Source organism: Sander lucioperca, chromosome 18, assembly GCF_008315115.2.
Source record: "Sander lucioperca isolate FBNREF2018 chromosome 18, SLUC_FBN_1.2, whole genome shotgun sequence".
NCBI classification, from domain to species: domain Eukaryota; kingdom Metazoa; phylum Chordata; class Actinopteri; order Perciformes; family Percidae; genus Sander; species Sander lucioperca.
In genome coordinates, this window is record NC_050190.1 from 19,091,969 (window position 1) to 19,214,887 (window position 122,919).

The 122,919-nt window shown below is 39.9% G+C and overlaps 7 protein-coding genes across 23 annotated transcripts; 3 read left to right on the plus strand and 4 right to left on the minus strand.

The window, feature by feature from the left end:
• Positions 1–400: 400 nt before the first annotated feature.
• wdr35 (WD repeat domain 35) lies at positions 401–19,628 on the minus strand. 3 transcript variants are annotated; one of them, XM_031321377.2, is made up of 28 exons: positions 19,197–19,628; positions 18,982–19,099; positions 17,844–17,915; positions 17,596–17,688; positions 17,381–17,509; positions 17,057–17,190; positions 16,399–16,564; positions 16,148–16,293; positions 15,712–15,837; positions 14,749–14,934; positions 14,464–14,496; positions 14,297–14,357; positions 13,102–13,246; positions 12,635–12,704; positions 12,169–12,222; positions 11,956–12,065; positions 11,643–11,862; positions 11,473–11,553; positions 10,989–11,125; positions 8,490–8,693; positions 7,859–8,005; positions 6,819–6,951; positions 6,575–6,685; positions 5,771–5,935; positions 4,963–5,103; positions 4,736–4,892; positions 3,033–3,273; positions 401–911 (listed from the first exon to the last, which is right to left on the minus strand). In XM_031321377.2, the coding sequence occupies exons 1-28, from the start codon at positions 19,218–19,220 to the stop codon at positions 761–763; spliced, it is 3,555 nt and encodes a 1,184-aa protein (XP_031177237.1). In that variant the 5' UTR covers positions 19,221–19,628; the 3' UTR covers positions 401–760. The 3 variants fall into 3 exon arrangements, with proteins under 3 accessions (XP_031177237.1, XP_031177236.1, XP_031177238.1); XM_031321376.2 differs by having other exon boundaries at positions 14,464–14,499; XM_031321378.2 differs by lacking the exon at positions 14,464–14,496.
• Positions 19,629–20,081: 453 nt separating this feature from the next.
• Positions 20,082–40,219, minus strand: LOC116065768 (matrilin-2-like). Of its 14 annotated transcripts, none has more exons than XM_035994782.1 (22): positions 39,777–40,219; positions 38,832–38,978; positions 36,684–37,367; positions 34,499–34,618; positions 33,113–33,232; positions 32,711–32,851; positions 31,450–31,569; positions 31,191–31,310; positions 30,726–30,866; positions 29,323–29,442; positions 28,719–28,838; positions 28,128–28,247; positions 27,023–27,142; positions 26,368–26,487; positions 25,777–25,896; positions 24,902–25,021; positions 24,641–24,760; positions 24,197–24,316; positions 23,683–23,802; positions 23,345–23,464; positions 21,569–21,670; positions 20,082–21,294 (listed from the first exon to the last, which is right to left on the minus strand). In XM_035994782.1, the coding sequence occupies exons 1-22, from the start codon at positions 40,102–40,104 to the stop codon at positions 21,242–21,244; spliced, it is 3,396 nt and encodes a 1,131-aa protein (XP_035850675.1). In that variant the 5' UTR covers positions 40,105–40,219; the 3' UTR covers positions 20,082–21,241. The 14 variants fall into 14 exon arrangements, with proteins under 14 accessions (XP_035850675.1, XP_035850676.1, XP_035850678.1 ...); XM_035994783.1 differs by having other exon boundaries at positions 36,792–37,367; positions 39,777–40,218; XM_035994785.1 differs by lacking the exon at positions 31,191–31,310.
• A 2,021-nt stretch (positions 40,220–42,240) lies between these two features.
• On the plus strand, positions 42,241–47,819 carry LOC116065841 (G-protein coupled receptor family C group 6 member A-like). The gene is made up of 6 exons (XM_031321478.2): positions 42,241–42,489; positions 42,820–43,120; positions 43,374–44,189; positions 45,135–45,341; positions 45,427–45,544; positions 46,829–47,819. The coding sequence occupies exons 1-6, from the start codon at positions 42,293–42,295 to the stop codon at positions 47,755–47,757; spliced, it is 2,568 nt and encodes an 855-aa protein (XP_031177338.2). The 5' UTR covers positions 42,241–42,292; the 3' UTR covers positions 47,758–47,819.
• Positions 47,820–51,558: 3,739 nt separating this feature from the next.
• odc1 (ornithine decarboxylase 1) lies at positions 51,559–56,437 on the minus strand. Its single transcript, XM_031321292.2, has 11 exons — positions 56,169–56,437; positions 55,164–55,300; positions 54,814–54,948; positions 54,363–54,536; positions 54,024–54,196; positions 53,706–53,922; positions 53,504–53,587; positions 53,206–53,368; positions 52,979–53,094; positions 52,651–52,865; positions 51,559–52,420 (listed from the first exon to the last, which is right to left on the minus strand). Exons 3-11 carry the CDS (start codon positions 54,913–54,915, stop codon positions 52,270–52,272), a joined length of 1,395 nt encoding a protein of 464 aa, XP_031177152.1. The 5' UTR covers positions 54,916–54,948; positions 55,164–55,300; positions 56,169–56,437; the 3' UTR covers positions 51,559–52,269.
• A 13,871-nt stretch (positions 56,438–70,308) lies between these two features.
• Positions 70,309–89,872, minus strand: nol10 (nucleolar protein 10). Its single transcript, XM_031321344.2, has 21 exons — positions 89,689–89,872; positions 89,184–89,229; positions 88,996–89,094; positions 88,769–88,846; positions 88,636–88,673; positions 85,550–85,686; positions 85,376–85,441; positions 85,088–85,148; positions 84,252–84,337; positions 83,454–83,532; positions 82,328–82,477; positions 82,079–82,145; positions 80,491–80,543; positions 78,571–78,697; positions 75,333–75,412; positions 75,089–75,187; positions 74,524–74,616; positions 74,115–74,291; positions 72,453–72,763; positions 72,092–72,194; positions 70,309–71,056 (listed from the first exon to the last, which is right to left on the minus strand). The coding sequence occupies exons 1-21, from the start codon at positions 89,752–89,754 to the stop codon at positions 70,892–70,894; spliced, it is 2,181 nt and encodes a 726-aa protein (XP_031177204.1). The 5' UTR covers positions 89,755–89,872; the 3' UTR covers positions 70,309–70,891.
• A 1,343-nt stretch (positions 89,873–91,215) lies between these two features.
• LOC116065723 (V-type proton ATPase subunit C 1-B-like) lies at positions 91,216–98,707 on the plus strand. Of its 2 annotated transcripts, none has more exons than XM_035994758.1 (12): positions 91,216–91,476; positions 92,085–92,152; positions 92,733–92,818; positions 93,333–93,427; positions 94,511–94,602; positions 94,686–94,781; positions 94,893–94,961; positions 95,485–95,577; positions 95,669–95,756; positions 96,433–96,530; positions 96,632–96,761; positions 98,062–98,707. In XM_035994758.1, the coding sequence occupies exons 1-12, from the start codon at positions 91,348–91,350 to the stop codon at positions 98,152–98,154; spliced, it is 1,137 nt and encodes a 378-aa protein (XP_035850651.1). In that variant the 5' UTR covers positions 91,216–91,347; the 3' UTR covers positions 98,155–98,707. The 2 variants fall into 2 exon arrangements, with proteins under 2 accessions (XP_035850651.1, XP_035850650.1); XM_035994757.1 differs by having other exon boundaries at positions 91,266–91,476; positions 98,065–98,707.
• Positions 98,708–100,811: 2,104 nt separating this feature from the next.
• kcnf1b (potassium voltage-gated channel, subfamily F, member 1b) lies at positions 100,812–103,644 on the plus strand. Its single transcript, XM_031321339.2, has one exon. It carries the CDS (start codon positions 100,956–100,958, stop codon positions 102,273–102,275), a length of 1,320 nt encoding a protein of 439 aa, XP_031177199.1. The 5' UTR covers positions 100,812–100,955; the 3' UTR covers positions 102,276–103,644.
• The last annotated feature ends 19,275 nt before the right edge of the window (positions 103,645–122,919 follow it).

Consider the following 122,919-nt stretch of genomic DNA (forward strand, 5'->3'; position numbering starts at 1 on the left):
TTTCTAAACAAAGGAGTTGGTGATAATGGTTTGAAAGCCTTATGTCCTCTGCGTAACAGTATTTGGTAACACTTTACTTGAAGGTATAATACATAAGAGTGACATGACACTGTCATGAACACATGACACTGTCATGACAGTCATGACACATGAACCCTAACCCTAACTCTAACCCTAACCATAACTTATCATGACAAAAACCGAATTAAACTAAAAGAAGCGCTAGGTCATAAACGTTTAAGACTTGTTCATGTTTATGACACGTTCATGACAGTGTCATGTCACTCTTATGTAGATACCTTCAAGTAAAGTGTAACCCAGTATTTTCCACATCATGTACAGCGATCAAGAATGCAACATGAGAGTAAAAGTCAGCATAATGAAATCCAAGCAAAAATAAGTTTTAAATTAATGTGACCGTTTATTCACCGATTACCTTGATATAAAACAAGTTAACTAAGCAGTTCTTTTGATTCAAATATTACGACATATTTTACAACATTCAAGGTAAAAAAATACATTTAACTAAATTATTAACAGCATAAAATGAAGCTTGCTGAACATATTGTTTGCTATGTTTTGACTGTGGATACTATAGAACTTAAAGCATTAAGTTGAAACCAAGTGCAGCTATTTCTACGTAAATAATAAGTAAATAATTTCAGTTCATGTGCTCGAAAAACATATAAAAAAGAAACATATACAATGCTTTGAAATGTGGTTTTCCTCCAAAAATGAAGTTTTCTTTTGTGATTGAGCTTCATGCTACAGGACAGTGACACAGTGGGCAGCAGTTATATTTGCTGATCTCCTGCCCTAGAGCGCAGTGCTTACACACACTGCACATCCAAAACTGGTACTCCTGGATCGGTAGACCTGTCACAATGCACGTGGGTAAAGTTCCTTCCGTCCTAAAAGGGGAAAAATAGATGTAGTTGAAGTCAGGGAATATTATGATGTAGTAGAGAAACTTAGTAAAAGGATTAAAGGACTACAAGAGTTTTTAGAGAGTGGCCTTTTTGTCATGATGACGAACGCATACGCCACACGTCCCTGGTCCCTGTCTCTATAGCTCTAGCTTGACTGTTTATTGTCTACTACCTACAACTGGGTGTAGCACTCACTCAACACAGTGCTAGTGTTAGAATAGAGTACCAGAGCCAAAAACCTACAAAACTCTGGGGCAAATTCACAAAGAATAGATTGCGCTCAAGGTCTGATTCACAAAGGATATTGTGTTAATATTACAACGCAAACAAACCCATAAAGTTAAGGTGAGTGCATTTCGGCCTTTTTTTGCATCTGTTTGCAATTATCCATGAGGCAAAGTATAAATGTTGCCAGGGAAGTGCACTTTCTTTCTTTCTTTTTTTCCCCTGTTGTGGCTGCATTTTTACAATAAGCCATAAGTTACATCAAATTAAATCGCCATATCATTCAATCTTGAGTTAATTTCTTTTGCCCTCAGCGATGCCCTTTGCCCCAAGTCACGTGACTTTGTTTATATTCTCACACAGAGCACCGCGTGTGAAAGAAAGGGAAAGCCCTACGCCTTCACGTGAGTTTTGGAAGTTATGGAAATAATGACAAATGCGCTGTGAATAGTAAAAAAAATATATCCACTTGAGCTTCAAAAATGTGCAGCTTCAGCTTGTAACGTTTGCATCACGTCGCGCAGCATTGCCTTATATCAACGTATCATGCTACGGTTGCCTTGCACCAAGAACAGAGTCGGCAGAGCAATGGCAGAGAGAAAAAGAAATGTTCAGACAGAGGCATTACTCAAAACTTCAGGCAAGCCTTTTAAACTTGACAGAAAGAAAGTGTATTTGTGATTTAATATCTGTCAGTGCTGTTCAGACTGTAAAAAAAGATGGCATGATTTGAAGCGGAGGACACCTCTTATAAATGCGCTTCATTACCACCAACTCTCTAAGACGCTTATAAGTCTGATCTTAGTGAATTGGACTGTTTTTGCATTTATGCTTATTTGCATATTTGACTATTTGTAGACTCCTAGCATTTCCCCCTTTTCGGCATTCTAAGAGAGCGACAATAATGAAGACCCCAATGCTGCTACTTCAGCCTACAGGGGCTCGCTCTGTAATCTATTTTATCTCCCAAAATTCACACATAATAATAATAGTAATAATAATGTATTAATCCCGCAAGGGGAAATTACAATGTGTTCACTCTGTTGTTATTACACACAGGCCTGAATTACACACACATGCTCAGTACCTATACATGCACTAATGGAGAGATGTCAGAGTGAGGGAGCTGCCAATGGAAAGGCGCCCCGAGCAGTTGGGGGTTCTGTGCCTTGCTCAAGAGCACCTTGGCAGTGCCCAGGAGGTGAACCGGCATACTTTGGTCCGTATGGGGACTTGAACCAGCAACCCTCCGGTTCCCAACCCAACTCCCTACTGACTGAGCTCCTGCCACCTACTGCCAACACATACTGTTGGGTATACAAATCATCTAAATAGCCATTATGAATATAGCTAATTTAACATTTTGTTGTAATAATCAACTGCATTTGGGCTTGAGACATGACTATTTTTGTCTTTTGCCCATAGATGGAGCAGAGAACTTTTAAAATATAGTTATAGTTGTAGTAATAATACATATTTCACAGAGCAGGAACAGTATTTTGCTTATTTAACCCCACATACATGTAGGCTGTTGATACAGAAATGTATTTATATTTTATTAATAATAATTTCAAAACACTCAACCCTAATTAATTGTCAAAGCCATTACAGTTGTTCCTCCCAATGTAGATTCAGACAAACTCATCATGTCTTTAATATGTTTGTCATGGTAATTAGTGAATCTAAGCTAAGCTAAGCTAACCTTACCATGGAACATAAAAACTGTGTGCATAAAATTGTTCAACTCTGTGTAAGAAGGAAAGACTCCCAAAACATGCACTTTAAATGACTTTTAAATAATATGATAATGGTATTTTGCAGCCATGCAGTGTAGGTGTTTGCAGCCAGAGTTGGATCTGAACTTATTGGTGCCCTCACCCCTCTGATGATCCGTACAGGTCCGTTGTGAGGTTGTCCTTTGGGGTGTGCTTGGTGAAGATCTCCAGGGCCAGATCCTCATAAAGCTGTCGCTGTTCAGGGTCCAGACTCTCTAGGGACTCCAGCTTGATGAAGGCCTGTGAGCATGTGCTGAAGGCCCCATTGGCTGTGGAGCAAATGGCGAGCAGAGAGTAGATCTCCACCGCTGGGATGATGTCCTCATACTCACGCAGGTGAAGGGCTTTACAAATGGAAAAAAAAACAGTAAAGAGATGGACTTCCACTAACTCTGTCTGGTTGTATCTATTATAGGAAACTAACTTGGCTCAATACAGCCCAAGTCCCAAGACTGTCCAAGTCAAAAAAAATAATTTGTGACAGTGAAAATCAATACTTTCTCATTTTTAGGTTTGTCCAGGTTCTTCCTCTACTTTTATTAGTTTGTATAGCTATAACAGATATTACTCTGATGACTGAGTACTGTCCTAATTATTTACACAAATTATGCTAAGGTATCTTATATAATTTATCAGTGGTGGAGGAAGTACTGAATCTCAGTACTTAAGTAAAAGTACAAATAACCAGAGATATATTTACTTTAGTAAAAGTAAAAGTACAACAATGAAAACCCTACTTAAGTAAAAAGTACCTGATTTTAAATGTATTTTAAGTATTAAAAGTAAAAGTACTTGCATAACGATGTATTCTCTTAATGTCTATATTCTAATAATTAAAAAAAACTGTATGGACTGTGGCATTTTAATTAAGTTAGTTTTAGGTTAATGTAATTGTGCTTACCATCTGTGGGCCAGTTTACATTCTGACTTACAATTTTGGTTATCTATCAGTGTGATCTGCATGAAACTCGACTTTGCATTTTTTCCCACGGGACAGTGAATGCTGCACACATTTATTTAGCGAGAACACACGGGCTTGGACAACAAGTACGTGGCTTCACAGCTGAGGAGGACTGGGAGTGTTTTTAAGATAGATATACAGGTTGTATATTAACCCTATGTGAACGGATGCTTCACATATGACCAAGCAGAGTATTGGGAGCAGCGGTAGTACCGGGAGCGGTACGCGCCTGGCCAATAAATGCTATTGAAGGGCGGGTCTTGGCGTGGCAATAGTGGGATTCGTAATATCGCGAGCGGCACCGGGAGCTGGATGGCCGCTGCTGAAGGCTTCCCTGCGGACTGCAAACGTGTGACGGTCAGGAAGACGTTTTGTCAGGGGGAAAAACTGATCAGAAAATGTAACGAAAATGTAATGGAACGTTGGAGAAATGTAGTAGAGTAGAAAGTATAGATAATTGCTGCAAAATGTAACAAAGTAAAAGTCAAAAGTATACACTATTGATTGTACTTAAGTAAAGTACAGATACGTGAAAAATGTACTTAAGTACAGTATACTTCGTTACTGTACTTAAGTACATTTTCCACCACTGTAATTTATTAATGATAAACATCAGAATGATAACTGCTTCAAAAATGTGTGGAGAGACAACCTGGGCAATACCATAATTTATGACTTTATGTTCTCAATACATGTGAATCTAAGTAACAGTCTAAAAAGAGTGAATGCACTATGTGAACTAAATAACAGCTCATGAACTCAACTCCTGTCTTCGAGTCGGTGTGGAATACACTGTAATGATAGTTATTACATTATATAGTGAAGTGTCCTATGTGATTTGGCACCTGTGCGCATGGCGTTCTCCATGTAGCCTTCGTAAAGCTGCCTCTGAGCAAGCAGAAAGAAGTGATACGCCTCCGCTCCACGCCAGGCACTGTCCACAATACGATTGTCTGAAGAGGTTGCATCTTCCTCAAGCAGCCCAGCAAGTGCAGATGTTGCCTAAATACAGTATTATAATTTTTAAAAGCTTTCATTAAAAAAAAAAAAAATATTTATATATATATATTACCTCAGACTTCTTCCCTTTGGCTTTGCTTTGCTGTGACGTCTTCATCTGTTCGTGGTAATTTTCAACAAGACGTGCCGCCAGCACATAGAGCTTCTTCACCCGCAGTGGCCGGGTCCTTTTCTTCGCTTCCTCATCTGCTATCTGTGGCGACAAAGTCCATGCCCACAATACAACTTATTCCAGCAATTAATTAGCTGCATATCACTATATACAGTACACACACACACACACACACACACACTATATCTTTTTTTGGAGTCATGTACAGCTCAACAACAAATCGGTTAGAAATCGGAGAATAAGACCTTGTTAAAGTCAGAAGCTCCAAAGTTTAAATCGACATAAAAGACATTTAAAATCACAAGAAATCACGTCTTTATTTTTCACGCTCCTGTTGTGATCTTTGACCCACTGATGAACACACAAGTAGACACAGTTCTTGTTTTCCGTACATGTTATGAGGGGGTGAGTTGTCTTTCATATTTTTGAAGGGGGATCTCTTCTAAATATTGGGGGGGGGGCATATCCCCTGCATCCCCCTCCCCCCTGAAATCTACGCCTATGGAAGGTCCTAGGTGTTATACACCTTCATTCAAATTATTAACCCTTAAAATACTGCTCTCAGGGTGCTGATGGACGCTGAAAAAATTAATAATGACCAGTTAATTTTAGCTCAGCTCAAATTCCGGTTTTATTTTTCTGGAACAGATCTCTTCATCTGAGGGTAGAAATCCCATAAAACTGCTTTTAAACTTTTTTTTCTTTCATGAAGCTATTTAAAAGTCATGAGCATTCAACAAAAGCCTACCTTAAACATGAGTTTGGCTGCATCAAGAAAATGGTGGGCTTTCCGATACAGTTCCACCGCCTCTAAAGTTTTATTTTTTTCAAGAAGATGTGAAGCATATTTGGAAAGAAGAGATTTAATCTCCTTCATGTTGTGGGTCCTGGCCAGTTCCACTGCTTTGTTCCACTGGAAGGAAATTACAACATTAATTCAAAAACAATATGACAACAATATTACTTTTACCTGTAGCTTTTTAAATATTGTATCTGTGCAATAACATGAGAACCCACTGTATTTTTCAAACATTATGGGGATGAGCCAACAGGACAGTTAAGAAAACAGTAACAGTGAGGGCCTGTTCATTTCATTATCAAAAACACAGCATTAACACAGCAGGAGAAACCACCTACAGAGTGGAAGGGAGGAAATTCGGACTGCCAACGACTTCTCCATTTGGATTAACACAGGGTCAATTAGAGCACAGATGTAACGTCCTTTAAACTAAAGCCAGCTGTGGCTAAACATTTTACAAAGTATATACCAGCTGCAGATTCCAGTATTTATGAAACGAAAGTTCTTGATTTTGTCCAAACCTGAGCAAAGAACAGTTAAACAACCATCTTAAACCAAATGTTACAAATTACATTGTAAGAGAAAGATCTGAGAGCAGCATTTACACTTGACTTCTAAATATCACTCAGGAAGAGGATGGGAGTGGGAGGACAGCAGTTGCCACAGTGACTGCCGTGGTACAAGTGTGTGTGATTGCTGAAGGAGTGCTGTCTGTGTGTCACTCCCACACTCTGGCGCCACTCTGTCTCTCACCTGGTTCAGATGGACACAGGTGTCAACGGCAGCTTTGGGCTGGTTGCACTTGAGGTAGGCCTTCACAGCTTGTTCACACATGCCCACAGTGGCAAACATTTGTCCAATATCCTGAAACACAGAGATCGGGACAATAGAGAGTTGGTTTTAGGAATTCACAGTCATTGATGTCTGAAACTTCTACACAAGGTCCAAAGAGAATATCAAAGAGCTATTTTTGGTCAAATTTGAATCTCTGGCTCACCGGTAAAAGTTTATGATTCTCTGGCAGCACAGTAGTCAGCTTTTCAAGGCTATAATAGTCCTCTAACATGTAGTAGCATTCTGCCAGCCTCTCCTGGTTACGACCCTGAAGGTAGTACTGCACTGCATTGACCCTTGAAACAGAAATGATTTATATTTAAAACCTATAGTGAGGCAGTTTCCTTTGATCTTAAAGTACAGATTTACATTTTTTCAGACTATCGTAGAAGAATACTCACATGACCAAAAGTACACTGACAAAGTTATTGGTTGCCCTAATAATTCCTATCCATCCTCGCTGTGTAGAGGTCCATAATGCTATTCCAACGTAAGTGATGGGGAACAAAACCCCCAGTTCTTGTTCTGTGCAAGAATGATTTCTAAAGTTTAGCTGAAACTAATATAAGGCTTCAGCATTTGCTGAAGCCTCACATTGTCTTCGGATGACAGTCAGAATGCACAGAATGTAAACTATGGATTTTTTCCTCCATCACGTCACACGGCGTACACTGGACTGATGTCAGGAAGGAATCACTTCACAGCTAGTATGTACAGGAGGAATGATTATGATAGTGACTCAATAACTGAGTGTACATATGGACATGGAAGCAAGATAGAATTTATGAAATGTTCATTTATCCTTTAATGATGGAATATTTTTATTAGCATTTATAATACCATACAACTGAAGAGAATAAGGGCTTATTATCTGCATTTTTAGATGCTTGGGATCTACTAAATATACTGCATGGTACTAATGACGGTCTCGTGATTGAAAATGTGAGTGTTTATATTTGCACAATTTGTATATTTAATAAAGCTCTATGCCACTCCAATAATGCATATCTCCTGAAAAAAAAAAATACTAGAATGCTTGCTGAAATAATGCAAAGTACACATTAGAGAACCCCCCCCCCCAAAAAACAAACAAACAAACAGATAAACTATGTATAGCATATTAAAAATAAACTAGCATATTACAAACTTTTATACACAAATACACTTAACGAGAGAAAGAAAGTTTAATTTAAAATTCTATACCACTTCTGTCTGTCAGCAAAGTAGTCTCCAATTGCATTGTACGCCTGTCCCAGCAGAGTATCATCACAGTCCCCAGAGCCAGTTTTGAGCAGCTGGAGCACCCTGAACCAGTCTCCCAGCTTGATCCTAAGGCTGATGGCAAGGTCCCTACAGGAAACAAATCATCAACTGGCCATGATGCCTAAAGAACTGGTGGCATTAGGTAATGCTGACATTAGGGCTGCATGATATGAGGAAAATATCTAATTGTGATTATTTTGACTGATATTGCGATTGCGATATTATTCACGGTATTGAAGGGAATGATCATTTTTGTATCGTTATTCTCATTTTCATTAAAAAAAAATATTAAAATTAAAACAATTAAAATGATTACAGTGTGATTTTTGCGAGGATCTGTACCAAACAAATATGTTTTCTTTAGTCTGTAGGATAGGATTTGTAGGCTGGGACATCTCTGCAGCACCACAATACTTCATTCAGAATGGTTTGACACATATTTTGCCTTTAACAAATATTGCCATTCCCATTTAAAATGACAAACTGGACAAAAGCAAACAAGAACTCATTCAATTAGTGGAAGTTTTGATGTCACCATCAAATATGCCCCAACAAATATGGCTAAATGTACCTGCGATCCATATCCAGGTACATCCGCTCAGCTTCCTCAAACCTGCTGAAGTAAGCTGCCACCTCAGCCTGTTTCATGGGCTCGCTGTGCAGGTTGCCCAGTCGTTTGACAAACTCAATGCCCTGGTAGTCTTTGCAACGGACGAAGGCCTGTTCAGCTGTCTTCAGGTCCAGTTTCTGAAGGGCTGCCTCAGCCAGAAGACGCCTGGCAGGTTTATAACAAAAAGACAGAGTGTGGGTAGTTACTAACACTAGTAGGGCTGCATGGCATGATGTGTATGCATACATCTAGAGATGCACCGATTACAACTTTCTAGGCTGATTCCGATTTCCGATTTTCATTGAGTTAGGCCAGCCAATACCGATTTTAGCCGATTCCAATTTCATTTTTTCTAACCACTTTACAGCACACACAAATATTAATTTTTTAATCTTTTCTTTAATAGAACATTTTGCACAGAACATAGAACATTTTTTGAACAGATAATTGATCACTATAAAATAGAACTATATAAATTACTTCTGGTGTGGGAAATTCACACACATCTAAAGTGCAATGTTAGAACTATTTCCTTCTTTTCACATCCAATATTCAACTAAAAAAAATTGATTTTGGTGTCGTCCCTCCACGCCCTACTTTTTCCTTGCAGGTGTTGCATATTGCAAACTTGTTATCTTCTGCACACACACTGAAGAATTTCCAAACAGCTGACATGTTACAGGTTAACTCATGAGGTTCCCTACATGTGCGAGAATATTTTTCATTCACACCGCTAGTGGGTACGCGATACGCGGGACACACGGTGGAAAAGCTGAGAGAAAGGGAAAAAGAGACTGTGCTGTCGCGTCCATGTGTGCGTGCGTCCTTGAGAACTGTAACTCGTATAACTTATGTTGTCAGTTGATTCTAGCATTGTCCGGCATGAAATAGGCATATGTCAGACTGACCTGCCGGTCGCCGGTCATGACCGAGCACGTGAAAACCGGCCAATTCCGGTCACCGGCCAGTCTATCGGTGCATCTCTACATACATCCTTATACCCACTCTGATATGATTAATTTAGCTATTAAGCTGTGTGATAATCCATGACTATATCAATATCTATCTTTCTTTACCAAATAATAGTCTGTAATCAATCCATCTGTGTCAAACCCAATGATTCAATCACTTTATGACTCTTAAGTCTACAGACTGAAACTGACTCACATGTTTTGATGTTGCCAGATTTTGAGCGATGCTGCAAAAATTGACACACTAGCCTGAGAAAACACATAAGCTACAGCGATCACACTGCTGCTTCAAAAGTCTTACCATAAATCTCTTACACTCTGCAATAAATCCTCCCACACTGGCATGGAGTATATGCTCAGATAAAAATGGTAGTGACAGCAGCTATTATCTGGTGCTGACCTGACAACAAAGTTCAAATGTCTTTTAAACAGACAATTGGGGAATAGTTTTGGGGAACTGATTTCGCTGCTTTGTATCTCTATGTCCCATGTGTACCTTGATTAAATTACACGTGAACGCTGCTGCCAAATGCTGCCAGATTACCAAAGCTCATTAATTCTTTGCATCGCAGCCTCCTTTCCAACCTTTTGTTTCTTTTTTTAAATCAGTTATTCATGTTTTATTCCTGAAATGCGTCAGATTGAGGAGATTTTAGAAACTGTTTCACCAAACTTTGTTTTCTTTTTTATTTGTTTCTATCATCATAATAGTAACTCTTAATTAAACCCACACCATCTGCCTTTGGCTGAAGATTTGTGGTGCTGTGTGTTTACATGTTGCTGCTCTGCACCATCCAGACAACAACATGATTACGACACAGATTCTTTATTTGTTGAGCTATTGTCATCATGCATTTAATTGGCACAGCTGTTTCAGAGCGATGAGACCGGTGATGTGACTGCCTGAGAGTGAATGTATTAATCACCACACCCTCTAAACTATATTCAGGGTTCATACGTATTTTAACCAATACCTTTCCATGACTTTTCGGCAAATTTCCATGACTATGTATTCCTGAAAATGTCAGTGGACATTATACAATAAGAATAAAAATCTGTGTTAAAGTTTACCCTCAGAGGTTTAACAATAAACAATTTATATGGTTCATAGTGGGATTCGTAAATTAAACACATATTATTATGCTGTGTTAAAAATTCCATGACTTTTCCAAAACTTTCTGGGTCCTTTTATTTTTCCAAAACCTTTCCAGACCTGGAATTTGCATTTTTTAAATTCCATAACTTTTCCAGTTTTTTTCAAAACGTATGAACCCTGTATATTCCACCCAACCCATTTGCACTTTGCATTGTTGCACATACTGTACAATACATGAACCAAAATAGCAGGTTTGCTTGGAGATGCTCACACAGTCTGTGCAGCCAATTCCTACCAGTCTGTTGTTGCGCTTGCATTACTAAAATAGGGCCCTTAAACTTAAAGCCATGTTTTATGCTGAATCAAAAGTAAAGATCAAAATGTTGCATTTACCAGAGTCTTGGGTGCGGATTGTCTTCAATGAACTGTGAGGCATCTTCAATCCCAACTTTTTCAATCAATGCACGACTGTCTCTCAGGGAGCGGATTTCAAAGTTGATGAGGTTGTCTTTGTTAGGCCTCTCTGGATCCTGCCAAGCGAGATCCCATAACGGATCGTTTAATTAAATCAACAAATACAAACTGCACCTTTCAGCACTTTCAAGGTACAACAAAGTAGTTATGAGAAAAGCTTCTCTTTATGGCAGTTAACACTATGAAGGGAGGAATTCTCATAATTTTGCAATCAGCTGTTACCTCGTTAGTCAACTTTATTATCAAGACAATTCAACAGGAAGTTTAAACTATTGCAAATCCATCTACTTTGGAATATTAGGAGGCAAAATAAACCTTCCATTGAAACTATGAGAAAATAAGTATCTTGATATTAGCGCAAGTGGTTATGTTGTGTTGTGTGCTACTTTTTTCAAAGGTTTACCTTCATGATTTCATCAAGCAGGACAGATTTGATTTCCAGGTCTTCAAAGTTGCAAATGTACCCAGACGTTTGGATGGGTTCCTGTTTTTTTTTTTTTTTTTTTAAATATACAATGTTTAGTAAAAATATGATAATTCAGCTGACCATCACACAAACACCTGAGCACTCACCTCTGGGTCTAGGTTCCTGAAGACATACATCCTGGTCTTCTCCATCATGGCAAACAGATCAGGATTGTCATTAGCCCACTTCATGTCCCACACATCCTTGCGTTCAAACTTTGATGGATCTCCTGCAGATGCCTGGTTTCCTGTGCTGTCGCCTGCAGAGGCACGAACTTCCAGGTCCAACAAAGTCAGCACGCCCGCAATGTCGATTATGGCCAGACGACTAAAGAAAGTAAAAATGACATTTTAAGGTTGGTTAAAAATAGATATCTGTTCAGCACTAAGTTTATCCTGCATAACACCAATCAATGCTTGCCTGGAGTTGCAGTTCAAGGACAGATAGTAGGCTCTGTTGTTCAAAGTGTATTTCTGGATGAGAACAACATTTGGGAGGCTGTATCTATGGATGGTGCCAGACTCACGGCCCTGTAAGCACACATACAGGTACACACAAACACTCAATGTTCATTTTACTTTTACTTTTATTGCATTCATCAAAATTGTATAATTAAACCAGAGATGTACATACCACAACCAGGGTCTTATCTGTTGCTGCAATGCAACAAATGGGATCTCGAGTTGCCTGAAACGGAACAGAAACAGACATGCGAACCATGACAATTTATACAATTTATTTATTGAAAACTGACTTAATTCTCATTGCAATTATTCCTTTGTGAGCAAACACTTTATTTTAAATCAAGCTACTATTGGTAGTAGTTAATATATGTGTTAATTAAATCAATTTCATACTGAAATTTTAACATTTCAAAATTAAGGCTTGAGACAGTTCCAATGAATTGAACCACGGAAAAAAGTTTTGTTTTTATGTAATAAGACAAAAAAGTGCTTCACAAACAGTAGGTAGAGAGATAAAAATTAAAATGTATTTTTACAGTATACTGTAGAAAAAAGTAAGTCATTTTTTTTGAATTTGTGCTACAACCTGGATGTTGCAAAACCTGTGCAACTTGAGGGTTAAAAATGTCTCTTACTGTGAAGGCTTTTGCAAAATCTGGACTGCTGTCATTGGCTCCAGATGGATTACTGTCAATGTGATAAACCCTAGAAAGGCAGGAAGTGAGAATGAGAAAAGGCCAGAGAGACAGACAGACACATAGTTGTCTTTTCCACTGAGGTGAACTGTAGTCCAGGTGCTAGGATCGCTCTGGCAGAACATTAGGTCATGCCCAGCCTGTCTGGAACCTCAGTGGCATTTGATTCAGATGAATGAATCCTTCTCATAGCAGTGTCAGTACCAACACCACAGTAAACCCAAGGTTTTATCCACTGACTCATAGAATCTAGCCTTGTGGTTGCCTTTCTGTAACTTTCCTTGATCTGCATGATGTGTACTGTGGGCGTTCTATTTTATAATAAATACAGTTGACTTATGACTTATAAAGTGTCAATGCAGCTCCATTGTACTGTAAATGTTATGCCAATGTCTGAAAAAACTCACCTCTCTCTTCCCTCCTTCTTAGTTCTAGTCACTTGGTTGATCTCAAGGGCGGTTAACTTCTTTGCCACTCTGTACTGCCATAGGTAGAAAGCCTCTTTGGATGCAGCAATCACGTGTGTCTTGGTCATGGTGACAAACAGTGGATCTGACCAAGTAGACAAGTTGCATACTTAATTACAAAAATGAAGATCAATGTAGAATGTATGTTCAATCGTATTTGGGAGCAACTAAATCAATTGTATCCACCTATTGTTTTTGTCATGTAATGTAAATTGTGTGTGCCCAGCTTCTGGCATCACATTTCCAAAGCAAAGGTTACCAATGTCACCAACTAAGAGGATTTCTTGTCAAACCATACAATTCAGTACATAAATAATAATTAGGTTTTCACATTTTATTTGATTGGTGAAAAGTTAGATAAAATAGAATTCATTCTCTTGCAGTGAACTATACCAAACTACATTGAAAAACCTGGCAAATTAAGGTTTGTAAATCATTGTAAATCTTTATTTTTTGTAACTTTAAACTAGGCACAACTCAGTGCATATTTTCTGTCTGGATAAACACAAGAAGATAATGCAGTGTTCTCTAAATGATACACTTGACTAGTTTGGCAAAAAAAAGCCATCATGAGGCCACAAGAGGAGACACCAAAAGGCACACTTGAACTCACTCTCTTATTATTTAACTAGGTGGGATATCTGAAACCCGTTCAGACCCACTAAGTCCTTCAAATCTGCAGACTTTGAACCGTCTTGGCCTGAGGTTCTTAGCAAACATTCGGCCAGGTCAAGCAGGGACAGAATGCTGAATATTTGTGAGATATAAAGATGCCCAGAGCTAACTGTCTGTTTGCTATAGGATGCTGTGGGCCCATGAAAGATGTAACTGTGGGCTGCAGGTGGCAGAAGGCCAACCACCATTACTCTCCACAGGGTGTGATCTCTCACATTGACTTGAAGAAATACACCACCCTTATGGTAAATTAGGACTTTGATCAACCCACTGTTGTGCCACAAGAAGATTATTACAGAGTTCACTTCTGTGTGCCAACTGTATGCAAGCTTGAAGAGCACACGGCTTGTTTAGTAGATGGTATAATGTAACAAGGTTTTTTTATAATGTGTTGACTAGAAAATGCAAAAGAAAGTGGCATCACAAGATAAGTATTTCTTTCTTTACTGTATGAACTCACCAATGTCAATGTATTTTGAGTCCAGTGGAGTCCCAATGGAGTTGCAAAGAATCAGGACATACTGAAGAACACACAGTAGTGCAACATTATTCAACAGGTCAACTTATGATTCTTTATCAAAACAAATATTCCTCATTTGGAGCGTGTGGTTTTAATTTGTACATTACCCTTGCATGGCTTCCAGAGTCTAACTCAGCATCCTCCTTTGTGGCAATGAATTAGAAAAACAGGAGGCAAGACAGCAGAGAAACATTTGTGATCCTTACCATCACTCTTTATCTTCGGTATCAATGAATAAGCTTGTCTGAGTCATACAGCATGTAACTAGAGAATTAAATGCAATGTTTTATTAATCATTACAAGTCCTGTTTTTTTTTGTTTTTTTTTGCTTTTTGCTTTCCTCTCACTGTTGCCATATTAGGACATACTGTATAATCCGGAGATGTTTGTACCTGAGGTTGGGTGTCATCTGCCTTGCTGGCTAAGATGCAGAAGTCCCCTGAGGTCGTGATGGACATCAAGCTCTTGACATATTTGACAAACTTCTCGTTGTTTTTGGTGTCCCAGAATACAACACAGTACTCTTGCCGCTCTGGCTTTGTGTAGGCATACACCACTGTGCTGCTACAGTAGCCCCACTGTTAAGAGACATAAAAGAGCTGGTGAGGTTTACCCTCCGTGCGGGGCTTCAAAACTCTGGGAAGAAATATGATCAAACAAAAGACATGTTCCTTCAAATGACCAAACATTTTTTTAGACAGATCCTACAAGCAAGGTGTTGTCTATGTAGTTTCACAGAGCGTAGACGGTTGCTTCATAAAACTACAACAAGATGGCTAGTATGTATGTATTCTATGACACACACACCTTCTATGTAAAAGAGAAAATCAATGGTCCAAAGGACCTTTAGACACTTGAAAATGAATGGAACATGTAAACACTGCCCCAATACCTTCTATCTATCTCACATTCGACTGATTTAAAGCTGATTAATATTACAGTGTTTATTCAGATTTGTGATCAATGTCTTTATGGAACCCCCCCCCCCCGCCCCCGCACGCACACACACACATTCACACTTTCACATACGGACCATGTGCAATAACCAATAACCAGTACTTTTAGTGTGTATATTTGTTTCTATTTTTGTGTATATATTTCTTTCAAATTTGTGTGTATTTCTTTCTAATTTGTTGTTATACTATTTATTTATTGTCTTTTAGATTTAGATTTATAATACTGGGTGAACTGCTGCTAAAAAATTTTGTTATTCACTTCGCACAATGACAATAAATCCTCTGATTCTGATTCTGAGATTAAGTATTTTATTATGTTTTCTCTGTCTATGAGCGTCTTCAATAACTGTTTCTTTCCCAAAAAAATTGAAATTAAAAGCAAAACACACATGTTGTTACCTTGTAGTCTGGTCTTATGTTTGCAAAGTAGATGTAGGAGTCCACAGCGAGGCCAATACGCAGCCCTCCTCCCTCCCAGCCAACTCCTGTCATCTGCTTCCCGGGCACTTTAAGAGTTCTCAGATGCTGTTTAAAGGGAGTCAGGGGTATGGGTATGCAAGGGATGGTTTTTAATTAATATCAATGACTCAAAGCCTGTTTTGCCAGGTGCTGAGACTTCTGGCTTTCAGAGCACAATTCCCAGTCTATTTGCATTTTCAACCGCTCAATAATGTAGGATGGTACAACAACAGAGAAACTGGCATGGCAAGGTACTTAATTATTTTTTTTTTAACTGTTCTTTATTAACTCAATCCATTCCATGTAAATTATTCTTGTTGGTCACCATGAACCATAAAACTCTGTATAAGTAAGGGATCAAAATCTTCACCCTCACCTCTCCAAATGGTGTGTAGAACTGCACAACATTGACTTCTTTCTCCAGATTTGAGGCTCTGAGAGAACCTGCTACCGCCAGAACACTGCCACAATGATTCCACTGGATACTGACCACATTCATCAGAGTGTCAATAAACACTGGGTCTGAAGAAAAGGGCAGCAGCATAGCTCATCACCATTGGTAAACATTTTATTGAAGTGTAAACTGGAAAATATATAATATATGTCTGAAGGTTTCTTTCTCCTTACTTTCATCATTCTCGTAGCGCATGACCTGGCATCTTCCATTGTCAAAACAGATAGCAAGACATGGACAGTCTGGTTCAACGTAACCCCCAGTTCCTGCATACCAGTGGATACCTGCAATACTGACAGCTCCAGTCGCATTGGTGAGACAGCCGATGGTCATTTTCATCTGAAACATAACATCAATTATTTTGTATTAATTTCACGTGGATGAACGATGCAAAGTGTACCTTTAAGCATTCAACGGAAGTGGTAGTGGTGTGCTTTGCTATCTACCACTTTTTTTCAATATCACTAGGAGTTTCCAAAGTCAGACATTTTCAAGCCCTACACTTAGGGGCTTTCCAAAATCGACTTTGATTATTTCTGGATCTCTAACAAGATGATATCCCACCATTTAAAGCTTTAAGTAGGCTATTGAATTGTCCCACAATATACAGAATAGATTATTCCTAAACCTGCTGTTTCTATGCACGCAGAAAGCCTGCACCTTTGAAAATACCAACTCTGCGTTGCCACTCTCTGCACATTTGTCTCTGCATTGCACCTACATTTTTATTCATAAAATTAGCATCCTATGAGTCAGGAAGCCATGTAGTTCTACATGGATAAATACTAAAATGAACTGACATTTCTATTTTACTTAAGCTTAAGCACTCACTATGAAATTTCCTTGATTGTCGTAGATTTGTACTTCCCCGTTGGCCATGCCGAAGAGGAGGATCTTGCTATCTGGCGACCATGCCACATGAGCAAGCTGATTTCCCTTTAGTTCCTTTCCCCAAATCCGGTTTCCTAAAAAAAAATGCATTAATTCTACATTTATCCTGCTGCACATGTCTGTACTCCTTCCCTCAGTATGTAAACAAAGCATCGTTGTCAAGGGAGCGTTAGTGATTTTATGCATAACCTGGTTGGAAAAAATATTGTGATTGACCTCCATTTATTAGATTTTTGGCAGTAACACTGTAAATCTGTTTTTTACCATCTACAGAGCCAACAATGACCGCTCCATCTTCATACACAATGCAGATCTTCTGACCGTCAGCGTTCCAACTCATGCTCCTCACCACCGACTTGTTCCGGTTGTTGATCATCTCCTCGTACCATGCACCTTTGGAAGGGTCAAAGACAAACAACTATTAAAAGCCACATTTTTTACAAGACAACTTGCTTTTTTGATTTGTTGACAGTAATCACCTTTGTAGAGCATCCATACAATGATGAGTCCATTCTGGTCACTGGTTGTCAGCTTCTCATACTGTTCGTTCCACGTGACCACTTGTACTGCGCCTGCAGGTGTAGTAATCATGAAGGGTCAGATCATTTTCCAGTGGCTCGCTCCACGTCTGTGCACCAACCAACTATGGCTTGAATTTTGTGGACGCTGCCTGTTATTAACTATAGTGTAATGACAACAGGTCTGGTAAGTACTGAATATAACTTACCACTATGTCCCTCTAGAGTTTGGTTCATTGACAGATTACTGGGTGCAGCAAGACCTTTAAGTTTAGCATCATCTGTTGAGAAAGCAGTGAAAGAGATCAGGTTCAGGATCTCAAAAATGTCCAAGCAATTCTTAGTGAGGAAATTGTTAAGAAATGTTTTAAAAGACACACACTTGTCTACAGCATTAGAGCAGTAGTTTGTAGTTAATAAATACCAGCACATAGTTTGTATTGTTTATTTCCCTTTACGGTTTTCTCAGTTTGTTTACCAAAATAATAACATAATAGTGGGTCTGTCCAACAGATGGAATGGACAAGGTGGCACTATTTCTACTTAGAGTGGCTGGACACTGAGGCACCAGAACAGAGCCAAAAAGCTTATAAAAAGTTTTAGAAGATTTCTTACACACTGTAAGAGCTGTTGTTTCAAAAACCCTCAAATCTCAATCACATGGGTATTACGTAACAGCGTTGACTGTAACAGATACACTTTAACACAAAGCTGAATGTATGGGAAGTGATTCATCAAAACCAAAATAAATCAGTTTATAGCTGACCACTTTTATTCTATCCTTGAGCAATATAAAAGCAATAATTACATAAATATATGTAAATACAGTATATGTTAAATCTGAACAAGGACACACTGACAAAGAACACCTGAAACCAGGCCGAGCCAACATCAGTGTATGGGTAATCAACAGTGGACTTTTTTATAACACATTTTACATACTGTTCTCTTGGGCTGGACTGCATTTATATGTTATTATTATTACTGTTTTTATAATTAGGTCATCAAGTCCTACAAATCTGTCAAACTAGAAAATAATTTAAACAAGTGACATGAGTGACAGTACTCCAATAATTTTAGGTGAATATGAGTTCTTTTTTATCCAGCACATCTTTTAGTATTATAGGCTATGGTGCAAAGCACTTCACATGTCAAGCAACTTTGCATTTTCTATTGTATGTGTTCACTAGATTTCCTTTATAAATCAGATTATAATTTTCATGCAAAAAGCAGTTCACTTGTGGCTTTACCATCTAAGGCCATCAGGTCAGGGGTAACTAGAAATTGCCTAGAAATGTTGTGTGTACCTGGACTGTGCAGGCTGTAAGCTCCATCCCCTGAACTTACCTGTCTGAGATTCAAGCTTGAGTACTCGGAGGAGACCATCGTCTCCTCCACATGCAATGAAACCTTGATCTTTGTTCCAGGAGACACATTTTAGATGGATATTGTTGGGGATAGCAATCTATAAAACACGGAAAATTGAAGCCACACTGTTAACCAAAGCTCTGTGTCTTATCTGACGTATTGATAGGTGGCAGAGCACAGGCACAGACACTCACCTTCTTGCTGAGGTAAATAAACATGGCAGTGGTGATAACGAACAGAACCCTACCAATCCCAAGTCAATTGCTTACGGCGTAGTTACAGTAGTTTATATAGCAAGACACTGACCTAACGTCAATTAGCAAACCAGACAGCTAAAGTGAACTGTTTTAACATTGCTATGCTAACTTAGCTACATCATGCGGCCTCGATCTGGTGAATGTAACGTTAGCTTTGGTAGTTACCTGCCTAACGCAACACAGTTAACATACCTAACGTTAGTAACAAAGACGGTAAACGTTAAATTACGATTATAGTTAATAACGTTAGCAAATGTATCGGGAAAACAGTTCAAATTCGAAGTTTCATTGCTCTAACTAGCTAGCTAGTCCTCAGGTCCTCAGAGACAGTAGCTTCCCTCGGTCTCCCTTGGTAACCGTAAACCGGAAGAGGGTTAGGGTCTTTCTGGTAATTGTAGTTTTTTTTCTTGTTCGCGTCCTGGTGATGCCGTCCTTTTGGCTCCTTCACTACGACGTGATAATATTAAATGAGCCGTTAAATTGTTTTTATTTTGAACTCAATTTTCCAGTATTTGAGAAAAAGGTAACAATACTTTATTTAACTATACAGGAATGTCTTGCACTTACTAAAGCATACTGCAGGCCCACCATGAGTGAAGCTTATAAACCAGCAAATCAAAAGCCTACATAAAAAGTGTTATTATGCAATGTTGCATTTAATTATGTTTGACAATAGCTCCTCATTTGTCCCCTGGTAACTACTCAACATGTTGTGTACAGTGTTACCTTTATTTTTTCTGAGATGCTACATTTCCATATGATTTTATTGATTTAAAAAGTGGCTTGGTAACTAAGCGTTAAAACACAATACAAGAGATGTACAGGATCCATTCTTTTAGAATATTTATTTTCCATGTGCAACTATACACCCAATAGAAAAAAATACAGACACGTTTTCTATCACAAAAGCACCATAATATGTAGGCTATGCACATAACTGTCAGTTTACACAAAGACCTTGCACCACAAATACTCTTTTTAATGTGTTCCATGGATATATGACAAAGTAGAAAATACAGTACATGTGTGTATTGTATGAAGAAAGTACTGTGCAGTAAAATACCTGGATGCAAAAAACTGAGTGGATCTTAAAATCTCTCAATTTCAAAACTTAGTGCATTGAAATAGTATATAATTGCTAGGACTGCTACCAGAGACTTTGGTCAAGACTTGCCAAGTGTGCAGAGTATTGAAGCGGTCCTATAAACCTTGAACTCCCTAAACTGTTTTCCATCTCCCCCTAAAAGAATTGTACATGCCCTGGACCTGTTACAAACAAATAATTACCAACCAACATAGTTGTTGCAATCTTTCTGGTATCAAAGAAAAGTATTATAGTAATCACTGTGATGTAACAATACCAGGGCCATATTAGATCAGGCTTGATTTTGGTCTTTTCTTTGCATAATAATGCTGCAATCAGAGGGGTAACAACAATGCTCTTGTTGTATAAGAGATTAGTTGTTCTGTTGTGTTCTATCAAGAACACTGACCAAGAAATGCTCTCGGAGCAGTGGATACACAACAAGGATGTGGTACAACACTTTTGCCACCAAAAACATTCATTATGAAAGTAAACTTTTGACATGTTTATACATTGTTTTTCTTTTTAGAAGTTTGCACTTCTCCATTTTCCAAAACTTCCCTAATTATCTTACATTGTTTGAGACTCATCTCAATGGTTTACACTGCCAGGAAGAAATTGAGCTTTTCTTACAAAGATACAAGTATATGTAAACGTTAACACCAGTTGTTTGTGACTTTACTGTAATAAGTAACAGACAGTGTTGTGGATGCAAAATGCACGTTTTATAATATAAAACAGGTGCACTGCATGAAAAATCAATACCATGCAGAACAATACCAAACATTTTTACTGAAACATTAAGAGTTTTTGAGGGTTACAGATGACTTCTGTTGGTCAAAAGAATTGGACACATTGCTAGTCCTGAACATGTCTTCTGACGTCTTCATCACTGTCCTTAATACTGCTGTTGGCCCTCAATCAGGTTCACTTTGTCTGAAAGTTCATCAAGTGAACAGACTGTCAAGGAATTTAAAAGGTGTAGTTGGAATGTTTACCAGTTCATCATCACACTAAGCATTTCTAAAAATGCACCACTAAAAATCAACAGACTCAAACTATAGATTCAACTTATTGTCATTAAAAGTACTACGACAAAACAATTGTAGCAGCCTAGTGCAAATGTCAACATGTTTAGAGGTAAAAAGCAGACATTTCTCTCACATAATCGCAATTTTAAAATTCAAACTGTGGATCCTTCTCAGGCCTCCAAGCAAAAGGATATGTTTTCTGCTCAGCTCCTGTATGGTTGACTGTACTTTTTTCTGGAACACAATCTGAGCTTCACACATGCAGGCATCTTGAGTTATTTCACCTCTCATTTCCTCTGAAAGAATAAGAACAAAAATATAAAAGGTCAAAGCATGTGAGTGGTGTTTTGCCATGTTTAGTGTAGCATCTTTGTAATATTCAATTTGGCGGCCCATTGACAGCTCATCTTATGCTCCTCCCCCAAAAAGTTGGTGTTCAATATGAGAACAGCTGACAAAATCAGATTCAAATTAGGTGTTGTTTCAAATGATAAGATAAGAATAATGGATATTGATTGAGCAATATAGTAGAGATCGTGTACAATCATGATTTTTCTTTTGTGAGTGAGATTAGGAAATATGTAAAAAAAAAAATGTTTCAATCACTTCAACTCGTTAATCACAACCTGGGAGTGCTCAGTTACTGAGGTCAGGCGTGGATAGCGTTAAAGAGAACAGATGTTAATAATCATTTAAGCAATATGCTTACATGTACAGTACATACAAGACATATTCACTGATAAAGATACAATCAAAACAGACAACAGGCAAATCAATTACAACCAATGTTTTTGGTCCTTTAGTTGGACCAAAGTTCTTGGTAGGCACCCACCAAGCCCCCAGGAAGTACGCCAGGCTTTGAAGCCAATTTGACATAGTAGCCAAACTGTGGATTTGAAACATCTGTGACCATCACATGATGCCAATCCCCGTTCAAGTTAGCGGAGCGCTAAACCGGAAGTAGCCAGCTCGGCCGGTGAAAGTTTCTAGTGCGCCTGCTGTACAGGCCACAGGGGCTAAAGATCTGGGTATTTTTATAAGCAAAAGTTGAACTTTTTTGACTTCATGTGCCACTGAGCAACTTTCATAGGAATGAATGGGGCCCCGCCTCCAACGCTGTATCCAGTTCTCTTTAAATATCCATGGCTCCCACCACAACTTCCATTGCAGTCTCTCATTCCTTAAACCAGCAGCACAGCACACTTGTATGTCCTTTACACTGTGCTGTACTCAATGACTGGCTCAGTAGAAGTAGTGCCTGTTGTTGTTGGACAGTGGCTTTGGTTGCAGTCAACTGCAGACTTCTCCACAGCTAAAAAAAAATAATGCAAAAACACAAACATGAAAGGTATGATCATTATTATAATCAATGTTTATGCATTGTAACCCCAAATCTTAAACCCCCTATCAGTAGTATTTGTCCCTCTATGTCTGCATGTCTGTTCTCATATGCAGGAGAAAAGTGGATGCAGAGTGAAGTCACGTTATTTTTTTAATGATATCCAGCCCTAATTATTAGTAAGCCTAAACAGATATCATTTGGAAAACACCTTACTCTCACCTTATCCTCTTACCTGAAATCGTCTTGCATAGTTTAGGACGGTTTGGGACTAACTCTTGTCAAGTCAAGCACATGGTCCAACTCATCTTTGATAAAGCCTCTTCAAGTTTCATAGGGAAAGCGTATTCAAGGAGCCCCTGGTCAGCTGTTGAAACTTGATTGCTGATAGTTCCTTTGAGGATTTCAAACCATGTCCACGTATGCCACACCTTTCGGTAAGTTATTGCCAGTCTGGCACATTTTCTCAGTCAGGCCGAGCTCAAATCTAGTTGTACAAGACAGCTCACAAAGCAATAATATTAAAGGGTTTGGTGACAAATTCCTGAAGCTAGAACCGATTCAAAATATGGGAAATGTCTCGAAAGGTTTCAATATAGAGACAGCATAATGTATGTAAAAAAATTCTTACGTGAGCATGTTTTCTGGTCTGCATTTAACACATATCCAACTCGACACTTGCAGTTGTATGAGTCACCGTTGTTGATACAAATATGTTGGCAGTCATGTCCCTGAGCACATACATTTGAACCTGGAAAGAGACAATCCAACATCTAACTGATTTTGTCTAAGCAATTCGAGATCAAGGAGCTCTTTGTTATCATTACCTTAATATGTATGGAATCCCTTGCCAAAACATAACTATATGTACATGTGTCCAATACAAGTGCCTCAGCAGCTACTATGGAATAACATAAACCATCATGAGGTACTGCACCAATGTTTAGTTGAAAGAAAAAGGGTTCTTACGAGAGCATGTTTTCTGATCCATGTTCAACACGTATCCCACTTGACACTTGCAGATGTAAGAGTTCCCATTGTTGGCACAAATGTGCTGGCAATCATTTCCCTGGGCACATGCATCCGAACCTGAACATGAAAAGAAAGGCTCACCTCAGCGACTTAGTCTTATAACTTCAAAAACAATCACTAAGCTTTTTTGGCAGAGCCTTTGGTCACAGTTCCCTTAAAAAAAGAGTGTATGCCTCAGAAATGGGACCAGTATATTTCAACATTCCCTGTCTCTATATCTCCTGCTTATTTACGCTGACCTCAAATATGGAAAACAATATTCTCAAGAATGTACATGTGGTGTGTCCACAAGACAAACTGCCTCACCAGCTAGCTCTTAGTCTCCAGTTGGAGCTTCTGGTGCTTTGTTAAATCAAGCTTTGAGGCTCCAAATGTGGTGTTCTGTGGAGTATCTGAGATGCTGGATCACACCACAGATAAATATGCATATTAAAACGAATCAAGTGCTTACTTGAGCATGTTTTCCGGTCTGCATTTAACACATATCCCACACGACAATTGCAGATATAGGAGTCATCACTGTTGACACAAATATGCTGGCAATCATGTCCCTGGGCACATGCATCCGATTCTGAAAAGAAAAACTTCCACATCTGACTAAGCTTCACACCAGCAGTCAAGAAGATCTTGACTTGAGAACCCCCAGATTGGACGAATTTCCTTTTAATTGTTCATTAAATCTATGGTCATGTACTCCATTCCTCTTAGTGCATCAGTCTGAGTTGTTCACAATGAGCTAAGCGCCCTAATAATACAATAACCTAATTCACAACAGGTGATATGAAGTGCGTCTGACCGTGTAAGTGTAAAATAACATAGTGAGATTCTTGGGAAATTTGAATATGCTGTACCAAAGAAACAACATCATATCTTTTAGAAAGGTCCAGGTTCTTACGTGAGCATGTTTTCTGGTCTGCATTCAACACATATCCCATTCTACACTTGCAGACATACGAGTCATCAGTGCTGACACAAATATGTTGGCAGTCATGTCCCTGGGCACATGTATCTGAACCTGAAAAGAGACACTTCCACATCTGATATGCTCAATTTACATCAAAGAGCCCTTAGTAAGTAATAGAACCTACAATGGGTCAAAAATAATGGACTCTAAAACACTCCATCAACTCTAAAAAAAAAATACCCCAGTTCTTACGTGAGCATGTTTTCTTGTCTGGATTCAAAATATATCCCACTCGACACTTGCAGATGTAAGAGTCATCACTGTTTATGCAAATGTGATGGCAATCATGTCCATGGGCACATGGATCTGAACCTGAAAAGAGACATGTCCACATGTGATATGACATCTCATCATTCAGGCAGGGCTTGGACTGTTGGAGCCTCTGTCTCACCACTGTTTGAAATGACGCTAATATCTCCCAAGTGTACGACTTATTCAGGCTGACACAAATATCCTGGCAGTCATGACCCTGGACACGGGTATCCAATTTTGAAAAGGGACACTCCACAGGTAACTGACGTCAAATTACATCAGTCAAGGAGCGCTAACGGAACTTTTATTGGGCCACCAATCTCTTTACAATTTATTAAAAGCACGGCCAGGTAAACCATACCTCTGAGTGTATCAGCCCCAGTGTCTCAACATGCACTTGAAAGAGACCTGTAACCGACTTGGTCTAATTACATCTGTCAAGCATGACTTTGCCTATTTTGGAGCTTTTAAAGAGCCATCATCGCGCTTACAAAGTTTGTTAATCAAGGCTATGTTCATCGGTCCCAGGCTCTGTTCAAAATGAATTCACTACTACCCTAATCTATTTACAACAACCTACATAAGCTGATGTGCATTGTGTCCACACCACAGTGTTTCGCCCAATAAAAAGTCCAGCTAAACAAATTTGGTTGTTGTTTTTGGCAAACACCAATGCCATATGGATTTTTGAATCTTCCAGAGAATGGCTTCTGCAGTATTCAATCATGCACCTAAAATAATGGATTTTGAGGGAATCCTGAGACACAGCACCACAACATGCACATCAAATGTATAGGTAAAATTCTAATTCTTACGTGAGCATGTTTTCTGGTCTGCATTCAACACATATCCGTCATGACATGTGCAATGGTGAGAATTACCATTTTTGACACAGATATGTTGGCAGGCATGTCCCTGGGTACATATATCCAAACCTGAAAAGAAACACTTCCACAGCTAATATCCACAGCTAATGTAGTCTAAGACTGATGGGTCAACAGTGATTTAAAATGATAAGGGCATATGGATTATTCTGCATTTATTCAAAAAACTACATCTATGCATTTTGTAGACATACATGTCCAGATTTCCACATAAGCATTTTTTCTAGTATGCAATCAACACAACCACTTACCCATCCCATTTACAATATGTAAATGATGAATAGGTACCTCTATGTGCATCAGCCCCAGTATCCCACTTGCTGCTCATATGAAATGTGTTCACTATCAATTTTACATCACAGTGCCTCACCAGCTCTTGCTGTATCAAATTATAAAGGCAATGGTCAAAAGCTCTATGCCTCTTTCTGCATTTAATCAAGTATGTAAAATAATAAGAATAAAGATTGTATTTAACCACAGACAGTGCAGTAGGACATGCATATCAAGTCAAAAAGTTCTTACGTGAGCATGTTTTCTGGTCTGCATTTAAAACATATCCCACTTGACATTTGCAGATGTACGAGTTATCATCACTGATGCAAATATGTTGGCAGTCATGTCCCTGGGAACATGTATCTGAACCTGAAAAGAGACACTCACACTGACTTAACTGAATTACAGCCATCAAGAAGCAGGAGCTTTTAAAGCGGCACCAATCAATTTACAGTCTCCCAGCTTCCTGCTCATTCAAAATAAATTCACATATAACTTCCTAATCATTTAGAACAACCTACAAGAGCTGATGTAAGTATGTCTACAGAATAGTGCTTTTACCGACTGTTGATGTTCAAATAAAAATTTTGGAGCCGCAAACACCAAAATTTCAAGCATTTGGAATAAATGAATGACAGACTTTGAGGGAGACCCAAGACACTGCCCCCTGACATGCATATACAATATATAAGTAAAACTGGTCTGTAATAAACACATATCCCTCACGACACTTGCAAAGGTATGAATCACCACTTGTGACACAGATATGCTGGCAGTCATGTCCCTGGTCACACTTCCACAGCTAACGCTTAGACCATTAGGATAGGCTAGCATAACTTAATGTTTTTATGTTAACCAATCATGCTGCATTAAGACATGCATATCTTAAGGTCCAATTTCTTACGTGAGCACGTCTTTTGGTCTGCATTTAACTTATATCCCACTTGACATTTGCAGATGTAAGAGTCATCACTGTTTATGCAAATGTGATGGCAATCATGTCCATGGGTACATGGATCTGAACCTGAAAAGAGACATGTCCACATGTGATATGACATCTCATCATTCAGGCAGGGCTTGGACTGTTGGAGCCTCTGTCTCACCACTGTTTGAAATGACGCTAATATCTCCCAAGTGTACGACTTATTCAGGCTGACACAAATATCCTGGCAGTCATGACCCTGGACACGGGTATCCAATTTTGAAAAGGGACACTCCACAGGTAACTGACGTCAAATTACATCTGTCAAGGAGCGCTAACGGAGCTTTTATTGGGCCACCAATCCCTTTACAATTTATTAAAAGCACGGCCATGTAAACCATACCTCTGGGTGTATCAGCCCCAGTGTCTCAACCTGCAGCCTGTTAAAAGTCACTACTGACCATCCTAAACTACTACAAGCACTCTACAAGAGCTGATCTGTGCTCCATCAGCTCTCGCTCTACAGGTGACACTTTAGGGCTGTATTGGCAAACACCCATACCACAGAAAGATCTCTGCAAAATGATATTAATAACTTAATGTGGAGGGAACCTGAAACAATTTATCAGGGCATGCACTTGAAACTTCAACACTATCAGTTAATGAACCTGAAAAGAGACCTGTAACCGACTTGGTCTAATTACATCTGTCAAGCATGACTTTGCCTATTTTGGAGCTTTTAAAGAGCCATCATCGCGCTTACAAGGTTTGTTAATCAAGGCTATGTTCATCGGTCCCAGGCTCTGTTCAAAATGAATTCACTACTACCCTAATCTATTTACAACAACCTACATAAGCTGATGTGCATTGTGTCCACACCACAGTGTTTCACCCAATAAAAAGTCCAGCTAAACAAATTTGGTTGTTGTTTTTGGCAAACACCAATCCCATACGGACTTTTGAATCTTCCAGAGAATGGCTTCTGCAGTATTCAATCATGCACCTAAAATAATGGATTTTGAGGGAATCCTGAGACACAGCACCACAACATGCACATCAAATGTATAGGTAAAATTCTAATTCTTACGTGAGCATGTTTTCTGGTCTGCATTCAACACATATCCGTCATGACATGTGCAATGGTGAGAATTACCATTTTTGACACAGATATGTTGGCAGGCATGTCCCTGGGTACATATATCCAAACCTGAAAAGAAACACTTCCACAGCTAATATCCACAGCTAATGTAGTCTAAGACTGATGGGTCAACAGTGATTTAAAATGATAAGGGCATATGGATTATTCTGCATTTATTCAAAAAACTACATCTATGCATTTTGTAGACATACATGTCCAGATTTCTACATAAGCATTTTTTCTAGTATGCAATCAACACAACCACTTACCCATCCCATTTACAATATGTAAATGATGAATAGGTACCTCTATGTGCATCAGCCCCAGTATCCCACTTGCTGCTCATATGAAATGTGTTCACTATCAATTTTACATCACAGTGCCTCACCAGCTCTTGCTGTATCAAATTATAAAGGCAATGGTCAAAAGCTCTATGCCTCTTTCTGCATTTAATCAAGTATGTAAAATAATAAGAATAAAGATTGTATTTAACCACAGACAGTGCAGTAGGACATGCATATCAAGTCAAAAAGTTCTTACGTGAGCATGTTTTCTGGTCTGCATTTAAAACATATCCCACTTGACATTTGCAGATGTACGAGTTATCATCGCTGATGCAAATATGTTGGCAGTCATGTCCCTGGGAACATGTATCTGAACCTGAAAAGAGACACTCACACTGACTTAACTGAATTAAGGCCATCAAGAAGCAGGAGCTTTTAAAGCGGCACCAATCAATTTACAGTCTCCCAGCTTCCTGCTCATTCAAAATAAATTCACATATAACTTCCTAATCATTTAGAACAACCTACAAGAGCTGATGTAAGTATGTCTACAGAATAGTGCTTTTACCGACTGTTGGAGTAAATGAATGACAGTCTTTTTGGGAGACCCAAGACACTGCCCCCTGACATGCATATACAATATATAAGTAAAACTGGTCTGTAATAAACACATATCCCTCACGACACTTGCAAAGGTATGAATCACCACTTGTGACACAGATATGCTGGCAGTCATGTCCCTGGTCACACTTCCACAGCTAACGCTTAGACCATTAGGATGGGCTAGCATAACTTAATGTTTTTATGTTAACCAATCATGCTGCATTAAGACATGCATATCTTAAGGTCCAATTTCTTACGTGAGCACGTCTTTTGGTCTGCATTTAACTTATATCCCACTTGACATTTGCAGATGTACGAGTCATTATTCTTTTCACAGATGTGCTGGCAATCATGTCCATGGGAACATGGATCCAAGCCTAAAAAGAGACATGGCCACATAATTTACGTAACTGACATATCATGATATCAGTCAAAGAGAGCCATTGTTCATTTATTAAGTGCTTATATGCTCCACTCCTCTTTCTGTATCAATCCGTTTCCCAAGTCTCTGAGTTATTCAGGTTGAGCTCAACAACTGACTGTGAAAGTGCTAAACGCAAACTAAAATATTAGTCATGAGACGCATAAATAAAGTCTGTCTGTACAAAGTACCTCAACAACCTCACAATTACAGTATGTTTCTGTTCAGAAAAGCCCACAAGTCCACATCACAATGGCCCCACCAAGACCTGGTGGTTTCTGTATTCAATCAAGCACTAAAGTACCGGTAACGAGTCGTAAATGCATGCATATCAAATCTCAGTCATAAGGCATGTTTTCTAGTCTGCATTTACAACCCATTTCACGCTGGCTCAAAAACACACACTCTAAATCAACTAAAAGGACAAAGATGCTTAATTGAGCATGTTTTCTGGTCAGCATTCAATACATATCCCAAAGGACACTTGCAGATGTAAGAATCCTCAGTGTTAACACAAATATGTTGGCAGCCATGTCCCTGGGCACATGGAGTTGAACCTGAAAACAGACACTCCCACATGTAACACACTCAATCAAATTACATCAGTCAAGCACATCACAGCTGAGGCTTTAATGAGCCATCAATTCTTTTTAAATGTAAAAGTCATGGCCATTTGCTTAAATTCTCTGTCCATCAATCCCAGTTTCCTAATTCTGTGCTTTTTCAAATCAATTCGATATATAGGCTACTTCTGCACGCTCGGAACAGTCAAAAAACAAGTGCCTTAGCAGCTCTTGCAGCTTTATCAAGAAACATAAATGGGGCGACGCCTGCGAGCTAGATCAGGCAGTCAACGCGAGCTGCAGCGCTGTACACACACAAGACATGCCTCACTCTTCGTATCATTTACCAAACCCCCCCCCCCAATTTGGCGGTCTATTTAAGCTGCACATTTCCCCATCTCTGCCTTGCCATTGCTGCTGCTGCCCTGCACCTGTATCGCTGCCTGCTTTCAGCCCCACCACCACCCCAGCATCCACCTGAAGGCTCCGGCTAGGGGGAAGCTGCTTTATAATCACTCCCCAATATCTCATGTAAACCCAAACTGCGGGGAGTGATGAGGTCGGAGTCTGGCCGCCAAACACAATGTTCTGCTGTTATAATAAGCATTTCAAACGTGAGTTGTCTGACTGAACTAGATTTGTGGGAAATCTGTGCCAATAAACAACCATAGCCTACCTGAAAAGTCCAGGTTCTTTTGTGAACATGTTTTCTGGTCTGCGTTCAAAACATATCCCATTCGACATTTGCAGATGTACAAATCATCAGTGCTGACACAAATATGTTGGCAGTCATGTCCCTGGGCACATGCATCCGATTCTGAAAAGAAAAACTTCCACATCTGACTAAGCTTCACACCAACAGTCAAGAAGATCTTGACTTGAGAACCCCCAGATTGGACGAATTTCCTTTTAATTGTTCATTAAATCTATGGTCATGTACTCCATTCCTCTTAGTGCATCAGTCTGAGTTGTTCACAATGAGCTACGCGCCCTAATAATACAATAACCTAATTCACAACAGGTGATATGAAGTGCGTCTGACCGTGTAAGTGTAAAATAACATAGTGAGATTCTTGGGAAATTTGAATATGCTGTACCAAAGAAACAACATCATATCTTTTAGAAAGGTCCAGGTTCTTACGTGAGCATGTTTTCTGGTCTGCGTTCAACACATATCCCATTCTACACTTGCAGACATACGAGTCATCAGTACTGACACAAATATGTTGGCAGTCATGTCCCTGGGCACATGTATCTGAACCTGAAAAGAGACACTTCCACATCTGATATGCTCAATTTACATCAAAGAGCCCTTAGTAAGTAATAGAACCTACAATGGGTCAAAAATAATGGACTCTAAAACACTCCATCAACTCTAAAAAAAATACCCCAGTTCTTACGTGAGCATGTTTTCTTGTCTGGATTCAAAATATATCCCACTCGACACTTGCAGATGTAAGAGTCATCACTGTTTATGCAAATGTGATGGCAATCATGTCCATGGGCACATGGATCTGAACCTGAAAAGAGACATGTCCACATGTGATATGACATCTCATGACATCATTCAAGCAGGGCTTGGACTGTTGGAGCCTCTGTCTCACCACTGTTTGAAATCACGCTAATATCTCCCAAGTGTACGACTTATTCAGGCTGACACAAATATCCTGGCAGTCATGACCCTGGACACGGGTATCCAATTTTGAAAAGGGACACACTAAAGTACCGGTAATGAGTCGTAAATGCATGCATATCAAATCTCAGTCATAAGGCATGTTTTCTAGTCTGTATTTACAACCCATTTCACGCTGGCTCAAAAACACACACTCTAAATCAACTAAAAGGACAAAGATGCTTAATTGAGCATGTTTTCTGGTCAGCATTCAATACATATCCCAAAGGACACTTGCAGATGTAAGAATCCTCAGTGTTAACACAAATATGTTGGCAGCCATGTCCCTGGGCACATGGAGTTGAACCTGAAAACAGACACTCCCACATGTAACACACTCAATCAAATTACATCAGTCAAGCACATCACAGCTGAGGCTTTAATGAGCCATCAATTCTTTTTAAATGTAAAAGTCATGGCCATTTGCTTAAATTCTCTGTCCATCAATCCCAGTTTCCTAATTCTGTGCTTTTTCAAATCAATTCGATATATAGGCTACTTCTGCACGCTCGGAACAGTCAAAAAACAAGTGCCTTAGCAGCTCTTGCAGCTTCATCAAGAAACATAAATGGGGCGACGCCTGCGAGCTAGATCAGGCAGTCAACGCGAGCTGCAGCGCTGTACACACACAAGACATGCCTCACTCTTCGTATCATTTACCAAACCCCCCCCCCGAATTTGGCGGTCTATTTAAGCTGCACATTTCCCCATCTCTGCCTTGCCATTGCTGCTGCTGCCCTGCACCTGTATCGCTGCCTGCTTTCAGCCCCACCACCACCCCAGCATCCACCTGCAGGCTCCGGCTAGGGGGAAGCTGCTTTATAATCACTCCCCAATATCTCATGTAAACCCAAACTGCGGGGAGTGATGAGGTCGGAGTCTGGCCGCCAAACACAATGTTCTGCTGTTATAATAAGCATTTCAAACGTGAGTTGTCTGACTGAACTAGATTTGTGGGAAATCTGTGCCAATAAACAACCATAGCCTACCTGAAAAGTCCAGGTTCTTTTGTGAACATGTTTTCTGGTCTGCGTTCAAAACATATCCCATTCGACATTTGCAGATGTACAAATCATCAGTGCTGACACAAATATGTTGGCAGTCATGTCCCTGGGAACATGAATCCAAACCTGACAAAAAAAACAAATCCCACATCTGACATGAAGCCCTTATTGTGGAACTTTTTGTAAAGCCTCACCCTATCTTTTTTACATTAGATATAAACTAAAGCATTTCCTGTTTAGTCAAGCTAAGCGGTGCCCACTGTACAAAGAGCCTCACCAGCTGTGTTGGGAGGATACATTAAAAACTTTCAGTCATGCAAAACACATAGGAACTGGGCAAAAAAACAAAACAGACAACAAATCTTTGAAAAATATTCCGGTTCTTACGTGAGCATGTTTTCTGGTCTGCATTCAACACATATCCCACTTGACATTTGCAGATGTACGAGTCATCATTGCCGTCACAGATATGTTGGCAGTCATGTCCTTGGGAACATGGATCTAAACCTGAAAAGAAACACTTCCACACCTAACCAACTACATACGGCAAAATACATACGGCAAGAAGCTCTGAGTCAGTTCTGTTTTATACATGTGCACATCACCCTGTAAATTGGCGTTATATAGGGTTTGACTACTCAACTTTGCAGATCTGTGATGAGCTTATGGGGACAGTCCCTATAAGCCCAATGCCATCCATAAGACCCTAATTAATTATTATAAGACCACTCTGTACGGAGCAGAGCAGAACAGGTGGCTGTGGAAAGGAAGTTTGGCTGTTGACTTCCCAGTCATGAGCTTTAGGCAAATAAATACAGCTTTATTTACTCTAAAGTACATAAGGTAAACTTGTCAGTAAGCACTAAACTAATTAACTAACTAAATTTAGGTTTAAAGCACCCACAGGCAGTAGCTGTAGTAACAGTGAGATTTCGTCAAGCCTGTGACTTGGAGAGAGGATCTGCTATGCTCTGCTGTGTCCTGCTACACCCTGTAATGTCCTGCAGTGCCCTGCTATGCCATGAACTACTACTATTTCTAGTCATTGTTCCATTATCTTTATTGTGACTATTATTGCCACTGTTCATCACACCCCCAACCGGCACCGTCAGACACCGCCTACCAAGAGTCTGGCTCTGTCCGAGGTTTCTCCCTAAAAGGAAGTTTTTCTCACCACCGAGGTTTCTTCCTAAAAGGGAGTTTTTCCTCGCCACTGTCGCACTAAATGCTTGCTCTTGGGGGAATTACTAGAATTGTTGGGTCCTTGTATATTATAGAGTGTGGTCTAGACCTACTCTATCTGTAAAGTGTCTTGAGATGACTCTTGTTATGATTTGATACTATAAATAAAATTGAATTGAATCTACTTGTCCTCTAAGTGGCCATCATTTACTTCTAGAATGTGTGCCTCTCATCAGCCAAGGCCTTCATAATTGTCCTGCTCACTTAATTTGTGATGAATACTGTCTGCCCTAATCTATTTAGGGCAACCCAAAACATTAGTAACAAGAGATGGTATGCAGTGTGTTCACAGCCCAAAGTGCCTAACTAATTGAACGTGGAATTGCAAGGTTCTGTTAAAGTTCTTACATTAAATATTTTAAAAGTTAGTAATTGCTACGTATAACAATGATTTTCCCATCCAAGATCGATGTTTAAGAAAGATTCAATGAGAATATAACTTTTAGGCATGTTCAATCTTTTTTGGCAGTAGTTTTAAGATGACAATGAGACATTGGATAAAAACATTCAGATAAAGATAAAGATTCTTACGTGAGCAAGTTTTCTTGTCCGGGTTCAAGACATAGCCCTTGCGACACTTGCAGTTGTATGAGTTGCCATTGTTGACACAAATGTGCTGGCAGTTGTGTCCCTGAGAACATGCATCCAAACCTGAAAAGAAACACTCTAATGTCTGATTGGCTTATGCCTAGTGAGATCAATCATTTTGTTTTATATTTCTGTTAGTTAGTTGTTGTAAGTATGTATTAATTAATTTCATAATTGTGTTATTCTACATAGCCACATGCAATTAGTGTGCTTGATCTCTGTGCTTCAACTACAGTGATGTAACAGTAAATTAATGTTGTTGGTGTAAAATCCTGTATATATACATATATATATATATATATGTATATATATATATATATATATATAAGAAGGAAGACGCGTAGTCATTTGTCACTTTCAAATGTTACACTGGCTGTTGAATGTAAGACACCTGATTAACTATCCATCTTAATATTCCAACAGGTTATTCCATGCAGTTCAGACCATGCAAACACAAAATCCACTAAAGGCAACACACGTAATCGTAATCATTGCATGTCTTTGGTATTGACGTCACTGTTGTGGATGGACAGAAGTTGGTCAGAGTTAAACACAGAGGATGGCTGAACTCACTCCACAGGTTCCAGCTGTCATAGTCATAATTTAAAGCACAGTGTGCGTTAAGTTTAACCCCTGGGAGAAGCTTGCACGAGTAGCATGTAACCTTAACAGTTACATTGATAGTTTGGGTGGTACCAAAAGTTTAAAAGAGAATTTATTTATATTTTTACTTGGGGAAAGTTACTCAAAAGTACTAAGCTGATCTCTCACAATAACTTGTGTATTCCCCCTGATGACCACAGCTGTAGCTGCATGCTTGGCAGTAGGCTGAGCTATGGTTCAAGCTGGGGCTGGTACAAAAAAAATTGAGAATTACACCTTTATGTTGAACGCTTCCTAGTTCTTATTTTCCAAGTTTGATACCACCCAAATGTATCATAGCAATAATCAGTTGGGCTGGCATCCCTGTAGCCTGCAAGCATTAAGTACCACATTATAAATATTATATTTAGTAGAAAACATATAAACGCTTCACATCATTAGTCGTTTATTTCCTAATTTGTACACGCGAAAACATTCACTCTATGAAATGTAATGCTTTGTTTATAGGAACAGTATGACATTTTTTTATTCCTGCAATGTCGTCAACGTGAGGTTGCCAGGCAACTGGTGGAGACACCAGGAAGTCACTGTGCCCAGCCAAGAAATAGTCTCACACGTAACCCCTTATGAAACCACAACTTGTCGTTTTTGCAAATAGTTCATTTTGTACATATTAAACAAATTAAATAACCTAAAAAAACTTCTGACAGAGCTAGGCTAGGTGTGTCCCCATGTTAACAGTATTTATGCTAAGCTAAGTTAACCGACTGCTGGCTCCGGCGTCTTACTTAACGGACAAATTAGAGAGTGGTATCAATGTTCTCCACGAATACGTGTGTTTCCCAAAATGTCAAACTATTCATTTAAACAGGTCTATGGTCTTTTTTAAATTGTAATTAGCATATTAAAAGATAACATAATGTTAAAACTTAAGTGTTCTTAGCAATATCTTAAAATCTAAAAGTATGCTCAAACTTAGCACATCACATTTTAGTCTAATTTAGCTCAAGCTAATTTAGTTTTTGCCGTGCAGGATGAGTTGCCATTAATGTTCTGTCACAGATTGCAAAAGCCCATATTGTGGACCAGGGCAGCTTAGCACACCTTCAGGTAACTGAGCAGGGCGCACGCCATGAAGCACAACATTGAGCGCAGAAGTGCAGAGAGCAGCGCGCTCCGTGTGAAAAGTATAGGCAGCATCATATTAGGTTTCAACCATTTTCAAGTGTTCAAAGATGTAGAATTTGCTCTGAATTGGCAGATCAACCAGTGATCAGAGGTATGTCTTCTTCTTTAAGTCGGTTAGTACGTGACTTATTGGACATGTTCATTAACTACACTTATTATCAGTTAGTGAACACCTTTTTGTGGGAAATCCAAACACAACAAGAGGCGGTAAGTCACTGGTTACCTTGCCCTTGTTATTAAAACTAAAGAAGAGGACCAGGGACTTTAGAATGGACATTACCTCTATGGTGCTGCCCAAATGATCACACGTGAAATTTAAAGGATGGATCTAACATACCGTTGTTTCCGTTATCCTCATTTTCATTATTTAGGCCTATGCCTAGGCCTTTATCATCAATTCCGCCATTTAATGGAATATCCGCACTCCCATTATCATCATCCTTACCACACAAGGTTTCCCTAAATTTGGAAGTGAGCTTCTCAATGACACCATAGGTCTCCACATAGAAGACATGGTCATCATGTGGGAGGCTGGCCATGAGGCGCAGGGACGCCATATCCGCTCTGTCTACTCCCACTGCGTAGATCTCAATCCCAGATGCGCGAGCTGCGGCTGATACATCCTCTACGTGGTCCTGGGGCCTCCCGTCTGTCACTATGATGGCTACTTTGGCAATGTTCGCCGAGCTAGCTCGGGCCCCTGCCTCCGCGGTGAAAGCTTTCTCCATGGCGGTCTTGATGGCCATGCCTGTCATGGTGCCTGAAGCGAGGGGCTCAACACGGGCCAGGGCATGCTTCAGGGCAGACTTGGCAAAATACGTCTTTAGTTGAAACTCAATCTGCACTGTGCTGGCATAATTGACGAGGCCGACCCGCGTGGCGTCCGAGCCGATCTCCAAGCTTTCCACCATATGCTGCAGGAACTCCTTGGCCTTTTCAAACTCAGCAGGGCGTACGCTGCGGGAGCTGTCTATGATGAAGACCAGGTCTATAGGACGATTTCTGCAATTCGCTCTTGTTGCTGTAAGAAAAAGAGATGTATTTTCCAATGTTTTTGGATTGAAGATACAGTACCACAAATCTCACGAATTGTGAGAATGGAAATCCGGCATGCATTCCTACACATCCCTGCACACATGTACTGTACACACACTCACTGAAGCACTCAAACTTTAAACCATAATCTGACTGGTTGGCTGATTCACTTACAGATATTCTTAAATTAATTGAGAAGCAAAAAAATGGCTGTACCAGATGCTAATAGTGCTAATACTGTTGGAGTGCTGCAATTTTAGGAGACCAGAGATAAATACTAGGATATCATTACAGCTCACTTTGAAATACTGTATTATTGAATATTCAATCAATTCATAAACAAAAAACAAAAAAAAGTTAAAATTGTTTTATTATATGAATCGGCCCTCAAAAGATATTGTTAAAAGATGCACTCACTTAAGTCATTATAGCTCTCATTAGCGCTCCCAAATGCTGTGTTTTAAGTGTTGACGATCACTTAAAACTCAGCACAGTGAGATAGAAATGATGCATTTCAAGGCACTATTCTGAAATCAGGGAATGTACCTTTCAGCTTGCTTAAACACATGTTGACAATGGGCTGAATACAAGTGTATGCTACAAATGGGAAATTACGATCAAATCCTATGTAAGCACGCTAATTAACCTTTTCTTCAGCCATTCAATAAGACCATCACACCTAGGCAAACGAGACAATGCTCTAAGTCTAATGAAACTACAGTAACCATACTTTGGCCAGGAACTAAAGTTAGCTGTAACATCTCCATGTGTTTCAAAAAAATGTAATTTTTAATCTCAATATCTGGGGACTTTCATTAGGGCTGGGTACCAAACTACTTTTAGGCACTGACCAAATTGCCTCCCTAGTATCGAGTACCGAAAAATGCCTTGTCATTTAATACCAAATGGAGTAAATCTCATCAGTGTCAGTGAACCAATAAGCATGCAGCATTTGTCTACTAAGATCTAACAATGCTGATGATTGGCTGTCTACACGTCGTAGAGGCATGCAGGAAAAACTCTACGTTACGCAGAGAGACGGGGCTCACGTGTGTGCTGTATTTTTATGGGCCCGACTACAGTGTGCGTCACATAGGTGTAAAGGAACTGAAAAATAAATGCATAATTGTACTGTAATGTGTAATGTTTTAATTTCTTCAAAATGGATTTTATAAAATTACAATTAAAAAATAAAGCATTGTTCAGGGACCGGCATCAAAGTCACGGTATACTGGTATCGGTATTGATCATTTTTGAAAGACACCCAGCCTTAACTTTCCCCTTCTTCATTGGCTTTATCAGAACAGATATAAATGTTTTCAGCTTAGTAAATGACAAACAAACTTTATGAGACAAATATCTTAGGGGCATATATGACCCTTTAAAATGTGCTCCACATCTGCATTTTGGGAGTTCAATGAGCATGTTAGTTATGGATAAAGCTAAGTACCTGCTTCAGTTCTGATGGATGCAAGAGAGCCACTCGAATTTCGAGCGGGCTGCCAGGACACAGATGGTGCAGCGTTGTGTTGCAGCTGTGAAGACGGCTGGTGATGGGAGGACTGATAGCGATTAAACCTAGAATTAGTGCCACCAGCTTTGCCAAGGGAGGGTAGAAGGCAGAGGGGAAAGCATTAGAGCAGTAGTTACTTTGGTTTAACTAGCAAAATGAGATGCAACATGATGGGCATGCATAATGATTACTGGCTTTATAACAGCGTTTCAAAGTGAATATCACAGAAGGGAAAATAGTATGCACTACATGCTTTTTGGTATATTGGTACATTGATGTCTTAATTATGACTGTAGTACTCAAGAAGGCCTATTGTAGCTACAGCTGCAGTTTTAAGCCTATACTTTACTTTTACTAGCATTTCCATTTTATGCTACTTCCACTCCATAACATTTATTTGACAGCTAGAGTTACTTGTCAATTTCAAGATCAATATTTTACATTTCAATACTCTAATCAGCTTATTAAATACGATGCATTCTCTTAAATTAAACAACCAAAATAGTAGCCTAGAGTATCTTAAATCAGCCCTCATTCTCCACCAGCCTAAATGGATCAGTGATACAAATTCAATAATAAACCATTCTGTCACCTAATGATTCCATTGATGTCTTAATTAATACTGTGGAGAATAAAGAGACCATTTTAACCTGAGTCCCTGCAGTTTATGCCTTTCATGGGAATTTCCCCAGTGTGGGATCAATAAAGTCCATAATATCTATCTTATCTTCAACCATCCGATTAATTTAAAACGGTTGCGCCAAATTCATCCAAACCATGAAAACGCATTGAAACAAATGATAGGATTATTGCACTAATGAACTACAAGTGGATGGATATTGACAAGGAAGGAAGAGGAGGACATCTACAGGACCAACCGACCTCCATTGTCCGCTCTCCTCTCCTGCGCCAGGTTGTTAGCACCTGTTCGGGCACCCTGCTGCTGCTGGAAGGCTCGCGCTGTGGAACCGCCCCGCTGGACCTCTTGAAAAGTTTCAGCACTCGACACTTCGTCAGAGGTTTGTTCAATAGATTTGATATGTTCAAAGCGCTGGGCGACCCTTGGAGGGCCGTGCGGGGAAACTCGTGGGATTGAAGGGCTAATTGAGTGGATCTGCCGGTTGCGTGACCCAAACTGTGGGAAAGTTCCCCGAGTTGCAGATGCCAGGATGCCACTGACACAGAGCAGTCCCCACATTAATGAGGTCATGTTGCCTACACGCACAGTTGTGTTCCGTCCGCCTCTGGTCTGGATGCACTTCGGCCCACTTCCACAGCTGACTGTACTGTAGCCTTTTTATATGATCACGTCCACACTGCCCACAAGGCGTGGGGAACAAGAGGCCCAGAGACGTTGGTTGGAGGGGGGGGGGGTGTGAAGGAAGGAGTGCACCAGTGAGGGTGGGTTCAGAGCAGTTACTGCACTAGAGTTCAATTCATTTATCCTGGATTGTTAGGCCTTTTTATAGATATTATTGTATTATTAATTCAACAAATTTAGGCCTACAAGGTGCATTTTCATATAAAACCGTTAGTGGACTATCAGAAACATTGGAAGGGTAGGCTAAACTGTAAACTTTTGATGTAAATGTACAGCTAAAATCTCACACTATCTTACTGTTTTAATGTTATACAGGAGCATACTGTAAATGGCAATGCATTCTGGGAGAAAATAAAAATATTACAGCACTATCTGCAAATGTTACAGATTATAGGTATTTACTCTTAATACCAATGCATCTTGGGAAAATAAAGGAAGGCAGGAATTACACTGCCGCCAGTAGATTACTGGAAATATAAATAATACTGTAGGAAACTGACTATTTACAGTAAAATACCATAACATTTAAAAACAGTATGCATACTGTAAATAAACAGTAGGCTAGTTTACTGGTGAAGCTGCTGCCAGTATATTACTGTAAATTTACAGTGAAAAGTTTTACAGTGAAGTACTGTAGCTACAGCTACAGTTTTAAGGCAACTTTACTTGAGTATTTCCATTTTATGCTATACTTCTACTCCACAACATTTATTTGACAGCTATATTACTAGTCAATTTCAAGATCATGATTTTAAATTTCAATATTATAATCAGCTTATCAAATACAATGCATTCTCCTAAATCAAACAACCAAAATAGTAGCCTAGAGTAGCTTAAATTAGCCCTCAATCTCCATCAGATAAAACATTCAAATACAGCTATTGGCCTAAATTGATCAGTGATAAAAATTCAATAATAAACCATTCTGTCAGCTAATGATTACTTTTACTTTTGAAACCTAAAGTAGGTTTTGCTGCTAAAAAGGTTTGTACTTCTACTTAAGTAAAATGATGAATGCATGCATGAGTATTTAATAGTGTGGTGTTGCTTTACTTTAGCAAAAGATCTCAGTACTTCTTCTACCACTGGCTATAATAATTGTTCCTGAGAAAATATTAATGTTGTAGTAGTACATGTAGTGTCTTTTCAGAATTTTAACAAATAAGACAATTGTTTTAGTAGTTTTATTTGAATTGAATTTAAAGTAACTTCAAATGCCCATTTACAGTATTCCACGGATGTATTGCCTTATGTATTGGAATAAGTTTTACAATTCTGACCTCTGCTGACATAATAAGTAATAACCATGAAGAAATGGCCTTTGAGCTTGACAGTTCATTCTTATACACATCATTGTAATAGTGAAAACGGAAGAAGGGACACCTTTTAAGGACAGTAAAAATGACAATGAATAAATTAAATGAAATTAACAGATGAGAGGGTAAAAACACAATAAAAAGACGACATCATAAAAATGTGTTTTAAGAAGTCACTGATTCAATAATGACCTGTTTATGTGGGCCTGAATTGATTTGCAAAATATAATATATATTATATCCATATTACTCAAGCTATGGTAATTGAACAAATTACCATGATGGTATGACTCATTGTTAAATAAAACACAATTCTTTTTGAGGCCCAAGATACTTAAAGAGCATAGTCTACATGTAGCATGTTTCCCTCTCATGGACTCTTTTGCAAACTGCGCCACAGTTATTCTTTTTTGGGGTCACTTACCTGAGTAAAAGAGCCATTGCACAATTCAAATGCTTTACAAATACAGTCAAATACATACACCTGTCTTGTCTAAACCAGTTTATCATCTGAAGGTAGGAAAATCATCAAGAGTTTATAAATAATTTGTTACCATAGTGGGGTGGTTCTATGAGCTATTCAAATCACCGTGTTATTTTTGTGCCACCCAGGTGTTGTTTTTGGAAGATGCGCTAGTGTTTTGCATTAAGGTAGATTACACCTGACAATGCAAATGATCCAGTCTGACTTCGCACAATAGCCGTTATATGACAGCTGTAGTCGACGAACCAGTTCATTCTCTAGAAAAAGGAACGATTGCATGTGTGTGTTTTACCCCTGTGTATCCACAATGTTCTTGCTGTGGTTATTTGTGAGTATCATGAGTGTGTTTTGCCCTTGTTTGGTTTTTGGTTTGCTAAATGCATCCTCTCCTGGAGACATCATCATTGGAGGACTTTTCCCAATTCACTTTCAAACCAATAGAACAACAATGCCTGGACCGCTCTCCTGTAGTGAGTAAGTATAAGTCTCTCTCTCTCTCTCTCCCTCTCCCCCAACTGGTCGAGGCAGATGGCTGCCCACCAAGAGCCAGGCTCTGTTAAAGGAGAAAAAATATTCTCACCGCTGTTGCACCAAATGGTTGCTTTTGGGGGGAATTGTTGGGTCTCTGTAAATTAAAGAAAAGAAAAAACTATCTGTAAAGTCTTGAGAGATAACTTCTGTCATGATTTGACACTATAAATTAAATTGAACTGAATTAAAGTATGCTCTTATTAACAATTAGTCCATTTACATGACTATAACATAAATTATTTGTTTCCATGTGTCCTCTGTCAATTTTTGCAGCTATGATTTACAAACGTTCCTTCGGTCTCAAGTGATGATATACGCCATCAGAGAAATAAACCAGCACACTAGGATTCTACCCAACTTCACCATAGGATATGACATCTATGACACTTGTGGAGATGTCAGCTTTGCCTTAAGAGCGACACTCCAGATGTTGAAGAACCCTCAGAGCTGCTTAGTACCTGCAACCTTTCAATCTGCTTTACCTGAACCCCAAACAAAGGCAGTGATAGGTGAAAGGTATTCTGAAGTATCAATAGCTGTTGCACGAGTTTTTGCTCTGTCATCAGTTGCCCAGGTTCGTCTTCTCTCTGTACTTGATAGTGTCCTATTAACTACAGTTGAAAAAGCAAAATATGTTAGATGCCTTTGAATAGGGCTAATGATGAGATTATGACAGAATTCTTATCTAAATCTAAGATTTGATAACACATAATGCAAAAATTGTAATTAGTATACTTTTTTATACCTTTGTCTTGATACAAAGGAGTATTTATGTTGCAAACAGCATGCAAAACCATTTTAACATGATATATTCCTGTTTGTTACAGATTAGCTATTCTTCGACGAGCGAGCTACTCAGCAGCAAGTCAAAGTTCCCCACTTTTCTGCGAACAGTACCTAGTGATGTGTATCAGACAAATGCCATTGCTGAGCTGGTGAAACAGTTTCATTGGAAAACAGTGGCCATTGTAGGAAGTGATGATGAGTACGGGAAGTACGGCAGTGATAGCATTGTGACCATAATCCGTAAATCGGAGGATGTATGCATTGAATTCATTTACATCCTGCCTGGTAACTTTTCTCTGTACAATTCCCAAACCAATGAGTGGCTGGCTAAGCTGGTGAGCAAGATCAATACATCCTCTGCTGAAGCTGTTATCGTGTTCACCAAGGAAGCCAATGTTGCTATCATCATGGAAGCAGCCATCAAACACAACCTCAACAGAACTTGGATTGCAAGTGATGCATGGTCCACCTCTGAAAACATTACTAAAATGCCACGCATTAAGATGGTCGGGAAGGTTTTCGGATTCATCGCTAAGAGGAATGAGGTTCCTGGTTTTAAAGACTATGTCATCTCAATGTTCAACGGGTCCACTAATGCCATTCTCGAACATCACCTGACTCAGTATCCACTTTGTTCTGATCAGTCTAAGGAGAACATAAAAAGTACATGCTCGCTAACAAACAGCCAACAGGGATCCAAGAAATGTCTGGATCCAAGTTGCTTGGCCAATTACATTGACCAGGATGAATCATACTATATCTACCTAGCTGTTCAAGTCATTGCTGAGGGGCTTCGCAGCTTGCTAAAGTGTGACAACCACCTGTGTAAACGTAGCACCCCATTTACAGCCTTGGAGGTACAGTAAAGTTATCTTGTGACATTGGAGATTATGCATTGCTAATGTGTGTCTTTACAGAAATAGTTTGACATTTTTTGGAAAAAAAAATGCTTAATACTTTTCTTGCAGAATTTGATGAGAAGATTGATGCCACTAAACCCAGAGAGTGGTATCGATCTTCTCAGTCTCCCATTGCCAGAGATCTCCACAGCGCTCCACATACATTCCAGGATAGGAAAAAAAAAAAAAAAAACGCTCTAGGTTGTTTGCATTTCTTTAAAGCAATCACAATCGTCTTGGGCGACGCTAAGCTCCGAACGAAGGAACTTGTTTCGGTGTAACATTTGCACCCCGCAAAAAGAAAACACCACATATAATATCAAATGAAGTCAACTGTTACACAATACAGTAACACGAGTTATATAAATTAGCTAGATACATGGCTAAACGTAATTTGCTCTTACCAGTGTATCGCCATGGTCAGTCTCAAAACATCCCAGTTAGAGAGTAAATGCCGTAAACATATTTATTGTAAATCTTTACAATCACTCCCTGAAAGAACCAAGCAGGCCTACCTTTTTGCACGGTCAAACTTTTCTTCAAAACTTTCCATTTTCAGCGTGTAACTTGCTAGCTCGAAGTTTGTTGTTGTTTCCCGAAGTGAACAGAGTTTGAGAACAGCAACACACAGAGAGCAGCAGGCAATTATCCTGGAAATGGACTTCCCTTGATCCAGACCATCTCATCTAAAACTCTGCAAGAAAAGGAATACGCAAACTATTCCTTTAAAGAAACAGAAATGTATTTTTTTGTTATTGACAAAATATACCTACAACATTGTAACATTTTTGAAAGTCTTCTATGTGAAATATTTCCTGTTTTATAATGTGTCATTTTGCAAGTAATATAAGCAGAAAAAGAAACATTTCTTTCATTTTACGTCAATGTTGTTTGTCTCCACAGCTTCTTTTGGAAATCCAGAAAGTAAACTTCACTGTCAACAACACACATATATTCTTTGACGCCAATGGAGACCCCAGTATAGGATATGATATTGTACATTGGGACATGGCTGAATCCAGCACAAACATAACAACCATTGGACATTACTGGCCAGATGGAAAATTCGAAGTCCCTGATGATCTTGTTAGAATCATGCACAATGTGACGGTAAGGTTAGAATGTCATTATATATTTATTTCCCAAAATAAGCTATGGATATTATGTGGTACTGAATCTTTTTTGTCTTTTAAAGGTAACAGCCTACAACTGCTCTAAAACGTGTAAACCAGGGCAGGAGTTGAAAAAGCTAAGCAATCAGTGTTGCAAAATTTGTGTTCCGTGTGCAGAAGGAGAATTTTCTAATACAAATGGTAAGTGTTTCCTTTAAATACACACCACCTCAAATAATAAAGATCCTGTCTTCTGAGAGGATTCTTTTATGCATACATACAGCAACTGAGGATATTTAATAGGGGAGAGTTGGAGTGGAATGTTTTTATACTCTGTAGCTATGATCTGTAGTGCATACAATGAACATACAAAGAATTGTTGATTTGAGGGGGCGCCTGAGCCTTATGATTAATTTTTCATAAAGCACGGAATGGCTTTGAGCCAAAATAAATTTCTGATCAGCTTCTCCAAACTCCAACAAAACTTGAATTATGCTCCAACGCTCAGGCCTTTTAAATCAGGGCTTAAGATTTATTAAATGTGATCAGGGTGCACACCACCGACGTCACAAGTCAGGAGTTTGTAGGTTTGGACCAAAAGGCAGAGGAGGAGATGAGGCGATAACGGAGAGTTGAATGATTTAATGACCAAAAAATAAACTAACAATCCAAGTAAGCTGGTAATTATCCAAAAATCCAAAAACCAGTAGCACGTGAAAACACAGCCCTAGGCACAGGCAGAACTTTTTGACATAAAGTGAGATGACAAACTGACACCAGACAAAGTGAGCGCACAGACAGGAGAAACACATTTAAGACTAATCTGACTCAACAGGAAACAAAAACAGGAAACAAAACTAGACAAAGTCGACACATGAAATTGAACACTATAACAATACAGGAAGTGACGCATGCGAACATACACACCGATGGATCTAGGAAAACAAAATAGAGAACACGGACTGAACCATGGACAAGGAACGAGAACAATACAGCAATAAGAGGAAATTAGGACAAAACAAAAGAAAACAGGAAATATCTGAACTGAAAACCAAAACCATGAACGACAATAAATATGTTGTTTATACCAAGCTTTAAGACGATATCCTATACAGGACAATTTGAGGTATCAGTTTAATGCAAAAAAAAGAAAAGAAAAGAAAGTTGACTTATTATTATATTATTAAATAATGCATTCAAAAGTTAAAAAGTTTGAACTCTCCTATGCAGGAGTAGTATATGGAATATGATGTTCAGGTTTGTTGTTTCCTGTTTGTCGTTGCATTCATTTGGAAATATTGCGTGACTTTACTGTCACACTGCTGCGCTGTAATGCTGATCAGATGATGGGGTTTGGTATTTGCTTAACAAAATATTCCCTTTCATAACACTTTTCAACAGAATTCACTCTCCCTGATGAATACGCAAAAATATTCATACTCTCTTCATACAAATCAATTTGCATTTCTTTGTTCACCTCCATAGGTGCGGAGTGTACACGCTGCAGTTCAGGGAACTATTCGTCTCCAGAGAGGGATATGTGTTTGGAGAAAATGGTTGAATTCCTCAACTGGTCAGATCCCTTCATTATCTTTTTGAGTGTCTTGGGAGTCTTTGGTATTATAGTTTCCATTGTGTTTGCTATTTTGTTTGCAATCCATCGCAGCACTCCTGTTGTTAAGGCCGTTGGAGGTTACTTGTGTTTCTTGGAGCTTTTGTCCTTGCTGCTCTGCTTCTGCCTTACATTTAGCTTTGCGGGGAAACCCACTGATGCTTCCTGTAAGGTAGGCATGCCTCTCTTCGGCATAGCCTTCTCCCTCTGCATCTCCTGCATTCTGGCCAACCTGCTCCAAATCTTCGTGGGCTTCAGCTTTGACATAAAGTCAGGCTCCTGGATGAAGAAGCTCAACCAGCCGCTGGCTGTGGTGACAATTGTCTCTGGGATCCAGTTGGCCCTGTGTGTGTCATGGCTGTACTTTAATCCCCCATCTCCTGAACATGAAACCATATCAAGCGAGACTGTCCTGCTGCAGTGTAACAAAGGCTTCCCTGGATTCTTTATTGCCATGTTAGGCTACAACGCTTTCTTGGCCCTTATTTGTTTCCTGTTTGCATTCAAAGGTCAACAGTTGCCAGATCTGTATAAAAATGCAAGTCTAATCACCATCAGTATGCTGCTGTTTTTAATCGTTTGGATTTTCTTCATCCCGATTTATATCAGTTTGAATGGGAAGTACAAACGTGCCATCGAAAGCTCAGCCATTCTCATTTCTAGCTACAGCATTCTCGGATGTCACTTGGCCCCAAAGTGTTACATCATGGTGTTCAGGAAAGAGATTAATAATGAAAATGCCATTACTTTGTACATCAGGAAGCATTATGAGCAGAGAGACATGGTTGTGGTGAAATCATAATCTCACACGCACATCTATAAGATCTTTGCGGTTGCCAAGTTGCAACGATTATCCACACAGAAATACGCATCAAAAGGAAATACAGCGTGTTAATTACTAATATTTAGTTAGGCTGGTAGGCAGATTTATTTACCTGTGATAATGACCTGAAAAAAATGTTACAATGTATCCAAACTTAAAAAACTCGGTAACACTTTACTTGAAGGTATCTCCATAAGAGTGACATGTTGACATTTGTTATACTTTATTTTTTTTTTAACGTTTAACGTTGGGTTTTTGTTTTTATTTTTTAACATGTCCATTAAGCTAAGCTAACTGGCTGCTGGCTGTATAGTCTTTGTATTTAACAATCCAATATGAGATTGGTAAGCCTATCAATCTTCTTAATTAATCCTCTGCCAGAAAGAGAATAAGTGTATATCCTAAAATGTCTTCTTCAACAATTACAGTGTCATCACACACTGTATGTACACTATGCTACTTGTGTGAGTGTGAGTGTGAGTGTGTGTGTGTGTGTGTGTGTGGGCTTGTTTATCTATATTCGTGGGGTCCAAAAACCGGGAGTCCAGTATACTTGTGGGCTCCCGACAGCTTTGTGGGGCCAAAATGCTGGACCCCACAAGGTTAAAGGTCTGTTTGAGGGTTAAGACTTGGTTTTAGGATTAGGGTTAGAATTAGGTTATGGTTAGGGTGAGGGTAAGGGTTAAGGTTAGGCATTTAGTGGTGATGGTTAAGGTTAGGGTAAGGGGCTAGGGAATGCATTATGTCAATGACAGGTCCCCACAAAGATAGTGCCACAAACCTGTGTGTGTGTGTGTGTGTGTGTGTGTGTGTGTGTGTGTGTGTGTGTGTGTGTGTGTGTGTGTGTGTGTGTCATATGTAGGGCTGTCACTAAATACTATCTTAGTAGACCAAAGACTTGAGAACTAAGATGGCGCCGTAGACGGCCGCCTCTGGATTACGCTCCATTGTGCTTTTTGTGTTATTTCTTATAAACTCTGTTTTCTGCCAATCCTAGCTCTTAAATATTGGGACTTTCAACTGCTCATATAATAACATAATACTTATTTATTCCAGCATCCTTTGCACTATGCTCCATAATTAAAATAATAATAATTGATCATAATAATAATTTACTCCTGCACACTTTGCACTCTTCATTGCACTACTGCCTCAACCTGTCTTTATTGTTTCTGTTTATAGTGTGTATATATTGTTTGATTTGTATGAGTAAGCACATTGTGAGCAATGTATAATCCAAAACAAAATTCCTCGTATGTGTCGTCATACCTGGCAAATAAAGCTGATTCTGATTCTGAGTCTAAAGGCCCTGACACACCAAGGCGACTGTCGGCCGTCGGTCCAAGTTGGGCCGAGGGTGAGCGACCGTCGCTCTAGTTTGTGCGGTGTGTCCCGCACCGTCGCCACGCGTCTGCCTTTTTTTTAATCGGCGTCGGCCACGGACGGCTGTCGGCTGAATAGGCAATCCATCTGACTGCCTATTCAGCCGGCAATAGGCTGAATAGAGGGGGGTGGGTGGGTACAGCCCCCCCAATAATCAAAACTGGCCAGTGCAACATCTTATAATAATTTCCTTTACATAAATAAAGACATTTGCACCATAACGTGTTGTAGAAAAGGCACAAATTGTTTCAGAAAAATTCATCAGAATGCAGGATATGAAGTGTTTGATATGCTCAAAATTTCAGTTTTGCCCAAAAGTGGAGATCTCAAATGTCCAATGCCCAAGATGACGTCATCAAATGTCTTGTTTTTGTCCACAACTCAAATATGTTCAGTTTACTGTCATGGAGAAGGAAAGATACTAGAAAATATTTACATTTAAGAAGCTGGAATCTGAGAATTTTTACCTTTTTTTCACAAAAAATCATTAAAATCGATTATAATAGTTTAGCAATTAATTTAATAGTTGACAGCTAATCGATTCAACTTTGCAGCTCTAATTAAAATACAAAACAAAGGCCAATGATTTCATGACAAACAGCTGTAAATACTACTGTTATGGATGTAATGTCACTTATTACAGATGTTACTAGAATTCCCAAATGTTGTAAATGTGAGTAGAACCAGATGTAGTGAATATAAATATGAAATATATGCATGTATCAACATATTACTGTTACTATTGGTACAACTCACCTTTATAAGGGGCAGATACACACACACACAAAATATATTCCCATTAAAGGGGCTCAGGAGGTAGAGCGGTTGTGGTTTACAAAATGGGGGCTGGGGACCCCATGGGGGTCCTTGAGGGGGGTTTCAGGTGGTTCCCAAAAAAGATAATAGAATCATCCATAAGTAACACAATGACAGAATGGATGACTATTTTGGTCATGGGTTTTATGCACTTTCTGTAATAAAAACGTCTAAAAGCAAAAATAAAAATCATATCAAATGGGGAACCCTGGGACAAAATCTTATTAAATGGGAGTCTGTGATCTAATTTGTCAGTTTAGGGGTGCTTGATGTAAAAAAAAGTTTGGGAACCACTGGTCTAGTAATCGAAAGTGGTTCAATCTCTGGCTCCTCCAGAGAGTCGAAGTGTCCTTGAGCAAGAAACGGAACCCCTGACCTCTCCTGATGAGCAGGTTGGCACCCAACACTGCCATCAGTGTGTGTGTGTGTGTGTGTGTGTGTGTGTGTGTGTCATTCATATATATATATATATATATATATATATATATATATATATATATATGGTGCCTGTGCAAATATCTTCATGCCTGTTTTATTTTATTCAATTATTTTTGTAGGTTTTCTTTATTTATTCTATAGTGCTTTTCTTTCTTTACAATTTGTTTTCTATATTTGTGCAAAAAAATATGACAGTAATGATGTGAAAAGACGGGTGTAATAACTTCTGAAAATACTTTCAATAAAATCTATTAAGTGTGGAAAGCTGTTGTGTAGATGAAGTAACTCTCTGGAACAAAGTTGATTTGTTATCTTTAAGATTGGGCAATTTACACAATCCAGTTGTAGCATGCATAGTATAAAATCTAAAGTTCAGGACTGACTTGAGGAATAATTCACATTCCAAGCACAGAGACTCTTAAACACGTCTGAGCACGAGTGTGTTCTAAGTAACGGGGTTTACTTTAGGCTCATGTGTCAACTCTGGAATGCTAAATAAATTACCTTGCATGTGTATGAAATTTATGAGTGGAAACACACATACCAGTGAAAAGGAAGAACATAAATCCAATGTCAGTTATTACTGCAAATGTCACTGTGGCAACATCACAGGCAGCACTGGTTTAAACCAGTTCCTGCTGCAAACACTAGATGGAACTCCTGAAACATCCTAAGAAGAGTGTTCTATGGTCCATACTGCTATGGAAGTAGTCAATGAATGTCTTTTTTTGTCCCACATTAACAAAACACACATTCATAATTTGGCTCTGCACCTGATGTTTTATTTATTAAAAAAATACAAAACTTGAAAGTTTCCATAGGAAAGCATTATGATTTTGCAATCCCATCTCTTTCATATCCATTTTAAATGCATGTTGTTGTTTTTTTAACACTGCTGCTCAGTCATCATGAACAGACTTGTCTTCTACAGGTTACAAAATAAGGGAGGAGAAGAGGAGAGGGGCAGTCTACTTCTTGAGTCCCTGTGTTTTAAGGGTTAATCCTGAAGATGTGCTTTTGGTGGCAGCTGCAGTGCCAGATGACCTGGGTAAAGCTGGTGGATCACATGCTTGACATGGGTAGCTGAAATGTGCATTAACTCTAAGCTAAAATGTCTATTTAGTAGGTTTCTTTAATGCTGTCTGAAAAGGGAGAAAAAAAAAAAAAAATTTCAAATGCTGCAGCCAGATCAGCACATTATATGGTGTTTTGACTAGCAGAATGTGACACGTGCATTACCTTGTGTGTACCTATACACTTTGCATGGGAAAGCATGGCTAATAAAAGTTTTATATGTCAACATCTTGAGGATTAACACTTTTGAGTGGTTCTGTACAGAAGTGGAGATCATGGAAAAGATAAATAAACATAGCAGCCATTTGAGGAATCAAATCAACCCTCCAACCACCTCTTTGCGAGTTACCAGCTAGGGATGAGACTTCAGATGTTAACCGGGTCTCTCGCTTTACTGAAGGGAAACATTCAGTGAAGTTTTGTCTCCCTACACTAGATCAGTTCATTTTCTTCATGAACTACAGTGTTCCAGATCTTACAGTCATTAACCACAACTTAGGGAAGGAAGACTGCAGCAACAAGTTGCCCTGTAACACTGCCTGGAACACACAGAGACACCAGAGTGTGATTCAGCCTCATTTCATTGAGGGTTGATCCCCACGTCCGTACAGAACATGAAATGTGTGCAACAACATGTCACTCTCATTCTCCTCCTGTCAAGTAACTGGCCTTAAAATGTACATTTGGGGAGAAGACAAAAAAAAAATAAAAAAAGCCCTTCTCCAATAATTAATAAGGATGCTAGATCCGGAGAACATTGCTGCGACGTACAGAACACGTTTAAACCACATGGGCCTGGCAGGGCTTAGCGGGCATCTCCAAGCTGGGCATCTCCAAGCTGCTCTCTCGACCACAGCAGGCTGGCACTTCAAGACAAGACTCCTCCGCAGGAGCTGGCATGCCCTGGGAACAGATCTGTTGCACGTGTTGCCTGTAGAAGACAACGCAGAGAGAAAGTTAGATGGTCTAGTAACAAAGATACTAAAATCTGCAAATTTTCCTCATGACCAGCCATACTTGCAGAAAGTAAGATATTAAAAAAAACAAAAACATTTTGCTCGGGCTAACACCCATGCTGCCGCCATTACCAGTACAAACATACAGCGATAGATAGTGATCCATTACCAACTACCACTTTCAGCTTTTGTGACATCTACTCACCAGGCAGTGCGGGACATGACGTAGTAAATGTCAGGTCTTTGGAAGCCGTTGAAGGTGGAGGAGGCAGCCACCGTGTAGGCACCCATGTTATCAAAAACCAGCCAGTCGCCCACTTGCAGGTCAGGCAGGTAACACTGCTCAACAATGCGATCAAGGCCATCGCATGTTGGGCCCCAGATACTGCAGGGGTACATGACCTCATCTGGCTTTGGCTTCTATTATTAGAAAGGGAGGGGAGAGACACACAAACCATTATCATTTGTTTCACCTTTCCCTGATGAGAAACTTTACACACATGCCACTTTTTCAGTCCTTGAATGTCACTTACCTTGTGTAGTGTTGGCAAACAATGAGCATGGTCATAAAGTATACAGTTGAAGGATCCATACACTCCATCGTTGACATAGTACATCAGAGTCCTATCACTGGTCCCTTCGTCTTCCTCTGAAGAAAGCACAAGTCATTTCGCCCAATGAGAAATGTAAACAATAAATGTGCTTTCGGAATAAACTAAATTTTCTAAAATTAGTAATTTTTCTAAATCAAGGCAGTTACCGTCGGAGGCCGACTCCTCGTCCATGATGACCTTCTTGGCAATTATGTTGACAACCAGTGTGTAAGCAGAGGCCACATAAAAGCGCCCTGGCTCAGCAATGACCCTGATACCAGTTTCAGCAGGGAAATACTTGTCCAGGGCTGGGCTGATTACCGCTGTGATCTAGCAAGGGGAAAAAAAAAAAAAAAAAAAGTTTCCACTTAGAACTACTGATGTTGCAGCTAAATGTACAAAAGGATGTACTGTCTTGTCCAAGACCAAAACAGACTAATATTTTCCCATGAAAAAACAAGATACCTCTTCAAATTTGAGTTCAGTATTCTCTGAACCAGGGAAACCACCTCCAATGTCCAGCAGGTCCATGTTGAAGCCCAGCTCATTCTAGGAGTAAAAAAAAAATAAAAAATTCAGAATCTCACATTTACCTTGCTGGGTGAAAAAACTAAAAACAAAAACCACATAAATCCATTGTTGTACATGCATTTCTGTCACAACTCACCCCGATATCGAAGACACAGCGGGCATCAGCGATTGCCTGGGAGTAGGTCTCGGGATCAGTGCAGCCACTGCCAACATGGAAGCTGACGCCGATCACGTCCAGCCCCAGCTCTTTAGCCCGCTCCAGAAGACCTCGACAAGCTTTGAGCGTGGCCCCAAACTTCACACTCAGACGACACACTGCCTTCGAGTCATCTGTGGCAATACGCAGCACCAGCCTGGGCACAAAGCAGAAACGGAGTTAGGGTGAAAAAAAAATAGAAAGAAGGCAGATAAAATGATACCACTATTATATCTTATTGATGGTAAAATGTCTCACTTGGCACTATCGTGACAGCGGGCCACTTTCATGAGTTCCACCTCGCTATCAAAGGTCATCATCTGAACCCCATGGGCAGACGCATACTTGATCTGAGAAACTTGCTTGCAGGGGTTGGCATAGATGATTCTGCTTGGATCCACTCCCAGAGACTGAACCATCTGAATCTCCGTCTAGAGGGGGACAATGCCAACAGTCAGCAAAAAAAAAAAAAAAAAAAAAAAAAGCGCCAATCTAAAAACACGAGCTGCCAATGCAATTTCAGCTAATCATCAAAGAGAGCTTTGTATTGTGTTATTCTGAGAACATCTAGTGCTATGGGGATTTTCCAACACGCACCTTGCTTGCACAGTCAAAGCCAGCACCCAGGGATGCCAGCGTCATAACTACAGCCCGGCTGTCGTTGCATTTGACAGCATAGAAAGGAGTGACGCGAGGCAGGGCCCTTGCCCAGCGCAGATGTTTCTTCAGTACATCTCCCAAGTCACAGATGTAAAAGGCATCCCTATCATCCTGTAATGGATGAGAGAAAAAAAAATAAAATAGGAGTTGAACATTTTCCAATACACTGCAAACAATACACACTAATATTAAAACTGACGATCATTTACACCACCATGGGCTTAAGAGTCAAGTAAAGGAAATACAATTCAGACAATGCAATAGCAGTAACCTGAGCAAGGTTGCTTTCAGAGTTGAATCCTGCTGACATTTATCACCTAACAAAAAAAAAAAAAAAAAAAGTGGCCATCTGTGTATCCCCTGAACAATGGCAGCACAGGACGCTTACCGTCATGGAAGACTCATTGATTTTCTGATCAACAATATCCCGGGCAGAGAAACCCTCCTCCAGGAAAGAGAAGTCAAAGTCGTTGGGAGTGGCAGTGTTCATGGTCACAAGTCCTTTTGGTGAGTCACTAGTAAACTGAAAGAGGGAGTGGAGGACATATTGAGAGTACATTCAGCTTGTCTTGTTGTGTCTTGTGTCCTTTAATTACTAAATTCCATAACATTCCCCACCCTTGGGAAAGTCTTAACAGTGCAAATGGGAGTAATTCTCAAAACCTGGTACTTGACTAAATGACATTACAGGTTGTCAGTTTCTGTAAAATGAAAAACAGCAGACTTGAAAATGCTTACTTGGATATGAAAGAGATGAAATTTAGTGTTGGTGTTGCTCAGGTGCAGAGAAGCCAAGGTGGCTCGCCAGTGAAGTTAAATCCCTTCAAATAACACTCAAGGCCTGGGCCAGTGTGCGTCTTCCTAGAGTGATTATTCTGTAAACAAGATAATTTGACAGTATTTTTAAAGACATACAAAATGCATTTCCTTTCCTGAAGGGGAAAAGGCTGGATCATTGAAGTCACAGAATTATTAAGCTCAGCATTAAAACTTCAAATTACGATATAAATGTATTCTGAACTTACATTACTAGGAATGTTACATGTACAAATGTATCATAAAAATACGGCTTTTCTTGTTAAAACCATTATAATTAGCTTAAAAATTGGTCTTTTATAAGTAACGGTCCATTTTATAACTGTTATGACTAATTGTATTGACACCATCTGCACAGAAGTGTTTAAACCCCGCCCAGTGCAGATTTAATCAAATTACAAAAGAAGATCCGCCTTTAGCTTAAAGAATGGCATGAAAATGAACCAATCGGTGACTAACAACTGACGTCAAATGTGCCGGTTCCGTTCGATCTCTTGTGCCATGAGGCGATTTAGCATCTGAAGTTACTCGTAACGTTAACGTGTTAAGCCAAGCTAACACAGCCCGTTTAAAAACGTGTTCAGCATAACGTTAACGGCAACTCGCCGACGTCTACGGCCCTGGACGTAACAGGCTAACGTTATGCTGGTTTGTTAGCAAGGTTAACAGCGATATGTTAATTGCTAAATAACGTTAGCTAACCAGCCGCCTGTCACACCGGCCACGTCGTAATGTTAAAACTCAAGATCGATTCCATTATGAAATACATTGACGTTATGGTGGAATAGCAAGAATACCCTATTATAAATAAGACCCTATTTATTTGTCCTCTTTAACCCGCCATAACCGAAAGTTAGCTACCCTTTGTTAGTTGAAAAGCGTTTAAATCTAAAATGTGACGTGACATAAAAAAAATCCTTGACTTACCTTAAAAAGCATTTACAAAGAGTGTGTCCATTAGACCAGAATGCTGGGATTAAAAAAAAGTATGCAGTTCCTCCTCACAATGAAGTCCGCTGCTGGAGATATCGGCTCTATGAGGACTGGAACTAAAGTGGGAACCGGTAAAAGACCCGACAGTATTTATAGAGAGCTCGTTACTACGGCAACGCAGCCAGCTGAAACCGGCCTCCCATCTACGTATGAACCGGTTTAGGCTTGTTACCCTTATCCACATGGTGGGGAAGACAGACAGACAGACAGACAGGGACACGCACAAGATTACTTAAACTAACACAGCCACTTCAAACCGGCTTTCTATCTATGTAAACTAAGCATTTCCACTGCATTGTGCAAAACGCCACCATAATACTGACAAGACTGTCTAGCCCTATGGTCTAGCCCCATGCAGCTTTTACTTCTCATGTAAAAGGCTTGTATTGTCTCTTATTCTAGGTTTCCTTACCGCAATGAAAAAAATAAAATGCAGATTTGAGCATTTGAAAAGTTAATTTGAAGTTTTTCTCTTTGTGGGAAGTCCAAACATTCAATAGGCTAAAAGCTTAAAAAACTGAATTGACTATATTTGACTCAGCCATCTACTCATTCCTTACCAGATTCCTAACATGAAATTATACTTGTCCATAGGCACGCTAGGGACTATTTGGTGTTGTTTTGCCAGGCGGTCCTTGCCAGACTGTGTGAAGGGATGGAGCCTACAACATGTTCTAATAAACATTAAGATTTGAAACTATTAAACTAATCGTATAATTGCTTACATTTTTTGTCATTTTTCAAGCATAAATGCAATTTCTCTGGTTCTCTGGTCCCAGGTTCGATCGAAGTGATAACAAAATAATCATTAGTCGCAGCCCTCGCAAGCATTTTTATGGTTGAATCTAGCTGACTTCATGATGATAACAATGATCATCAGTACAGGTTCCCCATGGCCAGCTGTGATGGAAGAAACCTTCCCTGCATTTGTGTTAATCCCAGAAATGCTCACTCACGCTGTCTGGCTCTGACTGACAGCATGGCCTCAATGATGTGACCTGGCTCGATAGCAGTCTGTTCAGTTGAGTTTTTGACCTACCTGATGGGATTAAAGGAGATCACAAGATGACAGAGATGGTAAGGTGTCATCACAGGCACAGCAACGCCAAGTTCTAATACTCCCCTGCAAAGGCAAAATACAGTAAGTGGTCGAAAATGAGTTAATGATATTTTTGGGACATTCAAGACATCCTTTATCATGTGGGAAGGTATCTTGAGTCAAGTTTGTTGTTTTTTCGAGAAAATAATGGGATGTCTTAACAGTAACTTCCAAAAGCCCAGGAGAAACCAAGGCAGAACACCGTAACACCAGTTATCACTCTTTGACTTTGTTTTGGAACGCTCAAATTGAGTGAGGGTACAAGATAGCAATAAGTAGATGGCTATAAGTAATTGTAAATCATCAAAAATATATGCCATGATCACTAGATTTTATACAGGTGTTACTATAATGATTTTGTAAATGGTGATCAGCAACCAAATATTGATAATGTGGAAGTTACTGCCTTTTGTACGGTGGCTGAGATGGTTCAACACAAATACAAAAGCCACAACACAAACACAAAAGCTACAACACAAATACAAAAGCTTTTAGTTTTGCCTTGGCGTGAAGTCTCACTTTTTGCAGACAATACAAAGGCAGAGTACCTTCAAAATAGAGGTAAACTGTCAAAAAGTCAAGTTTGAGCTCAAGATCATTTTTATGCAGACAAAGTTCATTACTAAAACAGACTCATTACTAAGCCAGATTTCCAGTGTCCTACCTATAATTCATTTGGCTGGACAACTAAAAAACTTTAAAGTAATTTTTCTCAGTTCCACACTCTAGCGAGTTAAGGTCTTTTGCTTTTGTAGGGCAGCATAGATGTAGTAAATACAATTTATCATATCTATGACTATATCCTATGTTTGCCATGAATAAAAATACATATGCCACTGTAAGCTACTACGAATGGTATGCAGGGTTTAAAAAAAAAAAAAGTATCTTAGGATGCTTCTACTCTTAAGCAGTGATATACTTTTTAACCCCAAAGCCGTTAAATTCCTGTACCCAGACATTTCCCCCTTACTGCACAGTCTAATCGGTCTAAAGGTTGCTTTTATAGACATTTGGCTCGCAAACAGACATTACTACATGGAGGAAAATTAAGAATTTGGCTACTGTGACCCAACAGTACATGTGGAAATGTTGCACAAGCATTATTTCCAGGACACTAGCAAACTTTAGGGCTTCATGAGGACCACATATTTGTGGGCTTAACTTAATATCTTTTCCAGGTCTTGAGGCCACAATCAAGATGGCAGTCAACTCTTTGCACAATGGGGTTTCCATTCAAATCTTCTGCAGAGTTGGTGAATGAAGTCATGTTTTCCAAGAAGTTTAATTATCAAAAAAGTAAAAAGCACAGCCCTTTCTGAATTGGTCAAAAAAGTTTAAATGAGGTTAAGTGGCAAATTTGTATGATGACATCATCTGCAATCATTTTTATACATTGCAGTTTTCTTTATAGTCCTACCCTGTACCTGAACTTATTCTAGAAGGCCGCACATCCTATGCAGACCCATGCCTGTCAGTCAGGAAGTGGGCCCAAACGTGGGGGCTAATTTATTTTCAACAGATGTTTATCAGCTTGTTGAAAATCACAAGATCCCAAAACGTATTATGTAGAAAACCCGAGTTAGACTGTTTCTCCTGACTCCAGTCATTTCCTTTTGTTTCTGTTGTTGTCTCTCTTCCACCAAATGTCTGTGTCTCCTTCTCCTCCTCTCGTAAAGTCTATCTCTCGCTCTGTGTGGACTTTCTGTTTATCATTACTGTGGACCATTGTAGCCTATCCCCCACATTTACAAGGCCTCACAAAGGACAAGGATGATGATTGTTATTGGCCTCCCACAAGATACAGTGCAGTGTACGGGCCTTGGTGACGTGTGTCATGTGTATCACTGCATCTGGCTTTGTATTTCCCTTCACTTCTTTGTTAGCTGATAGTTGCATAATGAAATTCCACAGTCAGTTTGACCGTTTCATCAACTTGTGTTCCTGTACCATCCAGCTCAGTGTACATAACACATCTTGTGACAATACGCAGATGAAACACCACAACTTTCCCTGGCATTTCCTGAGTGAATACACTCTGCTCTACTTCATGTACCAAGATGATGAAAGATACATGAACAAACCCATCCAGAACAAATAACACCTCTCAGTGAGACCTTCTACACAATCGTGTCCGAACATCAAAGATCAACTTGCTGTTTGTATCATGTGGTATACATTTATATTATCTTGTTCGCACATAGCAGAGACTTACAATGATAACAGCAGTTATCTGTACCAGTGTCCGGTCTAAATGTGTTTAAATAAATACAGAATATTAGTTAAAGATTTGATGTTGTTTTGTTTAACTAAACTGAAATTACCTGATCATGCAACAGACATAGGAATGGGTTTTTGTATATATTCAAGATAGTTTGATTTGCAGAGGTGGATGCAGAGCTACTTTTTAAAGTAGTTTTTAAAATGTGTACTTTTACTTTTACTTAAGTATGTTTTGTTTGAAGTATTGCGCTTTGCTACATTTTAAATTAAATCCGTTAAAAAGTAAATAAAAAAGGTCTCTAACGTTTTGTAACTGTCAACAAAATGAAATCGAAAGCGGCTTTGTGCCCTTATCAAATCGCAAAAGACTGCAATTTAATTAAATAAGTATAAATAAGATGTATAATAAGTATAAATATAAAAGAGTATATCTCCCCCCTGCTGTTAAAAAGTAAGAAAGTAACTTTTTTTACTTTTACTTAAGTAGATTTTTATAACAATACTTTTACTTGTCCTTAAGGAAGAGTTCATCAAAGTAATAGTACTTTTACTTAAGTAGAATGTCTGTACTCTTTCCACCTCTGTTGATTTGTTTGTTCATAAGAGGTTAACAGGCAAAATCAATGAAGGCTTGACCTCAATACACCTGAGCATTTTTCATTGGTCCAGAAAGCTGCTTATGAGACCGGTTTTACTGGTTGGATAGTATAAAATAAATAAAGAGAACAGGACACAACTTTTCTTTCTCTTCTCTGATTCGTTCCGTTTTGTTGTCTCTATTTCTTCACTTACACTGTCCAAATATGCACACACGTGGTACACTCACTAACATGTGCAAGTGGCACGGTAACTGACCAATGAAATGATGATCATTATAGCGTTTCAAGCGGGCTCTAAATCAAACACAACTAAGCCACACAGCCAACGGACGGGACGCAGCACTCCACAAAATAAACTAAATATTGCATACTTATTGCGACACTTTCGATATATTGCGATAACGATATTGAGTCGCTATATCTTGCACCCCTAAATATAATATTGCGCAATGTGATATTGCGATAATGATAGAGTCAATATATCTTGCACCCCTACTGTGTATAAAAATATTTATTGCAAACAGACCTAAGTATGTATGACAACGTCACAAGTGGTGTCTCATTTCATAGGGCTATGATTTAACCCCTACCCCTTACCACTCAGTTTCGAGGGACAAGGGCTAGGGGTAAGACGAAGGGGTAGGGGTAAGGGGAAGGGGTAGGGGTAAGGGGAAGGGGTAAGACAGATAAATGAGTGGCTCCAGGCCCATCCAAGCAGATGGTACCTGTCGTGTTTCTTTACTCTTTTCACTCTGGTTCATGTGACTTTGATGGGGCGAGCCCCCAGCAGCATGTTGACACACAGATAGCTTAATCAACTTACAGCTCTGATGAAGCGCCATTGGATTCCACCCGGACAGCTGGTGCAAACCGTTGCACCACGCAGCCACTGAACTGTGACTAGCCTGCCACAGAAAGGAAGTGCATTGTTGTTAAATAGTTTTGCAATCCCTGAATGTAGACACAAACCTGAAGATGTTTTTATGTCAGTGCAGTTTGGCGTAAAATGAGAGGGAGATGCAACACATCAAACAAGAATGAGACTACTTACTGGGAAAGACATTTCAATGAAAGAGTGAACGTAAATGTCAAGATCTGAAATACACAGACCATGGGTAGCTTGTAATTTAGGTAATTTGGTCTTGTGGGTCTCTGCTGACTGGGCTCATCCATAGTCAGTTCATTCATAAGGCTGATGTCACTGTCACACTCACACTACTCCTGCCTTCTTCACTGTCTAGGTAATCTATTTGTAGATGCTTGTCTTCACTCTCTGGCTTCCACATACAGATATCGGAGCATGAAATCATAATTTTTTTTAAAGGGCACTGTTTGAACTATACCCTTTTTTGTTGCACTTGGCTGGAATTTATAAATGGTTCACCACCACCAACAAATGAAACTGACCTTCCTTCCCTCTGTCTTTTTAAAGTGAGCCTGAGTAACTTTTTAACAGTGGTCACTTTGAATACAAGTGGCAGTTACAGGATAATGAATGATAAAACATGTACAGCAGCAAAGTAAAAATATAGCCTTAAAGTTAGCGAAATGACTCAGTAACTTCAGTTACACAGTAAAGTGAGTGTATGAGGTTGTGTTTTATTTCTAATTCTTCCAATTCTTAATGTGTATGAGGAAGAATTAGGACTGCAACATATTGCGAAAGCCACTCAGACATTTTTTGAGTTGAAAAAAGGGAATTAGTAGAAAACTGCACTTTTTTCTTAATAGTGCCTTTTGTGTTCAGTTCAATTTTTAAAAATTGAACAATAAAAGAATGTTGGAAATGATTTCCTTTCGGTTTCTTAAATTCAACAATTAATTTGTTGTATTTTAGCAGAATACTGAAAGCAGCAGAAAGGCAGAACTAAGTACACTGAGTAACACAAGATCTGTTTATTTATAGCAAGAAATATCGTTATCGCGATATTCAACAACGTTATCGCATATTTCTATCATATCGTGCATAGGAAGAATGTGTTAGTATTTCTTTCAAAAATGATTGTCCCCAGTGGTGTTTCTAGCCCATGTGAACCACAGAAGCCAGACTATGGCCAGCTTTTCTTTAAGAAGGGCCAGTTCAATTAACTCTGAACCTTCAGGCAGGTCATCTAAAGAAATTATTATTATTATTATTATTATATATTTATTAAGTATAAAGTAGGACATGTGTCATTTTACCAACAAAGTTAACCATTTTTGCTAGGAAGTTAAATACACACAGAGAGCCGGAGAGGAGAGGAGAGGAGAGAATTAAGTCGCTGGATTCAACCTGAGGTTAAAGTCTTGTTAATGTTTTAGATTTGGATCTAAACTTCAAGTCTCATATTAACAAAGTGACTGTTTTTTTTACTATGAGTCAAAATGACTGCCGTGAAAAAGGCCTGTTGTGGATGTTAGCATGTTGACTGAAGAATTTAGCTAAACTGGTTCAAAACATACATCAATAGGAGAAAGTTTTACTTCACATTCTTTGAGATAGTTATGCGGATAACACACAACCGTATATCTCTGCTGAACCAAATGATGTTACAGCTATAACTCTGTTACCTGTCTTTGGGAAATAAATAAATGGATCAGCAATCATTTCTTTAAGTGAAACCAGGACAAAGCTGAAATCCTTTCTGCAATCTATGTATTCTATTTTCATCTTATTTTGTCTTGTTTGTGTTGTTGTGTTTTATTTTCCATGCTATTTTCCATTAATTAATTTCCATGTCTTAATGCTCATTTTATGTCATGTAATTTCTTTATTTTAAAACACTTTGGGCTGCATTTGTTGCATGAAAGGTGCTATTCAAATAATGTTAAACAAAGAACCATACACCCACATTAAAGCATCTCTCCACCATGTTACATGGTATTTGGGACATAATGACAGTGAGGAGGAATATTTTGGATGCATAAGAACAAGATCAAACTTGCTCGCTCCTGCAGAGCACATGATCTGAATTGATTTTAAGGACTGCATAAAATAGCATTTTTAATCGGCTAAATTTTTAGTCAAATGACTCTAACTCCTTGGGGTGGTGTTAATATCACCATATAAAGACCAAATATGTGAGCTGCTTAATTTTCAAATGTCATGGTGATAATGTTGAGATATCATGCAGCTGCAACGTGTCTTGTATCTTTGTGTGTCTTGAGTCTCGAGGTCAGAACGACTACAAACCGACATCCTTACAGTGAAGGTTGTTGCAGGCCCTTGTATTTTGAAAACTAGAAAAATAAATTATAAAATCTTACCACTAAAACCTGTTTTCACTGTCCACGCATGGCTGGTACCAGGGCTTTAAATTGACACCCGCCAACCTGCCAAATAAGGGTAAAAATCAACTTTGGCGGGTTACATTGTAAAGTTTATAGCCAATTTGGCCGGTGATGAATGAATAAAATAACACTGGGGTCCTATTTTAAAGCTCTAAACACACGGCGTGAAGCGCATGGTGCAGGTGTGTTTAGGGCGTGTCCAAATCCACTTTTGCTAGTTTAATGGCGGAAAAAAGGGTCCGTGCGCCAGGCGCATGGTTCAAAAGGGTTGTACTTAGTGTCTTCATTAATTCATAGGTGTGTTTTGGGCGTAACATGCAATAAACCAATCAACATCATCTCCCATTCCCTTTAAAAGCCAGGCGCGTTTGTACCTTGGCGCATTGCTATTATGATGGCGGCTTTGCACTGTAATATTTTTATTTTTAATCTTTTGCATGTTTGTGTGCTGCTGCGCTTCCCTGTGTGTGTGTAACAAGCACAGTGTGTGCGTACTGTGCACCAGCCTAGGCGCATTTTACTAATGCGCTGTTAAAATAACAATGAAATGCGGCGTTATTGACTTTAGACCAGGTTTTTGTTGGTCAATGGTGCGATCACTTCCCACTGCCTCAAGATAACAATACGCCAAGAATTCACCTGAACACACCTCCCTGTAAGACCAGCACGCCCATGGGCGCAAAGTAGGTCGCAGGTGCATTTGCTATTTAAACGACGTGGGCGCTGGACGGTCTTAAAATAGCAAAGACACTTGCGTTGGGCTTTGCGTCAGGCTTTGCGTTGGGCTTTGCGCCGCGCTGCGCCGGGTGCTAGATAGGGCCCTGGGTCTGTTGGAAAACATCATCTTTATCTGGCAACACAGCTTGTAGTACTAATCCTACATTTCCCATGAACACTTATGTCGTGACGTGCCGTACAATCGTCAGCTACTACTGAGCGCGTGCGGTATCGCTTGCGAGCTACGCTGAAACAGAGAAGACAAACGCAACCGCGCGAAACAAACCAAAGGAGCCGAAATTAAGTAGTAAAGTTAGTTAAAATCTTTGTTGAAATTAGTAACAATTTGTTGGTTGCTAGTGGAAAATCTGATTGGCCGGTAACTTTAAACATTGTAATTAAGTTAATTTAAAGCCCTGGCCTGTACACAGATTACAATGCCTTTGTCTATCACTCACTTGGTTATTAGGGTGAAATGCGCACATCTAGCACTGCTGCTGACACATCTGGGTCACATCTTTCACATCACCGTGAAAGCTCCCTGTGACAGTGACCTAAATTTATTTTGTATCTCTATACGCCTTTCTGTAGGACAGACACAGGAAGCGAATGAAGAATAAATGAGAAAGAAGAATCTAGATGCTAGATGGCTACAGTTTCCAGAGTTCATGTCAGGAGTTATTTGCAATCAGTGCACTCGGAAACAAGGCAACTAGGTATTATATAGAATGTCAGGGGTTTTTTTTGTGAAGAAACATGCTCTCAAATGTTTCAAAATGAGCGGTAACATCAAAAGAAATACCTCAATGGTAAAACCTTTCAAATTACAGTTCTGAATGTAACAAAAATCTTCAGCCTAATTACAGTCTGTATTATATCAAAAGGTTGTTATAATGAAACTTTTGACCATGCAGCTGCCCCATTTGTCAGCTCTGTTCCTGGAGTGATGAGAGGAGAGTTGTTTAATCTGGCTCTCTGCTGACTCATCATTTCTTCTTCTTTCAAGGTTGAGTTGCCCACAGTTGGTTTCGCTCGGGCACTGTGTAGACCAAGGCAGAAAAGGAAAAAAAAGAAAAAAAGTGATCATATTTTCACTGGAAGAATGGAAGACTTTTGTGCTTTCCTGGGTTGGCCTGAAGCTCGGTGAACAGGCTGCATCAGCACATTTCACTCCTTTGATCCTTATGTGGGGAAAAAAAAGACACAGACTGAAGAGAAGGCTCATTGCTTCACATTGAATGTGGCATGGTTCTCTATGAAATTAGCATGGAAGGGGTGGAGGCAAAAGAGCAAACCATTGGACCACCTACAGATGCCTACAAAGTTACAGCAGGTTGGCATGCATTTGTGATAAAATTAAAAGAAAGGTCTCTGCAATGTTAGTGTCTACCTAAGCAAGGTTCAATGGATTAAATAGACAATTCACTCACTGCATAAAAATATTCTAAATAAAAGTTAGATGGGTAACACCATGGCATTATCATCACCACTAACATGCCGTATAGTATCCCCTGAACTCCACTTTTTGCTTTTATTTTTAGAAGATGAAAGTGGAGTGACAGGAATATCATTTTGAATTTAATTAATTTGAATATAATTCAACCTCCCTGTGCAATATTCACTCTGTGTGCAATAGTCACTGTTAGTAAATATGCCTTGAAATGTATATATTTTTGTATTTGTTATTGCTTCTTATATTTAGTCATTGTTGTTCAATTTAATGTTTTTTGTGTTTACTGTTTTTTTTTCATTGCCTCTTAGGATTGTTATTATAGGCTCCTTTATTTCATTGTATTTGAATATGTCTCTTACAATGTATACTTACTGTTTTTCTTTAGTGGAGCCTCCCAGCATAAGCTTGAAACATGGGGAGAGAGCAAGGGGGGCGACATGCAACAAAAATCCTCAGTTGGAATCGAACAGGGACATTGTGATTGCATGGCTAGAGGTCGACCGATTCATCGGTTTTGCCGATTAATCGGCACCGATAGTTGATTGGTGGAACTATCGTTATTGGCAAAAATCCATACCGATGGTTGCGTCCGTTGCTGGAGCGACTGAGAAGCGCGCGCTGTCATTCATTACACAGAGCTGAGAAGGGTCTGCTGGCATCATGCATTACAATAGCGGCCTCTAGAGGCGAAATAAAAACTATCACTGATGCCTCGTGTTGTTTATTTTCGACACGTGTTACTGCGCGCTGCACTGAGAGCACATGCTGTGAGGAGAAGGCTGACATCAGATGCTCGTTTAAAGCATCGACAGCAAAAAGGTATGTATACAGTACATTTTGTCATATCATTATAAAGTTATTAATTTGTTGAATAGATGCTGCATTAGTAGAGAAAGAACAGCACAACAGTATGTTTGTTTGCTTTCGAGGCTGAGATGACGCTAAACATTAGTAGTAGGCTAACTTACCTCAAGCGGTTAAAACATTGACAAAAATAAACGCAAGTCCGACCCAAATGTCAGAATCAGAACCCTAAAGGCTCGTCCACGATCCCAAACGGCACCTCTGATTCATATTTAGATCATTTAATAACAGTTAAACGTAGAGACTTACTGATTGCTGCAGCTAAAAGCTAACGAGTTAGCCGTCACGGGAGTGTCTTTGGTGTCTTTCTAGCCTTTACAGGTGATTTTCTATCCAGCTGGAACTTGTGCCTTTTTTCGGGGTTGTTGAGCATTAAATCCAAATTGTTACATCCAAGATTTATCCACTTGATGTCCATAATTCATCACGTTTTCGGTCATTTCTGCCGCTAACTCCGTGCTACCGGCACGGACGGCAGGTCCGTCACACATTACGCCTTATATGGGCATCCAAGCGAGAACAAAGAGTATAGTGGGAAAGATAGATCCCTCCAGGTCAGAGATCGTCTGTTACCGTTCTAAACCGTTCTACAGAGAAGAATGGCATCACTGTTTTGAGATTTGGCATACATTTGGGCATTTTTTGAAGAAATGTAAATAGTTTGTCCTTTATATGAATTATAATGCTCATTATGTTTATTTTTGCACTGGATGACTCCAAATATGTAGGAGAACTGTTTTAGACAACACACATGCTTGTGTAGCATTGCTGTGGGTGTAATATCAATAAATATGACATTATTATTTTGATTATTGGCAAAAGCGTCTGGACTTTTTTTGAAACAATGTATATATTTTGTCAACTGTATAAGTTATAAATACTATCAGTCGATTAATCGGTTATCGGCAAATACGGCCCAACCTAGCTATCGGTATCGGTAAAATCCACTATCGGTCGACCTCTATGCATGGCATCTCAGACCTTTAGTCCACGGGGACGCCCCTTGAACTCATTTAGGGTATTAAGACTGAGAATCACAATGGTGAAAAAGTAGCAAATGCAGTAACAGGAAAGTATACTGTACTTCATACCTTACTTGAGGTGGTGACGGACTGACAAGGAAGTTGTGAAGGTACATGAAGGTGTAATCATAATCTAAAGATTGTAGAAGCAGTGCTGACAGAAAGACAGGGAAAGGCAATTGCAGTGATGAGAGCAACAAAGGTAGGACTACATAATGATAGGAGGTGAGGAATATGAGGATTTAAACCTGTTGATTGATGAAAAGATGCAGATATGTACACTAAGTGAGTCAAGCCTGGAAAGGACAGTTTGAAAAGTTGTTCACAACATAAAAGAAATAACATATTATAGACTAACTGAATAAGTTGTACACTGAGGGCTGATATATTAAAAAGTTCAGCCACTGCAGTCTCTTTTAAAATAGTCGACTTTCAGTTCTGGGATTGTTCAGGTGCCGATGTCCCTCATTTCGGCCAGATGTCCGTTACCTTCCGCTTTCTTTGTGTTGTGTAATGTTAAACTCCGGTAGATTTCTGAGGACTATGGTTAACTGCTCCTCAGATCTCTGCAGGGTAAATCCAGACAGCTAGCTAGACTATCTGTCCAATCTGAGCTTTCTGTTGCACGACTAAAACCACTGCATAAACCACCAAAACAAGTTCCTTTCCGAGGCCATTTTTAATGACAATAAAACTGTTGGCGCATCCACATGATACAAGCCTCCCCCACGCATTTCCTAGTAGCCAAGGAGGACACGGAGGATTAAAAAAACATGACGGACTCTTCAGAAGAGGTAATTATCTTCACTTGAGTTTCTGTGTTCTGATGCCACAATCTTCTGAACATAGCCATACTGAGAAATACAGAGAGTTGTGTGGAGTTGATAGTCTTAATTAGCTTTCTAGCAACTCATTTGGCAATGGCTTGAATGTAATGGACATTCATTAATATCAAAAAGTTACGCACTTAAGCTTTAAATCCACCTCCCTTCTGAGGAAACAGGGGGCCACTACCACAAACCATCAGATATGGTTTGATTCAGTCACATTAAAAGGACCCAGGTTCTTGCTTCTTATGTCTATAATTAAACCTTAAACACACCATGATCTACTATTACGCCTAATGTCCTACTGCAATCAAGCTCCGATTAGATTAAGCAATATCTTTGATCATTTCAAGTGAAAACATGCCTTGATTAATTCCATATCAGAAATCTCAAACCGCAGGCCAGTCTACATAATCGTTTAGCATACGAGGTTAAGTATATCAAATAGCACTTCCTTGTTTTTGTGGAAATTCAGTTCCCTTATTCTTTGTGCCAGCTTTGGTTGACCCACTTCCTGAGGCCTGATTGCCAGTTGTCATGGTGAAGCCAAAAGCATTGTGAAAGAGATATTTGCCTGGAACCCCGCCTAAAGAACTTTATCAGATGACGCTTTGCTAAATGATGTTTATTTGTTCTACGGTGGGACTTTGGTCACTGGTGTCCCAACACAAAGGAGTGAACTAGGCTGGAGCTTTGTCGCCTGGCCTCAGTAACCTACTCTCAACTGACGGTAATCTCTCAACAAAAACCTGGATAAAAATCGTCCCGTTTATCCTCAAAATGCTTTGTACCAATTCATTTGTTTCAATGTATGATAAAAACCCTGTTTTAGCTGTATACAAAGTTACACGGCAATAAAAAAAGGTAATGTAAGAAAGTAGAGAAATAGTTCTTCATATTGGAGAAACACTTATTTGTGTTGTGGCTGGGAGTTAGATGAGAGAACTGATACGACTCTTATGTTTGTATGGTAAATATGCAGCTGGAGCCAGCAGCCTTTTTTTAGCTTAGCTTACCACAGGAAAAAAAGACAGGAAGACAAGGGGAAGCAGCTTGGTGGCTCAGTCAAAAGGTAAATAAATTTCCTTATCAGCACCTCTAAAGCTCACTAATTGCACCAATGTTTCTCATTTGTTAAATCTGTATAAAATCCAAAGTGTTAAAACGACAAGCCGACTCCAGGAAACTGCAGGTCCTGGCCAAGAGTCTGGCACATAACCCCCGTAAAATTATGTATTTTTGTTTTAACAGTTTTTTGTAGGCATTAAACAAACAAGATACAATGTATCAATCAGTGAGCTTAATCTGTGCTGGTATGCAAGTTCCGTTAACCTTTGGACAGAGCCAGGCTAGCTGTTTTCTCGTTTCCAGTCTCTATGCTAAGCTAGCCAGTTGCCAGCTTTAGCTTGGTATTTACCGTACAGACATGAGTGGTATCAATCCTCCTATGTAACTCTCAGCATGAAAGTGAAATAAGTGTATTCCCCCAAACCGTTGAACTATTCTTCTAAAGGTTATGTGTCTGGCTCTTGCAGCAAACGTCCAAATGTGTTGTCCAACATACTAATTTACTGGATTTCTCTTCAATAAGTGGTTGCTCATGCAGTCACTAACCCTGACAGATGGGTGATGGTGAAAAAGCATGGCGACACTAAATGAGTTCAAATGAGCCTGGGGGCCAGTGTTTGCATGCTGAGGGCTGAAAGGCGCCTCCCTCCCATTTGAAATGAACCAATGCTGAAGCAGAAGGGGTTCACACCATCAGCACACTGGGGGATGGGAAGGACACCCAGGCAGTCCTTCTATTTCCAAGAACTGCAGTTGCTGGTGGGGGAAGAAAAAAATAAAAAAATCCCTCATTCACATTTTTTCTCCTCCCTTCCTCTTACTTTTGACGCATGAAGGAAGTGAACTGCTGCAAAGGAAGCATGCTCTAGTTTGATTGAGTAGTTGCACATTTTGAGCCATTTTGGCACTCAGCAATAAAAGCAATATAGTCAAGCAAGTGTTGTACCAAATATATTAGTACAATAGCTGTTGATCCAGTATTGGCTTAACAATATGCAGTAATAACAAAAAGCATTAAAATACAAACTGTGTTTGCACCAGTATAAATGTTCTCCCCCTCCATTAACTGAAATAGTAGGCTCCACTGAGGAGCAGTTGTAAGAAACTAGACGCCTGAGACAAGGCGGGTCATGTTTAGTCCTTTCAGCTTTTCATATCTCTAACTCCGTCTGGGGCCATCCCTGCCTTTGGATAATGGCATAGACATTATATACACACAGGCAGCGACATAAGTAATCTTTTTGATTATGCTCAGAATTTACAGAAGAGCAGCTAAACACATGGCACAAACCACCCAGGAGCAGGGGTGGGGGTGGGGTTAAGGCTTGTCTGTTCATCTATGTCAGTCTTTGCCACATGTGCAGAATCCTCAGTCTCCAGTATGTCTCTAGAGCTTAACATTTTTATTCGAAGACACTTGAAGTTGAGTTAATGAAAGTCACTACAAAACCCAGTGCCAGTAATGCCTCTCTTGTCCATCCAGGACCGAGGCCCTGGATGCGGACTAGGCTGCCCTTCTCAGTACCGGCCTCTCCCCCTCCCTCCCCCTCGTCCTCCTCTCCCCCTGCCGCGGCCCCAGCCTCTCCCGCGGCCGCTGCTCAGGTGTCCGGCTGAGCGCCTCAGCTTCTTCCTCTCCTCGTGGTGTTCCCGCTCGGCCTGCTGCTGCTTCCTCTGCTGCTCTGACTGCAAATGAGGCCAGAATAACGCATGTTACATAACTTGTGTTGAAACTACTGCATTTCAGCCAAGTGTACCTTCATGGAGTAAAGTAATTGTACAATTATACTCATTTGTTGAAGTTATTCTTGTACATTTCTGCTCTTTTCTATTTCCTTTTTCTATTTAGTCTGTAGGCCTATACTGTAGTGAAATGAACCCATTTACTTGTATGTGGCTCATGTTATTCTTGTTTGGTGTATGTTGACATCACTCTAAAGCCCCTTTCACACATGCAGTCTTTCCCTGAAATGTGCAAGGACATTTCCTGCATTGGGTCATGTGTAAATGGGTGCAGGGATTGATATGCAGGGTAATCCGACCCCAGTAACCGTAACATTACATCTACAGCAACGTCTTTCCCAACTTCACCTGGAGCTGGCAAACTGGAAGTAAACGTTAGCTCCGTTGACTTAACTGCACACTGTGGTATTGACTTTGGTATCAAGTATTGTGTACTTTTCGTAGTATCGGTACAGACTACTAGATTTTTGGTACCTAGCAGGAACATTGCAGGGATAAGCAATGCTGTCCCTTCCCCCATCGATTCTGGCATTGCCAAAGCAAGTAAAAAAAGGCGCAAGGCGGAAATCTTCCTGCATGTGTGAACAGTGAAATCACTAGCGGTGCCTGTAAGGTTATTCCAGTGATTTACGAAGAACTGCTTGTTGTGATGTTCTCTGTTCTAGGAAATGCCTTTTTGCTTTCCAAAAATGTAGCTATTCAACAATTTTACCAAATTGTCTACATTGTGCTAGAGCTGGTTTTGTGACTAGCCTTTCTAAAAAGTAAGTTTTTTTGAGAGACTTTAGGAACTTAAAGCTTCTTCTTGCCAATAATCTTCAGACCACCTGAGTGCATCCTCGCCACGTTGGACAACTGGCTGCACTGGTTTACAGTAGATACCATGTTTTGGGTTTTATATTTGTTCTCCATTGCTTTAAACAATGGAGTGATAGGAGTGATTTATTGGAGAAAGAGGATGGTGAACACACAGTTTACCTTTTTGAGAGTGAAGCTGAGCTGCTTGCTGCCCACTGCAGTGTCAACCATGTGGCTCGTTCCAGAGTGCTCCTCCAACTTCAGACGGTCCTCCAAAGAAGCCCTGGAATAATACACAGATTCCTTAGAAACAATATACCAAACCGTATACAGTGCAGTGCATTTAAGTTTGGAAATCTATTCATGTAGAAACAGCATGCTCCTCAAAGTTTCTTTCAGAACTGGTCTGGTCAGGTTATTTCCTGACATAAACAGCTGCAAACCCTAAAGCAATCGGAATAATAGGTTTCAAAGAGTGTCCCACACAACAAGCCAGCACATCTCGAACAGTTCCATTTAATACATTTCCAAAAAGACATACTTCTGTAGTCTCTGCTTGCGGGCCATGTCGTTAAAACTCCTGAACTCCTCCCCAGCTTTGATCTGATAGTACTGAGGCTGACTTGTCTTCTTGCTCTCAGCCATGTTTGAAGTTTCTTCTCCGTTCTGTTCCCTCTCCAGCAGGACGGTGTTGCGGTCAGCTTGCTTCCTCTCCTGCCTCCGGCGGTCTCGGCCTTCCTCCCAAAGCAACCTCCGCTGCTCCCTCACCTCCTCCACCCAGCTCTTGTCATCGTCCGAGCTCTCCTCCTCGGAGCTGGCTCGCCCCTCGGGTTCCTCGTCGTCTTCATCCGCCTGGAAAGAGATTTTTACAAAGCCAAAGTTATTCATGTGATATTCTTTCTTGGCACTGAGGACAGGCCTTAAGCTTCGTCCTGCCTTATCCTATACAATGTCTAGATACAGATAGATAATACAGTATGCGTAAACACCGCTTGCTTGCAGAAACCTGTGAATAACCCGCTTTCCACTGGGCGCGTCTGAGCTGCGTTCCAGAGGTGCCGCGACCAATCGCTGCTATTCAAGTCAATGTTTGTTATTCCACCAGCCGCGCCATGGCGCGTCCCAGAAGCATGCGTGAAGCAGCTCGCCGCTCCTCTAAAGACACGCGGCAGGTCTATTTTCACGCGAGCCGCTGGCTGTTCAGACAGCCGGGCAGGCAGTGATACAGCGAGAGTATCCAGTCAATTTCCCAAAAGACCCCCCCCCCCCCCCCCCAAATATCGTTCATGTCTCCTTTACAACACCACGGAAAACGTGAGATTCATCTTGGAGGTGTAAAAACATAATAGACATCCCAGATATTTTTTTAAGGACATCATTAGAAAAGAGAAGGCATGGAGTTAAATTGCAGGAGTACTTGGAGTGGAAGGTAGATACTAGCTTAATAAACACGCGATTGTTGTGTAAAGAACTTGCAGAGACAATATAATCTGCAATTCGGGCAGGCAAGATGCTCCCCTTCTGAGATGCTCCCGGGGTGGTATGGCGCGTGGCGAAGGACGCTCGGTTCGCAGCTAATATCAAACCTAATGCAGTCCCCATTAAAGCTGTAATCGGGCCTTGAAAGTTAGGCCCGACAAGGCCCGAGCCCCACAGAATTCGGACAGAGCCCGACAAGTACATTTTGATTGACAGCTTTTTAAAAGCCCACATCCGTTTACAGCCCGACTGTACAAAAGGCCGTCTGTCAGCAGTGATTGTGAGAGTACATGTCGGAGAGTAGCGCGGACACACGCTTCACACCGCGAGCGGGCAGGCGCGGCACTCGGCAGAAAAGGGAGAGAAAGAAAAAAAGAGACTGCGCTGTCCAGCTCTTTTGCCTTTTGTCAATAATTAGTCATCTACAAATGTTTTAACATCATTTATTCATGACTAACGTAGGCTATAGGCCACTTGGAAGTTGGAACAAAAAAAAAAAAAAAGTCCTCCAGAGGCCAGCCTCCATTTAACCTCCTCAGCATCCATTTTCGCGCTAATCGAAATGCATCACCTGACCGCTCATTTACCGCGCAACTTGGAGCGCAAGCTCCAGCCCGGCCCGAGTCCGTGTAAAATGATAGAAATTAAGACCAAACCCGGCAAAGATCTTCAGCTCTAGTCCCCATACCTGTGCAGGAAATGTAACTGACAAGTTCAGCGTTACCTGTTGGGAAGCGGCGGCCTGCTGAGCCAGTAGACGCAGCTTCTTCTTCCGCTTTTGTCCGACCTTGGAGACGATAGGGTTGAGGAGGCGGAACTCTTCGCACTGCTCGTCCACCTGGTAGTCTGGGTTCTCGAACATCACCTTGAAGCGGTCATCTCCCAGGACGCTGGGGAGAGCCTGCAGGTGTGGAAATTTGAGGTGGGGGACATTATAAGGGGTGATGGTTTTCCCCTGCTCACAGATGCTGTAGTGGGAAATACATCCAGCTAAAGAGGTACAGCAAGAACATTATTGGTTGTTTTTTAACGCATATGGCTGTGATGAAGACAGCAGACTTGAGAAGCACAAATGACATCAACACCTTGATTGAGACATCAACACCTTGATTAGGTACTCTATGTTCTCTTACCTTGCCCTTCTTTTTCCTAGAAGCCAGCTCCGCTTCGTCATCACCCTCCTCCATCAGCTTGAGAGCCAGCTCCTTGTTCACCTTGGGCAGCTTCTGTATCAGTCAGAACATGTGCACATTTGATTACACACACAGGAAATGGGGCAATATGACAAGAACAGCACGCACCTTTTCACAGACGTCATCATATAATTACTTCGCTATCGAGAAGAGTGTGACAGGATGTGAAAAAACTTTGCCCTCAGGCGTTGAACAGCTTCACAGGCAGTAACCAGTGCCAACTAGTTTGAAAGGTACATGTTGTACATGATGTCATAGGGTGTACATGTAAACCCCATGAAATGCTTAGTGGAGCTGATGCATGTCAACAACAGGAAGTGGGAAAACTGTATAAGGTAATGCTATGCCGAGCAGGAAAAAATAGTAAAAGATTGTTATGTGCATGATTTTATCCCTTAAACAAACATACTTCTCAGTGTCGGAGATTTCAATAGCTCTACTCTACAAACTAGGTGAAGCTGTAACCACTAGTGGAAAGACGAGACATTGTGTTAGGGCCTCTCACCTTAACCTGCACTCTCTGGGTCCTGGACTCCTCAATCTTCTGGCGGATCTTATCTTTGCGATACTCCTCGTATGCGAAAGGATTTGCCAGGCTTTTGACCTGCAGCCAAACCAAACAGCAACAACAAACAGACCTCTTTGAGACACTTTTACAACAGGTTTTGTCTGTCATGTCATGATCAGTCTGAATGATATGGCTGAAAGATATGGTAACACAAAGATGATATAGCAGTTAGACACCTTACCTTGTGATAAAGCCTGATGTCCATGAAAAAGCCGTGCATGTAGGCTCTCAGGAGAGATGATCCCACCAGGTGAGACAAACCTGACACAAATAAGGAAAAGTAATTACAATAATCTGGAATTGGCTGAATAGATGAACAAAAACAAGTTATCGGAAATTCTGGGTACAAACATCTAGAGCTTCATAGCCAACTCACACACAGCCACTTATGACTGTGTGTATATGGATGGCAATCCAATGGTCTGTTGGTTGGATGGCCCACCACTTTGGTCCAAATTGAAATAAATCAACAACTACTGAATGGATTGCGAGGAGATTTTGTACAGGCATTAATGATTCCCAGGATGAATCTGACTTTGGTGATCCCCTAACTTTTTCTCTATCACCACCATGAGGCTAACATTTTTTTGCATTGAAATACCATCTAATCGAGGAATCTCTGTGTGTGCGTGCGTCTCCCGCACGTGCAGTACAGCAGTAGGGGCAGAAAGATGCTACATCCCTTAAAAGGAGAATTCCAGTCGATTTCAATGCGTAGCTATGTTGTTTGCGGTCCCGGAGTGAGTCAGTAGCGAGAAAAACGAAAATAATCGGTGTTGCCTACACCGTGTTATGCTCCTGCTACAGTTCGCCCCCAGGCAGCTGAAACCGGGCAGATTTTAAATGTGCTTTTAGCCTCTTAACATGTTCGAGATGTCATTACAAGTGCCTACCCATGTGAAGTGATTCCTTCCGAGTGAACACAGTGAGTATGACTGCAGTAGATGTGAAAGAAATGCATAAAAGCTTTGTTCCGGTGAAGTCCACACAAGTCGAGTGTCGAACTCATACAATCCAATACTCCAAAACGTATTTTTTCCACCAAAAAATGATGGTCACGAATTGCCGTGACAATGACTAACGAGGAAGAAAGCCTGTGCTGTAGGGAGTGGGATCTCATACAGCCTGGTCTGGATGGGTCCCCAGATAACGGACATTGTTTCACCCATACAGAGCTCCGCAAGCTGCCGGTCGTGGTGCTCCGTCAGGTCAGCGGTAGTTGGTGGGTCTAGTTACCCCAGAATAGGTGACTGTGCGCTGGGTACAGAGCACTGCGAGCTGCTGGTCATTTCGGTGGACATAACCACAGCAATTCGTGACCATTGTTTTTTGGTGGAAAAAAATACGTTTTGGAATATTGGATTGTATGAGTTCGACAATCGACTTGTGTGGACTTCACCGGAACTAAACAGAGGTATGTCCACTGGCTGAATTAACACAACTTTTATGCATTTACTTTCACATCTACTGCAGACATATTCACTCTGTTCACTCGGAAGGAATCAGTTCACACGGCTAGGCACTTCAAATGACATCTCGAACATGTTAAGAGGCTAAAAGCACGTTTAAAACCTGCCTGGTTTCAGCCGCCTGGGTGCGAACTGTAGCAGGAGCATAACACGGTGTAGGCAGCACTGATTATTTTCGTTTTTCTCGCTACTGACTCACTCCGTGACCACAAACAACATAGCTACGTGTTGAAATTGACCGGAATTCTCCTTTAAGACTTATTGATTGCAGTTCACAGGCTACCAGTTTCCTGCCAAAAAGCTGTCATCTGCCAAAAACTGATTTCTGTCTATCCTACATGCAAATGATGAAATTAATTGTACACAAACACCATGAAATTTGGTACAGACATTCATGTAGGGCTGCCCCCTCTTAGCCGATTAGTTGGTCGTTTTGGTCTTAGTTGATTTCTTTAGTTGATTAGTAAATTTTTTTTATGCTTTGTTCATGCTGAATTACTTATTTCCAAGACATTTATGAGCACATCTCTGGTTAACACGAGATATAAAGTGGTGCTTTTACATGATTCTTTATGGAGAAAGTCATTTTTACAGATCTGTTGAAAAAAATCAACTAGCTGACAAAATCATATGAGCGTTAGTCGACTAAGAACTTCTTTAGCCGGGGACAGCCTCTTTATGATGAATCGTATATCTTTGGTAATCCTGTGACTTTTCGTCTAGTGTGTTCTGCCCATGCTGCCTCAAGGTTACATAACAGGGCCACATTACACAGCTTCTGTAAACCAACACTGCTGTTCTGCTCCCTGCCCCCCCCGACTCTCCTTTTATTCCACAGCAGCCAACCACCTTTCTGCTTCTTGTCATTTGATCTCTTTACTGCTGAGCCTGCATTCCGATGTTCATTCAACCCTTCCAGTATCCACTCCCCGGACTCTCCTTCCCTCCACCCCCCCACACACACTACTTTTCTTATTTAAACCTCTCAATCACACTCTAGGCCTCTGGTTAGGCAGTCTAGCCACCTGTGTAAACCCCTTTAACCAACTTGACGGCCGACCGTCGGCAGAAAAGGCAGTCGGACTGATCATTTGGCTCCCGTCGGTCCAAAAAGTGCCTCGGAACACACCGAAGCGACGCCGACTCGAGTGTACTTTCTGCGCGTGCGCGAGACGTAAAAAATCTCTATAACGGCAGGCGGCACTAATCTGTATTGTCGCCCAAAAAATGAAAACCGGAAATGACGAACGCGTCACGTGGGCCTGGCTTCTCCCGAATTTCAAACCCGACCATAATGGCGGCTCGTTCGGAATACGATCTCGTATTTTACGAAAATAGTTCACCGAAACGTGTTTCTGAAAACATTTTAAGTGAGAAATAGGCCATACAGTTGCTGAATCTGTCTGTTTTTTTTTGGTCGACAAAGGTCAGTTTGAAAGATTTTCGTCAGATCTTGAGAGGCGTTCGTCACGCTCATCCCGCTCGTCATTTCCGGTAAGTGTTGTAACATAAGTGCACTGATTCGCTAGTCAAGGGCTAGCACTCCACCAATCAGATTGGTCATTGAGTCCGACTTCCCACTGGCCGATTCAACAAGTCAAATCGGCCCAAAATAAAGCTGACAGCTCCTCCGACTGACGACGGCACGGAACACACCAAACAGACTTGAGTCACCGACCTCGCCAGACTGTATGACGGCCGATAATCGGGTTGGTGTGTCAGGGCCTTAAGGTGGCAAAGTATGTCAGATTGATTCATAAATTTGGGTTCAACTTTCAGGGCTGAGATTATATTCCCTCTTTATGGGCTTTTGAACTAAAAGAGTAAATGAACCAATTGGGGTTGCTATGTTTGGGGAAATATTTTCTGCATGGTTGGGTGTATAACTTTGACATTTCTTTCCACATGCAGTGAGGTTTGTGAGGAGAAATTAAGGCAGCACCCTCTCACCCAGATTTTCCAGGTCCTTTCGGGTTACAAACTTGTAGTCATCGTACACTGTGCTCTCCGGACTCTCCTCCAGCTCCTCTGTCAAGTTGTCAAGGAAGGAGCACCACCGAGGTGCAGGGCCCAGCGCCTACACACACACACACACACACACACACACACACCACACACACACACACACACAGGTTCAGATTTAGACTGTAGAGTAAGTATGAAACCTGTCATGTATTTGTCAAACCAAAAATAGACTAACTGTATGAGCTCATACTTCCATTCCAGTCAGAAATTACTTAGAAGAACCGTGGACTTGTGCTGAAGTGTAACCCCAGAACTGGTAATATAGCAAAAGCGTTGGCACAGCAGAGTGTCACTGCTTCTCCGGTTAAGCAATCAATTTAACGTTATTGATCTGGTTACAACCCATAGACATATGGAACCTGTGAAGATGGGTCGCAAGTAACTTCATATTAGGAGATGGCTAGATCTTTATACAACACTTGCGTGTATTCTGTACATACATTAACGTTAGCACCTTTGTGAATCTTCTAAGCAACATTCCCCCGTCTTTCGGTGTAAATCCAATTTATTTGTGGAGGTGAAATGTAGAAAGATTCCCTGGGCTGAAAAAGTTGGCAGGACAGTATTTGTGCATTCCTGGGACATCTGTCTGCAGCTAGTCTGGATCAACAGACGTAGGATTAAGCCTGACTTCAGTGTCATCCGATGTCAGGCTTTGCCCCTCTCCTTTTGCTTTCTGTGTGTTGCCGTTCTCAGAAAGTCTTTGGCTAGGGGAAACAACAGACTTTGGGCTGGCCTGCTTGCTTATTTTAGGGAATGATTGTAATAATAATAATAATAATATGTTTATGCATTTCTGAGTTTTTTTAGATAAAGATTAAAGAATAGAACATTTGGAATAAAATTGTCTTTATTGTCATTGTACATGTACAATGAAATTGAATACAGTCCTTTCAGAAAATACTTCATCAATCAAGGGGAAATTACTTCTTTTTTTAAAATTAGAATTTACAACATCTAATCTAAGGATTTTGATTAGAGGCTACACCAGTTTAAAAATGCTTTTTTCATGAAAAAACGTGCACTTTCAGGGGCGTCAATTTTATCAACATCTATGTAAGGGATAATGTAAAGCGCGGCAGTTGTTATAGCGAATACAATTCAATTACATTCATTATTGTTATCAATTTAAATTTCCATCATCGATTAATAGTCCAATTCTTTTCTCAATTTATTGCTTCATTGTTTGGTCAATTGAGTTTAACAAAGTAGTAGGAATGCCTGTCACAATTTCCTGAAGCTCAGGGCCATCAAAGAAATCTCGACTTAAAACGATTAGCAAAACAGTTTGTTTTTTTTTCCCCAGATGTAGATCTAACACGTATTCCAGCTAAAAGTGTGATGTATTCCTTCAGCTAACCTTTCCCTTTAATGCAGGACAGAAGGGCCAACGTTCAGCACGTCCAGCAGGGCAGAACTTTATCCATTTACACAAAGCAAAGTCGAGTTTACTGTGTACATACACACACACACACACACACACACACACACACACACACACACACACACACACACACACACACACACACCTCTAGAATAATGTCAGATCATACGAGAGTCACACGTTTATTGATGGCAACAAGCTTTCAGCAGCTTCACTCATTATGCTGAGCGGCCTTGTGAGAACCATTAATGCCCACACGCTCTATTGCTTGCTTTTCTGCAACACTTCCTTAAACACCTGAGTTACTGAAGCTTGTACAAACTGCTGTTCTGTAACATCAAATAGCCTTTATTGCCCCATAAAGGTATTTGTCTCAATATGAACGCGTCAGCCCAGCACCTGATGAACAGGATGCAGGTTGTAATGTCAGCAGTAAAGAAAGTAAAAGCCTCAGCACTCACCGGGATGTAGAATGTGTTCATCTTGGGATCCTCATTGGCAGTGAAGAGCATACCTGACAAGGAGACACAGGATGCAGGCAAAACAAAGTGAGGACAAAAGCCGGGCATGTTTATTGAGCTTATCTTTGGGTTAAACTCTAAATTTAGTTACAGTCATGACTCATGTATATTTGAAGGTGCCATTGCACTTTAAAAACAAAACTGGCATGTGTATTTGTGACAGTGGCTGATAAAGCTTTTTATCTGAATATACCATTGGATATATTGCAGAATATATTTCTATCTAAAAAATGAAAAGGGAATGAGAAAACTGTAAAAAAAAAAAAAATCTGTTCGGCAGATCTTAGATTTTGGATATCGTAATATCCTGATATGACATAAGTGTTGTCTTTTCCTGGTTTTAAAGGCTGTATTACAGTAAAGTGATGTCATTTTCTGAACTTACCAGACTGTTGTAACTGTTGCATATATGATTTGCCTTTACCCACTTAGACATTATATCCACATTACTGATGATTATTTATTAAAAATCTCATTGTGTAAATATTTTGTGAAAGCACCAACAGTCAACACCACAATATTGTTGCGGTATCGATATCGAGGTATTTGGTCAAAAATATCGTGATGTTTGATTTGAAACATCTTTTTTTTTTTTTAAAAACAACCATAAAAACAAAACCTCAGATAAAAATCTGATTAAGTTGGGACTAAATGATGACTTCAATGTGAAAGTTCACCTTCAGTTTTGTTCCTTGTGAAAACAAACTGGCATGCAATGTGAGACAAGACACAACAGCAAAATCAAAGAGTGTGAACTGTAAGATGGCGCCGCCTGGAGGTAAAAGACGGCCGCATGGTGGCTAGAGGCTGAGACACACCACCCAAATTCATTCCTTTTGACCCCTCCTCACTTTAGTAGTGACTATGTTTGTCCCAATGCACTTCAAAGTTGATATGTATGGTGATTTATGTAGTTTTTTCCCCCCATTCTTTATTTGTACATAGTACATGCTATATAAATTTACCCCCCCCACCTCTCCCACGGTGTTGGACACGGCCCCGCGAAAACCCACGCACATTTTTCTGTATTTATTGTTTATTTTATATTGATGTTTGTTCTCTGTCAATATCTCTGCTGAATCAACACAGGAGGGCAAAGAAGTGACAGTCCCCCTCCATTCATCTATATATTTATGGCTATTTATGATCACTCTTGCAGGGCTGGGCCCCCCTCATATTCATTCATTATTTATGTTTTTAATGATGCCTACATGTTTATAGCTTTTTGTCTTCAGGTTGTTATTGTGTTGTAATTGTTGGAGCTTGTATTGCAAGACAAATTTCCGTGTCTACGGACAATAAAGTGCTATCTATCTATCTATCTATCTATCTATCTATGTTTGTGTGTTTGTTTATGTATGCACCTTTCACCAAGGCAAAGTCCACATAAGTATACTTATTGTGGCAATAAAACCTTTTCTGATGCTCATTTTGCATTTAGTAAAATTTCTATGAATTTCCTCTTGTACTTGTACACTGAATGGGATCAATGAAGTGTATCTTATGTTGTTGGGGAAGTTGTTCTCACCTGAATTAGGGTAGATACAGACATCATTGATGTTGGTCTGAGGCTGTATGGAGGAGAAGACCTTGCCCTGTGGTGAATAGAGAAGAGACAAATGGCATTAAAAAGAGTCTAGTTCAGTCCTGATATTAGAGTACGGACGCTTTAAAAAGATATTATAAAAAAAATGTAAACAATCCTTAACACATCATCATTCACATGCGGCACGAGCCAGAGAAGTCAGTTCCTGTGAGGGCTGTTAGTGAATCTTACGCTGTCTTTGTTCCAGAGTTTTATGATCTTGGAGTCGGCAGACACGACCAGGTCCATTTGATCTTGGAAGTTGAGTGACTTGATTGGCAGGTTGTAGAAGTGGTCTTTAACCAGCAGCGGCTGGCTGGAGCGCAGGTCATAGAGCAGCACCTTCAAGACAAAGCAACCGTTTTCCCCACTGCAACTGTCCCGTTTACATCAAAACTAGGGCTGAATGATTTGGGGGGGGTTATTGCGATTTATCTGCCAAATATTGCAATTACGATTCGATTTGCGATTATTTAAAAAAAAAGTTTAGCTAAAGTTCAATATTCACTATGTAAAAGATAAAACCCAGCAATTTGTGGTTTTCTTTTAATAAGCATGGAACACTGAACAGTCAAACACAGAACATTTATCACAAAAGCTACAGTTATAAGAATAATAAAACAAAAAACAAAAACAAAAAATATAAGTGCCTTCCTGTAAACTGACATGTTCAATAGTTCAATAGCAGCATCAACATATTGCACCTTCTACCATAATGTTAAATAAAGTAATAAATGACAAAATCCCCTTAAAATAGGACATTTCTGGAAACAATATGTGATATGTAACATAATTTCAGCATTTGTCTTGAAGATATGAGTTGATGACGTACAATATCTGCAGAGCTCTGGCCTCTAATGTGATGGGTGTAAGTAATGTATTTGGTGTATGCCAGACCGCTGTGTAACACTGGAAACACCAACCATCGCAGCAAGCCTACATTAAACCATAACAGGCAACATAACAAGAGAACTGGCTGCTCCTGACCTTGACTGTTTTGAGAACAGTGTAACCTTTTAGAGGCGTGATGACATCCGCCACTTCTTTGCGGGTCGACTAACCTCAGGAAGAAGGCAGAATCTCACGCCATGCGGGCAGCTGATAGTTTACACTGTCCACTGTACTAATGTCTTTCTGTTTTCTGTTGCTCTGGTTTCAAAGCACGTCGCCAAATAAAAGTTAGCCGGCTGGCTAACGCTGGCACAATTCCAGAAATGTTGATTAATGTGCGTTGTCCTTAGGAATAAAGAAATGAAATGGTATAGAGTATTCTGACAGACATGCCAAAAGGACTGATAGCTTCATGTTTTAGGCTCACCTGTCCTGTGCTGGTGCCTACTGCCATGGTGAGGGAGCCGTTGAACTTCAGCGCACTAATTGAGGGCAAACTTTGAACTCTGTCAACAAAAATGAATGAGAATGATACAAGTGAGAAGACAAAGACAAAAAATAATGGTAGACAGTTGGTCCTTTGGACTATTATGCCTCGCCATTGCACATATTATATATATACGGTAAACTTTTGCACATTGCTGGTCAATATTTTTGCACACCCTGTACAAACCGTATTTTTTTTAAAGATTATTTTAGGCCTTTGATTCACCGGACAGCTGAAGACAGGAAAGGAGCGAGAGAGGGGGGACAACATGCAGTAAAGGGCCTCGGGTCAGAATCAAACCCGGGCCGCTGCGGTAAGGACTGAGCTTTTGTACATGGGGCGCACGCTCAACCAGGTGAGCTACCAGTGCACCCTATACAGTCTTTTTACGTACTTTTTCTTCGTAATATATCTACTCTGTATTTATGTTCTTGACGGCAGCAGTACTTTGCCTTATTGTTTATTCCCTTTATAATATGTTTATTGTTAATGTTAATATATGTATTATTCTTGCAAGTGCCAACTTAGCTGGCAATAAATCTGATCCTGACAGGATAAAGCTGTGAATCAAATGAAAGTGGGATATTCTGAAGTGCACCATAATGATTCACAGCTTGCAACTTGTTTTCGTCCAGAGACACAGACAGTGGCGAAAAGTGCCATGTGGCTACATATGCATCGTCAGGCTGACATCAGCTGAAATCATTTGACAGCTCAGTGTGGCAGCTTGCTACATACTCTGTTCCTTCAGTGAGGCTGCTCAGGGCACAGTCCAGTATGCCCACTCTGTTCCGGACACGAGGGTCCCAGCATTCGACCCTTCCCTGGTAATCCAACGGAAGACAAACAGTCAAAACAGTCAAACAGTCAGACAAATGCAGGGTAATGGAAGATTTACGGAAGCTTTAAACTCATGACTTTAAAAAAGGTTTTCTTTTAAACTAACTGGGCCTTTTTAAGACCAACAATAGGAAACTTCTCATATTGGAAGCTTCTAATGTGGTGAGAAGTAACGGTTTGAAAAAACTTTAACACTCAGAACTCGTGTAACAAACTTATTTTTATTAGCCCAGCTGGTGTGTGATGCGTATACCAATTAATATCAAATACATGAGAGAAGAGAAAAATCTACCATTAGGGAAAAAAACACACACACACACACACACACACACACACACACACACACACACGCGCACACACACACACACACACACACACAGGTTTGTAGCACTATCTTTGTGGGGACCCGTCATTGACATAATGCATTCCCTAGCCCCTTACCCTAACCTTAACCATCACAACTAAATGCCTAACCTTAACCCTTACCCTCACCCTAACCATAACCTAATTCTAACCCTAATCCTAAAACCAAGTCTTAACCCTCAAACAGCCCTTTAACCTTGTGGGGTCCAGCATTTTGGCCCCACAAAGCTGTCGGGACCCCACAAGTATACTGGACTCCCGGTTTTTGGACCCCACAAATATAGTTAAACAAGCCCACCCACACACCCACACACATTGTGTCTGCTAATAACAGGTGCCTCCTTTCTCACACATCCTGCTGTGGCACTTACCTCAGAGGTTCCTGTGGCAAACAAATGATGGACGGGGTTGATATCACACACATTGTTTTCCCTGAGAGATCAAAGACACGTGAACAAGCACCATGAACATCAGCTGATAGCAATGACAGCAAAGAGCTTATTATTAGTTCATGTCAGATGGCACCACAGACTTTAGTGGTACAACAATTTCAATATTTTCACCTGGCTGAATCTAGGGTCAACTCTTATTGGATCATGCAAGTATCACAGCACGTAACAACTATCATCAGTTATGGCAAACACTTTTGTTATCCTTACACAGCATCAGTCTGAAGTGAGTTGAGGAAGCGCCCTTGCTCCAGATTCAGTCTGAACACCTCGGAACTGAAAATGAAAACAAAACATTAACAGCTTATTCCTCTGACATGCCATTAATCTAGAAAACATGCCAGAATGACAGAGTGCCTCAACATCAACATAATTCACTCTCACCTTGTTCCCACAAAAAAGAGGTCACAGGAGGGGTAGTGGTAAGAAAAGTCCCGTCCAAACTTTGGAATACGTGTCTTGTAATAGTGTCCATGCTGGGAGTGGAACTCTACGTAGCGGTCACAGTGTAAAAACACCAACTGTACAGACACACAGAAAAACTTTAAAGGCAATTGTAGTAACAGAAAATAAAATCTACAATTTTTTCTTTAAATTTTATTGCATTTCCATTTCAAGAGTCAATTAAATTAGGTATTAAAGTGCTCATATTATGCTCATTTTCAGGTTCATAATTGCATTTAGAGGTTGTACCAGAATAGGTTTACATAGTTTAATTTTCAAAAAACACCATATTTTTGTTGTATTGCACATTGCTGCAGCTCCTCTTTTCACCCTGTGTGTTGAGCTCTCTGTTTTAGCTACAGAGTGAGGCATCGCACTTCTGTTCCATCTTTGGAAGGGTTAGGGTTAGGGACTGGCACATGCGCAGTAGCCAGTCAGAAGCAGAGTATGAGGGCGTGCCATGCTGCTAGCATGGCACGCCCTCATACTCTGCTAGGTGAGCATTATAACGTGTGTTACAAAGTGACGCACGTTTGTCTCTGAAGTAAAGGCTGGACTACAATAGAGCTGTTTGGAGCAGTTTGTGAACAGTGTTTTCTGTTGGAGATGGTAAGTCCCTTTGGGGTGGACTTTGGGCTTTTTCACTTTGTAAACCTATAACGTGCACAAAAAATATATATAACACAATAAAGGAAAGGGGAAAAACCAAACAGCATAATATGAGCACTTTAAAATCATAACCATCTGTGCTATTTATGAATTTACTGCAAAACTAACACGTTTTTCCAAAATACCCTCATGTGTTGTGTAGGCCTGGGCGAAAAATCGATTGAATGAGTTAATTCGAGTTTTTTGTCGCGGGCGATTTAAAAAATAAGTAAATTGAGTTTTTGTGTAATGGCGCATTTTTGGCTCCCCTGAGCTTCCGTAGCGTTAGTTTCCCATAGCAGTATGGCAAGCGACAACAACAACAACAACAACATCATAGCACACATGAAACAGCAACAGCAAGTGACAACATGGCTACCGGTGAGAGTGGGAAGTTTGTTCCCAAGAAAGGAATAAAATCATCTGTTGTTTGGAACTGGTATGGGTTTGCTGCGACAGACGTGGAGCAAGAGACCCCACGCTGCAACATTTGCCTAAAGCCCATCACAGTCAAAGGCAGCAGCACCACAAACCTATTCCAACACCTGAAACAGAGACATCCAGCCGAATATGAAAAATGCCAGTCTCTCCGAGACGAACAAAACCGCAGTGACCAACAAACCTTAGCTAAAAAACAGCTAACTGTAGCCGAATCCTTTGCACAAGGCACCGCATATGACAGGAAAGATGAATCTGGTGGAGAACAATCACCGAAGCGGTCGCTTTATTATGTAGGGGGGAAAATCAGAAAAAAAATCGTAAATCGAATTAAAAAAAATAAAATCGGAGATTTTATTTTTAGGCCATATCGCCCAGCCCTAGTGTTGTGATGTGTGACTTTGACCTCTAAAGATAACTTTTACCTTTAGTAGTTACAGAAATACAGTTTTAACCCAGTAATGACTCTGTCTCTGTGGAAGTTACAGTTTTTCCTCAATCGCTATGGCACAATTGTCGAATGACTATTAAACTTGGTCAAACTACATGACTGTTTATATGAACATTAGGTCAGTTGTTCACATGACTATAGTTATTTGTCATTGCTTTGGCAAAAAATGCAATGAGTAAGCCTTGCAGATGATAATAGTTTACATTCATTTGCTATTGAATCATATTTTTCTCAAATGCAACTATGCACATGCTCATTGTGTAAATCCCTACATGCAAAATAGAGCAACCAACAATCACAATAACCTGTCACATATATATTAGATACATAATAGGTATGTGGTTTTGTTGTAAAAGTTTTCAGATGAATAGACTTAGGCTATATGGGGAACAATACAATTTCCTTATAATTTAGAGCAACCAAACGCAAACAGGTGACAGTTGAGGATATCACAGCGGATTGTTGGTGGTGGTGGTGGGGGGGGGGGGGCTGCTTCATGCCAAGGGGGTTTCCCTCGTTGCACTGCAAGGGATGATATCAGGTGTGACGTCGATAAAATGTTGTGGCCAGACAGAGAGGGGAGATTGGAGGACCCTTGAGGTGGATACATTTGCAGCATATTTTCCTTTTTCGTGCACATCTTACAACAGTAAGACAGCAGTACAGCAGTACAACAGTTCCTGATCATTTTGCGGTTGTATATCTTTTTCTGTACAAGCTTCCTTTGTGTATTTGTGGTTGGCTGGTGTGTACACACATTGAGCAAGTATAGTGTGCGCCATGGCTGACATCAATACTATTCAGCTGCCTAAATATACAATGTTAGCAACTGGCCATTATTACAGAGGGTGACTATCACACTTTTAGAGTACACTGTCATTTGACAAGATGTCTTTGCATTTTGACAGTCTTGGTCCAAGCAATGATAAAGGAATCTTTTGTTTTGATGGCATCGATTTATTCATTGATGGATTTATTTACATTTTAAACAGGAGTTCATTATTTTGATTGAGTAATCACCTTTTGCAGGTCACATAGAGTGGTGCGCTGAATGTGCCCTGTGGTGTGAGGGTTGTACTTGTGTAATTTTGACAATTGTAAGTATGGTTCAGTAAATGTGCCAAAGCGATTGAGAAAAACTGTAATATGATTGATGCTGGGAGATTGTACAGATTCATTTTTTTTGCAGTTAAACAGGTGGTTGCGCTGCTGAAAAGGACGTCTTCATTGGCTATATTGAAGAGTTAAGTGCGACACCTAGTGGTTGATGTCTAGTTCTTATCATTTTACAGGTATGTGGAGGTAAGTGCCATTACCAGATTCTGATAACCTCACACTTCCTTCGAGTGATGGCATGACAATACTATGCTTTTACAAACCAAACCCGTATTAAACCATGTGCATACGTAACAACAGAGAGCATACACTAACAAACAATTCCAAAAGCCTCTGTACAATGTTGGGGCAAGAGGTGCCCCCAATGTCTTACCTTAGAGTAGTCATCAGACAGGATGTCAAAAGCCACAACTTTGAGAGAGAGAGAGAAAAGAAATTCATCAATTTAGACATATGTGACATGCATGCCATACAGCAAGTGGCCTTGTTCTGTCTTCGAAACTTACTATCTGAATCCAGACAGCGCTCAAACTTCAGGGACAACTGGTAGGTGTCATAGCAGCGAATCCTGGGTTTGTAGGTGCCTGAAATGAATGGGAAACATACACCAAAAATGTAGTGACCGCCTAAATATTCTTAGGGGAACATTCTAGAGGTCTGTTCTGACTGACAACTGATGTCGCTCTCACTTTTAAGGGAGGTTTGCCGAAACACTGTACACAATTTGTCTCACCTGCAGCCATGATGAACTGACCGTCCCTGGACACTTTGATAGAGGTGCACACTGTGGGCATCTCAAAGTCCTGGATGAGCTCGATCCTGCGCTGGATGTCTGAGGAAGAAATAATAAAAAAGAGTCAGAATAACGACACGCATTTTAAAGACAATTAACCAGTCTGTAATGCTGAAATAGGAACTCACCAACATCTTTCTTTTGTAACTGTCTCTTCTTCCGATCTGACAGCCACTGCATTAAAGAGGTAGAGGTGATTAGGATTTGGCATAAAGATTAAATACAATAAAAGCAATGCTTAGTTACAGCAATACTTTCAAATCTTATAGCTGTGTTTCACATTACTCGCTTCTGACCTTTGTTCTGTTTATTTTAATCTAGGTGAATTAATAGTACTGGCAAAGCATACTGAAATGATAAAATGGTATGAAGGCTGAACTCAGGAGTCCCAAATGATGTTCTACTATATAGCTAACGTAAGGTGTCCTCCTTTGTTTGAGTGAAACGTTATATTGTCGTGTGGTGTTGTTGAATAGAGTTTGGCATTGACATTTTATCAATACACAATGTCAGGACTGCTGTTATCACGTAATAGCTGTGTTAGCTAGCTAGCTTGCCTCAAGGTAACGTTAAGCAGTGACTTCCTACGAGTATGAAATGTAACTAGTGTTAGCAACAAGCCGTCCTTCTTACCTCTGGAAGAGATTTCCCATGGCTTAAATTGTAAATCTTCACGTCATTCACACTAGATATCTGCATTGTGGAAGGTGCACAAGATTCTGGCCACACATAACACTGTTACTACACACCGGTCAACTGCACGTTGCTGCTTTGGAGCAAAAACAGGAAGTGAAGATGAGTTTTCCGAAATGATTCCGAGTAGAAACCACACTTGCTGAACACAGTTCCCCTTCTTTCCAAAGTTATTCTGGGTAAAAAAAAAACAATGTATTTTAAAATGGATGAAACACTACAAAACGTTAATGTTTATGTTACACACTTTGTTAGATAGCAACGCTTTTATCTACACAATACTATACTATAGTCAGGTAGATATGTCTCTGTCGCCGTTTTCAGTTAAATTCGCTTGATACAAATTACTGAAAATGAAATTAAGATGGTTTTCAAGGGCACGCCACCCATACAAACCAGAAACAAATAAAAGCAACCTCAACACATATTTTTTTTTATAATTATTAACGTTAGTTATTTACATTTCAGTTTCCACCTTAATGTTAATGTGCCAGAGTTGGCTAATGAGCTATTTACATACATGCTACAATACAATACAATAATACAATAATACAATACAATACAATACAACAATACAATACAATACAATACAATAATACAATAATACAATACAATACAATACAATACAACAATACAATACAATACAATACAATACAATACAATACAATACAATAATACAATACAATACAATAATACAATACAATACAGTACAATACAATAATACAATACAATACAGTACAATACAATAATACAATACAATACAATACAATACAATACAATACAATACAATACAGTACAATACAATACAATACAATACATAAATATTCTGTGTAAAATGTAAACTCAATGATGCAGCCTTTCTAGACAGGCCAAGTTTTTTTATTGTTCCCATTTATAAGTAGGCTAAGTGATACAAATTATTTTTTTTTAAACATAATTTTTAGTGGTGCTACAACATTGGTACAATTTGAAAGTCTATACAAATCATCATCATTTTTTTTCCTCCCCATTTTCCCATCGATCCACCCACCCCCCTCCCAAATGCCCAACAAGTGTTAACAAATGATTTAGAAAAAAAAAACAGTTCTTTTCTTTTTTCTTTTCTTTGAGGAACATGGAGAGTGAAAGCAAAGTTGCAAATTGAAAGTCAATCAATTTCGGTTAGTCTATTCAAATCACCTGAAGTGATGTAACAGCTTCTTGTCATCCTAGAAGGCGGTCTCAGGTGGAGCTGCCACTCAGACTTTCCAACACTCACAGTAGGACAGTCATGAAGATGACCTGACGGTAAGAATGCTTGCTTTGAAAGGTACTTTCTTTTCATTCTGTAGTTTTTTTTTTATTACACTTCAAAGTAGCCATAACTAAGGGCAAATGTTAATATGATCCTAGGGACACCAGAACAAGAATAATATAGACAAACTCATTCAATTTCATTTTACAAAGTCAGCTTTGTGTGAACGCCTATATACAATATGTTTCGATGATGGAGTTCACCTTACTGTATGTTTGTTTGCTCTAGGTCACAGGCTATTTGGTGCCAAAGCCTGTTGTTGGGAGGACTTTGACTGGAGGTCTCTATGTGAAGCACTTGGAGTCATGACAGACTTTTTGTTCATTTCTGTCCCTCTGGACAAGACCAGTTTAACCAGTGTAGAGAAACTCAAGCACATAATTGCCAAAACTAACCTGGCCTCCTGCTGCAAGTTCTCCATTCCAGATCTCAAGGTAAGGCTGTGTATCTGTTCCTAGGAAGAGTCTAGAAGGAGCCAAGTAAACGGATCAAATATATAGACATAAGGACCAGATATGGAAGGATCTTTCTTCTTCACCTGTGAGAACAGCAAAGTCAAAAACAAATAATTGTTATTGTATGTTTGTTCTGTATTTATACGAGTAATGTAGTTGAGGAGGATGATGGTGTTTGATGTCCTTCTCTGGTGAAGGGATACAGGCTCAGGTTGCTTGCTACAGTTTGAGGCAAAATTTCCATCTGACCCATTTTACTCAGCATGATATCAGTTCACCTTGGCCACCAGGAATCATATTTTAACAGCAGTTTTTCATTTCTACCAAGAGTTCAAACTAAATGTAATGTAAATGTACATTTGTAGTATTGAATTTCATATGTGAACATCTCTACACTAAATCTTAAATGCCAGTACATTCACAAGATTGGATTTGACATAGAGCTCAAACACAACAGTACGCAACAGTTCTGCATGTATAGTGATACATGCAGAACTGTTGCGTACTGTTGTGTTTGAGCTCTATGTCAAATCCATAATACATCAGCCCCAGTAACACTGACTGTGATGTCTATGCTGTGACCCCAGGTGGGAATACTGGACAGTCTTCTCAGCGTGTCAGATGATCTCTCCAAGCTCGACACACTGACTGAAAGGTAAAAAAGTCCAAGAATAATGAACCAAATTAATATTGCCCATGCTCTGTTGACGCACACGAAACATGATTGTCCCAATGGCCATTGCGCGTTTGTAGCTTAATGTGCAGCTTTGTCCTTAAATAAGACTTGTAACTCTGAGCTTGTGTAAGGTCTGCACCATGATTAATTGATAGTCAGGGTCAGCTGACGGTTAGTTTTCCCTCCTGCTTTGAATTTCATTGTTGGTGTATCTGAGCTGGCACTGTGTAGGGGATGTTACAGTCTCTTTGCGACATAAAAATTAGGCGTAGGGAATTCAAACCAAACAGATTGTGTCTCGTAATTTAGCCCAGACTTGTTTTTATTCAGTTTTATTCATTGTTTTCTGAATCTCTCTTAAGCTAGAGGTCTTTGCTTGGATAAATAAAACCCTTTGTTGGCCGCTCATTCTGGGCCACAGTGCCAGAATTGAGAGAAAACCAATTTCCACAATAGGAGCCAACAATGATTAAAATTGTAACTAAAAACATAACATATAAAATACATGAATACAAAAAAAGTTGAAGCACCTCTGAAATAATGATGTTTTTCCTGTCAGTGTGATTAAAAAAACACATCAGACTATGAGGGAGGTGATGGAGCAGTCCAGTGACAAAGTGCTGGAAAACGCCTTAGCCAATGGAGGTCAGTCACACACAAACACACAAGCTGATACATGCTGGGGGTGTTAATTACATCGTATAGAAACTCATCAGGAGAGTGCTTAGAAGCCCAAGGCGACACACACACTGCAAATGAAACTAAGAGCTACTTAAACAGGGTATTTATGCATGTATACACGCAAACATCCACACACACACATTCAGAGAGTAGGACAGATCAACAGCTGCCCATCCCAAACCAAGCTAACCACTGTCTCTGGTCACTTTCTCCCATCAGACCACGGCATGAATCAGACAGCAGTCGTGTCACCCCTGAAAGCTTACCTCCGGTCTCTGAGGGGTATTTTGTCTGCCGGCAATTTGCTCTTTTAGCTGGAGTGCAGTGCTGTGTGACTCCTTATATGTAGTGTGCGTGTTTACAGTGCTTTTCCCCTTATGTTTTTGGAATGACATTCCTATTCTACTGTGTGGCGTGGTGTGTTTGTTGTGCAATTTTTGGTTTCTATTTAGGTTATGACTTCTTGTGTGTTTCTAAGTGGAGCTGATGAGCTACATGACCAAGTTTCAGTGGGACAAAGCCAAGTATCCCACAGCTCTGCCTCTCTCCAGCCTGACAGACATCATCAACAAGGTACTAACTCATTAAAATGAGGATTATATTAAATGACATGTAAATATAGTTATTACAGTCATAATCATACTGCGGCAATTTATTATTGCACATTTGCAAAGTTGGGAGACACAAAAGAAACATTGAAGCTCACAGTGAATTGGAAGTTATAGTGTCCGTAGCTTCACTAATGTAACATATTTCTAAATAAAATGGGTTATCTACAAGAGGGGTTTTAATAAAGTCCTTCAGATGTGATTGGACCTCTCAAGGTGGTGGTGGCTTAGCAAATAGCACATGATACAGAGCTGAGGAATTTTATAGTCCCGCACCATCGAGGGCATCCTGACGGGAAACATCACTGCCCCAAACAGGACCGTAAGGCCCTGCAAGGAGTGGTTCGTTCGGATGAACGTACAATAGGCGGGGCCCTTCCCTGCCTTTAGGACATTTACACCATAGGGCGCTGTAAGAAAAAGGCAGAATCATTAAATCATTAAAGATCCAAACCACCCAGGTAACAGCTTTTCTACCTTTTGAGGTCGGAAAGAAGGAACCGGATACACCAGGCCAGCACCGAGAGGCTCAGGACGAGGCCACTAGGAGCCTAAATGACGACACTGTCTAAGACTGCCCTTGATTGATTGATTGATTGATTGATTGATTGATTGTATAGATGTAGAGAGATATATGGCTATAGGACTGTTCACCTCCACCCATACCTTCCTCAAAATCACATTTGAGGTGCTGGCTATGATGTTTCCATATTCATGTTTCATATTTAGCATGTAACAAGAGATGAACAATTACCACTGGGACACAATTAGAACTTCGAAACGTATATACCATTTCATGGTGTTTTTAAAAAAGAAGCAGCGACCAAAACATTCAGACGTGGTTTCTACATTTCTAATAATGCAACTTGACAGCATGAGACCCTCTTTGCCTGGTAAATGCCCACATCTTACACACGACAAAGCCCAACTATTAAATTATATTAAAGGTATTCAATATATGAGTTCTTATCATAGACTATAGTTTGAGGTTAATGTCACATGCACTCCTGATGTTTACATGTCCTGTTAATACTTGCATGTGTGTCAGGAAGTTTCCCAGATGGAGACGGAATTAAAATCTCGAGCTGCGGCGTATAACAGTGTGAAAATGAGCTTGCAAAGCCTCGAGCACAAACTAGAGTGAGTGACGTCACTAACACATTAAGTAAAAATAAATCATTTTATGGAAATGAAATGTTGAACTGGAATGTCTGTCTTCCCAGTGGGACTTTGCAAACTCGCAGTCTAAATGATATAGTCAGGAAGGAAGACCTGGTGGTCTCAGAGTACCTCACCACTCTACTGGTAGTGGTGACCAGGTTGGTGACACTAAATGTTACTCTACCTTCATTCTATGGTATAACACAAGGGTTTCATGTGTTGTTGTTTTGTATGTGTAAATGTGTTTCTGTTTATGTTTTTGGTCCCAGAGGGAGCTACTTGCAGTGGGAGAGGACCTATGAGTCTTTGTCAGAGTTTGTGGTTCCACGGTCCAGCAGGTGAGCTGTCTTTATGCACTCTCGGCTGTAAGACAAGCCATTCCACTTAAGTACAAGTTCAAGAGCACCCGCAAAGCTCCAAGTACCTGCTCTTAGCATCTAAAAGGTCAGGCTAAGTAACCACAGGTGTTCTATTACCGGCAGAAAGTAAGAGTCTGTGTAGCTTAGATCAGTTGCGGGAAGGAAATGTTCTTTTCTAGCATATCTTATAAGAAAAATAAAGTGCTTTGTAGCCTGGCAACTAAAGCAGACCAAAAGCAGAAAGTTCTGTCAAAATTTGTCATGGATGAATTGTGAAAGCCCTACAGCTTTTAAGGTTAATTTGCATAACATCACAGTTTAGAGTCTTTGCTATAGAGCTTCACAATGCATAATATCTAGTCTTCCATCACAATGCAGTACAGTACATCAATATCACTCAGCTTTCACTTTTTTTCCTCTTTGTTGTCTTTCAGCCTGACCTATTGCTGCATGTCATCATGTGTCGTTCTAATTTTCTGTCATTATTTTGTGTGATCATCAGGAAGCTGTACGAGGATGGAGAGGGAGGCCTTTTCTCAGTTACACTTTTCAAAAGAGCTGTGTGTGAATTCAAAGCCAAAGCCCAGGAGAGCAAGTAAGCAGGACGGATTACCAGAAAATACAGAGTCAAGTAAAAGCCGTGTTGTCTGTGTCAATTACCATAGTGTAGCCTATGATCCACACAGGTTCACCGTGCGCGACTACAGCTTTGATATGGAGGCGAAGAAGCAGCAGGAGATGAAGAAGCATAGTGTTCTCAAGAAGGAACAATATGTGAGTCCAACATTATACTCTGTAGCAGAGATCTTCAACAGGGGGTCCGTGACCCCTACGGGGTCCTCAGAGTCACTGCTGGGGGGCCGCCAATTAAGTTTTTTTGTTTTTAAATTAAAATATGTCTGAAAATATACATTACCATGAATCCAACATATTATAAGCAAAGATGAATCGGCCTATTCGTACAAAAAAAGAATCCATTAAATTAACACAACATTGATGAAATGCTTACTAAGTAAGGTAGCCATTATGGTAGCCATCCACAGATACAGTTTACCTTAAAGCTTAAGGACTTACTTTGCCTTCCGCGTGTATGGTTAACATTAAAACATAATGTATAAATAATACATTATATCAATACATCCATTTTCATCTATCTGTCCCAGTTTAATATGCAACTAAATTTGTATACAATATATGTAGTAGAGGGTCCCTACTCTGTCTCTCTTTCAGCTAAGGGGTCCTCGGCCTAAAAAAGTTGAAGACCCCTGCTCTATAGTTTATATATATATATATATATATATATATATAAATAAATCGATTTGTTCCCCACCCCTAATATATATATATATATAGTTTTGGATTTGTGTGTATGTAAAATATTTTATTATTCTATTATTATTAATATTTTGTGTATTGTAGTATATTATAAAAGTGCATGCCTCCTCCATAGGGTGTCTTCGTGCGTTGGCTTAAGGTGAATTTCAGTGAGGTGTTTGTTGCCTGGATTCACTTGAAAGCAATGAGGGTGTTTGTGGAATCAGTCCTCAGGTCAGTGCTGATAACAATAGTGATTTCCTCTCAACATGAATGGAAAAATGACATGTGATTCAGATTCCTGTGAGTAGACTCATAAGGATGTCTCCTGCTAGGTATGGATTACCGGTGAACTATCAGGCTCTTGTGCTGCACACGGACAAGAAGCATTCAAAGAAACTGAGAGAAGAACTCGCCTCACTCTTCATACATCTGGACCCCACTGCCACTGCCAGCAAGACAGATGTAAGAGGCCAAATTCACTTTCTCTACTTTTAACGTTGCTTATGATTATATCATTTTAACAGTCATATTTCATCTAAAGCACAGAACAAAAGGTATAAAGACACAAACATACACATTTTGGAGCACGGATGTTCACTCCTGACCACGGGATTAGTATGTGTCATTAAACAATGTCAAATCAAGGTCCACTTACTAGCTTTTTTCGCAGCTTTTAACTACATCTCACAGTCTTCCTCAGCAATAACTGACTCAGTTGGCCTAATTGTGAAACATCAGTCACAGGATGATAGTGATAATGGAGTTTTAATTTGAATGTGTTTTATTTTTACTCCTTCATGGATTTATATGACACAACAGTGTCTTAGCCTATAACCATGGGTAGAGAGCAACTAACCTCTTTAACACAAGTACAATTTTGAATTACTTTCGTTGTATTGCCATTTTGTGCTATTCCTCTACTTAACTTTAACACATTCCAGAGGCATATATTTGGCTTGTTGTTATAGACCAATTTTGGCCCTTTGCAGATATGTGTCTGTTGGCTTATATGTCTGCCGACAAGTAAGTAGCAAGACACTGACCTGGTGAATTCACTCTCCTTTGAGCTCTGTTTTGGTCTCCACCAAGTCTATATCTATATCTGTCTGCTGAATGCTCCACTATGTTCGCAGCTAGCTAACTTTGACTGCTGTTTGGTGCTGGACTGGTGATGTTAATTATAGTGTGTCTATTAGAGATTCTTAAAAAAAAGCTGCCTGCTGAGTGTGAAACAAATTTGATGAGAGCGTTGAGAGTGAACTAAAGCAATGAAGTCGTGGGCTGTAAAACCAAAACAATGAGCTGAATGCTTCGTAGAGTCGAGGGGAAATGCAGAGTTAGGTGATAATTTATGCAGGTTCAACACTACAAGCAACCCCTTTCACATTGCATGTAGTAATTTGATCCATTGTTAATATAATTATTGATAAGACATTGTTAAATTGTGGTATTTCTGCTTCTATTTAAAGGATCTAAATATGTCTTCCACCAATGGCTTTGGCATGTTCATTCACACTTTTTCATTTAGCATGTTGCTTACATTCAGTGTTGTAAAGGTTCAAACATACTGAAGGCTCCACTATCAAGATACAAACACAATTGAAATCTATCGTATCAAGAAAGAAACTATATTTGGTGAATAGTAATGAGAGAATTTGACAATGCTTCACCTAGACCAATAATAGCAAGTAAGTGTGAGTGTTTGTCCAGTCAGATTTACTGTAATGTTGATGTCTGTGTTCTCCTGTCTCCCTCTGCCAAGCAGGTAAGCTGTGATATCCCAGGACTCTGTCAGCATGAGTACTTGTCCTACATCTGCTTCCATATCAACACCAATCTGCTGGAGATCAGCTAGCAGTCAACAAAGAATCAGAATCAGAATCAGAAAAAAGAGAGGACCCACACAATGACCAAGCAATATGGGCCCTGTCGCTCCTGTGGTGGAGCTGACCACTCAGAGCCAGGAACATAAAGACCATCAACTCTAAATTAAAACACATCTAGTGATATCTTGGATATCTTGGTTGTCAACATTTCTCATGAGCCAGAAATAACTGTCAAGCTTCCCTTGGACAGCAGTGTAAATGATCTTGTCAAGTGAACAGTGGATGGATTTGAGTCCTCCATGTTCACTGCACATATCAGCTGCAATATCAGCTGCACATGGACTACACTTTGTGATGTGCTGCACATGGAACTGTGGAACCATTTGAATATGCAAGAACATGTACTGTAAATGTTAATGTCAGGGTGCACATTCAAGCATTTTAAGTGAGCAGATGTTCCTAGAGTCCCTACAGCCATCACAGTGTGATAAAGTGTACAGTATTTCTTAATGCGCTGTTGCACACTGTTCAACACAAAAGTCCATACATTTTTGGTGCATTATACTGTATATTCTGAAGGGAAAGCACTCTGTACTTATTACTTTTAACTCATTACATCAGAATGTTTTTTAATGTAATGCTACCAATGGGAGAGATCCGTTACTTAAGTAAAAGTACCAATACCACAATGTAAAATACCCCAAGAAACAGTACTGCAATCATATCCTATAGGGTTATAATCCTGATTCCTTTCATGAAATCAGACTACATTATTGATAATATTTATGGTCAGGATTTTTTCAGTATAGTAATTCAATGTAAATATAGTCTATATAGTAGTTTTCATTGTTAGTGGAGGGGTTACCACCAGTAACTACAGGTGTCGCCATTTCAAACAGCACTGAAATCTTAAGAAAGTAAACACACTTGTTCTGCAGAAAAATGGCCACTGTGACTAACATATTATATTTACTGTACCGACACATTAACGTGTACATAGGATTTTTATGTTGTAGCTAGTCAAGCTAGTTTTAAAGGGGAACTCCACCAATTTAACACATCAAAGTCTGTTTGCAGGTCTTGGGGAGTACAATTGCGTTTTGTGAAAAAAAAGTACAAGAAAAGTTGTAAAAAGCTTTTTGTGGCTCCGGGGGAGAGCAATGTGAAATCTGATAGTCTGAAGTCCTGAAGTCCTGCCTCAAGTGATGTCACTTGAGTCAGTGGGTCTGAAGGCTACAAGTTTGAAAATGAAACCAATCTGAGCTTGTGGAGTCAGAGAGAAGTGAGCTTACCAGACCTCTGTAGCCCACTCATCATCTCTGCTTGAGGCTTGAGGCTGCACTAGCCGCTACTAGCATTACTATTCCGACCGAACTGTCTTTGGTCAAGTTGCATTGTGGTAATGTAGAAAGGAAGAAGAATATGTGGAATAAAAAAATGATTGCTCTGGTTTGGCTGAATCTATTTTGATCCATCGTTAAAAACTGTCCATAGGTTTGACATTGTGTAATGCCAAATCTGAATACTCTTCTAGCTATATTCATTTAGGTAGTTTAGTCCAGTGGTTCCATGTCCCAATATTGTGGGTCACAAGATAAATCTGAGAGGTTGTTAGATGATTTACAAGGTAAGAAAAGAAATAACACATTTGATGAACAGAATTGTTCAAAAAAAGTTTTAACTATTCTCTAATCTTTGTTTTTTTTGTGAAATATTGGAGAGTTTTACCTCTTTGGCACTCAAACTTTTATTTAAATGAAATCATGTGAGTAGTTTAGAGGGGAAATTTGGTGTAGGCCTAACTGCTAACAACTCATATATCTGACACGTGACAATGAGCCAAACTACACTGTTTTTTTGTAAGGGGTCACACGCCAAAAAGATGTAAAATGTAAAATCCTAACCTGAAAACTAACCAGTAACTTCATCAGCTGGCAGATACAGAAGTATGAAATATAGTGGAGTAGTATAAAGTAACATGAAAAAGAAATACTCAAGTACTACTGCCACAAAATTGTACTTAACGAGCACTTGAGTAAATGTACTTAGTTACTTTCAGAATGCTATGCAGCACATGATCACCAGAGAGTGCACTATCTCTGTTCTGTCTCCATTTTCACAGCATTCTTTTCTATCAGCTATCATGTATTATAGTTGATCAATCAATGTGTTTGGTGTTGAAAGATTTCCTTTGGATATTAAAAACACTGTACATTCCAATAATTCATTCAAAATGTATTTACCTTCCAACTTTTTAAATGGACAATAGGGATCTATAACCACTGTGGAGGAGTTAGAATGTGTGTAATGTAGGGTGCAGTGCTGATTAACGGTGCTAATGCAATTGGCCTATTGACTGCATTGTCTTCTCAACCTAAACAGCCTATATATTTATTATATTGCATCTCCCAGACAGGAGAAGAAAGACATGAGAGAGAGAGAGTGTGTGAGGGAGAGAGAGAGAGAGTGAGGGATAAAGAGAGAGAGAGAGAGAGAGAGAGAGAGAGAGAGAGAGAGAGAGAGAGAGAGAGAGAGAGAGAGAGAGAGAGAGAGAGAGCGAGAGGAGAGAGAGAGAGGAGAGAGAGAGAGAGAGAGGGATAAAGAGAGAGAGAGAGAGAGAGAGAGAGAGAGAGAGAGAGAGAGAAAGAGAGAGAGAGAGAGAGAGAGGTGGGAAGTGTTAGGGAAAGCTGTGCCATTCAGTGCTTGAAACAGTCTGAAGAGGAAACCTTTACGCGCCGAAATAATGGACATCAATTCTGGTTAGTAGGCTACGCTTTACTTTAACGTTATATGATAGGCTACATATTTATTCAGTCAAACATTAATTAAAATGTGGACAGTTCCGAAGCCAAAATATAGAACTGGGCTGTGCGCCGAGGGGGAGATTGCTGTGAACATTGGCGGAGTCCGTGTGGTGCTTTTTGGGGAGGTTTTGAACCGCTACCCGGAGAGCAGACTAGCGGAGTTGTTGAACTGCTCAACCAAGAACCATGAAGTTATCTCGTCGCTTTGTGATGACTTCGATCCATGCAGAAAAGAGTTTTACTTTGACCGAGATCCTGATGCCTTCAAGTGCATCATCGACGTTTACTACTTTGGTGAAATCCACATCAAACCCGGCATTTGCCCCATCTGTTTCATCAAGGAGATGGAGTTCTGGAAAATAGACCAAAATGTTTTAGACGAGTGCTGTAAAAGTTGCCTAAGTGAGAAGGAGGAGGAGCTGACAGAGATTGCAAACAAAGTGAAAGTGATTCTGGAGGATCTGGAGGTGGATGAGTGCATTACGCGCACCCAGCGGTGCCAGAGGTTCCTGTGGAGGTTGATGGAGAAGCCGGGTTCCTCCCTGCCGGCGCGCATCATTGCCATCGCATCCTTTCTCTCTGTCCTGGTCTCGGCGGTGGTGATGTGCGTGGGGACCATCCCGGAGCTCCAGGTGACGGACGTGGAGGGAAAACTGGTGGAGCACCCGATCCTGGAGGGGATCGAGACCGCCTGCATGTTATGGTTCACCGCGGAGTACTTCCTGCGCCTCGCCTCCTCTCCGAACAAGCTGCACTTTGCGCTCTCCTTCATGAACGTCATTGACTTCATGGCCATCATGCCGTTCTACGTGGTCCTGTCCCTCACTTACCTTGGCACCACATCCATGATGGAGCTGACTAACGTCCAACAAGCGGTGCAGGCGCTCCGCATCATGCGTATCGCGCGTATTTTCAAGCTCGCGCGCCACTCCTCCGGGCTGCAGACTCTGACCTACGCGCTCAAGAAGAGTCTAAAGGAGCTGGGGCTGCTCCTCATGTACATGGGCGTGGGGATCTTTGTGTTCTCGGCGCTGGCATACACCATGGAGCAAAGCCACCCAGAGACCCTTTTCAGAAGCATCCCGCATTCTTTCTGGTGGGCCATCATCACCATGACCACGGTGGGCTACGGAGACATCTACCCCAAAACCACGCTCGGGAAGTGCAACGCAGCCGTGAGCTTTCTGTGCGGGGTAATAGCCATCGCCTTGCCCATCCACCCCATCATAAATAACTTTGTGGTCTTTTACAATAAGCAGAAAGTGTTGGAGACTGCGGCGAAGCACGAGGTGGAGCTGATGGAGCTGAAGTCTGGCAAGGACGCGCGCAGAGAAAGCAGGAATTAAGATGAGACTGTGGACGCACCAGCAGTTTGAAATAAATAATATAAGACTTAATAATAATAATATAAAGACTTTTCCAAGAGCTTTTACTGCTGTCATGCGGGCAATTCACTACCTATGAAAGGGTGAAAATCAAAAGGTCACCTGTCCACATCTAGTCTAATGCACCACAATAAAAACATCTAAAGTAAATGTACAAAATTCGTTACGCAGAGACCTTTACAATAAGACATTGAAACTTTGCCTGGTCCTGCAGAAAACATTGGCACAGCTCCATGCAATGACACTGTACATATAGCCCCGTCTCATAGATGTTGTCTTTGCAGCTGACTGTGACTGCCACGTGCTGCTTATTACTGCATGGTGCAGTTATTTCGTTCCATAACTCTTGTTGTGTGTTATTATGGAACAATAAGTTGTGCATGAAAAACCTGTGTACAGGGGCGATTTTAGCCCTAAACTTGATCCCGGCACCCATAAAATATAATTGCTTAAAAAAAAAAAAAAAAAAAAAAAAAAAGGAGTACTGATCTAGGAATATCACAGCATTGTGAAACTAAACCCAGAATCTAGATGCCGAGATCATTCAGAAAAAGAGCCATTTTACAGAACATAGTGCTTTACAGCCAAGGTCAAAATCGCATAAAGTTATTGAAAGTGAATTTTAGAAATATCTGCTTTTCCATAGATACTGTACATATCCAATTTCATTTGTAAAACCACCTCACCTTTGTAGTAATGGCCCTGTGGTTCAGCATTAAAGGAAGTTTTCTCAGAATTGTTGGTGACTTTCTAGTTACATAATTCATTGTTTCCCTACCACGATGGTCCAAAATTATGTTAAAATGCACAGTTAGCACATTAGAATAATGTTTAAAAATGCGTTAAAAGGGTGCCAGGCACCCTAATGCTCTGATCCTAGAAACGCCCCTGCCTGTATGTACACTTGTGCATAGAGAATCATTAAAGCATCACCTGTAAGCTGTTGTAAGTTATGGACAAGGTGACACTTGAGTCCAAATTTCAAATATTCATAATAATAATAACAATACAGATAGTTTTCTTTGGAGGACAGTAGACTAATCAAGTTGATATGTAATATAATAAGGTGTCAGTGCTTTGGTGGAAAATGTATCAGATAGGGACTTCAATTGGACCAGTGTGGGTGGATAATCTTTTTAGAAATGCCTATTCAAATTAGACTAAAAATGAGTCAGAAATTGCAGCCCCCACATAACTGGCGTGTGATTAGTCTCAGATTACCCTAAAATTGATTAAAGGAATATTTTGTTTTCATATGTTGTATTATTTTGTGCCTTGTGTCTAGCATGGTCAGTGGGTCCTGGGACAGATAGGTAAAGGTGGTGGGGACTAAAAAAAAAAAAAGCTAAACAATCCAAGGTCATGATTATATGTGCTTTCTAATAAACAAGAGGATTTTTTTTTAATTTGTTGTGATTTATTAATATTTAGTCCAGGAGACATCTAACCCAACACGACATTAACTACAGGTGGCTGCTGAACAGCTGCTGACAATGCCATCCACTCCTCCAGAGATGTGAATAAATATCCTTTCAATATTTTTTCTCAGGTCCAAAGATAAAGTGTGTGTGTCTGTATATATCAGTGTGTGTGTGTGTGTGTGTGTGTGTGTGTGTGTGTGTGTATGTGTGTGTGTGTGTGTGTGTGTGTGTGTGTGTGTGTGTGTGTGTTCTTGTTTAACTACATTCGTGGGGTCCAAAAACCGGGAATACAGTATACTTGTGGGGTCCGGACAGCTTTGTGGGGCCAAAATGCTGGACCCCACAACTTTAAAGGGCTGTTTGAGGGTTAAGACTTGGTTGTAGGATTAGGGTTAGAATTAGGTTATGGTTAGGGTGAGGGTAAGGTTAAGGTTAGACATTTAGTTGTGATGGTTAAGGTTAGGGTAAGGGGCTAGGGAATGCATTATGTCAATGATGGGTCCCCACAAAGATAGTGAGACGCACTATGTGTGTGTGTGTGTGTGTGTGTGTGTGTGTGTGTGTGTGTGTGTGTGTGTGTGTGTGTGTGCATATTGCATTTTCAAATACTTTTATGAAAAGATCCTTAATTTAAGTATAAGAATACAGAAGAGATAAGGTACTTTTTGTTGATAAGCATTTACTTGCCAAAAGATCACCAAGATACAGAGTTGAACAGTGGTGAAGGAAGGAAGTATTCAGATATTTTAAGTAAAATAAGTGAGGAATAGGAGACGTGTCATTAGCAAAATGTAGGCTATTTAAGTATCAAAAGTAAAAGTGCATTTGCGAGACAAAAAAACTGTATTTGAGTTTACAGAAGTAAGTCTGCATATGTTTTATCCTGCAAGGTGCCACCGTCAGTGTTTGACTGTTTCTTCCTGCAGCCATCTTGTATAGAAACAACACAGGGATGATGACAGAAAATACTTATGAAATAGATTTAATTCCACTAAAACAGAGTTGTAGCCTGCAAGGCATGGGTCAGTTGTTGCTGTGTGTGTGAATGTCACTGTTGATCCTGTGAGTTGTGACTGTGTATGTGTGGATACACATTTATCAGTGTGTCTGTGTCTGTTATCTGCCATTATTGCCCTATACGTTTCTGTGTTTGTGCTTTGCGTGTGACACGATCCAAGGCAGTGGTCTGTGAGAAACAGCCGTCCCCAGCGGGGGAAACACTTCAAACTAAGGCAATACACGCCCACACACTGAACACTCAGAAACACTCCCTTTCTTCTCCGCCACCACCCCACCCGCTGTTTCTCTCTGTCTCCGTCTCACTCCTTCGTCCTGCCTCCACCTACTCACACTGCGTCTCAGAGGATGAGCTGTCAGCTTCACTGGCTGTGAGTGCAGCAATCAGACCAAACGATACATAAAGCGTTAGTGCTGTCATTTTTTGAGGGTGTGTAAAGACGCAGAACTTTACACACACTTCACACTTATGGCTTCAAATTTGAAAAGACCATGTTTTGCAATCTGAAAATAGAAGGAATAAAATGATTGTTGATCAACGCTGAAAAAAATGACATGAAAGATGTATGTGAGGATGAAGGGAAATTGAGAGACATTAACTGACATTGACTTTAACCAAATATAGCACTTCATATGTTATGCATCAGCAACCATTACAGATGACTCAGTCATCAGTCCTGCTGTGTGGCACGGACACACCGGTTGAAACTATATGTTGCTGACCACAGTGTGAGACAAACTCACTTTCATATTTAAAATGCAAAGCTGTTGCATGGACATCCATGTTACTAATGTACACTGTCTTTCTTACTGTGGCTCTCCTATGTGGGATCCATGGCAACCTGTAAACAAATGCATCAAAGACGTTAAGAAACCTGCTTGTCAATACTTGTCTTTCCCCAGTGGGCTTTGATGCTTCACAGGAGCGGTCTCCCACGATCCTTACAGTGCCAGAGAGCACTTGTGTCTAGAGGAGGATATAATGGTAAATAGATCTTGATTGAATACTGGTTTAATACAGATAATTAGTCACTTTTAATGAGTTCCCACTGGTCGTAGTAATGTAGTAGTGTAGGCATGTGCATAGGTAGGTTAGTGTGTAGGGAACTGGAAGTTTCACAAACAGGGCTTCTTGAGATATGAGCACTGATGCAGCAGCACTGCAACACAGTTGCGACAATGCGGCAATGCGAGACTAAGGTCAACCTATTCTGTATCGACGACGTTTCACTTTCACATTTCCGCTGGATGTCCCTCATAACTGCTCCTCAGATCTCTGCAGGGTAAATCGATACAGCCAGATAGACTATCTGTGGAATCTGAGTTTTCTGTTACACAACTAAAACAACCTTTGATCATACACATGTTCCACCAAAACAAGTTCCTTCCCGAGACTATTTTGCAGCGGCACCGTTGCTCCACACGGTGCTTAGCGCCACCTAAGACGATTGTGATTGGTTTAAAGAAATGCCAATAAACCAGAGCACGTTTTTCTCCCATGCCGGAATGCTTTGTGGACTAGTCAGACCCTCCTGTGCGGCGCTGTTGAGGAAGGTCTGGCTATGCGAGACTACGGATAGCCAGTAGTCTCGCGGATGGCGGGCGGGACACAAGACCAAATCCAGAATTTGTCAGTGATGGAGAAAGATTAGATGTTCTTTCAGCCCCTTTTCAGAGTTTTTGCTTTTAATGTAGGGAAACCATTATCAGCAGAGTATTTTTACATATTCAAAACATGTTTGAAGGATGACTTTAATTTACTGGATAGATTTGTCTAGCAGCAATGTAGCACTAGTACATAGTGCCCATGTACCTTAATCACACTTTTGCAATTAGAGAACCTATCACAACTAATTTCTGTTAAAATAAAATATTCCAATTTCTTGTCAGGCTCTAGTGTCCATGTGTTTTTGGCTTTGGTTTTCTGACAAGTAAAATTACATGAACACAACACTGCTTGGCAGCAGACTCTTACATCCCAGATGTCAGACCTTCTCACGTGAATATGCAGTATCTCAGCCTGCCAAGTGTCTTCCATCTTTGTGACTTGAACATGTAGCCCTTTGTATTTTGCAACAAATGGCAGTGCAAGCAGTATATCTCTCTAAGTCAGGGGTTTCCAACATTTCTTCATCTAAGGCACATGTGTCAAACTCAAGGCCCGCGGGCCAAATCCGGCCCCTCGCAGATTTTGATCCGGCCCGCATATCAATTTTGGTTTAAAATACATTTTGGCCTACTTAGTTTTTGTCGCTTTTTCTTCGTTTTTGGGCGCTTTCTTCTATGATGGCTGAGAACATTTTTGCTGACTTTTTTAAGACTTTATGTCGACCAAACTGTGAGTGAGAAGACTATATGAGACATGCAATAATACAGTCAAAGCTATTTAACTTCTTGGATTAAATAAAAGCATGTCAATAAACCCAACATGTCTGGCCCTTGATGTGATTCTCATTTTCCAGTGTGGCCCTTTGGGAAATTGAGTTTGACACCCCTGATCTAAGGGCTACTTTAAAAAAAAAACTAAAGTGGCAAAGAGCTACTTGCATCACATAGCTAACATTTATTTACATTACACACAAGAGCTGAATGAAGCTACTGTTTGTACACGTATGAAATTACAATACCCAAAGCCTATGAAAAATCTTCACTTTACACTTTTAGCCCACATAGTTCGCTACATCAATTAAAATATTCCCATCAGGGTCCAAGAAAACATTACCACTTTACATTTCTATGGCCCACAAAGTTAGCTACCTCACTTTTAATATCGTGGTCATTTTGTGTCTCAGATTGTTGACCTATTGGCGAGCTACTGGAAACCTGTAGCTCGCGAGCTACTTGTTGGAGTCAGTCAAACCTACTGCATCCAACACTAAACTTTAGATCCTTTATGTGATCTCATGTTTAACATTTCAGCAACATATCCCCCATTCGCTTTTATTTGTCCTTAAAAAAAGCACAATAATTTCCCCTCAACAGCAGTGGTCTTCTGTTGTCATGGCTCCAGTCTTTAAATAACAGTCTCTCTCTCATTATTCTGCCGCGACGAAGCCTGTTGCTTTTAGACTGGACTCCCACATTGAATGCAATCTGCAGTTCATTCAATGTAATAGATTTAATAGAACTAGAGCTAAAGACAGTGGTCCTTTTCAAATCGCATGCATGTCAAAAGAATGAATCATTACAGATGTATTGAGGTGCTGAGTTGGAAAAAAAAATTCCTTTTTCAGTCATGCAGTATGTACATTTACAGGCGTTATCTACCTGTTGTTAAAGTCATTCTTGTCATTCAGAGGTTAATGTTTTGTACTGCTTCTTTCAGACATGACAGGACATTACACACACACTGGTCCCCAGACTGAACTGATCCACATAGCATCTTTCCCATGTTTTGTAGGAAAAACTTTGTTGAGGCAGTTTTCATGTCTGTCTTGGACTATGGTGATGTGATTTATAGACATGCATCACCTTCAACTCTTGAATCTCCTTGGACTCAGTCTATTGTTCCGCCTTGAGATTCATAACCGGTCATGTACATGGTACACATCATTGTATTTTATATGAAAGTATTGGGTGGTCTTCTCTCCAAGAAAGACGTGATACTCACTGGTATCTATATGGCTCTAATTGGAAAACTGACATCTTACCTGACAGAACTTCTCTGTTAGTCAGAGGGACATTATCAGACCCGCTCTGCTGACTGACTTTTCATGTTCCACGAGCTCGGTCTGAACTTGGAAAAACTGCTTTCAGTTTAAGTGCACCTGACTCCTGGAACAAATGACAGCACTTTCTTAAAATCAATTCAATTGTGCCTGTTGGACAATTTTGAAATCTGGTTCTTAACCTGCAAACTTCTACTGGTAACTGTTTTACATAATTGTATTTTCTTTTGCATCCCTATTATCCTAATTTATTTATCAAATCTTTTTTCCAACTCTGAATGTTTTATTGTCTTTCTACAGTATATTTCTTATGATTGTACTTTCGGTGTTGTTCTGTTTCTGTCTTTGTAATCTGACTCGATGACATTGAAAATGAGGGTCGCCCCTCAATGATCTCTCGAGGATATATAAAAGGTTGAATGAGTGACTGAAAAAGAGATGTCACGCACAACATGCTGTCGTACGGAAGTAACCATGGAGGCCACTTAAATCATCATTTACGGTTACATTTATTAGTTTATGTGGAGTAGAAGCCAGCAAATTTATAAGCAGATGTATGTATTTTCCATTTCCTTCCGCTTTCTTTGTGTTGGAATTTTAAACTGCGGTGGATTTCTGAGGACTATGGTTAAGTGCTCCTCAGATCTCTGCAGGGTAAATCCAGACAGCTAGCTAGACTCTCTGTCCAATCTGAGTTTTCTCTCGCACAACTATTTTGCGGCTCTGTGCAGCGCCCATGACGATTGTGATTGGTTTAAAGAAATGCCATTAAACCAGAACATGTTTTCCTCTCATTCCCGAATTCTGTGTGGAGTAGCTAGACTCTCCTTCAGCGTGCTTTGGAGGAGGGTCTGGCAAAGCAACACTAGGGTGAACTTTACTTTAAGAAATGTCAGTTTAGTTTGCATTCAGTTTAGTTTTTCACTTATCTTACTTTTTTACTTTACTAGGAAGTGGGAGACAGTTACACTTCATTAATGAAGTGAGAAACAATTCGGGGTCTTTACTTTAGATTCAACAGTCAGGCAGCTAAATTATTGATCTTGAGATCTATAAAAGCAGCAAGACGGTGACCTTTTAGACATCCGTTTTTATTCAGTCTGCTGGTCTAATGCGAGGGAGCGCTCAGCCTTGCCCGCTTAATGATTGTTTTGCACTCCTCCTGGGCACCCTCTTTGCTCACAGCTGGTAACCCGTCTAGGTTTTAGGGCCGCTCGCCTCTTTCAGAGAATGTGTTTTCAAGTGCCAATGCTGGAGACTATGTCTCACTGTTTTATTTTTGCAAACCACTTCTTGGTCAATAATGCATGTTCTCCCTGCACAGGCCACTGCTGGCAGGGGGTGAAGGGGTTGTCCTGCTCATGTTTGCTGTGTGGGTTCTAATTCATGGCACACCTAACAGAGGGTGAAACAGACTATGTAGTTCAGTGGGGGTACTCTACCAGACCTTAAGGGTTTTAGATTAAGTAGTCTCGTATTGCCTGACCTTCCTCCACAGCGCTGCGGAGGAGGGTCTGGCTAGTCCACACAGCATTCCAGGATGGGAGAAAAACGTGCTCTGGTTTAATTGGCATTTCTTTAAACCAATCACAATCGTCTTGGGCGGTGCTAAGTGTCGCATAGAGCCAAGGTGCCTCTGCAAAATAGCCTCGGGAAGGAACTTGTTTTGGACATGTGTGTGTTCAAAAGTTGTTTTAGTCGTGCAACAGAAAAGTCAGATTCGGACATCAGGCCGAAAAGGTCACCCAGCAAAATTTTTGCCAGCACTGCAACAATCCCGGAAGTGGAAAGTCATGGACATAGACTATAGATTGAGTAACAGTTTGATATATGTGTGTGTGTGTGTGTGTGTGTGTGTGTGTGTGTGTGTGTGTGTGTGTGTGTGTGTGTAATAATAATATAACCTTGAACCAGGCATTAAAATGCAGTGATTCAAGGTTATATTTGAGTAATATAATACAAAAAATATCTGACAGCAGACTACTGTACATACGTAGAAACTGGAAAACTAAACATGCAAAAGGCATACATCTCCTGATAAGGCATTCATACTAGTGTTTTCCATTCAGCATATCAGTGTCTTAGAAATGTCTATTTATATGATGGCATGCGTGTGTGTCATTTGAACATAAAATACCATTTTGAGAAGACATAGAATTGTTTTAAATGAGTTCTGTTTTGTGTGTTTTTGGATTTGTAGAGTTCTGACAGTATGAAGTATACTTTTAAAATGTCTGTAAACAATTGAAAAAAAGTGAAGAGTGAATTTGTTGACACAGAGCTTCTCATGTTTAAGCAGAAAAGAATTTGGTTGGGAAATTAAATGTCATTTTTTGAACTATGACTGCCTTAACAGGTTAACAATCAAGCTAAATTTGATTGATTTAGTAGTTTTTATAGTTTATATTTATAGTGATTTTTTTTATCAAAGTAAATAATGGATTAAACTATAGGATCAGAACTCCTTCCTTTCTTTAGTGCCACCAGCAGGTCAAAGTTCTCACTTCACTTCTTTATCTTATCTGGATTGGCACAAACATTCTGTACAGATTCATGATTATGTGAAATACTGAAATACAAATTAGGCTTCCATGATGCCCCCTCAGTACAGATACAACATAATAAATCCCTGTTTGTTTGCATATGACCATTGCTTTGACTGATAATCTCGAGATAGATGAATGCTACAGCAGTTTAGACTAGAGGCTGGGGAGCTATCATCACTTTTTACATTTTGTGGAACATAGTTCAGTATTTAGTATTATCCCAATGAGTACCCCCTCAGCCATAACAAACACATAACTTTGTGATTCTTAAGAAGACCCAACTGAGGATAATGTGTTCATAGCTCAACTGTTCTGGGCGCTGTATGCCTTTTTAAATATCACTGAGGACATGAGGGAAACTCAATCATATGGTTGAACTAGCTTCCTATTTACATTCCTTTCTTGCAAATTGCTCTTTAAAATGTCACCGGCTGCAGAGCTGCTGCAAGCATGCAAAATCTTTCCTTGTGGGAAGGATGATAATATTTTAGTCCATGGTGTACTTTTGGCCACATGTACATGTAGCTGCATTTCCAGCTCTCTGAATGCCTGGGGACCAACAACTAAAAGTAAAACTGATTAGGAAGGAAGCTCCTTCTTTGCTTCAAGCAGATGAAGAGTTTTGTTTTTTTGTTTTTTGTTTTCCGACTGAGATGCACTGGCTATTTATTCAGATTTCACTTAAAAATATTGTTATTCCAACATTACTGCGCATGTTCTGAAACAGGAGGAGGAAAGAAAGAGTGCATGTAAACGTGAGAAAAGGTAAGAGTCACGTAAAGGGGAAAGTCGCATCATGTGTACTGCAGTCATTAGTCTCGCTTTGCCAGACCTTCCTCCACAGCGCTGCGGAGGAGGGTCTGGTGAGTCCACACAGCATTCCGGGATGGGAAAAAATGTGCTCTGGTTTATTGGCATTTCTTTAAACCAATCACAATAGTCTTGGGCGGCGCTAAGCGCCAGACAGAGCCACGGTGCTGCTGCAAAATAGTCTCGGGAAGGAACTTGTTTTGGTGGAACGTGTGTACGTTCAAAAGTTGTTTTAGTCGTGTAACAGAAAACTCAGATTGGACAGATAGTCTAGCTAGCTGTCTGGATTTACCCTGCAGAGATCTGAGGAGCAGTTAACCATAGTCCTCATAAATCCACCGGAGTTTAAAATTCCCCACACAAAGAAAGCGGAAGGTACCGGACATCTGGCGGAATTTCGGGCGGCAACGGAGCAATCTCGGAAGTGGAATGTTGGGGATATAGACTATTCAGTCATGTTCTTTCATTTATTATCATGTTCTTTTGTAATAGTATATTTTTGATATCACTCGTGAATCCCACTGTTTTATTGGTGCTGTCTTCTGCACCCTTTTTTTCACCCATTTACTTAGTTCATTAGATGAAGGTGGGATCATAGGAATACAAAACAGATCATTTTTATTTTTCATTCCTTAAAACTTAATTTAAAGTAATATCAAAATGCTTAAACAGTTCATTAGTAATTCATTTGCTCATTAAATTAAATAATAATGTATTAGGCTTACTGACTAAATTTGAGCTTTACAAATAATGACTGGCCACTGTTGCTGGGTAGCTATCGCACAGTGAGCTGTAAGAGTGTCCTGAAACACAATGAACCATTCTGTAGAGCTGCAGAATCAGGATAATTGTCAGTTCATCACTACAAGTGACCCCTTTCACATAAATGTAGTCATCGGTGGAAGAAGTATTCAGATCCTTTATTTAAGTAAAAGTACTAATACCATACTGTAAAAAATACTTTGTTAAAAGTAAAAGTCCTGCATTGAAAATGGTACTTAAGTAAACGTATGTAAGTATCATTAGGAAAATGCACCTTAAAGTAATAAAATTAAAAGTACTCAATGCAGAAAAATCCTCACATTTCAGAAAGTGGAAACGATCCAAACAGTTCTGTGTTTGATCGTCTAATAAGATAAGATAAGATAGACTTTATTAATCCCCCACTGGGGAAATTCCTGTGCTACAGCAGCTTAAAAGAAAAACAAATGTATACACATCAGAATAACACAAATACACATTAAATAGACATAGGAGAAAAAATATATGAGTATAAGAAATAGAAAAAAATTTAATTAGTTATAATAATAATAGTAATAAAACAAACATTCACACAATAAACACCCTTATATAAACAGGCAGTATATAAACACAGATATACAGATGAATAGAAATGAAATATTGCACAGTTGGAGGTAGCAAAAAAAAGCTAGCAGTGCTACATTATGATGTTGCATTAAAGAGTCTGACTGCTGCTGTAATGAAGGACCTGCGGGAGCTGTACTTGTAGGCCTGTATATTGTTGGCTATAATTTATAATAAACCATTGTTACCAGATGTTACTGTACATCTAGCGGGACTGTAAATGTGAAAAACATTTAGAATGTTGATAAAAATACCGAGGATATGACAAATCAAAGAGCATATAAACACAATCATATCTCAGGATGCCAGATTTGTCACTCTGACTGGATGTGAGGATGCATGCAGACTTGCTGTAACAGGTTGCAGTGGGAAAACTCTGGAAACTGATGACTGTACTGTAAACTTTCTGAAAAGCTTCTGATGCATTGCAGCATTTAAATGATCCCACTGCACTGGGTCTTAGTGAAAAATCTATTTGAAGCTAAAGAAATAGTTAAAATTGCTTACAAATATTTCCATAAGCAGTTTTATATATTTGTATTAAGTCATGGTTTAAAGAAGGAATGCAGCAGGCAAATGTCAAATGATGGTTTTCCTCAACTGCTTTTAGCACTGCTGACGGCTATTTGAAATATATATCTTTCCCAGAATTTTCATTCCCCTTATCATTATCATAGATTTCTGTTTTTACTCATAATTTATTCATATCTTCATAAACACACTGCTACCGCAAAGCAGGCAACCGTGTAAAGAAAATCTCACCACGGCAATTAAACTCCTGAAAAGATTTTATCTGAAGGGAGAAGAAACTGTAGGGTTAAGTGGGTATCTGTCCAAATTGAGTTCAGCAATGAAGAGGACAAACCTAAATTATTCATATGCTGACTACCTTTTCATTAATCTCTGAGGACTAGAAAGTGCTTCACCTGTACAGAAGTTAATAATAGCTCCTTCGAAGAAGTAAATGGACGGAAGAGAGTCCAAACTGCTGAGGCTGGGAGTAATGTAAGTCAGTGAGTAAACCCTTAACCTTAAGGTACTGCCCATGCTGCTGTGTTTCGACAAGACAAAATCAATCTCGGTGCCTGTGGCGACTGACGGTTTCTGTTTTAAGGCAAATCATTCAAAAGTTCAAGCTCAAGATTCTCAAAATTACATTTCAATTAACTGTACAGATTTTTTTCCCATCATTGAATTTTATTTTATGGTCAGTCTTTTTTTTCCTGTGCTTCCCATCTAGATTTAATATTTGTATTTGTATTTAATATGTAACTAAAGACCATGTTGCGATGGGTTCACACCAGCCGTGATGTCAAATTGGGCCAGGGGCGTGAAGTGTGGGGTGGGGGGGGATTAGCAACAGGGGGGGGCACAGCCTACTATGCCTTCCCATGAGATCACGTTGAGATAGCATGAAATGACATGGGGAAAAGCAAAAAATGTGTTCTGATAACATGCAAAATGACTTGGCGTGTGATTCCCCGATTGGGAGATACCAGGTTGGTCTGCTATCTAATAGTTAATGCCACAAAAATAACATTTAAAAAAAAAAAAGAGTTGAATATTAGGGTATATATTACAAGACATTTTCTTTTGAAGCATCTCAGGAAATGCAATTTGCAATTCATGTTGTGCGACTGCATTGCGACCCTGATCTAAGATGTGTGAAACGTCTTGAAAAGCTGAAGAAAAGTAGTCTATCCTTTGCAGGGAAAACAATGACTGCAATGCTTAGTGTGCATGATCTTGTTAACCTCTCCACTGCCTGGGAAACCATTTACTGTGATTATAGAATCAATGGTTATAATCGATGTGCATTTGCAACATTGCATCATTAGGAAAATCCTTTGTCCCAAACCACTGAGGTTCCTCTCATCATTTGATGTTGAAAGTTATTTTGCAGCTGTCCTCCTCTCATTTCTGAACGTCTTTTTGTCCCTGAGTTTTCTGAGCCGTCTCTTGCAGCTAACACCCACTCTGGGAGAGAATTGATAACGGCAGGAGGATTAACTTCAGAAGATGCACCGCATGTGCTGTAAGCCCCCATGTCCCTCAGCTAAAGCATGAAGTCAACAAAGGACAATACTTTGTCCCCAAATTACGCTGAATGTCAAAGAACCTCAGCTCAATCTAAAGCCAACAGCATCTAAAATACAATATATTGACCTCAAATGTTCATATTTGTATTGACCTCATACAAATATGTACAGCCTAGCCAATATAATATCCCAGGAGATATCCAACAATATAAATGAAATACATACATACAGTACATACACTAAGCCTCACAAGTACAAACAAATTAAAACAAATTTGAAAACAAAATCTACACATTCATCCGTTTATATCAATTAAATCACTTTATATCTGATTCAGTTCAAAAATAAATAGACTGTAGTAATGTATGATTGTATGAGTAATTGTATGAGTACATTTTTATCTGTTCCTCGCTTTAGAGGAAATGCAAAAACATTATCAAAGAGGTGTTCAATTAAAGCACCATCCACAATTCTGATGGATCATGAATCTAAGATATGAGTATAAAATGAATTTCATTTGCCACCTCATTCAGTTCACAATAATCCCAGATTCTGATTTAGAAACTTAGAGCTATACTTTAGATATTTTTCACAGTTATCTTTTTTCTTAAATAAAGATTTCATCTCAATTGTGGCTTTTGCCAGACTTCTTCTGCCCGTTGTTGTATATGTTTAACCCCTAAATTGTGTTGTGTTGTGTAATGTTAGCAAACCATAACTTGGTACTGCTGCAACATTATTGAGTCTTCCAATTTAATGATGTGTGCTATTGTTAGTAACCTTGTGCTTTTCTTGAATATAAAGGAGAGAGTTTAACGGGAACAGGTGCCAGGTGTTGCTACTGCTTAGGGCAGTTTAGTTTACAGTATGTTTTTATATGCAGGTATACACAGAACTACTTGGTTAGGTTTAGGAAAAGAATAGTCTCGCATTGCCAGACTCTCTCTCTCCTCTGCAGCGCTGTGGAGGAGGGATGGGAGAAAAACGTGCTCTGGTTTATTGGCATGTCTTTAAACCAATCACAATTGTCTTGGGCGGCGCTAAGCGCTGGACGGAGCAATGGTGCCTCTGCCTCGGGAAGGAACTTGTTTTGGTGGAACATTGGTGTACGTTCAAAGGTTGTTTTAGTCGTGCAACAGAAAACTCAGATTGGACAGAAAATCTAGCTAGCTGTCTGGATTTACCCTGCAGAGATCTGAGGAGCAGTTAACCATAGTCCTCATAAATCAACCGGAGTTTAAATTTCCAACACAAAGAAAGTGGAAGGTATTGGACATCTGGCGGAAAAGAGTGAAATCCGGTAGAATTTCCAGTGGCAACGGAGTAATCCTGGAAGTGGAACGTCTTGGATATAGACTAGGGTTCGACCCAACGGAGTGCAAGAGCTCTCATATCTTTTAAACAACTTGATAGAACAGAGATATCAATATTATCATTAGCACATTTGTTGCTTGTACCGTTAAACAACTCATTCTTCACATCTTGGGATCAGTGTGCTGAATGCATCAAAACTACAAAGCTGACAGGGTTTCGATCAGTAGAGAACAGGAGGATGGCCAACTTTCTCCACCATATGAACAAAATGTGGAGGCTCCATGCATCCTAAATGGCATGACAAATACTGATGACTAATGATTAAATAGCCTCATAGACCTGCACCACCTGCTTACCGAGAGAGAGAATCATTAATGCCAACACCACAGTGAGTTCCTGCTTGAAGGCAGAAAGGATTTTTAACAGGTAGCTAGTCAGCAGATATCTACCTGATCTGTAAGATGAATGTCATGGATCATTTTCAGCTTGGTCCTGCCAAGAACACATCCACAAAAAGAATGTTTAATCCGTATAAGAAAAAAGTCACCCAGGTATTAGTCCATTTTTATATTTCCTCAGGAGATTTCATTTTCAGTTTATTGGTCACTTCTCCCTGCAGACACCAGATGGCTCCAACTGATCTCACTGACCACATTTAGAGCAAAAGCATGAGCGTTAAATCTGCTCTAATCAATATTACTATATTGTAAATTGACCGAAGAATTATGTGTAAGGTGAAATGGGTTGCACGAAGTGACAAACTAACGGAGAATTATTACCTGACTCTGAAACATTCAATTCGCCATCGACTCTATAAGGTGATGACATGTCAATGTAGTGTTTACAGCTTGCTGTGCTGCTTGCAAGTGGCTGAAAAAAATCAATTCAAGAAAGGTTTGAAAACCCACACTCACCCAACAACACACATGCCACATGTATTTTTTTTTAGTTTCTGTGAACTGCATCTCTACTGGAGAAGATGACTTGTTGGGCTAATTAATTTAAAGGATCCTTGATCCAAATAACGTTTGTGTCTAATATATGATGTTTGTTAAATCGTATTTTACATCAAACAGGGGAAAATGGCTTACTTGTATATGCTCAACTTAACTTCTCTCTTATCTTTCTCACATAATAATATCTGTAACTGGAAAAGTGGGCATGTTGATAAAAGAGGATGTGTGTAAATGTTGCATGATGCATTTTAAGAGCAAATTAAATTAAAAGTTGTTTTTTTTTTCTCTTTTAGTTCAGCATTAAACGGAAGGACGAGTGGAACATATGTAATCCTACCATTACACAGTGCTGAGAAAAACAACTCCAAAGATTTGCTGTTACAGTGTGACACCACTTGGTGTTAGCCATATGCAAATTCATGTTCCCTCTAATTCAATAGTAAATTACACCCACACAGAATAGGAGAGAATACTGCTGGACAAGAGTGGGAAATGAGCCTGTAATTTGAGGAATCTTTTTCTCGATCAGTGCTGGCTTTAAATACCTCTGTTTAATTGCTGTGTCATGACAGGATAATTACCACAGTCATTCCAACCATTCAAGGGGACTAACAGGCCTGTGGACTACCTAACACTTTTTGCCTGTATGGTTCTGCAGGGAATTGTGGTTGCTGGTTGGCAGCATAATGATGGTAAAATAAAATGAACAGAAGAATCCAGGTGGCATTTAAAGCAAAGCGTGTGTATGAACACTAAAAGAGGACGCGATGTACTGCTTCAAAGCTATTTGATTCCAGCTTTGGTTCATTTGCGCTAATGTACTCAGTCCTCACACCTTGCAAAACCACGGCAACACCATCTATGTGCCAGACATGTAATGGTTTTAACAAGGTTCAAATCCACACAGGGAATGATTGCATTCAGATCATAACACTACCGTGCATTTGTAAAGTAGCATTTCACAGCTTTTGTGTGATAGTGGCCATATTGTAAGTATGTCAACAATATCTTGTGCAAAGTCATTCTAACTTAAGCCTTCAATTGCACTCTTTTAAGTTGTGTTGTTTTCTAATAAATACACTGATGCAGTTGCCATCATAATCTCAGCACATATTTTAAATGCAGCGTGTAAAACCTGCATTTTAAATGCGACTGGTAAGTCATACTGACAATCTGCATAAGCTCTTATCAACATCAGCTGAGCTGAGTGCTGCTTTCACGTGGCTGAAAGCTATAGATATGCAGAGACAAAAAGACATTAGTTAAAGGGTCTGTAGGATTGCCTCCCCACAAGGTAATCACATGCACTAACATGCACTAACACACACTAACATGCACGCATGGCCAGACTGCCTATCAAGAAAAAGAACAGAGCTACTCGGATCACAACACACACAGACGGAGTGGGACATCATTTCTGCTCAGGATGCCATTGCACCACTATATCTTTACATAGCAAATAATTGTTTACTGCTATATTAATGTTATATTATTATTAATAAAGAGCTAAAAATAAAACATACAAAAAAAATGCAAAAGCAAGGTAAAATGTGAGTTTCACAGGGACTCAGGAAATCAGCATGTGTCTACCACCTTGCATGGTGGCCTCTGTGTATAAATGCAAATTCATGTTCCCTCTAATGAAATGAATGCGTGTGTGAATGGATGAATGCTGGCTTGTGTTGTAAAGCGCTTTGATTGGTCACTAAGAAAAGCTCTATATAAATGCAGTCCATTTACCATTCTGCCCAGACAAAGCGGTCAGTGGAGCTGGATGCATTTCAGCTCCTATAAAGGAGAGTGTTGAACAGCGATAGAAACTTGCATAAGCCATCGATGATAGAGAGGGCTTTGGAAATGTGCTTCGCAGTGATGCGTGGGGAAAAAAAGCTGATCAATAACATTTATGATCAATAAACTATCCACCTACACAAAGGACATACATTTTTACACAGCAATGCATTTTTTTCTTTGTCACAAAGCAGTATCGAGGATGAAAAAACAATGTTTATATATTTTTTTAAGTCTATAGGTCTAATGATCTCTTTTGAGACCATATTTTAGCTTTGTGTGTAATTTATTTATTGTAGCTATTTTTTTTCTTGACAGTTATAGTGATAGACAGGAAAGAGGGGGGAGAGAGAGGCGATGACATGCATCAAAGGGCTGCAGGTCGGATTCGAACTGGGGCCGCTGCCAAGGACTCAGCCTACATGGGCGCACACTCTACCAGGCGAGCCCTGTATTGATACATTAGTGCTGAACAGCATAAAATCCATCATACAGAAAAAAGGAAGCATTTCAGTAAAATGTTTACCCCCTCTGTCCAGCCCGTCCTCACCCAGAAAACGACCGTATAGGTCGATTATGCAAGGAGTTCTTCATAACAAGCCATTATTACGTTTCTTGTTAGGCATCAACCTCTCCTGGCTGTAGTAATTATCGCTTTAGCAATGGAGAAAGTGAGGTGATAAGAGCGGCAAAATAGGCAGGTGACAATGGACGGGTCAAAACAAACACAGGACTTTCACGCCTCATTTTAGGCTATGTTTAGACGGAAACGATCTGAAGAGAAAACGCAAAAGTGGCGTTGCGTTCTCACTTGTTATTCCGTGTTTAGACAAGCCTTTCGAGGGGGAAATCTGCGTGCATATGGTGATGCAAAAGTGTGTGAAATTCGATGTAGTATGCACTAGAGCTGTACCACGCTCATTTACCACGCAACCTGGAGTGCAAGCCCGAGCCCGGCCCGAGCCCGTGTAAAATGATAGAAATTAAGACCGGCTAGGTGGTAGTGTGAAGCATTGCCACACAACACCACCAAGTCCGCGCGCCTGCGTAGAACCTTCCTTCTACTTCTCTCCCTAGAAGCGCAAAACCAAAACATGGCGAAGCGAATAAACAAAAGCTGACAATTTTGTCTGGACAGACGAGGAGGTGGAGTTATTGCTCCAAACAACCTTAGATTACAAAGCCATAAAGGCACAACAGGGCGTGGACTGGGAGTGCCAGTCAAAATATATAGACATATGGACCGAATTTCTTCAGCAGTACCTGGAGGGACGTCATATCCACACGAGAAAGAGATCAGAGCAGACTTTTGTGTTTTTACCCTTTAGACGGGAATGTTTTTAAGATTTCCACTCTGGAGACCATAGGCAGGCTGGGGGAACGCATATTAATGTTAAAAAACCTCATACAGTGAAAATTTCATGTCATGGGACCTTTAAGCTAATTAAGCTATGTAACTCATTTTAAACTCATTTTAAGCAATACAACATTAACTGTGTTTAAAACTGCGGCCTTTACGTTAAATGGAACGGTAGGTCACATGATTTAAATTTCTTCCACAGTCACGCGTTATGGTCATATGTTAGCGGCCCCATGTGGCCGTAAATATAGAATGCTCATAAAAGTTATTTTGGAAGGCATTGATAATCAACCTATTCCGTCGTGTTCATGTGTTTGTCTGTCTGTCAAAAGGGAATTTGATAGAGATTTGGGCAATTTGACAGTTATCTTAGCGACATGACAAAAATTGAAGAATTGATTCCAAACTGAGGGTAGGTTTGCAGTGTCAATAAATCAATTGCTCTTTAAATGTAAGAAATGCATTAATGTGATAATGCATGGAATAACATGTTGGTTCATTATTCTGCACTGGAGGAGCCTTCTGTCCTGTGACGGCCCTCTGCCACCCACAGCCGGATCTTTTCGGCTTGTATGCTGGCCCAAGACGTTAACTTCTGGATGATTCCTCAACAAAATCACCCCTGTGGGTCAATTGCCATTGTGCAATGAGTCAGTCAGAATGTGGTTCACCTCACTGTTGAGAGAAAGTAATATCATTGGCACGACAATGTGAACATTAGATAAATAGTTTTTTTCCCCGCTCATGAGCACATATTGACCCATACACACATGATTTAAATAAAACAGGACTCTGCAGATTATCTATTTGTGGTACATAGTTTCGATTTTGCAGATTAACCTTGCATGCATGTCGCTGATGAACAACACCCTGTATAACTGGGTTTTATGAGCTCAGTGTATTGAATATTGAACACAATATTTTCACACTTAAGTGTGGTGGAGATGGAAATTAAGTTGATTTGAAATTACATAAGTGTACAATTAGGAGAAATGGAGATATGTTTTGATTTTTTCAGCAAGGCCACTGTAAAACTATATACTATACAGCTTTTTAGTTAGGTGTGTTGATATCCCTAATCAGGAAACAGAAGCGCTCCATCCATTTATAGCTTTGGGAAAAAAAGAGTACTTTTCACAAATATGGACTGGATTCTCTAGGAGCATGAAATAACTGCAGTTGTATTTGCCAAAAACGCTTTGCCATACAGGCATTTGATAGCCAGAACATTCTTGTTACCCTCCTCCATTTAACGTTTTCATTTTCTATCATCATGTATAGAGATATGTTGATTATGCTGATTACAACGATTACCACAGTAACATGTTTTTTGTTGTTCTATGTACAAGATAAACCAGCCAGTATGTTTCTCTTGCAAGTGTCTTGTGAAATCCAAAAAAGAAAATCAAGATTGTACTGCCATCTAACGGAGAAACTACACATTGCAAACAGAGACAGAGACTACTCGCTATAAAACCTATAGCTATATTATATCAGATATTTTTCTACTGTAAATTTTAATAAATATATAAATGTACACATTTATGGTTTGTAGGAAAGGGGGGCTATTTACATGTCTGTGCCCATGCAGGAGCCCATTGTATTATAATCCATGCATTCTCCCCAATAATGTTTTTTTTTTGGATTGCTTCTGTTCAATAGAATTGCTTGTCTGTACTGTAAAAATTTGACTTTCTTGTTTATCAGTTATCGTGTTTAAAATATAGCCCAAATTAAATATGTAATATATATATATATATATATATATATATATATATATATATATATATATATATATTGCATAAGCATATGCTCATGTAGTAATCTTAAAACCTGCCATCACATTGACCTTGGACATTGGAGTTTCACAAAACATTCTTAGCACAAGAAAATAGTTTCAACCATATCTGTTGGCTCTGCTTTATGCTTTATCTGCGCATAGAGTTTGCTAAGTTGTCAAGGTGATGGTTCAGTTTGTTATCACGTGACCTTAGTGATATAATCACATCACATGTTTGCCTGTGGGCGAATGGTACAAGGTGCAAACTGGGCTCTGGAAAAAACACATGTATTATACCTGAAGTTCTATGTGTGAGTTAGAAACCATAGGTAGATGGCTCATTTCCCTGCCCTGATCAGCAGTGACACCCCTAGAAGAATATTTCTACTGTGCTCTAGTGTGTGGAAATAAAAAAAAAGTGAAATAAAAGTGGCATTATGAAATAAAAGTCCCTTAAATAAATGTGGGCTAATAAAATGAAAGTCCCCTGAAATAAATAAATGTGACAATATGAAACAAAAGTCCCCTGGAATAAATA

What these genes read in the sequence shown, in the direction of transcription:
- LOC116065768 (XM_035994782.1), bottom strand. Translation starts at nt 40,104, where the DNA reads ATGACCTCATTAATGTGGGGACTGCTCTGTGTCAGTGGCATCCTGGCA. An exon ending in GAGGAGAGCGGACAATGGAG is followed by an intron (nt 38,979 to 39,776) that starts GTCGGTTGGTCC and finishes CCCTTGGCAAAG; the next exon opens with CTGGTGGCACTAATTCTAGG. An exon ending in AGACCGGAAAACATGCTCAA is followed by an intron (nt 23,803 to 24,196) that starts GTAAGCACTTGA and finishes TTTCATGTTCAG; the next exon opens with GTTCGGATGCATGTGCCCAG.
- kcnf1b (XM_031321339.2), top strand. Translation starts at nt 100,956, where the DNA reads ATGTGGACAGTTCCGAAGCCAAAATATAGAACTGGGCTGTGCGCCGAG.
- LOC116065841 (XM_031321478.2), top strand. Translation starts at nt 42,293, where the DNA reads ATGTGTGTGTTTTACCCCTGTGTATCCACAATGTTCTTGCTGTGGTTA. An exon ending in CTCTGTCATCAGTTGCCCAG is followed by an intron (nt 43,121 to 43,373) that starts GTTCGTCTTCTC and finishes TGTTTGTTACAG; the next exon opens with ATTAGCTATTCTTCGACGAG. An exon ending in GAATCATGCACAATGTGACG is followed by an intron (nt 45,342 to 45,426) that starts GTAAGGTTAGAA and finishes TGTCTTTTAAAG; the next exon opens with GTAACAGCCTACAACTGCTC.
- odc1 (XM_031321292.2), bottom strand. Translation starts at nt 54,915, where the DNA reads ATGAACACTGCCACTCCCAACGACTTTGACTTCTCTTTCCTGGAGGAG. An exon ending in GCTGTGTCTTCGATATCGGG is followed by an intron (nt 53,588 to 53,705) that starts GTGAGTTGTGAC and finishes TTTTACTCCTAG; the next exon opens with AATGAGCTGGGCTTCAACAT. An exon ending in GTTTGCCAACACTACACAAG is followed by an intron (nt 52,866 to 52,978) that starts GTAAGTGACATT and finishes TTCTAATAATAG; the next exon opens with AAGCCAAAGCCAGATGAGGT.
- LOC116065723 (XM_035994758.1), top strand. Translation starts at nt 91,348, where the DNA reads ATGACAGACTTTTTGTTCATTTCTGTCCCTCTGGACAAGACCAGTTTA. An exon ending in CTACTGGTAGTGGTGACCAG is followed by an intron (nt 94,782 to 94,892) that starts GTTGGTGACACT and finishes TTTTGGTCCCAG; the next exon opens with AGGGAGCTACTTGCAGTGGG. An exon ending in TTCTCAAGAAGGAACAATAT is followed by an intron (nt 95,757 to 96,432) that starts GTGAGTCCAACA and finishes CCTCCTCCATAG; the next exon opens with GGTGTCTTCGTGCGTTGGCT.
- wdr35 (XM_031321376.2), bottom strand. Translation starts at nt 19,220, where the DNA reads ATGTTTATTTACCTCAGCAAGAAG. An exon ending in TCTACACACCATTTGGAGAG is followed by an intron (nt 15,838 to 16,147) that starts GTGAGGGTGAAG and finishes CCCTTTAAACAG; the next exon opens with CATCTGAGAACTCTTAAAGT. An exon ending in AATCCGCACCCAAGACTCTG is followed by an intron (nt 8,694 to 10,988) that starts GTAAATGCAACA and finishes TAAACCTGCCAG; the next exon opens with GCGTCTTCTGGCTGAGGCAG.
- nol10 (XM_031321344.2), bottom strand. Translation starts at nt 89,754, where the DNA reads ATGCAGATATCTAGTGTGAATGACGTGAAGATTTACAATTTAAGCCAT. An exon ending in GTTACAAAAGAAAGATGTTG is followed by an intron (nt 89,095 to 89,183) that starts GTGAGTTCCTAT and finishes TTTCTTCCTCAG; the next exon opens with ACATCCAGCGCAGGATCGAG. An exon ending in AACTCTGGAACAAAGACAGC is followed by an intron (nt 82,146 to 82,327) that starts GTAAGATTCACT and finishes TATTCACCACAG; the next exon opens with GGCAAGGTCTTCTCCTCCAT.